At 35.0% G+C, this 133451-nt stretch overlaps 1 protein-coding gene across 1 annotated transcript; it reads right to left on the reverse strand.

Moving 5' to 3' along the window:
• Positions 1 to 2039: 2039 nt before the first annotated feature.
• LOC149770136 (uncharacterized) lies at positions 2040 to 101398 on the reverse strand. Its single transcript, XM_089949339.1, has 4 exons — positions 101342 to 101398; positions 94167 to 94343; positions 3150 to 3391; positions 2040 to 2102 (listed from the first exon to the last, which is right to left on the reverse strand). The coding sequence occupies exons 2-4, from the start codon at positions 94297 to 94299 to the stop codon at positions 2040 to 2042; spliced, it is 438 nt and encodes a 145-aa protein (XP_089805465.1). The 5' UTR covers positions 94300 to 94343; positions 101342 to 101398.
• Between the last annotated feature and the right edge of the window lie 32053 nt (positions 101399 to 133451).

Below are 133451 nucleotides of genomic sequence, written 5' to 3' on the forward strand. Positions count from 1 at the left end.
TGAATCCATGATTTTACCAAGATTATATGCACTAACAATCCAACTAGGCAATGTTGCCTTGAACCAGTCTATTATAGTGGTGGGATAAGGCATATAATCATGTGTGATCACTGCCATTCAATCTGAACATGGAAACACAGATGGAAACTTGAATCTTACCAAGAGACCTATCCTGCCATACAGTGTGCAATTTGGCCTATCTGAGTTAATATTCTGAAATACACAGGGGATATTTGCATTTGACTCAAGTGTAGAATGTGCAGGAATCTAGATCACATGATCTCCTGATCACATGTATTTATCATGGTATTCTTTGTATGAAGATTCCCAGAGCAATGCAATATATAGATTCCCATCACAAATGAAAATGTCATTTACTGCATATTCCAACCTCCCTCCACACAAACATCACACCATCACTTCTAGGAATTAAAATGCAAAAAACTGTTTAATCTGTATATTAAACCATACTTAGTGAGAAGCAATGAACAGCTGAGAGATGCATCAAATCAAATCCCATTTACTGCATATTCCACCCACCCACCATTTCAATTAAATGGACAGACAAAAAAATATTCATTAAAAAAATTTGGACTGATACAATACAATCTTCAAACAATTTCATTAATTTCATATAAAATATTATTCTCTGCTTTTTGTGCATAAATCTTTAACAGACAAAACCATAATCTCTTAATTTGCCAGTATCATATCATCAAACAATGATGGTGGACTAAATGAAAGATACTCATTGTAAGAGCCATTATTTCAAATTAAAATTTAATTAAAAAATTAATTCCACACAAATTAATTTCCAAGGTCAATGTGCCCTGTCTTTTGATTATTCTTTCATATTAACCCATCTGACCCCTCCTTTAGACCCTATTTCAAATTTCCCTACAGACCTTGAGTGGGAAGGTTAAGACGGCTAATGGCAAATGCAGATGATCATTAGAACTTTACTTTAAGTTGATTACACATTAGACTGACCATCTGGCTGAACAAATGGTCAGGATCAGGATTGTATAATGTATTATATTTGACCATTGGTCAGACACACAGGAAGCACTAAAGACACATTAGCAACTGTTAAATGGACATAAAACCAGGTAATAATGTAAAACCTTCAATTAAATTTACATTCAAGCTTTCAAAGTGGATACTTGTTTCATTGTTATGGAACAGATGCAGGACAGTGGTTTATCTTCCTCATGTCTTTATCAAGTGACCAGTAATGTTACTTAATAGGTCTTCTTAGTACAAAGTCTTGAAGAAAAATATCATGAAATTTTGACACAAAAAACCTGCAAATATTTTCAGCATAACTCTTTTCATCAGTCAAGTACATCACATGCTTTACATCAGTCATAAACAGCACATAATCTTTACATCAGTCATAAATAGCACACTGTGTGTGTGTGTGTGTGTGTGTGTGTGTGTGTGTGTGTGTGCGTGCATGTGTGTGTGTGTGTGTGTAATGCTGGCTGCATGAATGACTTAGCTCTTCATTAGGAGAAAGTATGTATATTATTACAGATTTGGGATCTCAATGGTTTCCAATTTATAATTCAAGCAAAGGGACCCTGAGAGTAAGGGCAGACACAAAAATTCTTCTGCAAAACCTATTGCTCTTTCAGTTATAATGATCCTGTTTTTGAACCTTTAGAACCCAAAATCAACATGACTTTTCAACAGCTTAAGGGCAAGTCATCCACAAACTTTGGCCAAGGTACATGAGCTAGAAGTTTAGTGCAGAAAACATTTTTCTTCTTTCAGTCACAATAACCTTGACCATTGACCATTTGAATCCCCAAATAAAAACGCTTTTTTTTATCCAAGCTTAAGTCTTCCACAGAACTGATGCAAATGTATGGTCCAAAACTGAAATATTGTGCATAAACAATTTTTCTTCTTGCAGTCTTGATGATTTCAACCTTTTATTTCATAGTCTTATTCCATAACCAAAGTGAAAGCCATCACAAAGTCTGGTCAGATGAAGAAACCATTGTCTTCTTTCTGTCAATGACCTTTTGACTTTTTCATCCGAAACTCACAGGTTTCTTCCTTGCTGCAAGTGCAAAATCATCCACAGAGTTGTATAACTGTAGATGGTGGAAAACTTTACTTATTGTACAGAAAGGAATAGATAAGACAGAGAACACACATGGTACCCAGAGAAGACACTTTTTTAAACATAAGCCTGGTAACTCTGGTAACTCAAGAGTTCATATGAAAACATTGCAAAATTCTAAACTGTATGTATGGGTGAGTATTCCAATGTGCCTTCCTGGGTCCCAAGTATATTCTACTGGAAAAGCCCTCATACATTCCACCTAAAAGCATATACAGATTTGTTGATATGTGCATCTGCAGATGATGACTATAACCTTTCCAGATTTCATGGTGGGCCTTTGGTATCCGTGAAATCTACCAGACTGTCTTGTACTTACTCTGATAAAAAAAAGGGCCATAACGCTCATAAAAAACAATTACAGAAGCAAGGTGAATTATTGCTATGCACATACAATGATCTTAATATTTCCCATGGCAACCCACCAAACTCGGGGACATACAAAAGATTGTGTGGTGGATGAAAGAATTGATGTACAGACAGATGGACAGATGGGAATAATATTTAAAAAAACAGAAGGACAGATGGGAATAAAAAGAAACAAGAAATGTGCACTGAATTCTATCAAAGGAAACAAATCAGGAAGCGATCTTCAACCTCTCCCTCCCTCCAGCAAGGTAAGGTTCACTTTGTTACATATTCCTAAATGTAGCAAATTACATCACCAGTAATCATGGTTTACATGAACACTTCAAAATGAAGTTGCAGTCATCACCACTGACACTGTTAATCACATCAATATCAGGCATTTTTCTACAGAATGAGTAAGAAACAGCACACTACATGAAGCAACAACTAAGGGATTATAGTGGTATTTCATCAAATAGATCTGCCATTCAATTCTATGATACTGCATAGAATATATTATTGACTAAATAGTCTTTCAAGAGCACACACAGGATAGTTCATAACTGCATTTTGATATATATATATATATATATATATATATATATATATATATATATATATATATATATATATATCTGATCCAACAAATCATGTTAAGCATTGTTCATACCTGTAAATGTCTCTCCCTTCCGGTTTGAGTGGCTCCCACTACTGTGTGCCTCCGTGGCACAGGTCTGCGTGGTGGTTTGGACTGAGGCTGGGTCTGGATAGGTGGCTGTTGTTGTCCAATGTGCCCTGCAGTCCTATCATAAGTTCGTTCTTTGGAACTCTCTCTGGAGAACGCTTCCTGGCCACTGGAGTAGCCTCCTCTTGTACTGCCATCATCTGAGTTACCTCCTTTATCACTAGGCACTGAAAAAAGTAGGACTGCAAATGTTAATGCTATGTCAAAAGTATTTAGCGGTACTCACAATATTTATGAATTTTTAAATCAGCATATAGACAAAATAAATTAAGCAGTTTCCAGTAACACATCAACTTATCAACTGATAACAAAATAGTGATCTCATTTTAAAAGTCAGAATGGTTAAATTACAGTTGACCACTCCAGTGGCATAAGTGGTTAGATCATCCACCTTGGACACAGAAGGTCATGGGTTTGAATCCTCGCTGAGTCATACAAAAGACTTACAAAAATGGTACTAACAGCTGCCTCGCTTGGCGCTCAGCATTAAGAGGTTAGTGTTAGGACTGGTCGGCCTGGTGTCAGGATAATGTGACTGGATGGGACATCATGCTACATGTCCTTGGCAGGATGCCCCAGTGCTAGACATCACTGTGAACTGCCACACTGCAGACATCATATCGATATGACTCAAAAATTGTTAAAAGCTACATTAAAAATCCAAATCACACACACAAGTTCAATTACAGTCTATGCCCATAAAACTACTCATTGTACTGCCACCCTCAATTATTGCCAAGAATTCATCCAGAACATTTTTTTAAACTGTAATTATCATGCCATCAAGGTCAGAATTAACACGTAACACAGCAAAAATTTTACAATCTACTTTTTAGTCCTGTAGAAAAATGCTTTACAATATGGCACATATGTCAATGGGGTTTTATTTTTTCAAAATTCTTGGTAGCAAACAGTTTTTGCATGACTGTATACCAGCTGGTAAACTGGTATAATATGTTGCAAATATCCTTTGTATATACAGAATATAGATCAAATGTCTACCATCATCTGCTGCCATTGGCCAGCCTAAAATTTAGATGTAGATGCCATTTTCAATGCTAATAATCACAGTTATTAGCATATCATTTCCATCATTTATTAATTGACACCATTTTTTAAAGAAGCTATAAAACATCTTCACTGACTTGAGAATGCACTGGGCAAATAAAGGGGCTAGTGTAATTTTGACATAACAGTGGTTGGATTTCAGTTTATTATTTTTGCAAATATCCAGGATTAAAATGTTATTTTATCTTTATAAATCATTTTTATTCTAGATTTCCCATTTATCCTATTAAATCATTTGTGTTCCAGTTACCCCATTTACGATATTAAATCATTTTTAATCTAGATTTTCCATTTAACCATCTATATAATTGCTATTCTATTTATCATTCATCTTATATGTATTTGGAATCTGTTTTATTCTATATTTCCTATTTCCCATTTTTACTATTTTCCTACCTACCTACTTATCAACATAACAATCTACAAACCAATGATCAGAAAACTCAGAAGCAATACAAATATTGGCATGATAATGGGTGGAGATTTTGATTTTCTGACATAAAAGATTAATCTAAATTATTACATTTTATTACTCACTAGAGCACTATGTTTATTAGAATGTCAAAGCAAGTGCAATTAATTTTAAAAAAATCAATTTAAAATTAATAGATGAAAGTGGTAACAACTGGATTGCTAGGCAATTCCCCATGATCCCAGATGGCCCGGGGGGGGGGGGGGGAGAGGACCCATGATGACCAAAGGAAGCTTAGCATGCTGTCTCACATACTCACATTTGTTGAGCTGAGACTTGAACTCCCAAAGACAAAGGTGTGATGTGTCACTGATCTGCAAAAGCAAGTGCCTAATAGTCCATTCGACCACTGAGGGGTCTTACCTACACTAGGAAAATCCATTACCTGCTAATGATTTTCCTAAAATTTGGAACCCTTTAAATTTTAAATTATCTCTCACTGTGAAAAGGGCAATTATTGGCCTTTGAGAATGATTATAAATTTGTGCCTTCGCTGTTCAACATTCTGAGCCAACATCAACAAGTTGACCTGAGCTCAATCATCTTTCAGACATTGGCCTAACTGCCCAAATGAAGATCAGTTGGCCAAGAAAACTATGTCAGCAAGATGCCTTCTATACAAATTTTCTTCCATTCTGCTGTTCAAAATATGTCAAGAGAACAATGTTTTTGAGGTATCCCTAGCATTTGCTTCATCAATATTTGATGGCACCTTGGTATTATTTGTCCATTATTTAAAGGACTTGTATAGCCCAGGCTTTCTGTTAATGTTGGTCCAATTCTGCTGAGTGGGTTGATTGAGATAAATTTCAAAAAATATTTTTCTATTTCAAGTAGTGGTAGGCATATTTGATGTTGAAGTGGCATAACTTGCAAAATGTGAAAGCCTTTTATGACATGGTGCAGTCTGTCATATTTGGTCAAATTCTTTTGAGTGGTTTTTGATAAAAAGTCATTTCAAGTTTTCCATTTTTAGCAACAGTGGCCATCTATGATGGCAGACTGTCATCATTTGTATCCAACTGGAACTCATCAATACCAGCAGGTTCTAAACTGTACCGATTTGGCAGAAAATAATGTCTTTTGGTTTGTCCTTGCTAGTTTTAATAAAAAAAACATGCATAAGACATTATTAATATTATTATATTATCAAAGTCTGTGCTTGATATATGAAATCAAAAAGGGAGAGAACCCTAATGTTGTGATAATAGTCTGATCCCATCTCCATTTTGAACAACAAAACCATCCCAAAACATTAAAATGTTTGAACTTGAGGAAAACTGTTGAGCAGATCTTGAGAAATTATTTCTGAAAGTTTTTTTTATATTTTAACTAATGGTGTCCTTTTTGATGGCAGTGATTTGATTTGGACATGGGGTGGGGTTAAGGCCATGTTAGCACACTTTAGGCCAGTATATTTTGATAGAGGAAGAGACATGGAAAACTCAGGGGAGAACCATGAATCCATGATTTGGAGAGCAATATTTTAAAGGCAGGATATTCTCTTTTAAATATTAAGAAGTCATTCAAAGATTTTCCTGTTTTTGTAATGATGGTCATACAAATATACAATGATGTACATGATCCTGACTGTTGTGTGTATTTCATGTTAATGCGATTTCATATGAATTTTTTTTAGTGCAGGCTAAAAAATAATAAAATTATTTGAAATAAACTAACAGTTTGGATTTGCAAATGGCTATAATGAATGTCATTAAAGTTATTTGATATACATAGTTTTCAATCAAAATTAAAGGCAGTGAAGAAGAAAAAATCTGAGTTACACATTTCGAGTTACATGACCACTCTTGGGAACTTATCATGTATGTCAGGGTAAGCTGTATTTGATGATGGATTGGTATCATTTGCATCAATTTCAATGCCAGAACAATTTCTGTACAATTTTGGTCAAATCTGTTGAGTGTTGTTGAGAAGAAATTGATTAAAGTTTCTTTTTAAAATATTTTTTAATAAGATCAACCAATAATTGATAGTGAATCAGCATTATGTGCAAAAATCGTAAAAGACCACATTTAAAGATGCTGTCAAATAGTTGAATTCTGTTGATTGATTTTTGAGAAGCAGTGCAATAATTTTACTGCTATATTTAGTAATGGCAACCATATCTGACAGTGCATAGACATAACTTGAACAAATTTCATAGATCTTAATATCAGCATGATCTGTTAAACATGGTCAAATTCTGCATAATGTTTTTTTTTTTTGACAAGTTGTTTAAAGGTTTTACTTTTTCCTAACTACTGACAGCCATAATGGATGAATGATGAGCATCAATTTAAAAATGTGAAAAGTCTTGACACCATAATGTCAAACTTATGTGCCAACTGGTCAAGATGTTTTTGAGATGAAGATGTATATATTAATTCTACATGAGATGTCCCACAACAGATGGACAAAGAACAGTACTATAAGTTCACATGGTCTTTAGGACAGGTGAGCTACAATGATTTTTCAGGCACAAGCCTACAGTGATGGCCCTATATTTGGGACCAAAAATCCAGAGCTGTAAGAGAACAAATTAATCTAAATCACCATATTAATATGTCTTCTTTCTGATAGCTTAACTCTTAGCTGAGAAAAGGCAGTCCAAATTACCCTGTAAACTGCCAACTGATAATAGTATCAGGTAATGCAATTAAGGTGTGAAGTGGGCTAATTTATTTCTGGGATTTATTGCTAATGGATTTGAAAATCTTTGTCAAGCAGCCAAAGCATGAGCAAAATATCTTATCTTTGTGGGAATTCTGAATTACTTAAGGTAAGCTTGGACTGAAACAATAGGTTCATAGAATACACACACTGTTTGGTCTTTTTCAACTTGATAATACTGAATGCATCATTTTTTTAAAGGCCTACCTGGTTAAACAGTCCATACCCCAGGTACCAGTTTTAAAAACATAAAAGTACTTTTCTGTTTAAAAATACCAAATGTTAATAATTTTAGCGTGGGGACAACTGTGAACAAAGATGTATCATAAAATGTATAAATGAAGTGTAGCCATTGATTTCCATAAAATAACCACTCCATTTCAAACTCAGTCAGCAGCTACATCAAAATGTACATGAATCTGGCACATAGATAGTACAATATTTGCTGCAAATCTGTTTAAAAATAATATTAGCAAAAATATTGACAACACTTATACCAGAATAGAAGTGCAGCTCTTTCTCAACCTTCCAATATCAACCCCCCAAAAAAGGCAAGAGGCTCAGGTGGGCCTGGTATTGTTCAACTGACACCTGCCTAAGACCCAAAAAGCTAGAGAACTGGCCAATAAAAATCAATAGGATGATTTCTGCAGAAATTGTCTTCCAATGCTGTTGACTGCACGAGATAAAAACAAACATTTTAAGATTCTCTTGTTTTTGGAATTTGCACTGAATTTTTAATGGTACACCAATATTATTTTTTTTATACTGAAAGGTCTCAATGCCAGAATACTTTTTATCAAGCCTTGTAAAATTCTGTCCATTTTCATTTATAGATAAAACAGTTTATATGTTTTTCTAACTGTTAATACTGTAATTTTTGGCTGAAACAGCTGCACTGGGGTACATGCCACATGTGCCACTTTAATAAATGTATTGGTTGTAACATGACAGTAACGCTGCATATATGGACTTGGACAACCCCACATGTATGCCTATGACTTCATAACTCCTCCTGTCATAAACCTCCATTTGAGAAGCCAACCTGTGTTCAGTGCTGCAAAATTTAAAAACCTCTACCTGTGTAGATACATTTTTGCAGTACAATGAATTAATCTTGATTCACAATTCAAGTAAACTAAATGCATTGTTTTTTTTTACTAACTGACCATAACCTTCTTGACCCTGGGAAATAGTAGTGCTTTCCCTAAATGTACAAACTGCAACTCAGAATGCAGGAAAACGTGCATATTGGCCACATCCAAAGCACACATGCTGTACCCATTCATCTTGAAACAAAATACAAATGCATTTCATTAATGGATTTGAAAGCTGACTCTATTCAAGCTGTTGCTGAATTTCCATGGTTGAAAACCATTTTAGATAATAATCCAGAATCAGAGTCTATACACAGACAACTTGTCACTCCTCACAAACCTTCATGGGGGCTCCAAGTGGTCTAAAGCGCTCTCCGTTACGGATCACTGCCATCTCAACTCTATCTGCATGGGTTTGAGTCTTGGATTCAGCCAATGTGGGTATGTGAGAAAGCTTGCCAGTAGCTTCTCATGGGTTGGTGGTTCTTTCTGGGATATTCCTGGGTTCTTCCTCCACCATTAATACTGGCCGCCATGTATCATGGGCTGAAAAATGGCGTTAAACCCTACAACAACAACAACAACAACAACAACAAACCTACATGACATTGTTTTTATTTAGACACAAATGAAAATAAACTGACACTGATGTAATGAAGCCACCACCAGTGGTTGCATCTGTACAATTTTTATCTTAACTAAATGAATTAGCACAAAATTTTCTGAAAATATGCCATAATTGCACATAAAATTTAACACTTATTGCAGTAGCAGTTATATTGTCATTTATCAAAAATGAAATATTTTCTTTTACATTGTATGCATTGGCTATTTTATTAAAGTACATTTTTAATATGACAATATATGAGAGCTATCTTCTCTCCCTTTATTATGTTCATTTTAGAGTCCAGAATAAGTGGATTTCTTTGTTACCCTATGTGCAAACCATCCACAATATTTGGTAAAGGAACTTACTAAGGAATAAAAGTTATTCTGAAATAGCTGTTACTTCTTTCAGTCACTGTGGGACCTGCCCTTGGACTTTCTTACACAGCATTTAAGTTATCTACCAAATTTGGTGAAGTACATGCACATGAACTGAAAGTTTTGTGCAAAAACCATACTCATGTTTCAGTAAAAGCAACCTTAACCTTTCACTATTTGACACAAAAATTGATAAGCTTATTCCTCACCCTGAGTGCAAGCCATCCACAAAGCTTAGTCCATTATGCTAAACTAATATTGTTTTGTAGTAGCCATTTTTCTTCTCTCATCCAGTGACCTTAACATTTGCCCCCAAATTTTCTGAGGTTCCTCAGTATCTCATACCCTCATTTATAGTGTGGTCATTGCTCTGTGGACCATATTGTTGTGAAAATTATTGAGGGACAGGTGTATATTGTATTCTGAATAATATATTTTGCCAGTTAAACATGGGATGAGTAAGTCTTACCATAGATAACTTTGGAATACACTGGCATGATAAAACAAGTGTTATCAGAGTTGACTCTGAAATACCTTGACTTTATAAACTAAGTGTTACCATGGTTACCTTTGGGATTCATGGACAGGTTAAAGAAGTGATACTGCAGTTAATTTTGCAAATCACTGACAAGATAAGACAAATGTTACAAAAGTTTTGACTTTGGAATTCAAAGACATGATGAACAAGCATTACCATAGTTAACTTTGCAAGTCACTGATAAGATATACAAGTGTTACAATAGTTAACTTTGCGATTCATTGACAGTGTTACAATAGTTAACTTTGTAATTCATTGACAGTGTTACCACAGTTAACTTTGTAATTCATTGACAGTGTTACCACAGTTAACTTTGTAATTTATATGCTTAATTAAAGCCCCCCCCCCAACCAAGCACCCAAAGCATGTGTTTCCTACTGTACTTTAAAAAAAACAAAAACATTATATATATTATAATGATTAGTATTTATAATATACTAAGACTTAAAGTATGGGCTTTACTAGCTCTATTGGATGCACAAATCAATTTTGAATTTTTTTAAAACAAAACTTTTAACATTTTTTGTTAACAATTATATATATATATATATATATATATATATATATATATATATATATATATATATATATATATATATATATATATATATATATATATATATATAATGATTAGTACATATAATGTACTATGCACCTTAAGTACTGAGCTAAACCAGCTCAATTAGATGCACAAATACAGTTTGGGATTGTTTTGTTATTTTGATTTTTTTTTTTATCAGAGTCAGCAATGAAGAACAGGGATACCAGAAACACACATTTTTGGGGGCCTAATACATGTGAATTTCAGTCACAGTTTTCTTATGTACTGTATATCTTTATTACTATATAAAATGTACTTGTGTGCATGAATGTAATTTTACACAAGAACTGTGAATAAAGAATGTACAGTAACTGTGGATAATTTTCTCACTCATCCTAAACCCATTTGTGTTGGGTGTCTTTTGCAAAACATGCACAACAATATTGGCTGGGTTGAGCATCATACCTACTTGGCTTTTGGTTTTTATTCACGCATGAAATGGTCCTTTGCTGTATTGAGAAACCAAAGCAATGTGAAGACAACACAGTTAAATCTGAAAATTGTCCCTACTACACAGAAATGAACTGGGAAACTTTCTGTCCTGATAGACCATTTTTTGTTTGAAGAAGGGGTGGTCTCACAATACAGATTTTCCCGGCACAGTATTTTATTTTAGTCCAACACAGCAATATCAGAAAAGCATAAAAACTAATTTAATTTTGAGATTTCTCTAAGAACATTGCAATTCATGTCTTAGTAAAGGACATACCATTTATACTTCTAATAAGTAGAGTCAAACTTCAAAACAACAAAGATCCTGATCTTCCATAGCATAATGCACCTATAGATCAGGGATAATGTTGCTTGTTATACTAAATACACCTCTTAAACTCCACAGACCCAGATCTGCTGAAGCATTATGCAACAGCAGATCTGGGTCTATGCAGTTTGCAGTTGGACTTGATTTACAAGCAAGTATATATTGCAAGTCTTGACAACAATTGTCAAATTATGAATATGGCAAGAAATGTAACAAGAACTTCATGAATCACTTAAAAATGGCTTAAAAATTTTAAACTGTCGAGTGTGTGTGTGTGATTCACATTATGGATACCTATTGATCTGCCTACACATCTATCATTATTGATCTATTTTAAATTAATGTTTCAATAAATAAAGAAAAAGACTAACAAAACAATGTTTAAGGCATTAACAAAATCACGGACTCTATATAATGAGACTGCAAATTTGAAAAGGACTGGTGACACTCAAGTCCTGAATTCCTAATTCGGGATGCTCATGTCCTGGACTCCTAATCCAGAATTTGCAGAAAGCCTCGTCATATGTCAGATTGAAATCATTTGTACAAACTATAATGTTTTCATACCAGAATGCTTTCTGTGAAATTTTGTCAAATTCTGCTACAAATTTTCAGATAAGTAATTTAATGATTTTTTTCTCCATTTCATGGTAATTATGGCTATAAGGATGGTGGATTGACATCTGTACACTAAAGGTTCATCCATGTGAACAAATATTTGATAAAAAGTGAGTTCCAATTTAAACAGACTATGGCAGCTCTGCTTGAATACATGATGTGTCTTTTAATAACATAAAAGTTTAACACAAAATGTTACTGTTGATGATCAAGACACTAATAAGGCCACAAAAGGTTATACTTACTGTATTTTTTGTAAGGAAAGTTGGTATGTTTTGACTATAAAAAAACTCTCCCTTGACTTGTATGCCACAATAAGCTGTGCGACAAAAATACAGGATTCATGAATCGATCAGGCATGATAAAAGGCAAATGTTCACAGAAACAATCATAAATAATAGTTTTAACTTTGTTTTATACACCACTTCAACCTGAATATGAATTAGAGGGTAGGAAAAAAAACCCCGGACAACTAAACTTTTAATCTGCATCACTTATTAATACAAAATACAGCGTATCCCACTCTCTGCACATGAAACCACACAATCTACTTCTTTATCTAATATTAGCATTGGAAAATTCCTGTCTACCTTCAATTTCTACATGATGGAATTCCATGACCTTCATTAGTGACCCATCAGGAGCTAAATTTAATAATAATCTAGAATTTACATACTGATGAAACACTTTATGGAGTGATACGATAGTAAAAATAACCAGCATTTACATTATAACTGATGGTACATGTACTATCTACGCCACCTTTACAACTTACACCAGCTGTTGTGATAATTATATAAGCAAAATGTACACATCCAACATTAGCCCATTATTCTGATGCATTCCTTGACTATAAGTGCATATCCTGATATATTCCTTAACATGAGTGCAAAGAGATTTTCCTCCTAAGCTGAAGGGAGGCAACTCTTCTAGAAATATTTAACACCATGTGAATATGTTCTGCACTCAAACAATGTATTTTGTTTCATATTATGGGTAAGCCGTACTTCTACTGGCAATCTGTACAGCTGATTTTCTCTTATTCCTGTACACTGTATATACAACTGGGCTGGATTCAGTCAATTTTGTGTGGCTGTTGCTTGTACCTTTCCCTACAGATTGTCATTAACATAGTTAAAAGAAAGCCATACAGATAGATATAACATAAACAAAGGAATCAATATGTCCTGTCTGCAATACCGTTGCATATCATCATACTAGCATAAGATGGAATGTTGAAGATATGGGAATTTCAATTACCTGATACAGTTCAGGCAAAAATATAGCTTTGCTATTCTCCAAAAAGATGGCTGACCAAGCTGGATTATGTTCTAGTGTATCATTATATTAAAAAGTACATCGTGTAGGCTTGTGTACCATGTACAAGTAAACTTAGATGGGTAAAAAGAAATTAAATAGTAATTTTTAAAAAAATATACTAACCAGCTAAAAATTGAGAGCCTTCAGAGCAGTAGGGTGAAAGGCTGACAGACAGGTGTTTTAAGTATTATAAGCTAACAAAACCTCAGTTCTCAAAAAATTCATCTGAAAAAATGACAAGATGCAATACAAGTAAAATTAGAACCAAATCTAGAGATTTTGATTTGGCTTGGTTTGATGTTTTATGGCCCAGCAACATAAGTAGGTCATTTAGTGCTAAGGCAGTTTGAATCAAGTGCCTTCCCCAAGGACACACAATGATAGATTACTCCATGGTAGGATTCAAAACCCAGACCAATCTGGACACAAATTAATCATGCACACCACTAAGCCATCATGGCCCCTGCTTCCATTAATCTGTCTTGCAACATGCAGAAACCTGCATCCTGCCCAAAAATTTTACATCCCCAATCCAACAGGGATCTAGAAGCAAAATTTTAGAAATGGAAGTGTACAGGATAAGTTGTAAATAACTTAAAATATAAAAGTTATACTGACTGTAAGAACCAGTGCTTAAGGTTTACTGGTGCTCATGATATTTCAAAATCGTACAAATATTTAAGTAGAAAGAAAACCCTGATTTTGGGTAACTTAGAAACTTAATTTCCCTTTCTTGCCTTTAATTAATGAATTAGCTGTTTATTTATAATGTTTATTCCTAAGCGAGTTTTCATACACAAGTTCACCGCAGGGTTCCTTGCCTGACATCATATCATAGTTCTTACAACTGTGTGCTATTTTAATATATGACATAAAGGGTCTGACTTATAATATCATGATTTTTAAAACTGAAATATAATGTTGTTACAAATTAATAATTCTGCCATGCTCAAATGTCATAAGCAGTGATCCCCTTTCTGCCATTTTTCATTACTTTAATTGGGATGAAAACAATTAAGTTTTTGTAAAAACTTTTTCAAAACATGCAATTTATACTGTTTCATTTCTGAGCTTTTTTTTAATGTTTAATGGTGAAGATAAATAAAAAAAATAAAGAATGACCTTAAGAAAAAATAACTTTTATATAACAGTTCTAAATAAGTCAAAGGCTTACTTTTACTAGATCGACATTCACATTCTGTGAAGAATAAGACAGGGGCCTGTATGCTGAACCCACAATTAAACCTACCAGCATGCTGAAAAATGTGTCATCTTGATCCAAGGTTGAGTAGTTGAACAACCATGTCACAGAATGAACTCTATAAGCTTAGTAATGGTTCATCCAAAGCATGATAAAAATACAAAAATAGCTTTTAATATACAAAAATGAAACAAAACCTTGACAAAAATTGTTACAACTGTGATCTGGACACCAGAGTTAAATGGACATGTATGCATGCTATATAATAGTTTTAGATTATAATGGTTCATCTCAAGTGTGAAAAAATGATGATGGTGTTTAGGAAATATGAACAAATGAAAAAACTTGAAACAAAACCTTCATACAAATTTTCAATGACTGTGACCTTGACTCCAAGGTCACAGGAGTGAGCAAGCAACACACTGAATGAACTGCCTTAGCACCAAATTATTCAAGCAAAGTATGCTGAGATTCCTTCAGGGGGTTTAGGAAATGTTAAGTAACTACAAAAAACCTGCACCAAAACCTTATTGCAAATTTTCTACAACAGTGACCTTGACTCCATAGTAAATGAGGTGGTGTTCGGAAATGTATGCAAATGAAAAACTTTATCCAAAACCTTAAGAAATTGTTGATGATGACACTACCACCACTAGAAGAGTGACTGCTCTGTCTCTTCCCACTAAAACAATTCTGACAGCAATGAGGATAATATGATCTCCCTAATGGCTCAGCCTGTTGAGTAGGTCCAATGTGCCCTCACTACATGTCATAAGATGCAACTAGTAGAGGCATTGTTTTGCCCTGTGATGCATTAAGTAATGATATTCCAGGTACCAAGGTCTATGACTGTTTTTTTAAAAGTACAGTTAAATAAAAATCAGACTCTGTATATTAACTCCTTTATCTTTATTTTCCTTTGCCTTTTTGATCCTTTGGTTTGTCAGACATTTGTGCATAAACCATCTGAGAATTTGATTGGGTGTACTTGCACTTTCAGAACTTTGCATCAAATCTGAACATTGCTGAAAATGCATTTGTCATAGAAAGTATTGAATCATCATCTGATACTCTTCTGAACAAGCAAGCAAGCATCCATCCATCCATCCATCCACCCAGGGGTGGATTAAGGCTCACTGGTACCCTAAGCACTGACAAATCTTGGTGCCCCCCTCCTTTCCACGTACACCTGGAAAGATAACCCTAGGGTGCACCATGATCAAGAAACAGAACATTATGATCAATTTGCACTAGTTTTATCAATTTTTTTTTAAACAAATCTTCGTTTTTTTTCTTTTCACCCTTTTCTCAACTTTGTGGTGCCCCCTTTGGCCCTGGTGCCCTAAGCACGTGCTTAGTCTGCTTAATGGTTAATACGCCCCTGCATCCACCCACCCAGTGGTGGACATATTGGATCTAACTGACACAACTCTTATATAGGAACACCTAGACTTTATGAAGAATGTATGCGTACAGTATCTAATTTCTATTTTTAACATTATTTTATCGCAAAGTACAGGAAGGTAATTTCAACAGAGTGTATATTTTCATCACGAGGATTTTGTCACATCGCATCGGATCAACTAATGAGACACTACTGTGGATCAATTAATGAGACACTACTGCTGGCAGTATTCTCACCCAAGGCATCCTAGATTCTCAAGGAGACCAATTATTGATTAGCATCCAGTTTAACAAGACCTAAAGAGTACCCTATATTTAATTTAGCAATATTGATCCACAAAACATGCAACCTTATGGAGCAGGCCAATATATGGTGTAGCATATCAGGTCATACAAAAATGTGTCAGTGAACTTTACATAAACCTACTGTAACTCAAAGGAAAGACTGCAAGAAGGAACACATCAGCTCAAGTTTATATGCATGTAAACTGGGAAAAATGTTACAAGCATATGAACAGAGTAAGTTTTAGTAAACTTTGCAAACAACATAGGCATTGATCTGCTGTTGTGTTAAGAGCTGGCAGATCAGGGTCTACATTGTTCTACTGATTACTCTAAACAAGCCCAGATCTGCAGGTGCATTATGCAAAGGTAGATTGAGGTCTACATTGTTCAATAGATTACTCCTAACAAGCCCAGATCTGCAGGTGCACTATGCAAAGGTAGATTGAGGTCTACATTGTTCAATAGATTACTCCTAACAAGCCCAGATCTGCAGGTACACTATGCAAAGGTAGATTTAAGTCTACATTGTTCTACTCCCTAACAAGCCTAGATCTGCAGGTGCAATATGCAAAAGTAGATTTGGGTTTACATTGTTCTAGTGATTACTCCAAACAAGCCCAGGTCTACAGGTGCATTATGCAAAGGCAGATCTGGATCTGCACTGTTTACATTTTTCTACTGATTACTCTAAACAAGCCCAGGTCAACAGGTGGATTATGCAAAGAAATATTTGGGTTTACATTGTTCTACTGATTACTCCAATCAAGCCCAAGTCTGCAGGTACACTGTGCAAAGGCAGATCTGGATCTGCACTGTTTGAATTTGGACTTGTAAGAAAGCATACATGGTACTTGTTATATATGGTGGCCAGTATACTGGTGAAAGAAGAGCATGTGAATACCCTGCAAAGAACCACTGACCTATGGGAAGCTAAAGGCAAACTTCCTCACATACACACACTGGTCAAGCCAAAACTTGAACTCAGACACTTAAGATGATTGAGTGACCTGTACGGCACATTAGACAACCACTCGTTCCCCCACCTGCAGCCCCAGCCCCTCCCTAAGGCTGAAGCATAATAATAATATATTTACATCAACACACTATAGATGTTTGTGTTTTCTTGGTTTTGCTCAAGGAGGTAAGGTTTTTCTGTTCATTTTCAAATGCCATGTTTGCCAAAAAGTGGAGTAGGAATGGTTGGCTGCATTCCTTTCATAAGCATAACATTTCTGCACAGAAGGCGAGGAAACTGAGGTCATGCAAATGTTTTTTTTCACAAACTTAGACTTTGATGAAGGCAGTCTACATTTTGTAAGTCATTAAAACGCAAAATATGATATCTTTCTGTGTCCAATGTGTCAAATTTGTGGAAAAGATTGATATTGTATCAATCTGATTATTAAAGATTGCCGACTCTGAATAAGAATCATTTTGGACTCCCTCTCACCACACACCACTATTCTCCCTCTCCAGACTAGTGACCAAGGACCACTGCATTATTTCTTAGTCAATGCCTAGTCTGTATGTCCAGTTTCAGCATCAATATTTTCATCATGTACATATATGTAACAATAGGAAACAAAATCACAACAACCTGTGGGATGTTTTACTGAAACTGTCCAATATTTTTAACAAAGGCATGTGTTATGAAATTTCCAAAATTGTCTTACAAACTATCTGATATATTCAAGAAAGACTGGTCTGAATTCTGGTATAATAAGAGGTACAGGATGGACAGCAAATGGAACAACTGCATGTTAAATGATGTGTAATATGCACATTATATTAGATTAGTGGTTCCCAACCACCAGGTCGTGACACAAAACTGTCTCGAGGACATTCTGATGGGTCACCAGGATCTTTTTGAGAATGGCAAAACTTATCAAAACACACTTTCATGTATTGAGAAGAAATTTTTTTTTAGTACTATCAGACTAGTAAAATGAAAAATCATTCAGACATTTCTTGACACCAAGATATATTCCTGTAACCAATATGACCAATAAACAGTTGTACAATTGGTCCTCATTGAAAACTTGTGTCACTGTTTTGTTTTTCTTTTTTCTTGTCTTTCCAATAGTTTGTACATCCTGAGGGCCACAGGAAAGAATAGTATATTATATTGAGTTACCCTCACCAAATAAAGTATTTATTATTATTATTATTATTATTACATGTATTATTTTTATACAGTTGAATGTCATACGCTGACAAAACTCAGCTATGATAATGTACATTAAGATTCATCTGTGGGAAAACCCAACAGTTATACTTGACTATGCTATAGTTTTCACATAAAATCATATTTGATGTTTGCGATGGATGACCATGCAGTAGTACTTAACCTAAAAATCTGAAAAACACAAATCCATACTTCACAAAAGGCCAACTTTAGTGGTGTATATCACTACAAATATCTGAAATACTGAAAATCTGAGCTCAGATTCAAATTCCCGAGGTCACAAATTTGTATATTGTAAATTTCAGTATGATATTTGTATAATGCAGGAAGTTCAAAGTATGATAACCCTCCATTTGTAAGCCAATGAGTTACATGTACATGTTTACACATTTTGGTAACATGGCAACCTTAGTGTCAGTAAAAATATTTATATAATGAAATCACACATTTCTCTTTTATTCCCTCTTAATATAAAATTGATAACCAGAAATCCATATATTGATAAGCATCATTTGATTTTGTCAAATACACTCACTGTATGTCTGTCTACATCTTCTTTAATTTGTACATGTATCTTTGTATTTGATAAGGATGTTGGTTCATTATCATTGTACTCTAAATACCTGTACAATACCTTTTCTTTGATTTTTAAAGAGCCTCAAGAGATAGTATTCTTTAGCCAATTGTGTTCACTCTCTGAATAAGGTATTATATAGGATCATTATTATCTTATGTTAACATTTAAATTATGTGCATATTTTGAATGTTTAGTATCCATGGACATTTGCCCCTCAAAAGTCTTTCTTTGTCAACCTCCATTTCTTTACTTTTGTCAGCAATTTAAAAACATTATTGGATCCATACATTTTATCATGCTGAGTTCACAAGTTTTACAGATACAGATTAATGAGAGATTTTGTGTACATTTTTTTCTGTACCTTTACATTATTTCTGGGGAAAAAATTTGGAGTATTATTTGCATCTCACTTTAATGCTACATGTTTAAGTGATGTTACTGATCAATCAAGTAATATTAAAGGCCTCTCCTTTCACAGATATGTTTTCAAAACCGACAGAAGTTTGATAAATATGAGGAAAACACATGAAAACACTGACAGAATGTTTGTAGACATCAAGACAACACCTCAAAATGCTGACAGAATTTTGATAAATACATGTACCAGGAAAACACACGAAAACACTGACAGAACTTTTGAAGACATCAAGACAACACCTCAAAACACTGACAGAATTTGATAAATATCAAGAAAACAATGAAAAGACTGACAGAAATTTGTAGACATCAAGACAACACCGGAAAACACTGACAGAATTTTGTAGACATCAGGATAACAGCTGAAAACACTGACAGAATTTTTGTAAATACATGTATCAAGGTAGCACCTGAAAACACTGACAGAATTTTCAAAGACATCAGGATAAATTGATGTATAAGTAAATCCCACTTCTGACACATAATCTACAGAACCCTGCATCCAACTTCAGATAATAGAAATCCAACCACCACATGACATTCATGGCACCTGTAACCTGTATCAGACTGTATGCCACTTCTGACACTAAAATTCATGTCAAATCAAAACCCACTTACAGTACAAAAGAGCTTACAAGATCATGTGCCATTATAACATCAGATATTCTGACAAAAGTAATCTGTACAATACTGCATCCCACTTCACACTTCTGACACCATATACATCTATTGGTGTGGCATTGTACTAGGTCCACTTAAATCATCACAAATGTGTCTGGTCTGAGCATGGAGTCTTTACTTCTGATATCAGAAATCTGTTGAGAGCAGCATCTCATTTCTGACACCAGAAATGTATATGCAACTGCATGCATCCCACTTCTGACACCAAATCCACCAACCACAGTGTATCTCACTTCTGACGAAAAAATGTAAGCTGCATACCACACTGTACATAATTGTTGTGTGACTGTTCCAAACTCAAAAGAGCAATAATAGCATGGGCAAGATTCAAATTTCTGCTTCATGTAACTTTATTATATTACAGCACTCCATCACTGTAAGAACTTTTATTTATAACACTATTTTTGTTATAAGGCAAATATGATCATGGATCTCATATCATTATTAGTAATAGTAATATGTACTTCACTATTTGGTGCTCACAATACACTATAAGGTAATATAATATATGGCTCTAATGGACAGTCTGTATGTGTTACTAAGGGGCTAATGTTAATTTTGGACCATATAATTAGAATATATTCTTGTTTTTTTTGTTTTATCTCTCTGTATAGTTCATATATTTGAGAACAATGTAAAAAGGTAAGCAGACATTATGCAAGTTAGGTAATATTAGAATGCATATATGTAATTTGAGTATAATGTATACAGTTAAGGAGATAACTATGCAAGTTATGTAATATCAGAATGCATATATGTAATTTGAGTACAAGGTTAAAAGGTAAGCAGACCACTATGCAAGTCAGGTAATATTAGAATATATGCAACAGACTTCTACTTACAATATGGCCACAGTATGTACCCACAGTTGTACAGGCAATAATGGTACCAGTCTTTCTTTTTCTCTTGATCACGTCGTGTTTGGTGTCCACATGACATGGTTTCAAACCATTAATAGCCACACAAAATGAAAACTATTTCCTTGAATTTAACTCTTTATGTGGAAAATTACTTTCCATATTGATAAAATAATCTGCCAATGTCTTTCATTTAGGTCCAAAAAACAACCTTTGATCAGTTATTTTGTACTAAAAATGGTAAACAGAAAAAAAAATGGGCTCATGTCCTTCCACATTCAAAGTTTTTCAGATCAGCATGACAACATCTCAGCTAACATCAAGTTCTGCTGCAACTGTCTTACAATGGTTTAATCCATGAAATTACTGGCATACTTCAATATTTCCCCTCCTGAAAACATCCTTCTAATGCAAACCAACACTATTCCTAGTTAATAGACATGTATAGTTTTGAATTACTCACTCTGCTACCACCATTGGCCAAGTTATCAATGATTCTACACTTGGCAAAATATTAGATACAGAATCACTTAAGATTTCTTCAATGAAGCCCATTATCCATGCAATGGGTCTGCTCCAGTGATATTCCATGTGCAATTATTATTAATTTTCTTTATCATAATTTTCTTGACTAAATTCCTGGATCTGATAAATAATAGTTTACTGATCCCAAACACAGAAGTGGTCTTTCTGTTCTGGTTTTCATATTTTGTTATCAAGCTCAGTGGTGGAATACATCAGTCAGTTGATTAATCTGTAATAAAGTTTTCTAGAATCATGCCATTCATTCATCAATAACCTACTACCAGGATACAAAACTGAAAAAGCAATACTACACAAAGCTTATTCAGCAGAATAAAGATCTTCACAGTTTCCTCCATGTGGAAGCTTGCAATTACTTGGGTCACTATATTGATTATCATCTAGCTCATTTCCCACTGTATACCGTTTTTACAAAATACTGCTCATGGAATATATTTTTATCTTCATAAAACTTGTATTTTTTGGGAGTTTTACTCTTCCATCCAAGCTATGAATTTACTGGACAGACAAATACATTTCTACAATAAAGAGTACAATTCAGTTCTATGTTTGATCTCTCATATTGGCTTGCTAGCTGAAAAGAAGCATCCTAATAATGGGCATTGTTTCCATGACAACAAGATGCTCATAATAGTCACAGGGAGCAATATAATCCTCGTGGTCAGTTTAATGTAGTACATAAATAAATTCAACCAGTATACCTGTTGGACTAATCATCAGAGGAAGCCATTTATACTGAACAGTGATATATTTTTCTTGTTACTGTGTCATCAACATTGCTAATCTAAATGTTTGTATCTCCGGTATCATTCCAAGAACCATCAATGTCACAAGTATTATTTCATAAATCAAAGATTCAAGCACTGACTTTTTGCTTCTCTCTTTAGTGTCTGAAGAGACAACAAATGGTGCTTGACTTACCTGATATGATTCATAGTCTTTTGATCAATTACTTTCTTAGCAGAAACAATACCTGATGTAACATAATTTCAGTTTAAACAATGGAAGGGAAAAGTTAGGGCTGACTTACCACCATATGGAATATTGGTGTATGTATGTACTGGCATTTGTTTATGAACAGTCAGCACAATCTTAATTATATAGTACTGATACAAGTCAATAAAGGAGATACATAGACTAAGATGTTAAAGAAAACATCTTTTTTTAGGCCAAACACTTAGCCATTTTGACTAGTGTATGACAGATAAGAAAAACAATTTGAACAATAAAAATAATTTTCATTAAATTTATGTATGAGAGAGAGAGAGTGAGAGAGAGACGGAGAGTGCATAAACAAGGCAAACTAACGGACTGAATAATAAGTATACACAAAAAGAAGGGTTTGTAGTGCTAATGGAAGTTTACCTGAGATTAATTTTGAATTCAGTTTACCATTATGTTTATTTATATGCATTTAGTTGACATAGTCCTTGAGTATGCTTGAAGGTCACTATGCATACAAGACCAATGCAACCATAAACAAACTGAAACTGCATCATGAGATCCAAACTTGGTCTACACAATTTATTTACTACTACAAGCTCAAACATAAAAGAACTGGTACACCATATGTAGTCTGATGCAAAACAGCTGCAACAATATTCAATACAGTCCTCAGGGAAATTCCACACTAATTATATGGATTTTTTTTTCTTCAAAGAAAGGTCCATTGATTTATTAAATGACCAAGAGTCTCCACTGCTTACCAATTCTAGAGAATATTTTGAGAGTTGGCATTCATAACACCAATGGATGCAATGCCACTTTATACATTTTCCATTCACAATATCTTGGTATTGATTGACTATCAATGAATGGATGCAATGCCACCTTGTACATTTTCCATTCACAATATCTTAGTATTGATTGACTATCAATGACTGGATGCAATGCCACTTTATACGTTTTCCATTCACAACATCTTGGTATTGATTGACTATCAATGAATGGATATAATGCCACTTCATACATTTTCCGGTGTCCGAATTTCAAGAGATGTGTACATGTGATGGAGGAGGAAAAGGGGCATTTGTATTTTCTTCAGAAATGGAATACTTTATTTGTTCTGTATCAAGGGCTCCCTGCTAAAAACAGCAGTTTTCTATTTCCCCCCAATAAAGATGGGTTGATATAAAAAAAGAAACAAATTCTCCCCAATCCAAGCAAAGTTCAAATGGTTGTCACCTATTTCACTGACACAAAGCTCATTTCTGGATTCTGGCAATGGTGGATTGTAGCAAAAATATTTATTATATCTGAACTTTTCCCTGTAAGTAAAGACCAATTCAGATTTGTCACTTTTCAACATCAACTCAAGTTCTGACATAAAATCATGCAAGATCCTCCACAGATTACACACAAATGAGACTGGTTTATTGCCTAAATTTACAACTAACTTGATCTCAGTGACAACAAAGAAGATATTAGAAATGATAACAACGAAGATACTGTCAAATTAATGCTAGATAATTTGGTGGCGATGAGGATGAGGCTAGCATTACATAAAAGTGATAGGCGTTGTAACAATTACGGTATTTATCTCATGATAAGACCATGTGGCCAGCCTAATGAATTTTTCAAAACTAGGGAATGGGCTTATTATCAGACATAGTACAGTATTACTCCCATGACAAGACCATGTGCCCAGCATAATTAATTTGTCAAAAGTAGGGAATGGTCTTGTTATCAGACACAGCACAGTATTACTTCCATGAGAAGACCAGCCAACCTGATGAATTTGTCAAAATAGGGAATGGGCTTTTTATCATACACAATTCATTAGGCTGGCCATAATGGTCTTATCATGGGAGTACATATACAGTACAGTATTACTCCCTTAATAAGATAATGGGGCCAGCCTAGTAAATTAGTAAAAACATTAGTGGGCTTATGATGAAGTTTGTCCTTGTCATCAGATAAATATGGTCGTGATAATAATGCCAATTCCTTATGGCTCTCTGCTACCACATCGCTATCAGCAACAGTAGAACTGACCCATAATACAAATGCCATCAACATACAGAAGTATCTGTGATCTGTTCTACAAATGTTATTTTCTCATCCTGGAACAAAATATTTTGTATATATGCCAACATCTGCAATGTTATAAATGTTTCCCCACTCTTTGCACTGAACCATGCTTGTTCTGCTATAACATGCATAAAAAACCAATTGTCAATTAACAGAGATAACTGTACCTTACTCATCCGCAGCCATTTAGATATGGTTAGCGTGGAGCTTTAAAAACTAACCCACTTACACCCAGTGGTTGATCCAAATATTCATGGAGACAATAAATTAAACCAAGCTATATTAGGGAACATTTCAACATATTTTATGCATATAATACATCTAGTTTATGAACTATATCAACTTATTTATAGTTTGAAAAGAATAGCCTGAGACATGTTGATGTTATGTGACATGCTGCATAATGTCATGTCATGAAACTTTAAAACATTTATTCATTCATGCAGCTGTTGACATATTTATTCCCCATTTTACCATTCTCTGGAGGGTTCTATTTCCAAGATCTATATCTTCAACAAGTTAAACATGTAGTAATGCATGGGTCTTTATCAGTTTTTATTTCTCCAATACTTTGCTGTTCATGCTATAAGGTCTTCCCTTTACTTTCCTTTCTTTCGTTATCACCATGTGACAATTCTACTTCCTAAAATTGCTTTCATTATCACCATGTGATCATTGACAATTCTACATCCTCAAATTGCTTTCGTTATCACCATATGACAATTCTACTTCCTCAAATTGCTTTATCACCATGTGACAATTCTACTACCTCAAACTGCTTTATCACCATGTGACAATTCTACTTCCTCAAATTGCTTTATCACCATGTGACAATTCTACTTCCTCAAATTGCTTTATCACCATGTGACAATTCTACTACCTCAAATTGCTTTCTTTATCACCATGTGACAATTCTACTTCCTCAAACTACTTTATCACCATGTGACAATTGACAATTCTACTTCCACAAATTATTTTCTTTATCACCATGTGACAATTCTACTTCCTCAAATTGCTTTATCGCCATTTGACAATTCTACTTCCTCAAATTTCTTTCTTTATCGCCATGTGACAATTGACAATTCTAGTTCCTAAAATATCTTTATCACCATGTGACAACTGACAATTCTACTTCTTCAAACTACTTTCTGTATCATCATGTGACAATTAACAATTCTACTTCCTCAATTTGCTTTCATTATCACCATGTGACAATTCTACTTCCTCAAATTGCATTCTCTATCGCCATGTGACAATTCTATTTACTTATGCCAGGGCCCCAAGTGGCCAAGTTGTCTAAAGCACTCTCCATTACAGATCACTGCCATCTCACCTCTGTCTGCGTCGGTTCAAGTCTTGGATTTGGCCAATGTGGGTATGTGAGAAAACTTGCCAGTAGCTTCTCGAGGGTCGGTGGTTCTTTCCGGGAATTTCCCGGGTTCTTCCTCCACCATTAATACTGGCTGTCATGTATAGCCTATCGTGTGCTGAAAAATGGCATTAAATCCTACAACAGCAACAACTAAAATGCCTGAGTGATACATGTACTATCATCTAGCATAATATGCTTTACTTTGATGAAATAAATTTCAGCAATCTCTTGTTTGAATCAATCATACAACAAAAGTTCAAGCATAATTTGACCACGTACTACTGCAGTTCTCACATTTTTACATTTCATAGGTTGTTCCTTTCTTAGAATAATATATGTGTCATCAATTTATGTCATTTTTTAACAAAACATATTCACAATTCTAGTGCATAATTCTATATTACATCTGTTACAGCTTTGCAGGATAATACCTGAACGGCATTTAGAAAATTACAAATAATAAAATGCCAATGTTTGCAAGTAACATTTGAACTGTGCTGGGTCATATTTTGTCATTTCAAAGAAGAATATTTGTATGCATTTTCACAACTAATTTAAAAGTAGTTGATATTACAAAGAACATTTAGGTTTAATTTATGTACCTTTCTTTGTTTTTATTAATGAGCTCTGTCCACAAGTTTTGGTTCAACCCTTCTATAATGCCGAATTCTAATTTTGTTAAAGTGATTTATGTATCACATCATCACCGTTATATTCCCCCAGTCTCCCACTTAACTTCCAGCAATCTCCATTCATATATTATTTATGATACAGTAAGTTTCCATGGTAACAAAAAATACTGAAAGATGAAAATTCTGAGTATCGTAAGACATACTACAAAGCTTCTTGGCATGTGTATCAATTTGGCTGAATTACCTTGAGCAATTTGAAAATTATACTCTGAAAATGACAATGTTTGTGGACAGACTGACATAGCAACAGCAATATCCCCCCCACACCATATTGCACAAAGTAGAAATTTCAAGGTATCAAAGGAATCTCTATGCACCTTTTCATTAAGTGTATCAAGTTTACAAGTTATCATCCCATGCACACTAATATTATCATAAAAAACAAAATTGCTGCAAATTACAGACTGAGTTAAGCCTGCTACCAACCAATGATCAACACAATGATCTACAAATTTAACTGAAATCACTAATTACATAAGCAGAAAGATAGAACTTGAACTCTAAAACTACACACATGTAAAATGTTCAATGAAATCAGTGTTTCACATGCAAATCAGAAAAAGAATGTTAATACCTTATTTTGTTCATGCCTTTCAAACACTGCAGTTTTAAAAATTTAAATCATTAGTTTAGAGAATGCTGCTGCCAATGCAGGTCCGTCCATCATGGCTCCATATCAACAAAGAATGATGGGAACAAAGGATAGTGGTCTTCATGTGTGTGTGTGTGTGTGCAAGTATGTGTGCATGCATGCATGCGTGTGTGTGTGTGAGACAGACAGACAGACACAGGGTTTAATGGCACATCAGCAAAATTCTGACTGCAAAATCTTAGATATCAAAAACGGTAAAGGCAAAACCCTAAATCACCAGACAAACCTTTCAAAACAAAAACAAATAACTACCATCAGAAAAAAGAAAATAGGTATAGATATATCCTTCCACCACCTACCATCACAAAGCATACAAAACAAAGACAAAGGCAAAACAGTAAAGTCCTTGTAGTGGTAATACTGTGACAAAATATTTCCATGTAAACCATACACCCTTAAAAGTCCAAGTCCTTCCCAGTTGGAACGTTACAGGATGCATCTTATGGCAAACTGCATGCCTCCATTTATGTACTGCATATAAGTCAAAACCAACTGCAAACTGCAAGACTCAGAACTGCCATAATACACTGGCAGATCTGAATCTATGCAGTCTGTAGAAGTAATCAGCAGAACAAACAACAAAGACCCTAATCTGCAGGTGAATTATACTGTCATTTTTCAGCACATCATAGGATATATATGACATCCAGTATATTTGGTGGAGGAAAAACCCAGGAAAGCACTGGGATGAACTACCGACCCACAGGAAACTAGTGGCAAGTTTTCTCACATAATCTGGGTGGGCCAGTACATTATGCAGCAGTAGATCAGGGTCTGTATATTTTGTAACTAGACCCGACTTAAAAAGTGAGTATATATTGTATACACTTTAAAGAATAAATAATGGCACTTTTAATATGTCTCCTATGGATGCTTTACAATGATGTGTGTGTGATTTGGATTTTTTAACATAGCTGCTTTACAATGATACATAGCAATATCAATACTATGATATCAATACAATATCAATATTATATCAAAACAATATCAACATTGTACTATCAATCCAATATAAATACTATATCAATACTATAATATTAATATAATGTCAATATTGTAATATCAATCCAACATCAATATTATATTAAAAATCCAATGTCAATTCTATGATATCAATATAAAATCAATATTGCATCAATCCAACATCAAAATTACATTATTAATATAATATTAATACTATATCAATCAAATATCAATACTATAAAATCATTACTATTACATCAATACAATGTAATATAATGTCAATCCAATATCAATACAATAACATCAATCCAATATCAGTATATTATCAATACAATGTCAATATTATAATATAAATAAAACATACTGGTATTTCAATACTATCTTTGTATCATTGTAAATATATGACAAGACATGATTTTGATGTGACTACATAGTTCTGTACAAGTTTAATTTCCCCTCCCAATTTCCTAATTACTATATATTAAGAACCTCTACTATAACATAACCTTGTTACAACATCATTTTAAATTCTCACTGTTGTGTAAATGGCAGACTATTTGTGTCAGAAAAGAAAAAATGTCCCTTAAAAAACAAAGTTAAAACTAATAAAAAGGAACTGATGCAGGGCATTCACAAAATGATATATCTAATTTGTTTGAACTGATAATTTTAACACTTGTATGTGTGATCTGGATTTTTAACACAGCTTAACAAATTTCAGTCATATCACTTGACAATGTCATGCATTGTGGCAGTTTATAGTGATGTTTAGCACTGGGGCATATGATGCCTCAGACATGTAGCAAGATGTCCTATCTAGTCACATTATCCTGGCAAAAGACCACCAGTCCTAACATTACCCTCTTAATGCTGAGCACCTAGCGAGGCAGCTGTTAGTACCATTTTTTAAAGTTTTTGGTATGACTCGGCCGGGGATTGAACCCATGACCTCCCGCATCTGAGGCAGAGACTCTAACCACTGTACTAAAACTTAAAGACCATGACTAATACTGTACCAAGACTTAAAGACCATACATGGCTAATCCTGTACTAAGACCTGATGACGATGCATGGCTAATACTGTACTAGGACTTAAAGACCATGTATAGCTAATACTGTATTAAGACTTAAAGATCATACATGACTAATACTTTATTAAGACTTATAGACCACACTTGGCTGATACTGTACTAAGACTTACAGAATATACTTGGCTAATACTGTACTAAGACTTAAATACCATGTATGGCTAAATACTGTACTAAGACTTAAATATCATACATGGCTAATACTGAATAAAACTTGAAGACTGTATTGCTAATACTGTACTAAAACTTAAAGACCATGTATGGCTAATACTGTACTGCAGTAAGATTTAAAGACCATACATGACTCATACTGTCCTAAGACTTAAAGACCATATATGGCTAATATTGTGCTAAGACTTGAAGACTGTATGGCTAATACCATACTAAGACTTAAAGATCATATGTGGTTAATACTGTACTAAGACTTAAAGACCATACATGGCTAATACTGTGCTAAGACGTAAAGACCATATATGGCTAATACTGTGCTAAGACTTATAGACCACACATGGCTAATACTGTGCTAAGACTTATAGACCATACATGGCTAATACTGTACAAAGACTTAAAGAACAAGAACCTTCAGTTATGCTGAGCAATAAGGTTAAGTTCATCAACAAGATGATTCAAACAAGATATGATCAAAACTAAACAAATTATTATAGACAAGATTGGATGCACACAAACATGTTTTACGATACATACTGACAATAGAAAATGAAAAGCATGCATTGACTATGCTTCATAAAACACCGGATGTGTTTCAGGTGAATAAATCTACATCAATTTAAACCAACATCAAAAAGATTCAGAACACTAAATGAAAATGTCTAAAGACCCCATAAGTAAACACAAGAATAAAAATGCTAATAACTCTAAAAGACTTAATGGTGAGATATAAACATGCAAGCAAACAAGCAACTAGACCCTGGGATGACTGTGTATATCAAGTTTCATGGCAAAATCTATGTGCTTTAGGCAAAATAGTGACAACAAACTTGGGCTAATTGATGGATAGAGATGGACAAAAGAAGATGGACAATAGACGATCATAAATGCCCAGAAGAGCTGAATATTTTATGCAAATAAAATGCTGTATTTGTATATGCATGCATTAAAACATTTTATAACTTACACCACTTTATTTTGTGTTTTCATCTACTCTCTAAATGTTCTTCTTCACCAATTGATCAATTCAGCATTACAAAATCATACTTTGGGGGGGGGGTCATTTTACTTTACAAGATTTTGCATGTCTGGGATATACAGCCTTGTTCCACAAAGTGTTGCATTTTTTATAAACTTTATTTTACTAAGTATTCAGGAAAATACATGATTATTTATAACTTGCTAATTTCATTTAAAAAATGAATTTTATGTTATTCATTTGCAGAATTTTCTTTCCTTTCTGTGTGTGTGTGTGATTTAGATTTTTAATGTAGCTTTAACAATTGTTCAGTCATATCGCTACGATGTCCGCAGTGTGACAGTTTATAGTGATATCTAGCACTGGGGCATCATGCCGCAGACAAGTAGCATGATGTCCCACAAAGTCACATTATCCTGACACCAGGCCAACCAGTCCTAACACAAACCTCTTAATGCTGAGTGCCAAGTGAGGCAGCTATTAGTACCATTTTTGTAAGTCTTTGGTATGACTTAGCTGGTGTTCGAACCTGTGACCTCCCGCATCTGAGGCAGACGCTCTAGCCACTAGGAAACCGAAGCGGTCTTTCCTTTCTGTGGTTCTCTTACTATATATATAGTTTGACACATGGTCTGTTGAGTGTCTACTAACTAATAATTCATATAAAGACTTGGCAGTATTTTTCTGTACATTCTTTGTTATCTTCATGTCAAGTACTGGATTCACTTTACAATATGAAAAAAATCTGCAGTTTTATATGGTTGCATAATTTATTTAACGCTGACTTCCTTTCTTTAAATTATCATTAAAATTTGCCATTGCTTTCATCAACTGTGTTCTTTTACTGTTAAAGTGAGATTTCGGATATTTCTTTGGAGTACAAAACATGCAGTTGTCATAGTGTCACTGCCATCAAGCCCAGTGAACATTAAATTTTACAACAATAAAATCTCATTTTAAAAGTGATTTGGCAAAAGTCAGGATCAAGAATCATCATTGTAATACTTGTTTAGCTGCTCTTTTTATCTATAATGTTTTATTTCCATTCCAGCAAACTTCTCCTCAGTCAATACCAGAGTACAACAGTGAATACATGTTCCACTTGTGACGAACTTTGTTATCTGACTCAAAGCATAGTAATATGATTAAATAGCCAATTTATGATCGTTTAGAGAACTATAACTTTAATCAGCACTATATGGCCTGGTTTGTGTTGATCTGCCATTAAACCCTATACATGTACTTCAGTAACATGAATGGTTCCAAGGAAAGTACAAGGGATATTAAAACCTAGCGAATAGATTCAAAAATCCTACTAAAGTGCCTGACAAGTGATCTAAACAAAAGATTGAACTGATTGTGATGGATGAATTGATGTAATGAAGGATGGAATGATGGGCATGGATATTTTATTCCCCCTGATTATATTAACAGAGAGATAATACAGGCAAGTAACACATACATCTTGTTGCAATATTTCTACCCTAAGACAAGCTTCAATATAGTTCTACACAACCAATTTTCCTCAATCTAAGATGCAAGGAGACGAAATAGTTAATAAGGAAGAGAGAAACTGGAGAAAGATGTTTTGTTCAATTTGACAAAAAAAAAGAATTTTCAAGAGAAATATTTTCTGATGAAGTTATATTTACTTCATATGTTACTTTATCAGTGCACAATAAGGTACAAATGCACACAAAAAATACAACATAACTAATTTATGTACCATAATATTTGCAAGATAGCCCGACTAATGTGGCCATATTAGATATCAAAGCAGACATTTTTTCAATTAAGACAATCAAGACACTATAAGAAGTCTTCTAGTAAAAAAAACCATGTTAATATGACTTTATGCTCAATAGGAATAGTAGCAACAAGATTTTCTAGATGGCTGCTGTGGTGACAATACTGGATGTCAGATAGGAACCACTTTCTAGATGGCGGCGATGGTGACAATACTGGATGTCAGATAGGAACCATTTTCTAGATGGCTGCTGAGGTAGCCATATTGGATGTCAGATAGGAACCATTTTCTAGATGGCGGCAATGGTGACAATACTGGATGTCAGATAGGAACCACTTTCTAGATGGCTGCTGTGGTGGAAATACTGGATGTCAGATAGGAACCATTTTCTAGATGGCTGCTGAGGTAGCCATACTGGATGTCAGATAGGAACCATTTTCTAGATGGCGGCGATGGTGACAATACTGGATGTCAGATAGAAACCATTTTCTAGATGGCTGCTGTGGTGGCCATACTGGATGTCAGATAGGAACCATTTTCTAGATGGCTGCTGAGGTAGCCATACTGGATGTCAGATAGGAACCATTTTCTAGATGGCAGCAATGGTGACAATACTGGATGTCAGATATGAACCATTTTCTAGATGGCTGCTGTGGTGGCCATATTGGTATCCTGTCTCACCATTTTCATTTAGGACCAGCCAGACATTGTGATGAATATGTGTGTAATGTTTTGGGGCAATCCTCCATGTAGTTCAAGAGGAGTAGTGATAACAATATAACGGATGATGAACAAGATTTGACGGATGATGCATGGCAGACAACAGGATATCCTATCTATGATCAGCAGAGCTAAAAATGTTATTGAATAATTAAGATGTTTCTTGCTTGAACAAACAACTGAACATGAACAAAACCATTTATTGATATAATCAATTTAATGAACGAGTTTGCAGTCAAAACGTATAGGATTGGAAAATAAGAGCCGTAAATCACAATATTTAATGCAATCATTTTATTTTTAAATTTGTACAATTCTCTACCTTTACAATGAATGAAATATGGCAGCTATATGTATGTATTATAAAAGATCTTGCTTATAATTAATAGTTCGGTGAGATGAATTGTATTGTACTTCTACAGACAGCAAAAGCAAAATCACTTAATTGAAATGAGTGCCATGCACCCTTTGTCCTTCTATTATTATATATTATTATGATATTTTCACTTGCTAAATTCACAAAAGTTTTGTTTCTGAAAATATTTTGATACACAATGCAGGTAACTCCTTCATTGAAATTTTTTGGAACATTTTCATGAATCAGGAATAATCGAGAACGTGTACAAAATTCTACATATCACCTGACAAAGGAGTTGGATCAGTACAGTACGGTATGTTTCAGGTATGTCACTGTAATAATGGTTGTTTCAGTACATTAGTGTTTTAGGAGTTCACAGAGTGAAACTTCTTTTTATATCCTTTTTAACTGGAAAATACATCATCAATTATCCATTAATGGGTCTATCACTCTCAAGACATGAAAATAATTCGCAGCAGGAAATGAGGTGCATGAGTCATTCATTCCTCAAGGCAGATTATAGATTTTAAAAAAGAACAACATAAATGTAACATATCTTGGATTTCACACTCCAGAAATGGGGGATAGGTGTATCAAGTAATGAAAGAAATGAGATGCCATAGATGTGTGTGTGTGTGTCTGTGTGTGTGTGTCTGTGTGCGTGTGTCTCTGTGTGTCTGTGCATGCGTGTGATGTGATCCTGGCTAAAAACAATCAACAATTTAATCTTTAGAAGTAAAATCACATTACAGAGAACTTTCATACAAGTATTCTTTGCTTTTGTTTTTTGTTTGTTTTAGTACATTATGGCTGTATCATAAAAAGGAAATGGAAGCTAAGGTGGCAGGGTCCAGTTTTGTAAATTGGCCCCTGGCAAATTTCTTAACTTAAGGCTATGGTGTGACTTTTTCAGCTATTATTGTTTAGTATTTATAGATATGGATATATTTGTGAACTAGGTGTTTTGGGCTTGTGTTGTTCTTGAAACTGATGTCAGGCATGTACACCTTCCATAGTTGCTCTGCAGTATGTTGATAGTGAAATACCAATAGTTGGCTAGGAAGAAGAGCTAGCCTCCCATAGCAGTAGACACGTGGGTTCAAGGCAACTAGAGTATCTCAAAAACGGCTTGGAAGACAACTATTCTGAATTGCATCAAACTATTTAGTAGACAATGTTTTTCAAAATTTTCATCCAGGGAAAGGGCTTGCGTTTGCACTGTGAGTACCACATGCTGTCAAAAATGGAATCTGGATGTGAAAAATGCATGTATAAAATAGGGGTTGGGGTGCATAAACCTCTTCTGCTGTGAACTGCCATTGACTTCTCTGGTCAAGTGAATACTATTCTTATGCTTTGTTTTAATATAGGTATCTAAAAATATGGACCTTTTTGACCTCACTTGTGTATTTGATTTTTTATGATTTTTTATACTAGGTCGCTGATTGTGGCATTAAATTTGTACATAAAAACTGGACCCTGCCCCCTAAGAGCCTTTCCCCAAGGGCAGACCAAGGCAGACAACCCAGGGTGGTACTGAATCTGCAACCCCTGGATTATGAATCTGACACTCTACCAATGGGCCGCTATGGCTCCCTTTAAAAAGGATAATCAATATAGTAATTTATGGTAAAATTAACGTACTTAATATATTTTTATTGCATAACTGCAGTTCCTGTGTTTTAAATTTTGGTATTGCACAGCTAGGTCATGCTCTAAGTTAAGTTGGTATTACAAAGATGGTGTTACATATACTAAGTGTGATATCAACTAATGACATCTCCACAGTCTCAGACTAGTCAACTAGATCCAGATAACAATGAGATAGAACAAACTTTTTGTATTCATTTGGTCAAAAAAATGAAAAGACAAATACTGAAAACTATCACTTGTATATATGAACAATGAAAGGAAACATAAAACTGAAAAGCCCCATAATGGCTACCACCCCCTTCAAAAGCAAAAAAGTTACCAGATTGTATTGTCACTCATCCAAACACTCACAGTTATCCATTATTACCAGTCTGTACTGTCATCTATCCAAACAGTTACTCTCAGTTACCCATCATTTACCAGTCTGTACTGTCATCTATCCAAACAATGTTCTAATTAAGGAATCCATATCTAATCTACTGCTATGAAAATGAAAAGAGTTGTCTGCTCTCTTGTCAGCTCTTCAATGATGCATATTATTTAAGTCGATGAGCTTATTAATCCTAAATACACTTAAAAGCAATAGGTGATCTTCTGCATCATCAAGAAAACTTGTAAATTGCAGTTCTGATCCAGAAACATGTTACAGATATAAAAGAATGGGATACAAATTCCAGCAAACATGATTATCTAACATCCAACTGGGATATTCCAAATACAAATTCTGGTGCTGTCAAGCAGCTTTATTCATTTAGGAGAATCATCCCTGACTGTAGTTGAAACGAGTTTTCCATCAGTAGTGAAAAAATATAAAAAAGCAGTCACATTGAAATATCAAACTTTCCCCCAAAAAGTCTTCCTTACATAACGTGTGTAATTCACATAGGTTTTAACAATTCATCGATATATATTGGGATTTTTGTTTATGTCTGTACTGATGTATAATATCAACATCTGTACTAATGCCAGGAATTTGGTACTGTTCATTATTTTATTTCCATATGCTACAGTAGGCATTGGTTATTCTAAAGATTCTCCTGCTCAACCCCACAAAACGAAAAAAAGTCTACAAAGTATCAGAATCATTTTTTAATTGCAAAATGATACATTAATAATATATTCAACAATTCTATTTTTATTAAAAATTCAGGCATGATTGAAAATTGGTAGAGTTAATGTCAGCATAAAAAACTAACTTATGATCGCATATGCATGGCATTGAACTTTTGACTCCGAAATTAATAGTTTATTCTCATAAAGCACAAAACTTGGTCATGGTCATGGTCAAGAACAGTGACCTTGACATCTGATATTTTGACCCTCAAATCAAAAGGCTTCTCCTTAACCCATGCCCAAGTTGTCTACAAAGCTTCATCCAGGTCTATAGTATTGGATTAATGTTACTGTACAGAAACCATTTTTCTTTCTCCAGTCAGTGACCTAGTGCTTTGACTTTTGACCTGAAAATCAACAGGCTTTTCCTTATGCCAAGTGCTAGCAATCCACACAGTTAGGTCCAGATCGGCGATAGAGAGCTAAAATTATTTTGTGGAAATCATTTTTCTTCTGTCAGCCACAGTGTATTTGGCTTTTGACCACTGTGACCCAAAAATCAAGATGCTTCTTAATTTCAAGTACAAACCATCCACCAAGTTTGATAAAAGTAGACAGCTGAGAACTCGAGTTATTCTTTGAAAACTAAATTGATAAAGGATAGAAGAATTGACAGAAGGATAATATCATAATACACACTGCCCTACAGCTAGTATATAAAGAAAACCTCCAGGGTGGGAACAAGGCACATAATTGAAATGTGACATGAGAAGAGGAGGGCTGGCAAGTACTGGTCATACATGTCTAACATTCAGAAGAAAATCATAGTTAAACAATAAATCTGACAATGTTCTCCCAAGTGATACCGGGTATTTTCGGGAGTCAGGATTCCATGGGTACTATATGAGCATATTGGAACTTTAATGTGTCCTGTATTTCTCTAGCAATACTCTTTTTTTCCACCCACACCTATGACTGACCTGGAGTCGGAAAAAGGTAAGTTTTATCCCACAACTTATTTCATTGCTTCTTTGTAAATAAGTTGCCTAAAGACGCAAAAAATTGCATTTTCAAAAAAAATATTTATCAAGATATCTGTATTTTGTCATTTATAACTATAAATAACTATACCAAACTTTAACCACATTTAAAATTTTTACAGTAAAATAGTTTCATCTCAGATTTTTATCCTTTTTAAAAATAAAATTGCTACCAGGAATACTGTATTTGATGTTGCTATATACTCAATTATTTCTCAATCAACTGAAGCCTTTTGGGGGGCCCCTAAGTGGCCGAGTGGTCTAAAGTGCTCACCATTACGGAACACTGCCATCTCACCTCTGTCTGCATGAGTTCGAGTCTCAGGCTCAGCCAATGTTGATATGTGAGAAAGCCTGCCAGTAGCTTCTCGTGGGTCAGTGGTTCTTCCCGGGGTTTTCCAGGGTTCTTCCTCCACCAATTATACTGGCCACCATGTATAGCCTATCTTGTGCTGAAAAATGGCATTAAACCCTACAACAACAACTACAACAAAAAAAAGAAGCCTTTTGGAACTATGTAGTACATATATTTCTTGTATTGCATCATTCTGCACGGCACAGTCACAATATAAAGCAAAGTGACATGCACATGTGAATATTTGGTCTTATTTTTGTTTGTTTTATTTGCTCCACCAATGCAATTTGATATACATGTCATTAAAACTGTCATTTTTCATTTTTGAAACATTTCCCAATTTTCCAGCAATTAAAACAAAATTCATAAATATATTGAAAAAAATTCATGAAAATTGAAAATTGAATATAAATGTTATAAGGAGCAGAATTTTGTATATGTTATCAAGCCAATTTGTTCCCTTTGCCATACTGAGTAATGTGTCAGCTAATGTCTGACACATTACTCAGTACATAATAATTCACAACTACCTGGTGAACAAATTGGTTAATGGTCTACTGTAATCTCTGTTATTCAATAGATGATTTACAGATTTCACCCATGGCTCAAGGGACAATTTGCCCATGGCCCAAGGGACAATAGTAGTTTTCAAAGTCAACCAACAGTTTTCTCAGCATGGCATCTGTTAAATGAAAATATGTCTTAAATAAGGAACATAAATATGAAATAAGGATTAATAAGGGACATAAATATGAAATAAGGATTAATAAGGGACATGAATATGAAATAAGGATTAATAAGGGACATGAATATGAAATAAGGATTAATAAGGGGCATAAATATGAAATACGGTTTAATACGGAAAATAAATATGAAATAAGGATTAATAAGGGACATAAATATGAAATAAGGATTAATAAGGAAAATAAATATGAAATAAGGATTAATAAGGAAAATAAATAATAAGGAAAATAAATATGAAATAAGGATTAATAAGGGACATAAATAAGAAATAAGGATTAATAAGGAAAATAAATATGAAATAAGGATTAATAAGGGACATAAATATGAAATAAGGATTAATAAGGAACATAAATATGAAATAAGGATTAATAAGGAAAATAAATATGAAATAAGGATTAATAAGGGACATAAATATGAAATAAGGATTAATAAGGGACATAAATATGAAATAAGGATTAATAAGGAACATAAATATGAAATAAGGATTAATAAGGAAAATAAATATGAAATAAGGAATAATAATTAACATAAATATGAAATAAGGATTAATAAGAAAAATAAATATGAAATAAGGATTAATAATGATAAATATGAGAAAAAAAGGAATATTAATTATAGGACAATGAGGCAACTAAATTAAATACACAATTGTGAAGCCATATATAATTAAAATTCTAACAACAAAAGGACTTAGGTTGGGGATGGGGTGGGGGTAGGGGTAGCATTCTATGAATAGCATTTTATCACTTCTTCAGGATGCATCCATATGAAAAATTAGTGTCCACAGCAATTATCAAAGAGGTTTGCAAATGTACTGCAAACATTTAGTAAAGTTAAACAGTAAGTCGTGCCCAGCATTAATGTAGCAAATTTTAGTCCAAAAGGTGATCAACTGTTATTCTCTCTATTGGTATCTATATTAATATATGCACGTGAAAGTTCAATGCTGGAGAATGACAATACAAGGGTTAATGAATACACAAATTGATCAAGTGTCTGGTCCCATCAGCAAGTGTCAATGTACCTTTTATGGTCACTTTGTCCTTGAAGATTTTGTTTTCTTACCTGAACTAGTTACTGCCGACATGCTGTTTTCCATGTACACTTCAACAATAATCCATTGTAAGTACACTATAACTTTGATCTTTGCAAAGATGGGCAAGCAACAATTTAGGTGATAAATTGACACATAGCAAGTTCATATTCAGCTCTAAGCAGATTTATATGCCAAGTCCAAAGGTGTCTGAAGAGTATTATTGCTGATATTATCTGGGATAGGATGTTTTGGTATGGTCTGAATCGATGTACAGGTCGACTATCAAATATGTGTGAAGAGAGCACAATACCTTGATAAAACATCAAACCCAGAGGCTAGGCACACCACAGGTAAAAGTCAACTACTGTCATTCTACAACATACTTTGCCTTACACTAACCCTCTGTCTACGAAAGGTAAGGCTTATCAGCAGACATACTGTGCAAAGAACTGCTTCACACTTGCTTCTCTTCTAGAACCATACAATGTACAAAAATTCAATATTAGGTCTCTTAATTTAAAACTGCCATAACCTGTCATTTGACAGTAATCAAAGTATAGTTCTCAAAATCATGCATACACATAGAATACATTTGCAAACTAATACAAATCACAATGTCAGCTAAAAAAGCTGTCATTTCATAACATATGCATACTCACAATGACATGTGGCACCTGTATAAACTGACTGCAGCTGGATTTAGCACAACTTCCATGGCCCACAATGGCCAAACCCTGTGTTTTATAATAATAACATATTTCCCAACTCTCACAATCCCTTAACCCCACTCTTTTCAAACTGTGACCCTGGGTCATAATCCAAAATCCAAGTTAGGCCCTGACTCATGGTTGTAATCCAAATTTAAATCAAGCATTGACTATGGTTTGTAATCCAGAATGCAAGTCAGGCCCTGACTCAGGGACGTAATCCAGAATCCATGACATATAATGTGTCCCCTTGTTATGACTGAACTCTAAAAGTTGGATTAAAAGTTTCAAAAAATCAATGAAACTACATTTTTACTTTTGCCCATCAACCCATGCATGCCTCGGGTTGAACTGACACGCTCCAAATTATACCCTCTCCAATGTGGTTAACTTTTGCGAACTTCATATTATTGTATCAATCTATTTTGATTGTTCCTAAACACAATGCAATACTACCATATATTCCCTAATTAACACCCCAGGGGCATTACATTGTCCAAATGGGGGTGTTTATTAGAGCACAATAATGAAAGCTATGGTTTCTCTTTTGATCTAATCTTATAACGACCACATGTACATCTGTGGTCTTTCTGCCACTGAATTCAGTCATTGTAAATATCAGTACAGTTATAATGATCAATAAATCAACATATTTTACACTAGGCAGCTTGTAAAGTAGGACTGATAAGTATTTGATCTTGCTGCCCAGCTACTGCTCCAAGTTTAACAGGACATGTGTGCCTCTGACGTTAGTAATTTATGCATTGTTATGCATTTTAATAGTGTGATCATCTGACATTGCTGCAGCATTTTGTTGTAATCACAGATATGAAGCAGATTGAAGCAGATTGCAAAGCAGAGGTCTTGCAAAGCAACTTTCAAATTTTCTGTTCTTTAAAAAGGGGAGGGGTTTGTTAATTATAGAATATAGGATACATAATGGTTATTGGGTGGGAATTTCAGCTTCTTAAGTTATAACTCTGGGTCCAGTCCACAGTGGCTTGGCAGAAACCCAGGGACTGATGCTTGTTGCATAAATGACATGGTCTTCGCATGTTGAGAAAGAGTAGATCAGATTATAGTGTTCTCAATGGTTTCCAAAATTATGATCCATGTCTGGACCCAAAAGGATGAGGAATATCTATGGACTCTAACTCAAGAGCTATGTTAACTCACAACATTAAAGTAGTCTCCCTTTGCAATGTTCCAAAGATAAAATGCATACTTTAAAATAAATGTAAAATCTATCAAAGTATGTAGAAATGTAGGAGGGGGCTAAGGTGTACCTCTTTGGGTGGGTGAAATGTGGGATTCACTTTCATGAAAAGTATTTCCAACTCTAAATGTTAAGCACTGCAATTTTCATTAAAATCTTTATAAGGTAGCTACAGCCTTGTGCAAATGTTTCCGAATATTATTCCTACTGCTGCTGACACCAGCATCTCTGTCTCAAGTTTTTCTCAGAAAAAAAGACAATACAAAAACCTTGTTCTTTTTCTTCTCAAGATTAATCATCACAGATAAGGCAACATGTATAGCTTTCAGCAATAGCAACTGGAGTGTATAAATGAAAAGCAATAAAACACTTTGCTGTTTCAGTGCCTAGAGGTCTACTTTATGTGACCTAATTGACTGAACATAATTTTACCTCCAGGTATTGAAGATCTTATTTTAGTTTGTGATCAATGTCATATTGCATACAACTTACTTATAAATATAAAAGCTGTTGTTTTGCTTTCTAGTTATCAAGTTGTGATCAATGTCATATTACATACAAATTACTGATACATTTAAAAGCTTTTGTTTTCTTTTCTAGTTATCTAATTTGTGATCAATGTCATATCACATACAACCTACTGATACATTTAAAAGCTTCTGCTTTCTTTTCTAGTTATCCAACATCCATTCGAGGGCACAATCAACAAGTTTTAAAATGTTACTGTACAAAAATGGAAAATGTTCACAATAAAGTTTAGTTTATCAAAGTACATGCTTAAATGGTTAAATCTAGATGAGATCTTTATATAGGACATATCACTGTAAAATGAGATCTTTATATCAGGACATGTCACTTTAAAACGAGATCTTTATGTTAGGACATGTCACTGTAAAATGAGATCTTTATATCAAGACTTGTCACTGTAAATTTAGATCTTTATATGAGGACATATCACTGTAAAATGAAATCTTTATTGTCATGTTTACCCCGACCCAGAGTAGCCCAGTTTGAAACATGTATAATCAAGGTAATTCTGACGGGTCATTGTTTGATGTCGAACATTGCCGAAGGCTAGCACTAATCCGTTACGTAAGATTGTTGTGGCTAGAATAGAAGAAACGGACATCAGAGTTGCAAAGTCACAGACAGCCAATTATCACCTAGGTGTCGAAATGTTTCCAAGATCAAAAGAAATTGCCTGAAGAAGTGGGAGTGTCCTAACTTTTTTCCCCTGCAAACAGACAGACAGGTTGAACTGGCCACTAAGACGATTGGACAGGGGCACAGCGCCACCCAATCAGAGTCGAGATAGGGGGGAGACCTTGATTTGGGTAGAATGATATCCCTGCGTTTTCCGGCAAAAGTTAGTTCGCTGAGAGAAATTACCCAGAGAAGAGGTTAGCATAACTCTGAATAGCCATTCATTATTGGCGGGAAAATCTTAGAGCGGGAAGGTCTAAGTACAGAAAGCTTCAAAAGGTCAGTAGATATTTGTTCGGTCTTTGTGGAATGCGACTGCATTTTAATTGTAGGTCGTATGTATACTTTATTAGTACTAGAATCGTAGTACGAAGAATTACTTTGTTTTGTTAATATGTTTGCATATTTTGAAGAAATGAGTTGATATTTGTAAAGAATTATATAGCTTGCCAGCCGTTGTAAGAGTTAATATTGTAATTTACTATGTGGGTATTTTATAGTAGACTAACACATATGTTGATATGATTATAGATTTTGCCATTGTTGAATATTTGTAATGTACAGACATGCGTCTGATTTTGTCAGATTGTAGTACGATGAGATTAAATACATATGTGTATATACTGACGTGACGCAATGTATTGATGTCTGTATAACAATTCGCTGATACTGTGTTATTACGCCATTGTTTACCCTGCAAGAAGTGTGTGGGAATTTCAATGTGTATGCATGCATGGCCGAAACAGTGACAGCTATCTGATGGTTAATTGTCATTATAGTGTGAGGTGAGGTTCGATAAAACATTTGGTAACGCCTTGTGGTTTTTCACAGGAAGCTTTGAGGGACAGACCAGTTTCAGTTTGGTCCCGTAGTCTCAGATAGAGAGACGGAGGAAAAGAGAAGAAAGGAGAGAACTCAGGACAAGTTGAAGTCTAGGAGCGAATTGGAGGAGGAGATAATAGAGAGGGAAAGGAGAAGTCAGGAGAAGTTGAAGTCTGGGAGCGAAGTTGGAGGAGGAGATAGTAGAGAGGAAACAGAGACAAAGGAGGAGTTAGAGGAACGGAAAGAAGGAAGAATCAGCGGGAAGAAATAGATGAGTAGATGCAAGGACAGGGGGAAAATCAAACTCACACTGTAAATCACGGGATGAATTAGGATGTCACTTGGTCGAGGGAAAAACGAGTGATTGGAAGTTATCGTTTTAAATTATCACATTTATTAAATTGTTATTGATTGAATTTCATCTTCGTGTTCTCTATAATTTAACCGTCGGCATTGCTGACTGGGGGCTCAGAGCTGTAAATCTACATCATCACTAATTTAACTTTCTAACCTAACGAGCCAGGGTGGAACTTTCAATTTAATTTAATTAAATTATATTGGGAGAACCCCACCCCAATACGACAGAACGTCACATTTATATTAGGACATGTCACTGTAAAATTAGATTTTTGTCTGAGGACATGTCACTGTAAAATGAGATCTTTATATCAGGACTTGTTACTGTAAATTGAGATCTTTATATCAGGACATATCACTGTAAAATGAGATCTTTATATCAGGACATATCACTGTAAAATGAGATCTTTATATTAGGACATGTCACTGTAAAATGAGATCTTTATATCAGGACATATCACTGTAAAATGAGATCTTTATATTAGGACATGTCACTGTAAACTGAGATCTTTATATCAGGACATATCACTGTAAAATGAGATCTTATATCAGGACATGTCACTGTAAAATTAGATTTTTGTATGAGGACATGTCACTGTAAAATGAGATCTTTATATCAGGACATGTCATTCTAAAATAAGATCTTTATATCAGGACATGTCACTGTAAATCATTCAGTCATCAATTATAGTTACTGATATTAAATATATCAGTAATGAAATTTTATCAGTACAGTTCTAGATAAGAATTTAATAAGTACGATATTTTGGAACTTTTGTATGTAATTAGTTTAAAAAAATAGATTTGATGAAATAATTTAGGAACAGTTAGGATATTTAATCAAGCCTTTCAGAATGCATCAGAAAGTTTAATGATCAAGACAAAATCAAGGTGCCTTTTATGACATGGCTCTTTTTAGGATTCTCACAGTGTACTATAATCTTTATTTCTATGTTCTCAGTGTATAATAATCTTTATTTCTATGTTCTCAGTGTACTATAATCTTTATTTCTATGTTCTCAGTGTACTATAATCTTTATTTCTATGTTCTCAGTGTACTATAATCTTTATTTCTATGTTCTCAGTGTATAATAATCTTTATTTCTATGTTCTCAGTGTACTATAATCTTCATTTCAGTGTTCTCATGGTGTACTATAATCTCAAACATGCAAGGAACATTCAAAATTTTACTGATAACATTGTTTATATTAAACAGCACTGAAGGCTTAAAAAAAATTTCTTTACTAATTGGGATGCATTTAAAATTTTCCTTAAGCATTTTCATTTGATCAGTTTGTATAAAATATGCCAATATGCTTTTCATCTAGAGCTCATATATTAGTAACAACCATATATACTCGCTTATAAGACAAGAACAACTGCAAACAACACAGACCCTGATCTGCAATCACATGATTTGCAAGCAGACCATTGTCTACATCATTTGTGCAACTAATTACTCTGAACAAACTGCACTGACCCAGATCTGCGGACACATTAGGATACTGCAGATCTGGGTCTATGCAGTCTGAGTTGGACTCTACTAATAAGCAAGTACTGATGGTGCTTGATTAATTCATTGTAAGAAAAAATAATTTCATGAATAAAACTTCCTTATTGGCATCTTCACTCGCCAAGGTTCTATGTTAACCTATCTACACCTTGATGGATCAATCTATTATTTTAGTACTTTGGGTCCATAAATTTCACTGGATATGGCAGAAAGCCACTGCAACCAATCAAAATCAAGTTGTTTAAATCTGAACACTGTTCCTGTATGACTGATACAAGCAGATCACACAAATAGAATGGACTCATAAATAAGCAATTTTCACCTGCCAATCCATGTTTGCATAAATATATAATTTGACTCAAATATATCTTAATGGCTTCTTTCTGGTACATAGTCATACTTTTGATGTTAAGCTTACAAAGTACCCTTCTGAAGTCAACTACCTCTACTGTTTTCAGCCGATGTACAATCCACCGCTGTTACACACTATTGGTTAGTTGGCATTACATACGATGGAAGGCAATTCATGAATCCAACTAATATCACAGGTCAAAGCACTGAAATATCTGACCGATCCATCAAGGTGTAGATAGGTTAACACTTCAGAACTTTGGCTAGCAAAGATGCCTTATTGGTAAACTGCTAATTGTTTTTGCTCGCGTCACAGTAATTGATTATGTGACCTGAACTTTGACCATCTTAGGCTGCACATTTTCAGGTCACAAGCCTTAGTCGTTTAAATCTCTTATAGGAGTTACCACCATCTAGATTATTGATATATTTATTGATACATTATTATGCAACATCTTATATAGATATTACCACCATCTAGATTACTGCCCTATTTATTGATAATCATTATGTCACATCTTACACAGATATTACCACCATCTGGATTACTGCCCTATTGTTGTTGTTGTTGTTGTAGGATTTAACGCCATTTTTCAGCACACGATAGGCTATACATGGCGGCCAGTATTAATGGTGGAGGAAGAACCCGGAAAAACCCCAGAAAGAACCATCGACCCACGAGAAGCTACTGACAAGCTTCCTCACATACCCACATTAGCCGAATCCAAGACTCGAACCCATGCAGACAGAGGTGAGATGGCAGTGATCCGTAGCTGAGAGCACTTTAGACCACTTGGGGCCCCTCACTGCTCTATTAATTGATACATTCTTGTGTGATATCTTACATAGATATTACCACCATCTGGATTACTGCCCTATTTATTGATAATTATTATGTCACATCTTACATAGATATTACTACCATCTGGATTGCTGCCCAGATATTGTGATGTATAACAAACAGGTCGAGTTTTTCAATATTTTAAGTCAGTATATGGAATCTTCCATTTGGAGACAGGCAACTGCTGGGCAGCTTTGGCTGCCCTATCTGCACATTCATTACCCCTTATACCATGTGACTAGGTAACCAACAGTACATAATAGCTTCCTCAGACTGTAATGAGAACATACTTCGATACCAATAGCTGGGATATTAACAGGTTGTAAGAAGAAATATACAAATAAACTGTATAATAAATAATGAAGGGTGTCACATTTTATTTAGTAAATTACTTGTGGAAGGAATACAAGTACATTTACAATGAAATGCCAGTGTATTTTACCTTTGTCAATTACCTAAGATACCTACAGTTGCTTTCACATGGAGAACATTAAGGCAATAATTCCTTGCACCTTTCTCTCCACATATCATGTTCACATATGCATGTACAATTAGGCAAAGCAAATTTAAAATCTTGAACACTATATACCAGTTAATAGAGCAACACAAAGAATTTTTGGTAGCATCTACTGAGAAGATGAAAATTATTCAAGTATTTATCTCATGAATCAAATATTGAGCAAGGCTGAAACAATTCCTGACCAGTGCCTTTTATTTTATTTCTATCACTATTTTCTTTCTGTTTATATCCTTTATAACAAGTTCACATCATTTACCTCCACTCATTACTGAACCACACCATAAAACACATTCTGTATTTTAAGTTGGCACCTATGGCAAACAACAGGTACCATGATCTGCCATCGTACAACGTACTCCTAACAAACTGCAGAGATCTGCTGGTGCAGTATGTGACAGCATATCTGGGTATACACAGTGTGCACTAAGACTCCACTCAAAAGTGAGCATATACAAAAAACTGAGCTATATATGTACAGGTATGAAAACATCAAGAATTGTATACAGGTATGAAAACATCAACAATTATGTACAGGTATGAAAACATCAACATTTATGTACAGGTATGAAAACATCAAGAATTATTAGAATGAAATTGATTGACTTCAGCCTTTGTATCTTTGAAGATCATACCCAAGAGATGTGTCAACTGTTGTTTTCAATGTTGCTCTTGCTTTGGGCCAACTTGTTTTTAGCGTGTGATATATGGTGGCCAGTATAAGTGGTGGAGGAAGAACCATGGTAAGAGCAATCAACCAAAGAGAATCTACTGGCAAGCATTCTCACCTACCAACACTGACCAAGCTGAATACTAAAAACAATGCAGACAGAGGTGAGATGTCAGTGATTGGTAAAGTCCCTCTTCCAAAACTTAAACCATGTTTGCATTCTGGACATGTCGCTGCACTTTATTTTCCTTTATAACAAGAAGATTTAGAAAGTCTAGCTATATTTCTTTTATATAAGCATCATCTCTATCAAGGGATATAATTATAAAGAAATGGTACAGAAAGAAGCGAGACATGTGAATGTGATTTATGAAATAAATGATTCATACATAATGGGCAAAGTAAACTGTACAGTACCTCCTCATTGTATGGCACCTTAGTATACAGTGGTCCCTTCTAAACGACTGGTAGACATATACTAAAGGTCATGGCTCTCATTTTATTATTTAAGAGTAATATTATGTATAAAATACCTCAATTCCAGGCAACCTCACTTTTAAGGTTCCACTCCACAGTTCCGTACTTTGATTTTTAAAGAAAAACTTGAATACTACTTATTATATTTAGTACCCAATGGTTCGCTACTCTCAGTTTTATATACTACGTATATTCCATGTTGTTTCCATGGTAACAGAAAATAATAAATGTGGAAAGTTATAAATATCAAGAGGCAATTTTCTGTCACTTGCTTGACATACAAGTGCCATGTTTGGTTGAAAGACATGAACCAAGTTTAGCTGAAAGACATCCATGTATTAAGTTTGGTTGAAAGACATACAAGTAACATGTTTCATTGAAAGACATGTACCATGTTTGGTTAAAAGACATGTAACAATAGTTTGGTTCAATGACACGTGTATCAAGTTCGGTTGAAAGAACATGTACCAAGTATGGATGAATGACATGTACCAAGTTTGGTGGAAATACACATGTACCAAGTTTGGTGTTGAAAGACCTTGAACAGTTTGAGAGTTATTATCATGAAATAAAAGTGTTTATAGACAAACAGATCGTCGGTAAGAGCTAACATAATTACTTACAAGTCCGAGGTCCAACTTCAAACTGCATAAAAACAGACATGCCAGAGCATAATGTGCAAGCAGATATGTACAGATGCAGTTTTTTATGAGTAATCAGTATAACAAACATCATAGACCCTGATCTTCTAGGACATTAGGCAATGACAGATCATAGCCTTTGTTCTTTGTAGTTGGAGACAACTTATAAATGAATATATATATATAGTATATTCCCCCATATGACATACCTGGGGGATAAAAAATGTGACATACCTGGGGTATAAAAACATGACATTCTTTCAATCTTGCTTTAATAACCATTGATTTACAATGATACATTTAAGTTTCCAAGCCTTGCTCTAGAACCATGGTTGACTGAAAGCATGTCCCAATGAAACTTGTTGGGTTATCTCAAGTTATTTCTATGATATTTCATCATAATGTGAACAATAGTCCCAATTATTACACACTTGTAAATAAAATAATATGCTGAGTCACACACATATCCCCTGCCCCCCACAAAATGATAATGAAGCCAACTATTTATATATAACCTGTCCCGCCAAAATGACACTGATGCCAACTATCTATATATCTCCTGTCTCACCAAAATGACACTAATGCCAACTATTTATACATTGCATGCTCCACCAAAATTACACTGAAGCCACTTATCTCTCTTGCCCAACCAAAATGACAAAGAAACATTGCCACTATTTACAAACTTACCAACAATCTTTAATAGAGAGTGCTTAAGCATTCTCATTCAAAGCAATGATGTGTAATTAACCATTTTGTCTACAAGCATCTAGCCCCTCCTTGATTTAACTAGAACTTAAAGCGAATTGGCTTGGTTCACTTTGCAAACTTTATTTTTGCAAATTAGCACAATGGTGTTCCCCCATTGCAGTCTTCAATAAAAATTGTCATGTCACTCAAGCTATGGGGCAGATGGAAGAGATTAACAGGCAAAATCATTAAAATATTGAAACTAAAGAATTGTGAATAGTCATATACATCTTCACAAATGGTCTAATGACATATCTACACCAATTGTCTAATGACACATCTAGACCACTAGTCCAATGGCACATATACACCACAAGCATAATGACACCTCTACAATGTTAGTCCAATGGCACATATTCACCACTAGTCCATGGCATATCTACATCACAAGTCCAATGGCACATCAATACCACTAGTCCAATGCCATATATATGCCAGTCCCATGGTACATCTACACTACTAGTCCAATGGCATATCTACACTGGTCCAATGGCAAATATACACCACTAGTCTAATGACACTTTCACACCACTAGTCTAACGACACATCTTCACCACTAGTCCAATGATACATCTATGCCACTAATGCAACGACACCTCCACACCACTAATCCAATGGCACATGTACACTAATCCAATGGCATATATATACTTCTAGTCCAATTACATATCTACACAACTGGTCTAATGGCACATCTAGACCACTAGTCCAATGGCACAGATACACCACTAATCTAATGGCACCTCCTCACCACTAGTCCAATGGCACATATACACCACAAGTCTAATGACACTTCCACAATATTAGTCCAATGGCACATCATCACCACTAGTCCAATGCCATATCTATGCCACTAGTCCAATGGCACATCTACACTACTAGCACAATGGCATATCTACACCAACAGTCCCATGGCAATCTACACTACTAGTCAAATGGCATATACACACCACTAGTCTAATGACACTTTCACACCACTAGTCTAATGACACATCTTCACCACTAGTCCAATGGCATATCTAAACCACCAGTACATATATGCTACTAATGCAATGACACCTCCACACCACTAGTCCAATGGCACATGTACACTAGTCCAATGGCATATATACACTACTAGTTTAATGGCACCTCCACACTTCTAGTCCAATTACATACTACACCACTAGTCTAATGGCACATCTAGACCACTAGTCCAGTGGCACAGATCTAATGGCACCTCCTCACCACTAGTCTAGTGGCACATATACACCACTATTCCACCAATAGTTGTTATGTATATTTAATTTAATTGTTTGTTTGTTAGTTTGTTTTCTTTTTTTATTTCATTACATGCTGTTGTAATTAACATTGTATGTTGGACTTGACCTTGTCCAAAACTGAGTTCATTTCTGCTTGACCCAAATTGACTTTTTTATTGTATTCATTGTAAACAACTAATGCCTAGCTAAATTATTCTCTCTGTGCATGGGCTTAATATCAGGATCAGTATTAATGGAAGAAGTAACTATGTTTATTTGGTCTATGTTTTAGAATTTCCTGAGTGTAATCCATGTAATGGTTTTGATTTTGTAAACATCAGAATCATTCTAAAAGGTTATTTTCCATCACGTAATGTTTTGATTTTAGAAAATGCTAATTGTGACCTGAGGTCAAGTAGAGAACTGTATAATCTTGTAATTGTGAGGACTTGGTCATTCATGTTTTAACATGTAGTGCTCTCAAGTTGTATTATGTTGTGATCAGTTGGGCTGAATTCTATTTCTTCAAATTATTGAATTCAAATGATTATTTTCTCTGGAAATACAAAAGTGCTCTGACAAAATTCTTGGATAAAGACACATACTGGAATTTATACTGAATTCAAACCTGGAATTATAATACTGTGATTTAGCAAGAGACTGTTAGCACATCAACACATTAGGAGCCAAAACAGACATATCATCACCTTTAGTTTTTGGATTTCTTTGGGACTTTACTGAGTTTTATTCAGGACTTAAAATTGCTAGGACTTGTGTCTTTAAATTTTGGATTATTTCTGCATTTAATGTGCAATACATTAAGTTCATTTTCTCATTTTCACTTTGTATTTTAGGGAAATAAGTTATTTGTTAAATTTTTCTGTTACTTATTTTAAGAACACAGACTCGTAACACTAGTCCAATAACACATCTACACCACTAGTCCAATGATGCCTCTATACCACTCGTCCAAGGACACCTCTACACAACTTGTCCAATGGCACATCTACACTAGTGCAAGGACACCTCTACACAACTAGTCCAATGGCACATCTACACTAGTTCAATGGCACCTCTACACCACTAGTCTAATGACACCTCCACATCACTAGTCCAATGGCTTATATACACCATTCTTCTAATGAGGCACCTACATCACTAGACCAATGGCACATCCATACTAGTCCAATAACATTCATACCACTAGTCTAATTATACCACCACACCACCAGTCAAATGGCACATCTATGCCACCAGTCCAATGGCACATCTATGCCACCAGTCCAATGGCACATAAACACCACTAGTCCAATGGCACATACACTACTAGACTTATGATTTTAGCAAAGATATCTTTTAAGTTTTTATAGTTTTCTTCAGGAAAGAAAGGTGGATGTTTGATGGATGAGTAGATAGACAAATGGACAAAATCAGCAAAAATGTTAAAATTAGAGATTTATGAACAGCAAAGAGCACATCTGAACTATTAGAGATATTTGGTATATTTTTAGAATTATGTTACAGAAATGAAAATATTTATGGACATAGTGTTAGCTATACGCCCCACCCCACCCACACCCAACATTCACATTCTTAGCTATATCACATACCCCACCCCTATATTACATGTTAGTTATATATCTTACCCCACCAACACCCACATATTACATAATGTGGGTTAAAACAAATGGACAGGGTAAATATATGCCCCTGAACTGAGAGACAGACTGATAATGGAAAAAATGATTAACTGAAAATCACAGAAGGCTAGATGACACTTCATACTGTATAAAATGTTGATGACATGTACAGACTGTCCACATTACACATTTGTCATCATTTACAGATATGTGCATGGATAATTTAAGATACAGATTTTGGGCAAATACTGAATGACATTATAAAACAATTGTTCTGAAATTACTGCATCTAAATACTTAAATAAATTGTTTGTCAAATTTTCTCTGGTAACTGAATGTACAGCAAGCTGAGTGGTGAATTATGTAAATAAATGCTCAAAAGATTGTTACATCTAGCTAAAATAACTACTCCTGATTAATTTCTTGTACATGTGGATTTTCTTCGGTAACTTATGACAAAAGTATGATCTTTTCCCAAAATTGGTACAGTAACCCTTGTTAACTGCTTGCATTATGGAGCTTTGCCTGTCCATTTTACATGCCACAAGCATGCAAAGTGTGTGAGACATAAACCATAGTGTGGAACTGTATATATTCACTTACAAGTGGGTCAAACTGCAAACAACATACTCCCTGAACTTTCCCCTGTATAATGCACTGGCTGATCAGGGCCTATGCTGTTTGTCCTAATAATTATTCCTAACAAACTGCATAGATCCAGATCTGCTGGTGCACTGTGTGATGGCAGATCTGAATCAGTGCAATTTGCAGGTATATAAGCTAGTACAAGTGGTATATGGTAAATACCTGTTCATCTGTTTTTGCAAGCTAATCATTATTCCTTAATTATAGACAGATAGTGAGAACTGCACCCACATGCCCAACTACAGTATATACCCACATATCCAACTACAGTATATACCCATACATCCAACTAAATAATATATATCTGCATGCCCACCTACAGTATATCTCCATTTGAAATGTGAAAGGCATAATTTGTGCTTGACTGAAATTTATACATATAATGAAAACTCCTGATCTAGTATTTGATATTTCGGTGCAATCATATATATCCAAAATCTGAACACCAAAGGCACATCATCCTGTGCATATGTCATATATTCCTTAATTAATGCGCCCCCCCCACTCCAATTAACGAGTGAGAAAGCTTGCCACTAGCTTCTCGTGGGTCGGTGGTTCTTTCCGGGGTTTTCCCGGGTTCTTTCTCCACGTTAATACTGGCCACCATGTATAGCCTATCGTGTGCTGAAAAATGGCATTAAACCCTACAACAACAACCAATTAAAGACCCCTCTCCACTTTTTTTAAGGACAGAAAATTTAAAAGTTGCAGCAAAAGACATATTCTTTTCAGTAGAGTTGGTTCTGGGAGTTCAGGTAAAGCGTTACAATTTCCCTTTGATCAGGTACTGGCTAACTGATCATTTGGATCAATGGTTACCCCATCATATGTTTTCACCAAAATTTTGAAAGGCCAAGTTACAGTGCATATCCGTTTTTTCACGTGACGTTACAAAACGTGTGTACTTCCATATCCGCCATTTTGAGCCCCTAGCCCCGCAAACAGGCACCTAATAACATTGTTCTTCCCGCATAATTACGAAGACACGTCTCATTTTGTGTGTAAGTATATAATAATACATCACATTATGTTATGCATGTCAACCACACAAGACCAAATGCATGATTTTTCTACTTTTATCTTCAAGTAAAACATTTAAATTTCAACAATCCTTGTTATTCTTTCATAAACGAATAGATCGATCAATAAACAAACGCATAAACAAATGGATACACAAACAAGTAGAAAATTTAATGAGTTTGAAATCAATCATTTTAGTTATCATTCAAGGTGAAAAGCTAATTGTTAACATAAAATTTCATAATCTCAGGAATACTTTGACATTCAACACAAAGTCATGTTCCGTTAGGCACATGTTTCGTTTGAACACACTGAAGATGAAATGTCTTTGAACGGTTATCGCTTTCATTCAGTATCATCCTGTGTCCATCATCTCCACCACAAATACAATATCTGACCATACTAATTAAATTGGTTTGTCAACTGTCTTAAATTGGCACAAACACCTGTGTCAGGAAAAGTATCTGAACATAAAAGTTCTGGCATAAAACACATACTATGAAATTTTAATTGGTAACTGATATTGTATCCCGAAAATCATTGTCCAGAAATACTCTTTCAAGATGGCAAGCTTAGGGATATGATACAACACACATTTTAAAAATGTCAGTATTGTCTATTTGTAAAAACAAAACTGCATTTCTATTTGATAGCAGTAGACATGATTATGGTTCAAATTCACTATTCTGTCTTTCAATATAAGCAAGGGAACTTCCAGCTTTATTATTTTCTTTCTAAAGGTACTTAATTTCAAGTACAATCTATGTACTGTTTCGATGAAGTAAATGTCCTTATCAACAGTTAAATCAGATTATTTTCTTGAATATACATGATCACTAATGTTGACAAAGGTTTGTTAGGGACTCAAAATGGCGGCGCAATGTGCACACGCGTTGCATTGTGTGTATTTTCATACTCAATCATGACATCGGTGAAAACAACCCATATATATCAATGTCTAAGTTACTAAAGTCACATGCACACGTGTAGTATTAAGTATGATGCAATAACTGGGTGGCAAGTTCAAAGACTTAACAGTCCTACCTCAACCATCTGCAGAAGTGGGAAAATAGTTGATCAAGTAATTAATTCAACTGTGTCAATATTTACAATTACTGAATTAAGTGGCAGAAAGACCCCCAGATGTACGTGTTGTCATTAAAAGAGTATATCGAAAGAACAACTTTAGCTTTCATTATTGTGCTCTAATAAATGACACCCATTAGTAAAGCCTCCTGGGTTGTTAATTAGGGAATATACAGTATTTATGTATTTATAAAACTTCCCTCACTGCCAGACAGCTTGTGCCCAAACATACATATTTTCTCTTGACTAAATAACAGGATCCACTACTACAAAGGTGGGATTGCAAATGTAAGCAGCTAATCACACTCCATATAGTCTGCGTACCACAACTCTGTTTACCTATAAAATCTGGACAACACTGACTCAACAAGGTAGATGCAGATTTATCACGCATCTAAATGACTTAGGAAATAAATGTTTGCAGCTAAAATTTTCTGATCACTATTTGTCTTTTATCCTATGAATTTTTATACCACTTTACACCGAAGACACTTATATTTGGTACTGACGATATACTTTACAACATAACTTAAATGTGTTTTAGGATTACTCAAAGGTATGGAAATTGAGTATTAATTTTAGAAAGACTAAGATCGGATTTTTTGGTACATAAAAGACGATAAATACAGATTAACAATTGGTTGTAGTCCAACAGACCTGTGCCGAATTTAATTACTATGGTGCTAATTTTTCTACAAATCGAAGGTTTGTTAAGTCTATTAAATACAACGCTGATCAAGCTAGAAAGGCCCTGCAATCTTCCCATAGACCTGCAGTCGCATCTTTTTGATCATACTATATTACCCATAGACCATACAGTTGTGAAGTTTGGGGATTTGAAAGTACATGTATCACAATTATTAAAAACTTGCATAACGAATTTTTAAGAAATGTCGTAAAGCTGAAGAAAGGTACTCCTACTTACATGCTTTATTCAGGACAAGGAAGTAAACCTACTGATATAATCATCAGATCACGAATGATAGGATTTGGGATGTCTTATCAATGGTAAATAGACTAACTCTCAAGACTCCTTCGTCAAATACTTTTTTACGTTGTCAGCGCTAATGCTAATAGTTTTAAATGGATGAATAGCATAAAGAACAATCTGATAAATGTTGGGAGACCTCAGACCTACTATATTATGGATGTATTAATAATCAGAAAGGAACAAAACACACGATAACAGAGACTTTATAAGACCTTTATATACAGGAATGGCAATGGTCAGTAACTTTATCACCTAAGGGGAAATTTTATCATTGTTTAAAAGACCTGAATATGGAAAATGTACTTATTACTGTTAGCTAGGAATCAGTATTTCCCATTGATAAAGTTCAGGGTTTCCAATCACAGACTCCCAATTGAAATCGGTCACTGGGAAAATACACTGTTTGAGGAACATGAATGTAATCATTGGGATAAAAATGACACTGGGGACAACCACCAATTATTTGTTTATTTGTCGAAATTTCACAAAGAAAGGGGTATGTTTATAAAATAGTTATATTATTGCAAACCTTCTTTTGGAAAGTTACAAACCTTATTTGTAACCAATAATCACAAAATTCTCCAAAATCCTGCCAAATTTGTGACTGTAATAATGAAAACATTATCATAAACTTTGGACTACATGGGGAAGAGTAAATTTTCCATACTACACAATGATATAATTTTTTTCTTCTCTTTTACAACTTTTGTACACTCTATGAGAGACATTGTGCTCTACAAAAATAATGTTACATGTAATTACCCAAAGGAGCTCACAAACATCCGAATGTTTGTTCTTACTATGACTGTAAATGTTGACCTATGATGTGATTTGTATCTCCATATGTTAGTGACATCATTTTACAATACTGTAGCAGTTGTGGTATTCTCATATGCCACCTATGTGTGGCCCGATATTTATTTTTTATTAATAAGCATTTTGTTCCATTCTGGTATCATGTTCGTTGGTTCTTTAATGTCACTTCCAATACATTATCTGCTATCCCAAGAAAATGAGAGTCAAATGCATTTCCCAAAGAAACAGAGGTAACTGACTTGGACAGGTACCCAACTTGCAACCTCTGCACTATAAGCCTGACACTCTACCAACTTGGCTACCATGTCCCTTGACAGTATAATGTGCCTGCAGTCCATTCCTGGTGCATTCTGCTAGAAATCATACAAAGAATGATCAGAAATCCTTTGTATTTAATTTGCTGAGCCCTTAACATGATTTGCTGAGCTCCCAACTGCCAGTACATTGATGTGGATTGGTTGAAGAAGTACCCCTAGCATCCCTTCAAAATAATATATGCCACTTTATATTCTTTGGCAAATTGAAATTGGAACTAGATCCATTGTTTGAGGAAACAATAAGGTCACAATGTTCAAAGCATTGCTGTTGAACATGTGACCTTGGCCCCAAAGGACATAAGGTTACTAGGCAGAAAATGATCTCCCTTAGCTTTGCAAAGATATATCCCAAATATGAACAAAATCTATCAGGCATTTAGGAAATATGATGAAATGAAAAAGCTTGAACCAAGGATTTTACAACAATTTTCTATGACTGTGACCCTGGTGAAGAAAGTATGCTGCAGAGCAGAATGGTATGTCAACCCCATGATAAAAGAATTGCTGTAAAATATGTGACCTTGATCACAAGGTCAAATGGATGAGAGAACATGCTGCAGAATTAAATGGCTTAACTTGATATGACTAATCAAAGCACTGAAGAAAATCCAACAAGAAGTTTAGAACATACATGGAAAGAAAAACACTTTAACTAAAGCTTAAAGTAACTTTTCTAACTTTGACCTTGACACCAAGGCCAAATGGGTCAGCAAACAGGATGCAGAATGAACTGCATTAGCTTCATAATGATTCATCCTAATTATGAACAAAATCCATAAAGGTGTCAGAAAATAAATCAAATAAGGTTTTTAAAAACCAAAACTTCAATGCAAAGTTACCATGATTGTGACCTAGGCACCAAGGTCATAGGGGTGAGCAAGTATGTCACAAAATTAATCACCCTAGCTACATACCATGCCAACTATGATTTGCATCTATCAAAGTATTTAGGAAATATCTGTAAATGAAAAACATTAACCAAACTTTAACAAGTGATTTACACCAGCAAAACTGCTGTAAAAGTTATTGATGTGTCGTCTTACAACTCACCAATGTCAGCTTAACAAAATTTTGTTCAGGTGGAAATTTAATTTTAGGAGTACATTTCTGAAATCTGAGAATTCTAAAAGAGCTTAAAAGATTTTATGCTGGCAAATTGAGAGTTTATATCTGGTTCCTGATACACCTTTAAAATTATTGTAGTTCTATAGACAGTGAAACCAGACCTTCTTAAACCTGGCCTCCTTCCTGGCAAAATATTATGGTCCCAATAAGCCCCTAAACCAGTCCTTCTTTAACTGGGTCTCCTTTCTGGCCATTACTCTGTCTCAATAAGGCCATTTTAACTCTAATAAAAATGTAATGGTACAATTTTTTTTCACAGCAGTGTCCATTGTAGAGAATTTCACATTATTACATACTACTATAAATTTGTACTTGTGTTAAGTACAGGTGGCCCAAAGCTAAATCTCACCTTAAACCACTGTGCACTACTACATAAACTAGGAGATCACTAATTTTATACCTTTTTGTGTATATCAACTGACCCTACCACAGAAAAACTCTAACACTTATTTCAACTGCATATTTAAATTTTTATGTGTTAAAATTTTGTTAATGACACTTCAAGATGTGATTTGTGCAAGCCAGATGCAAATAAATAACGGTCATAAAATTTGGCCAAGTTAATGTTTGTATCTGCTCAAAGTCTTTAATTAAGAAGAAAAAGAGGTTCTATAAGACTTGTCAAGTTTACATGACTGGTCAATAATTAAGTGGATGTGACAATGCACAATTACCTCATACCTAAAACTGCCTATGTGTACAATCTTGACCCCTATGGACAATCTGTTAAGTACATGATCTTTCAGATGCTAAATTATCATTCAGCGGGATAGAAAGCCACTCTGCTGTACATCTGCAAAGATGGTTACAATTAAAGATCTCACTACATGTGGAAATCCAAGTATATTGATCAAAATGTACCATACATACTCGTTTATTAGTCAGATCAAACTGCACACTGCACAGACCCAGATCTTCAATTACACGATGTGCTGACAGATCTGGGTCCATGCAGTTTGTAAGGCCTAATCAGTAGAATAAACAACAGAGACTTTGATATGCTGGTGCATCATGCAATGGCAGATCTGGGTCTATATTCTTCACAGCTGGACCCAACTTAAAAATGAGTTCAAATAGTATATATTTTCTAGTAGTACTGATTTTGATGACTTAAGTGCTACATCACAGTGGTATCATATCAACTTTATGCACACTGCAGCATCAATAATTAAAAACAATTTTTTTTTTATTACAAAAATCTGACCATACTAATTACTGAAGATGTATCAATGGGTCTTCCAAAGATTAACAGTTCTGGTAAAACAAATTCAATCTCTGATAGTTCTTTCCACTGAACAAAGGGTATATTGTAGATAGATTCATACTGATTTATGTTTCATCTGAATTTGTCCAATTTCAACAATAGATTTGTAATGGGAAATTTGCTGTTTTTAAGGCTTTGAGACAAAAGGCATTAATCGTTTTTTTCCAATTTATTCTGACTGAAATCTAAAGTGTTTCCCAGAAACTTATTAAGGTCATACTTCCAGGCATGTGGTGATGTTTTATCCTGAACTCGTGTATTTGTCAAAGAACACACTGTGCATCTAAACTTGGTACAAAGTCAAAATGTCATGAGCAATGGTCAATTTGCAGAAGGTCATGGTGGACAGGTAGATTGAGTGGTGGTAGTCATATGCAATGAAGACTCCTGCTTTAAATGAAGACTCCTACTTTAAATGAAGACTCCTACTTTAAATGAAAACTCCTGTTTTAAATAAAGACTCCTACTTTAAATGAAGGCTCCTACTTTAAATGAAAACTCCTTTTTTAAATGAAGACTCCTACTTTAAATGAAGACTCCTACTTTAAATAAAGACTCCTGTTTTAAATGAAGACTCCTACTTTACATGAAAACTCCTACTTTAAATGAAAACTTGTTTTAAATGAAAACTCCTACTTTAAATGAAAACTCCTTCTTTAAATGAAGACTCCTACTTTAAATGAAGGCTCCTACTTTCAATAAAGACTCCTGTTTTAAATGAAGACTCATACTTTAAATGAAGACTCCTACTTTAAATAAATACTCCTGTTTTAAATGAAGACTCCTACTTTAAATGAAAACTTCTGTTTTAAATGAAAACTCCTACTTTAAATGAAAACTCCTTTTTTAAATGAAGACTCCTACTTTAAATGAAGACTCCTACTTTAAATAAAGACTCCTGTTTTAAATGAAGACTCCTACTTTAAATGAAGACTCCTACTTTAAATAAATACTCCTGTTTTAAATGAAGACTCCTACTTTACATGAAGACTCCTACTTTAAATGAAAACTTCTGTTTTAAATGAAAACTCCTACTTTAAATGAAAACTCCTTCTTTAAATGAAGACTCCTACTTTAAATGAAGACTCCTACTTTAAATAAAGACTCCTACTTTAAATAAAGACTCCTGTTTTAAATGAAGACTCCTACTTTAAATGAAGGCTCCTACTTTAAATGAAAACTCCTGTTTTAAATGAAGACTCCTACTTTAAATGAAGACTCCTACTTTAAAAGAAAACTCCTCTTTTAAATGAAGACTCCTACTTTAAATGAAGACTCCTACTTTAAAAGAAAACTCCTCTTTTAAATGAAGACTCCTACTTTAAATGAAGACTCCTTCTTTAAATGAAGACTCATACTTTAAATGAAGGCTCCTACTTTCAATAAAGACTCCTACTTTAAATAAAGACTCCTGTTTTAAATGAAGACTCGTACTTTAAATGAAGACTGAAGACTTCTACTTTAAATGAAGACTCCTACTTTAAATGAAAACTGAAGACTCCTACTTTAAATGAAGACTCCTACTTTAAATGAAAACTCCTGTTTTAAATGAAGACTCCTACTTTAAATGAAGACTCCTACTTTAAATGAAGGCTCCTACTTTAAATGAAAACTCCTGTTTTAAATGAAGGCTCCTACTTTAAATGAAAACTCCTGTTTTAAATGAAGACTCCTACTTTAAATGAAGACTCCTACTTTAAAAGAAAACTCATGTTTTAAATGAAGACTCCTACTTTAAATGAAGACTCCTTCTTTAAATGAAGACTCCTACTTTAAATGAAGGCTCCTACTTTAAATAAAGACTCCTACTTTAAATAAAGACTCCTGTTTTAAATGAAGACTCATACTTTAAATGAAGACTGAAGACTTCTACTTTAAATGAAGACTCCTACTTTAAATGAAAACTGAAGACTCCTACTTTAAATGAAGACTCCTACTTTAAAAGAAAACTCATGTTTTAAATGAAGACTCCTACTTTAAATGAAGACTCCTTCTTTAAATGAAGACTCCTACTTTAAATGAAGGCTCCTACTTTAAATAAAGATTCCTACTTTAAATAAAGACTCCTGTTTTAAATGAAGACTCATACTTTAAATGAAGACTGAAGACTTCTACTTTAAATGAAGACTCCTACTTCAAATGAAAACTGAAGACTCCTACTTTAAATGAAGACTCCTACTTTAAATGAAAACTCCTGTTTTAAATGAAGACTCCTACTTTAAATGAAAACTCCTGTTTTAAATGGAGACTCCTACTTTAAATGAAGACTCCTTCTTTAAATGAAAACTCCGGTTTTAAATGAAGGCTCCTACTTTAAATGAAGACTCCTACTTTAAATGAAGGCTCCTACTTTAAATAAAGACTCCTACTTTAAATAAAGACTCCTGTTTTAAATGAAGACTCCTACTTTAAATGAAGACTGAAGACTTCTACTTTAAATGAAGACTCCTACTTCAAATGAAAACTGAAGACTCCTATTTTAAATGAAGACTCCTACTTTAAATGAAAACTCCTGTTTTAAATGAAGACTCCTACTTTAAATGAAGACTCCTTCTTTAAACGAAAACTCCTGTTTTAAATGAAGACTACTACTTTAAATGAAGACTCCTACTTTAAATGAAGACTCCTACTTTAAATCAAGGCTCCTACTTTAAATCAAGACTCCTACTTTAAGTCAAGACTCCTACTTTAAATCCACAAAAGCACACTTTATGCAAGGTTTAATTTTGGCTTAAATTACAAGTACTAAATTATATGCAGCCAATTTAGCTGGAGGGATCTGCAAAGAATGAATGATTTCATGTGAGAATAATGTTGCCCATTACCCTTCTTGGACAAAATAACTGTCACACATAAAATCAAAGTATCTTCTCTGCCAGATTCCATTACATATTACGCTTAATAACGAGTTTCAAATTATTCCATACATTATCCAGCAAGACAGGATAAATGCTGAATCATTGCTTGTAGACAAATTGTTGGCCATGTATTCTAGCATCAGAGAAAAGTAAAATCATCCACGTACAGATAGTAAAAAAATTCTGTTCCAGAAATATGGTCAGTACAACCAGTGCCATGTGTAAGAAAAAATGGAAGAAGTCATGATATTAATATGTGTACTGTCACTCTGGTCGGCGAACGAACAGTTGTGGGTTTGATCCTAGTAAATGGCAAGAATCAATGATTCATAGATAACAAGTAAGAGTTTATCGTTGTTTTTTCTGAGTTTATCGTGGTATAAACTGTCAGTTGCCGACTCACACAGCAAATAACAAACTGCATGGACCCTTCGGGCGTTATTTGCTGTGTGAATCGGCAACTGACAGTTTATACCATGATAAACTCAGAAAAAATAACGTTAAACTCTTACATGAGAGAATATTTCTTAGAAAGGCCAAACTGATGTATAAAGTATCCAGAAAAGCCATTCCTGTCTATCTAAGAATATCTTTCACCAAACAGATGCTGATGGTACTCCAAATTTAAGGTCCATAAGAATAAAAATACCATTATACCAAGGCCAAAAAAGGAATTCTTTTACAAAATAGTTTTCAATATACTGGTCCACTGGCATGGAACAACATTCACAATGACATAAGGCAGGCTTCTATCATTTCTTCTTTTCATAATCAGTGTCTCAAATGGACAAACTCTTCAGACAATTGAACAGTTCTAGTACAATAAATACCGCCTTCTTTTCTGTAATTTTGCATCATTTTCACAGCTGAATTTTTCAATGCAGGATGATATTTTATATATGTTTATGTGTTCACAGATACCTCTGCACATGCTCCAGGCTTGATACTTTGATTTTTAAAATCACTTGATTATTTAGTGTCTAGCCAGATTGCAATACTGTATATATTGTACATAACAGATAGAAGGCCTCACGTAGATTAGTTCTGTAACTAACTGAGTAACCTTTTCTAAATAAAGTCTTTATTATTATTATTATTATTATTATGGCTAACTGCTGACTGTTACATCCTGACCATTCTGCTTGTACATTTTAACATTTTGTGCACACTAAAATCCCTTTGGTCTTAATGTCCTGAACTACATGCCAATTCCATCCTTTGTTGCTTGTTATTATTAAGACATAATGAAAGGCATTAAATAAAAAGTTACCAGGAGACATACTAGCACTGACAAAGAAGACTAGTTGAGCATGTTCATGTGGCATGTGCAGTAATGTCTACAGTCCAAGGCAAAATGATTGGCATAATGGTAAAATGAATGGCATAATGGTAAAATGAATGGCACAAGTAATAAAACAAGTTACTAGAAGACATTTTGGTACTGATTGTTACAACTCTATGGTCACACACTTATGCAACAGAAAAGAAGCAAAACCAACAAGTTTAATAAAACTCAACAATTTAATTATGGAAGTGATACCTGAAAAATGTGAGAGGAACTTAACAGTATAATTAAGTGAATCCAAATTTGTCCTAACTAAAGTGTTTGAAAGTCCTAAACAAATGAAAAGTCCCATATAATTTCAATACCAGAAATGTACTGGTCCTCTAAGAACTGTGACGTCAAGATGGCGTTGTCCAGAGTTCTTTAAATTATTTATTTCAGTTCCAGAATAATATTATTGTCCAAATAATGAGCACTTTATCTCATCACTGAATAGTGGAAACATGTTTTTCCTCTAAAAAATTATCTAAGTACAGCAAAAAATATGTATGCAGATTTATATTAGGAAAACAAAAAGTGTGAATGACTCCAGAAATCAGAATGCAACTAAATGCTTAACTTTCTCCTTATATGCACCATAAATTATAACTATTTTGTAATGGACCCCATATGACAACATACACTTGATTTACCTTCTACTAAGTCACGAGGTAATATATTCACATGACCTCATGCAACCAATGGGGAAGCCACAGAATTCTTCTTGAAACTTCCATATCCCATTAGTCACTGGGAAACTACACCACAGGCACCATTTTAAATTCTTATTATCATGATTATTATTGCTAATTGTTGACATGTATGCAATCAACTATTTATAGATCCTACATGATTTGTGTTTTGAACAGAGCCAAATTACACACACAATTTAAAACATAAAAAATATTCAATACAGTTTGTGACCATGAATAAAAATTACGAAAATAAAATCATATACCAGAAGTTACTGAAAATATAGATATACATAACACCGAATATGAAGTCTAGCTGAGCATTTTCATGTGCCATGTGGAGTAAAGTCTATGGTCCAAGGCAAAAAGATTGGCACAAATTACACTGGACAACAAATTTTTACAAAAGTCATGTTACTGAAATAAAATTAGTCAATTCTTATCAATTTTTATGTGCTGAACACGAATATGACAGTCAAATCGCGAAATTGGCTCTAGTTTTTTTGTAATCTGCAAGAAATTAATGTTTACATAACGAAATGCATTCCAATACTAAAAGGTCAACTGTAATAGCCTACCTATAAAAAATCAAGTCATTGACTACATCTTAGATTTCTTCGCCTGTCTCTTGTACAGCTGTTCGGGAGCATCTCTGAGGAGTGTCCAGCAGTAGTCAGCCAGCATTGTAGTGGACCATTTTCCCTGGTATCTTTGTTCCATTGTTGCGATATCTTGATGAAAACGTTCGCCGTGTTCATCACTAACAATACCACAGTTGCTAGGAAAGAAATCCAAATGGGAATGAAGGAAGTGAATCTTTAGAGACATATTGCAGCCAAGTTTCTTATACTTCATCAACATGTCTTCTACTAGTTCCTTATAGTTTTCTGCCCTAACATTTCCGAGGAAGTTTGTAGAAACTAGGCGAAAAGCATTCCATGCTTGTTTCGCGTCACCTTCCAGCAAGTTGTTGAACCGGTCATCTTTGAAAAGCTCTCGAATCTGAGGACCCACAAAAACTCCCTCTTTAATCTTTGCTTCGCTGAGTCGAGGGAATTTTTCATGCAGTATCGGAATGCTGGCAAAGTCCGGTCAATGGCTTTCACGAAGTTCTTCATCAAACCTAGTTTGATGTGAAGGGGTGGTAGCAAGATTTTCTGAGCCTCAACCAGAGCTGGGTGTTGGATATTCTTCTCTCCAATGGCTACATTCTGCCTGTGAGTCCATTCCTTCCTCATGTAGTGCATTTCCCTTGCTCGGCTATCCTACTCGCATAAGAAACACATGTATTTTGTATATCCTTGCTGCAGTCCCATTAAAAGGGCAACTACCTTCAAATCACCACAGAGGTGCCAGCTGTACTTGTTATACTCAATGGAATTCAGTAGCTGCCTTAAGTTATCGTATGTCTCTTTCATGTGGACAGCATACGCTACTGGAATAGATGGAAGAATGTTTCCATTGTGCAAAAGCACAGCCTTGAGACTCAGTTTCGAAGAGTCCACAAATAGTCTCCATTCTTGTGGGTCATGAGTGATTTTTAAAGCATTCATGAGGCCCTCAATATCGGAACAGAATATCAGATTACTTTCCTTTCTGAAGAAAGGCTCCAATTGCTGGTGGCGCTTTCGATATGCAGTAATTGTGACATCTTCTTCTAGAAGATTCCATTGTTGGAGTCTTGATCCTAGCAATTCTGCCTTGTTCTTTGATAAGTCCAAATCACGAATCAGGTCATTTAGTTCTTCCTGTGTTATTCTGTGTGGGGTTGATGATGCACCACAGTGAAAATCTGGATCACTGCATGCTGATGGACCAGGAGAAGAACAGGTCGACTCACCTTTGTCTTCGTCAGATGAATCAAGAGAATATTCTGCTGGAGGTTCTGGAATAGGAAGTCCCTCACCATGTGGAACTGGTCTCAATGCAGACGGAATGTTTGGGTAGACTATTCTCGACTTCTTTCGCTTCGTTATTCCGCCGGAAAGAGGAGGAACCAAGCAGAAGTAACAGTCATTTAGGTGGTTGCTTGGCTCTCTCCACACCATTGGGACTGCAAACGGCATTGATGACCTTTTGCAATTCAACCACTGTGAAAGCTGTGTTGTACATGTAGCACAGCATATATGCGGAGCCCAAGGCTTGTCTTGGTCACCAACCTTGCATCCGAAGTAAAGATGATATGCCTTCTTCACTTGAGAATTGATACTTTTCTTCTGGTTGGCAAATGTCACTTCCCCACAAATATAGCAAAAATTGTCCGCGGTATTAACACACTTTCGAGGCATTACTGTTCTTTATTGTACGTAAATGGATAAAATAATAAGTTTTATGTAACAGTAGCTTGAACTGTCTCGCACAACGTCTAAAATATTTTAAATGCTGAACCTATCTGATTGGGCTTTATATAGTACACTGCTTACGTCAGCTTCAGCAGCCGCCTGGCATTAGTATAATAGGCCTACACATGTATAGTACACTGCTGACGTCAACTTACTTCAGCAGCCGCATGGCATTAGTATTGCATTGCATCAGAAAATGATGCAATCAACTGTGGATGATGTGAGCATGATGGTATTATGCAATGTTACATCATTATTCCGGATGTTGCTGCAGTCCTACTGGAGAAATTTACACAGTGAAACATAGAAAATGAGGTATATGAATATCTTCAAAACGAGAGCCAATACAAATTTTTCACGGTTATATTCGTGTTCGGCACACCAAAATACTACAGATTAGGGCCTTTTCAAGTCAGTAATGATTTCACTGTTGACCAGTGTTACTGGGAGACATAATGGTACTAGCCAAGATAAAGAAGTCTAGATGGGGATGTTCATGTGTCATGTGGAGTGATGTCTAGAAATCATACTAGGAAACATATATTTGCCTTGCTACAATTAAACCCTCCAATATTTTCGATTAAAATTCAATCAACCAGGTATATAAAAAGAAAAGCTGAGATTTTACTATTTCACTGAGTGTACCTGAATGACTACATATTTTCACTGTGTTTATAATCATGTAGCATATTTGTACTTTGAGGAGATTTATGTCTAAGAGCAGGACTTAAAACATCTGCTTTCACTAGTATTATAAGGCCATTTAGTATACAGGACTTAAAACATCTGCTTTCACCAGTATGATAAGGCCATCTAGTATACAGGACTTAAAACATCTGCTTTCACCAGTATTATAAGGCCATTTAGTATATAGGACTTAAAACATCTACCATCACCAGTATTATAAGGCCATCCAGTATACAGGACTTAAAACATCTACCATCACCAGTATTATAAGGCCATCTAGTATACAGCACTTAAAACATCTACGATCACCAGTATTATAAGGCCATTTAGTATACAGGACTTAAAACATCTACCATCACCAGTATTATAATGCCATTTAGTATACAGGACTTAAAACATATACCATCACCAGTATTATAAGGCCATCCAGTATACAGGACTTAAAACATCTACCATCACCAGTATTATAAGGCCATTTAGTATACAGGACTTAAAACATCTACGATCACCAGTATTATAAGGCCATTTAGTATACAGGACTTAAAACATCTACGATCACCAGTATTATAAGGCCATTTAGTATACAGGACTTAAAATATCTACCATCACCAGTATTATAAGGCCATCTAGTATACAGGGCTTAAAACATCTACCATCACCAGTATTATAAGGCCATCTAGTATATAGGACTTAAAACATCTACCATCACCAGTATTATAAGGCCATCCAAGTATACAGGACTTTAAAACATCTGCTTTCAGCAGTATTACAATGTCATTTAGTATACAGGACTTAAAACATCTACTTTCACCAGTATTATAAGACTATTTAGTATACAGGACTTAAAACATATACCATGACCAGTATTATAAGGCCATCTAGTATATAGGACTTAAAACATCTACCATCACCAGTATTATAAGGCCATCTAGTATACAGCACTTAAAACATCTGCTTTCACCAGTATTATAAGGCCATTTAGTATACAGCACTTAAAACATCTGCTTTCACCAGTATGATAAGGCCATCTAGTATACAGGACTTAAAACATCTACTTTCACCAGTATTATAAGGCCATTTAGTATACAGGACTTAAAATATCTACCATCACCAGTATTATAAGGCCATCTAGTATACAGGACTTAAAACATCTACCATCACCAGTATTATAAGGCCATCTAGTATATAGGACTTAAAACATCTACCATCACCAGTATTATAAGGCCATCAAAGTATACAGGACTTTAAAACATCTGCTTTCAGCAGTATTATAATGTCATTTAGTATACAGGACTTAAAACATCTACTTTCACCAGTATTATAAGACTATTTAGTATACAGGACTTAAAACATATACCATGACCAGTATTATAAGGCCATCTAGTATACAGGACTTAAAACATCTACTTTCAGAAATATGTTAAGGTAATCTAGCATACAGGACTTGTATGCTTTCACCAGTATATTAAGACCAAGTAGTATACAGAAGTTATAACATCTACTTTCACCAGTAATATCAGGTTATGTTGTATACCCCAGCCTGGTCATACGAAAGACTTCTAAAAATGGTACTAGCCGCTGCCCTGCTTGGTCTGCCGGGTGTCAAGATAATATGACTGGGTGGGCAGACATCATAGCAATATGACTGGAAAATTGTTAAAGCTATGTTAAAAAACCAAATCACACACAGACACACACAAAAATGTTTACTCCACAATCTACTCTTACCCCTGGGGATCTAACCCTGAGTTTTTTGTTGTTGTTGTTGTTGTTGTTGTTGTTGTTATTGTTGTTGTTGGGTTTAATGCCATTTTTCAGCACATGATAGGCTATACATGGCGGCCAGTATTAATGGTGGAGGAAGAACCCAGGAAAACCCTGGAAAGAACCGCCTACCCACGAGAAGCTACTGGGAAGCTTTCTCACATACCCACACTGGCTGAATCCGAGACTCGAACCCACAAAGACAGAGGTGAGATGGCAGTAATCCGTAATGGAAAGTGCTTTAGACCACTCAGTCCCTCGGGGCCCCCTGTTGTTGTTGTAGGGTTTAATGCCATTTTTCAGCACATGATAGGCTATACATGGCAGCCAGTATTAATGGTGGAGGAAGAAGCCGGGAAAACCCCGGGAAGAACCACTTACCCTCAAGAAGCTACTGGCAAGCTTTCTCACATACCCACATTAGCTGAATCTGTGACTTGAACTCACACAGACAGTGGTGAGATGGCAGTGATCCATAACGGGGAATGCTTTAGACCACTCGGCCACTCAGGGCCCCACCCTGAGTTTTAAAATTGAAACTATCACAATCCCCACCCTATAACCATATATATACTTATTGGGAATAAAAAGACATTTCATACAAGGAACTGACATTCATGGTGCTTGGGTCCATCTTTAAACCCTAGAAACTTAACTTTTGGGTCACTTGAAACATTTGTGGTCCCCACCTTTCAGCAATAAATACACTTGCAGAGCATGAAACGACCAATTTATAAATGTAAATGACATTAGAAATAGTGTTCACCCCTATGCCTGTGACTTAGGCCTGGGTCACAACTTGGGAGTTATTGCCTTCCCATCCACTGAATCTGAATGATACACTTTCTTTTACAAACAGAATTACACATTTTATTTGAAATGCAATCAGCCATTTGGTTTTAGTGATAAAACAAATTTCATCATAGTACTGAGTGAATGATCAAACTCAAATTCCCAGCATAATCTGACTGCTTCCAGTCCTTTCCAAATCACCATTGGTGACAGGTTAGCACTGCCATATTTCTCTTCCTCCACCTCCTCCTTATCCTCTCTCTCTCCCACTCTCTCTCTCTCTCTCTCTCTCTCTCTCTCTCTCCAACTTCTTCGGTTCAATCTTAACTTGGCTGTCTGCCATGTGGTGAACAGGTATGGAGCTATTTTTCCTTCAGAGAAATACACAACCTAAATAATGTCAGGTATTTTCTTTTTCTGGGATAAAACATCATCCCCACTCTTTTTCGGTCAGATATCACCCTATTGCAAACCCAAGAGAACTAAGCTGATTTGGTCTGCTTGCAATCTGATACTGACATACAATCCTATTAACCTTTTACCTCATGCATGCGCCTTTGGTTGCCTCTACTCCATTCTCATGGAAGTGCCTTTTGACACCTCTACACCATTCTCACAGAAGCGCCTTTCAACACCTGCTGTAAACATCAGCCATTTTGAGCAGGTTTTCATAGTGCCACCTTCAGGGAAAACCCCTATTAGATACAACATTCATTGGTGTGAATGACCATTACCAGTATGTTAGATCACGTGGTAGCTGTTTAAGATCTGGTATTTAAAGTAACTGGGTTGCATTCTCCACTCTCCAAAATGGAGGCCATGGATTTTGTTCAGTACTTACTTGAGTTTTCACAATTAGAATCACAACTATGAAAGCTTCAGTAATTTGAGTAAAGGCTCTGATAGTGATGTAGGCAGCAATTAGTTTTAAATTATCAAATTCAGATGATTTAGTAATGCAGATGCAGACAAAGAACTAGTAAATTTTGAGCATCAGAAATGGCAGCTATGCTTGGTGACACAAATTCATTGACTTAATGGTGAATGAGTTCTCTCAATATTTTAAAGCACATACAAAATTCTTCCATAACAAATAATTATACAGCTATAATGATCGGATTTTACTCTTAAATCTTTTTATGCATAATATATGTGAACCAAAAATGTAAAATGGTTAAAATTAATGTTAAATGTCATATACTACACTGCTTCACAGTTAACAGGCAGACCTATCTGTATGGAGTCGAATAGGTAACAGGTGTCCTTTTCATAGTGCACTTCACTGGGTAACTTTGCTACATGTATAATGAAGGGCTAAAAAGATGTACACTCTATGAGGCAAAGGGTTAACATAAATTTAGTGTCTCTCTGGTGGCTACTCACATTCCTAACTGGGACCATGACATAACTTGACCTCTTTGACAACTATTGCGACCCACTGTGGGCTATAAATTACCAGCTGAACAATGTTGGTTGACATACTCTGATTTTCTCTGTAAAGAGAATTCACAACTTAATTAATCTAATGTACTAATTAGCGATTCATTGGTAGAAGCAAAGAAGAATCAATTCTTAGCATACATGATACATATAATTTAAGACAGATAAATTAATCCTCACAATTCATATCAGAGTAATACAAGAAATTCTTGCAATACATGATTTATATTACAACTAAATAATGTAATTTGAACATATTCATATCTATTCAAACAAATTCATATAATACATGAGTCCTGTAACATTCAAGACAAATGCACGCAAAACCTTAGCTTCCAAGCCCATGGAAAATTTATACATCAATTTCAAATAAATAAGTTCAACAAATAATTACAAACTTACATAAATGTATATTCTAAGTGACTGAAACAATACCTTGTGCTTTTCAGAGACCTGCTCCATTTTCTATGAAGCTGAATCACTCTTTGGTTCCAGGTCATTCACTAGATGATTCATTTAATGAGAGAAATTACTTATTAATTTCTGGGAGTCCGTCAGATCTCCCTTTCAAAAGAAAAATGTGGATGGACTAATTTTGTGACGGATATTACTTAAATCTTGGATTTTTCTGCAAACATACACACCTCATTTGGCTTAGCAAATCTGGATTAATTATTTCTAACTGCCAAAATTTTAAAACTCCCATCAAAGTCAGAATAACTCACCCCAGTCTGCCTTTATCAATATCAATTCTAGAAAATATTTTATGACAACTATTTTGAATGGCTTAAGATTTCACAAAATTTGTCTCCCACTTGTGTCTCAACTTTGACATTTTTTCCACTTAACCCTACTCTGACATATGCAGGTCCTAATTAAAATCCACACATGCCTCCAAACATGAGAGATTAACCATCGCAAGCTACCAAATTTATTGCAAGCATAGCCCATACGTCAATCTTAATGGTTACAAGACATGCTGACCACAACAGAATGTAATGGGAAAATAAATAAAATATTTTGCACCATTACACATACACTTGGGACAATGCTCACATTTTTAGTGATGTGGGGCCAGGCAGGGGAGTGTTGGTACATATTTTACAAAGACTTAAGTTTAACTTAATTCCTAATGCAAAGCTTATCCAATATACATAATTATAAATAAAAAATTCTGACGGATCAACATTTTCTAAATGACATCAACATTATTAATGCACACAGATCACCCCTGAAGACCCCCAGCTTGAGTGCTTTGCATGTCATTTCTATATATTGAAAGGAAAACCAATATGTATTCTGATCATGAGAAACAAATTGATTTGATCAGCTTGACAAACATTACTTCCACTGAATTAATTCTTGCAGGATGAAAATAAAAACAGTAATACATGTCACTGGCTGTGTTTTGTAATACAAGGTAGTCTGAAATAATGAGCAATGAATGGGAAATGCCTGAGCAATATATTGCAATAGGAGTCTTTTTACTGAGTCTTTATGCAACAATAAACCCACTTCAACTCAACCCAGCCAACCCTTCTTACAAACTTTGAGAAAATATTTACTGATAATATCTTTGTCTGATCCATCCTTATTTTTGGACATGTTTATTACACTTATCTCATGGTCTATCAATGGAGAAATATATTTAGAAACATGAGGGAAAATTTAAAAATTTACAGAAAAAAGGAGCAATTTAATAAACTAAAGTCAATTGACAAAAACACCAGGGGCCCCGAGTGGCCGAGTGGTCTAAAGCACTCACGGTTACGGATCACTGCCATCTCACCTCTGTCTGCGTGAGTTCGAGTCTCAGGCTCGGCTAACGTTGGTACATGAGAAAGCCTGCCAGTGGCTTCTCATGGGTCGGTGATTCTTCCCGTGGTTTTCCAGGGTTCTTCCTCCACCAGTTATACTGACCGCCATGTATAGCTAGCTTATCTTGTGCTGAAAAATGGCATTAAACCCTAAAACAACAACAACAAAAACACCAAAATGTTTAATGCAGTTACTTATCTTAGCAGTATCTGACTTGTATTTTACAGAATAAGCTGATAATGAATTTAACATTTCTGCAGTACTACCATCTAATATATACCCCTGCAAATCTTTTCAAACAAATCTAAATAATACAAGTTATGTCTTTGTTCACATTAAATCTATTGATCTCTGACCTCTAAACCACCCCATTCCTCCAATAATACATGAGTGACAAATCTGGTAACAACATATGTATGGAAACTGAAATTTTCATTCAAATCTTAATACGAGTGAGTGATAAATATGATAATATTGCATGTATGGAAGCTGAACACATAGCCTTTTCATTCAAATCTTTGAAGTCTACCCAAAGAAATTAAACTATTCATCCTGTGTTCTTACCATCTGACACCCAGATCCATCATCCCAAAGCATTTACACTGGAGAATCTCAGCGTAAGTTTAAAGTGCATCCAAAGACATATCAAATTGAGGTGTTTCCTTTACAAGAAATCTAATAAATGGATGTCTGTGACCCTGACATTTGAACTCCACACCAATAACAATCTATCCCATAGTAAAAGTAAAAAGCTTTACTTTGTTGTTGTTGTTGTTGTAGGGTTTAACACCATTTTTCAGCACATGATAGGCTATATATGGTGGCTAGTATTAATGGTGGAGGAAGAACCCGGGAAAAACCCCGGAAAGAACCACCAATTTTTGAGACGCTACTGGCAAGCTTTCTCACATACCCACAATGACCGAATCCGAGACTCAAACCCACACGGACAGAGGTGAGATGGCAGTGATCCGTAACAGAAAGCGCTTTACACCACTCGGCTACTCGAGGTCCCAGCTTTACTTTGATGATGATATATCCATAATAACTCTCTGCCAGATCAGAAACTGTTATCATTGACCATCTACCTGAAATTCAGTGACCTTCTTTTGCTGCAAGGGTGCAATACTAATGGAGATACACACAGGCATCTAGTTTGATGATTCTTGCATAAACAGAGCTTGAGAAATATACTCAAATATAAAAATTAATATAAGTCAGCTAAGCAAGAAATTTGAGTTATAGCGACCTATTTCATTCTGTTGTTTGTTCGGTTTGTTTTGGGTGGTTTAACGCCATTTCTCAGAGCAAGATGGGCTATATATGGCAGCCAGGATGTTTGGTGGAGAAAGAACACAGGAAGGCCCTGATAAGAACCATGAGCCCATGGGAAGCTTTCTCACAAGCCCATATTAGCCAATCCCATAACTTGAACTCACACGGACAGAGGTGCAATGTCAGTGATCAGCAAAGACAAGCACTTTAGACAACTTGGCTACCCATGGCATGGACCTATTTTGTGATGAAATTTAGTAATGATCTAGCTTTTATCAATCTGGGTAGAACAGTATATATAAATATATATATATGTACTATATACCCACCCCAAACTGGTAACATATTAAACAACAAAAAGTAAACTTTTGGTCACAATTCCTTATTTCGATATATTCGGTTAGGTACTAGTAGAAGTACTTATTTTATGTATATTTAATTTGCATTGTTTGTTAATTATTTTTTTTTCCTATTATTTTAAATATTACTTATGTTATGGATAATTATTACTTTAGACTTGACCTTGTCCTAAATCAAGTTCATTTCTAAATGAACTGAATCACTTTCTTTTAAATCCTGTAAACAAATAATAATTAGCTAATATTTTCTCTATGAGTCAAGGATATTGGGCTTACTATACTTTTTATTGTAATTTTAGTAATAGACTTTCTAATTATAACTAAGATTTTATCTTGTAAACATTGGAACATTCCAGAATGAAATTTTCCATTAGGTAATAGGTTTTTGTTAATGCTAATTGTGACCCGAGGTCAGGTAGAGGACTATATAATTTTGTTCTTCTAGAAATTATTTAACATGCTTTACGATCTGAACAGAATCAGTTTTATTATTGTTGTGTTCAGTATTTAAAATGGGCTGGAAATCATTTATTTATCACATACCCACATTAGCCGAATCCTAGACTCGAACCCACGCAGACAGAGATGAGATGGCAGTGATCCGTAATGGAGAGCACTTTAGACCACTCGGCCACTCGGGGCCCCGAAATCATTTATTTAAATTATTTAATTCAAATTATTCTTCTCTGGAAATACAAAGTGCTTAAAATTAACCCTCTTGGAAACAGAGACCTGGATTTATAGTGAAATTTCAAATAAGGATATATTCTTTGATTGTATTATTCTGATTTAACAAATGACTGTTGGTACATGACTATGACACAGGCCAACAAAAGCAGACCAATACTTGCAACACTGGATTTATTTTGGATTACCCCTAAAGTCTTTTCAGAACTTTAATTATTAAGACTTGTGTCAAAATTCTTGGATTATTTGGGATTTAATTTGCAATATTATAAATTTGTTTTTTTACATTTTCACTTTGTATTCTAAGTAAATAAATTATTTGTTGAATTTAACAAAACTTTTTGGTTCCCACTCATTTCTATAACTTATTTTAAGATCAAGGAGTCATAATACTTATGTAGCGGTATTATGAGATTGTACCTTCTTACAAGGTGTCTGCTTTATTTGGCTATCGCTATCTAGAGGGTGATCACCCTCGGTATTGTTGCCCAGATTGAGTAAATATTACAATAAAGTGTGAAACTTATAGATGGAATCAACAGAGATCTGAGTACATGTGTATAGAACAGAATGACACGAGCCCCCAAACATGGAAAAACAGAAATTTAATCAATGACATAAATAACTGGGATAATACATTAGATTAGGAAGATACACCTCCTTTTGGAATAAATCTTTCACCAAATTTCAAACACAAATATATTTATATAAATAGCCAATCTGTTTTAAATTATAGAATTAGTTTATCATATAATCAAGTGAATAATCGAAGTCATTGCCTTGTACAACTTCATAACCAACTTATTCCGGTCCTCTCCAACTTCTCTTTGGTGGTTTCTCCAGGTCCTTTAGCTTTTTCCCTTTTCCAACCTCCATACTGTCTAGTCTCTTTCAGGCCCTCAAACTTTGTGTGGGTAGGTGGATACGTAAGTACATAGATACAAAGATACTTGATAAGTAGGTATGTGGAAATGTCAGTGGATACTTATGTGAATATGTCTGTGGATGCATCCATGGACCTATTTCCCCTTTTAAAATAAACTGAAGCAACCTAAATATTCTGTCAGTTGTCATACTGGGAACAGATCATTACTCTCATCTTGTTATGTCAGATGTCGTTCTATCGGAATTCTAACAGACCAAAGGCTGTCTGGTCAAGCTAAACATGGAAGACCATAAACAAACCTAGTTTCACATGATTAATGTACTTCCTAATGGCTATTTCATTACTGATTACCATTAACATTACATGAGACATAATGGTTTCATTCTCATCTCAATTACACAAATGAAATTCATTACATGGCGTAACTATGTTATTTTCAGCGAATACACACATTCAAGTCTTTATCATACGTGAAATCATCTAAAATCAGTGAATTCAAACGGATTTTCGTACCTCATATCAACTAAAGTAATGCATGAAATTCTCAGATTCCTATAACAATCAAGACGACAAATTCAATCAATTCATCACACTTATATAAAGAAGATCATTGTACAGATTCAGATAGATTAACTCAAACACAGTTACACTCATTTCAAGAGAAATGATCTATGGATTTAAACAAATAAATTAATGCAAATATAAACAATTAAATTCAAGCAAATCATTATATTCATATCAAGAAACTACATGAAATTGACACAAATACCTTGTGCTTTCAAGCTTTTCATTTCCTTTTACTGCCAAAATTGTGTCTGTTGACCTTCCAGACATCCGGTCCCTTTGACAAATGTTATGAGAGAATTTCTTTCAAATTTACTCTCCGAGTCCCATAAATTTTCACTCTTGCAGGAAAGATGCAGACTGACTAGACTTTTTCGATAAGGGCAATTTAACCCCAAGGATTTTTTGTGAGGGAACCCCACCCCTTATTTAGTGTAACCAATCAGGATTAAATATATTTACCACCTTTTATAACTAGGCTACTACCTCCTGCCTCATAAACGTGGCACCAGGGGTTAATGAGTTAACAGAGCTGAGCTAATATAGTCTATAATTTTCTATTTACTTAACATGGCAATATTACTTATTTCCCTGGCCTATAATTCTCTATCTACTTAACATGGCAATATTACTTATTTCCCTGGCCTATAATTCTCTATCTACTTAACATGGCAATATTACTTATTTCCCTGGCCTATAATTCTCTATCTACTTAACATGGCAATATTACTTATTTCCCTGGCCTATAATTCTCTATCTACTTAACATGGCAATATTACTTCATTCCCTGGCCTATAATTCTCTATCTACTTAACATGGCAATATTACTTATTTCCCTGGCCTATAATTCTCTATCTACTTAACATGGCAATATTACTTATTTCCCTGGCCTATAATTCTCTATCTACTTAACATGGCAATATTACTTATTTCCCTGGCCTATAATTCTCTATCTACTTAACATGGCAATATTACTTATTTCCCTGGCCTATAATTCTCTATCTACTTAACATGGCAATATTACTTATTTCCCTGGCCTATAATTCTCTATCTACTTAACATGGCAATATTACTTATTTCCCTGGCCTATAATTCTCTATCTACTTAACATGGCAATATTACTTCATTCCCTGGCCTAATATTCTCTTTTTTATCTTTATACATGGTAATGTTATATAATGTTCTTGGGCTACATTTCTCTTTTCAACCGTTATACAAGGAAAGAATTAAATACATGCATAATCAGTGTTGAAAATGTACACTGTTACAAAACAGCTATACATTAATTCATATTGACATTCTGTAATTTTCATTAGGATTTGATAACTGACAGATCAGCAGACAGACAGACAGACATGTTAAAATACTTAAACAGTCAGATATACGGACAGGCTTTTTGACTCAGAGATATTATTAGATAAATATTATAAATGAAGGGTTTGCTTAGGTGCACATTTGTACCAGATTTAATACTTTATATGCAATCATCTACTAAGTTCAGTTCGCTGACTTTTTCTGTAGGTACATGTTTGCACCCATGCATTTCAAACCCTGCTGATAGATACATGGATGGCTACATATAGAGATATAAAGTCGGATAGACCATATATACATGCCTAACTTGCCCCAATTTTCACTGGAGACCAAGTCTTATTAAATACTGTAAATCAGATGAGAGAATTAATGTTAAACAGTCATGGAGACAAAAGTATTTCTCCTAATTTCAGATTGACAACTGAAGAAACATAAGCAATACCAACCTGAAAGGGGGAAATGAGTGCACTCTAAAATTTATACATTAATTATTAAAAATCAGAACTACAACATTTTATTTGCCCTGTAAGTTCATCCAAGTACTAAAACATTTAACTGGCTTTGTAAAGTTCAGCCAAGTACTAAAACACTTAATTTGCTTTGTAAAGTTCAGCTAAGTACTAAAACATTTTATTTGCCCTGTAAGTTAGCCAAGTACTAAAATATTTTATATGCCATGTAAGTTCAGGCAAGTACTGATTAACATTTCACTTGCCCTGTATATATCCTTACTCAAACAGCTATCATAGGAATACAGAAATTCACAACATTTGACAACCCTGATCATGTATATGGTTGCTTTCTGGACCTTATTTTGTGACCCTTTTAACACCATGTTTAAGTAATTACAAATTGAAACAAGTCTGTTCTCCCTCTGATGAGCATTTGTAGTGAAGAGTGAGAGTAAAGAAACCACATGACCTTAACAAAAGAAAAGAAAAACAAAGTTCTGGTAGATAGTATGAACTTTTAATCAGCAACAGTTTTGACAGAACACCCTTTTCACTCAAGAGAAACACTTGTCAGCTGTGAATCAGTTCCTGGAAAATTCACTTGACTGCCAGAAATTTCAACTTGCCATTCTAATGTGCAGGTGTCAGCATGACACACAGCCATTTGATGTTGATTTTATGTTGATGTATGTGATTGACACAGAATTAAATCCTTGGCTGTGAGTAAGGATATAGCACACTAATGTGTCTGATGGGGACATCATCGATTCTTAATAAGATATAGCACACCAATGTGTCTGATTCTTAATGAGATCAATTCAATAACTGTCAGGCAAATTGATTCAGTTGATTGGGTTCAAGCATTGAAAAGTTCCAAGGGTTACAATGCTACAGAAATAGTTTGTACTTGCCGAAATATTTGTTGAAAGTTGAAACTTTGCTGAGATCTTTTTTTTAAAGTAAACAGTAAAACAGGTGAAACTCTGGATGTTCATGTGTTAATTATGATGGTTAAATAAACCAAAATTCCTGATTTGCTAAGTTAACAAATTAGGGGTGTATTTCCATGTGAAGTTTCATGTGTTATAGATGTATTATTCTGGAAAATTTAGTCTATGTTTTCTGTGGAAGACACATAAAGTCTTGATTCCATGGAAAGTAAAGAGTATTTTCCTCATAAAAAATTGTCAAGGGATGGTTTTTACAGTCTTTAAGAGACACAGGACCAAAAAAGGTGAAGAGACAAATCTGCTAAGTGGGAAGTGAGCGAATATCAAAAACACTGGGTCTTTGCTTCATACAATTTTTCTTTGATAAGAGCCTTAAGATAATTGTTTGAATTTATTTGTTTATATGTCATATGAACCATGTATGATAGGAATTGACAGTATTAAGTCTGTAGGAAGCCAATGTCACTGACTTGTTTGTTAGAAAGTAATGTAGTTAAGACAAGATATGAATTTCGTTTAATTTATTTGTATAACTAAGATGTGAATTCTCTCAACCTATGAACTGGTTTATCAGCAATCGAGCCAAAGTATGGACCATGTGGCTTTTTACTGTCAACTATATGTGTACATGTGTCCAAAATTAGCCAAGATGGTGATTAATAGCTCACACTGCAGGGGGTTATTTGTATGAAGCAAGAGCAGATTATGCTTTTGATCAATTAGTTACAGCAACCAGATCTGTTGAGAAATACATTACTGTTTTCTTTATGAAAGGAACTGAGCTTGAATTTATATGGCATGGAATGCCAGGGCAACCTAAAACTAAATTAGCATTTAGTGTCTGCTTGATTTATGATATAGCAATTTCTGACATTAAGAGAGAGGAGATGATGTTTTCATACCCACAAACAGTCACCAGGTTATATATATTACACAAATGAGTTCAAAACACTAACTTCTGTGATGAAATTGGTCACATCTTTGTAAACAGAACTGCTAATTGCATTTTTTAAAATATCCTTTGATGATTATTTTCTAGCAGAAGCATATCCATCAAGTGTTTCATAAAATTTTATGTTGTTTATCTAAGCAAATTTTATATACAGGGGCTTCTGTTGTTCTCTTTTATATCTTTTCTATATCTCTGCTCAAATCTACATTTATTCCATCCATTAATTCCATATTTTTATTATTCACTCTATCTGGGCTATTACACCAAGGTTAACCATCCTCTAGACATTTATAACCACCACCACCCCATAACAATGAAACTGATGCTAAAATATGGAAGAAATAATTCTATTTACTTCAAACTTATATTGACTGTCACCTGACTTATGACACACAAAATATGCCCTGGACCTAAGTTGTTTACAATGAAATGTTCAATCAAAATAGAATTTGTTTCTAGAAAACTATAAAGTCAAAATCAAGGCTGTATCTGGAATTCAAACCTAGTAAGCATGTTTACCCTACATAACACTCAGCATGTAGGCCAAAACTTGTACCCTCAATTATGGACAAAAGCAAATCAAAAAATACACATTATATATACATAACATGCATGAAACTAAGTAGGTAACTGCATCAGTCTATGCAGATAACAATAATACATACAACAATGACAATATTACAACATTGAATGCAATACACGCCCATCAAACTCACAGGGAAATTATCTGTTCCTAATCTGATCGATAAACCATATCCTAAATCATCGTGATTTTCTTGAACTGACCAGCTTCCACACTGCCATTTCGTTTCCACTTAACTTTGTAGTATAAATCAGTCCCACAGAGAGATCTTAGATGTACTTTATTCAGCACAACAATAATGGGAGATGGGATGCACTGCCAGAGTGCTCCCAATATAAAGAAACGAAAATAACTCTTTTAGAATGTAAATACATGTGATCGGGGCACTGTTTTTGACACTGTTGGCGTGCAGTTATAATCTGCTTTGACCTCTTGAGGATTCTTTAAATGTGCAATGTAGGTACTGTTAGGTCAAATTCAATGCACTGTGCAAACCATGCATAAATCAGTGTTTCAAATTTTGCAATCTTTAAAAGTCTATTCAGATTATTATGCCTATCAAACAATTGTTATTGTTATTGGGTTTTAACACCATTTTTCAGCACACGATAGGCTATACATGGCGGTCAGTATTAATGGTGGAGGAAAAACCAGGGGAAACCTCCAGAAAGAACCACTGACCCACGAGAAGCTACTGACAAGCTTTCTCACATACCCACATTGGCTGAATCTGAGACTCGAACCGGTGCAGACAGAGGTGAGATGGCAGTAATCCGTAACGGAGAGCGCTTTAGACCACTCGGCCAATCGGGGCCCCGCCTATCAAACAAAAGTAATAAGTGGTGATGAATGTTCAAAATATGTAATATAAACAAGTGGAGAGATACAAGCAAATAAGTACATAATACAGGTCTTGAAAAAGGTCAAATGTGCCAACACTACTATTTCTTCTTGAAACATATACTGTACAACAAAATGGCATGTACAATCTTAACAACAAAATTAAATATTTTATAGAAAATGTCATGTCTTACCTTCAGGTAGTGGTAAATTGAACTTCTTTTTCTCACTCAAGGAAAAACAGCCTTTTGTACTTGTTGAACTATTTGGATTGTCTATATCAGCAGTTTTATGCTGGAGTTTAGTTGCTGCTTGGTGTTTTGTCTTTGCTGATTTACCAAAAAGTGGTATTTTTGACTTGTTTTTCAGGTCTTCTTTAACTTTGCTAAAATTCATTTTCAATAAAAGCACAATATCTGGCAACAATCTTCATGAGGAAATGGCACACATGTACCAAGCACTTCACTCACTGATTCATTAGACCCAATCAATCAATAACCACAGCACTTTGATCAATCATTTGGAAAACTTCCTTAGCCTGATTCCATGCAGTGCAGATAACTTTCAAAAGCAATTATCTACAGTCGGATACAGTACTGTTGTCAAATGTAAATTCCCACTTAAGTAAATCCCATGGAAATATCTAAAATTAAAAAAAACGACAATATCTGCCTTGAACAGATGTTGATAAATATATGCTACCAGAGTGTGTGTGTGTGTCTATATATATATATATATATATATATATATATATATATATATATATATATATATATATGCACACACACACACACACCTACTTCATATGCATATATACATATACTGCACAAAGGTGAAATAGTTTTGATATAGCAATTCACCAACTTATTAGTAAAACTTGTGTGCAGACATCAATTGCCGATTTCTTTCAGAAATCGTAAATTTCGTTGTTGATTCAGCAATATGACGTTAGTGCTGTTCATTGTAGACTCTTGTTTCATTTAAGTAAATGTTGAAAGAGTGGATTCTAGTCATCTTTTTACATTATTCTTCACCTATATTCGTGCCATGCTGAATTAAAGCTGTACTGTACCATACTTCAGTCTCGTAACGGCCCCGAGGCTGTGCAGTTAACTGGAGTCGACTGTACTCCCTCAATATAATGCTGTCTCAGTAGTAAGTGGTATACTGTATGCCTCCCATACAGTATACCACTTACTACTGAGATTTTACTGTATGCCTCCCATACAGTATACCACTTACTACTGAGATTTTACTGTATGCCTCCCATACAGTATACCACTTACTACTGAGATTTTACTGTATGCCTCCCATACAGTATACCACTTACTCCTGAGATTTTACTGTATGCCTCCCATACAGTATACCACTTACTACTGAGATTTTACTGTATGCCTCCCATACAGTATACCACTTACTACTGAGATTTTACTGTATGCCTCCCATACAGTATACCACTTACTACTGAGATTGCCTTAAAATGAAGTACCTGATACATACAGCACTCCATCCATGGGAGACAGAGTATGCTGCTTCATTGTGAGACTGCCTTAAAATGAGGTACCTGATACATACAGCACTCCATCCATGGAAGACAGAGTATGCTGCTTCATTGTGAGACTGCCTTAAAATGAGGTACCTGATACATACAGCACTCCATCCATGGAAGACAAAGTATGCTGCCTTATTGTGAGACTGCCTTATAATGAAGCACATAATTCAGTACTCCCTCATTATCATTTTGTCCATGGGCATCATAAAGTATACCACCTAATAATCAGACTTATAATGAAGTACATGATACATACAGCATGCCCTCATTATAACACTGTCCATGGGATGCAGTATGCTGTCTTATAGTGAGACAACATAATGATGAAATATGTGATTAATATAATTTTATTGTCCCTTAATGACATGGGATCAATGACCATAATTGCTTTCATACAATTAGTATAACAATTGGCAATATAGTGAGGGAGTGCTGTACACTGATCTGTGTACATAAGGATCAGCTAAAACCTATAATATCTTTACTTCTGATTGTTTTTACACCTCAAAAATGTGCACAGAAAACTGCATATGCTATTCTATTCAGGTCATCATATGACTGGATATTTTGTGTGGATTACATTTTTAGGTCACTAGTTTAAATTATTAGCTTCAGATAGAAGAAACTTCTTGCAATTTTGATGTTTATTATCCTATCTGGCCTGTAAGAAAAAGCAAATATTAACTACTGCAAAATTTACCTGCCATACATTATGTCAAGTCTAAACTACATTACTACAATCCGACACATTCCTTGAATATTTATCTAAATTTCAATCACATTAATACCAATTATAATTCCTCATTATTGTACTTCTTCTTTCAATTTTTCTTCAAGAATGTTTCTTTACCAAAAAGTTGGGCATGCTTATTTTCAAAATAAGCAAGGAACTGAAACTCAGTTACAGCAGCACATGTGTGTTAAATCCATTAGAACCTGATAGAATCGATGTTTGATTTAATCCTATAACAGAACTGTGTTTGTATTAAACAACTCTCTCATTCATCAGTCCAGTTCCATTGATTATTTGAATCAGAACCTTCCTCACAATAATAAACAGAGAACAAGTCTTTGCTGACTGTATCTCCTTCCTACACTTGTTACAGGCAATAAAAGATTAAACCACACTATATGTTTGACCATGAGGAAGTTCTCATTAGGGCTGATTCCTTTTACAGCCCTACCACAACTATTTGCACCCTGTCTCTGTTACCACAAAGAAAATAAACGGACAAAAAAATCAATTTTAAAATGTTGCTATGAAAGAAACTGTGCTCTACACAATTAAATAAACATTTATGAGGCCACATACTAGATTTTGTGATTATTAAGCACTGTAACAAGCCAGCCTAAGGTAACATAAATGCCACAGAGGTGATATTAATATTGGGTTATACAGCAAACTCCCAACCAGCAATTGCCAATAAAAACTGTGATTGACTATTATTCTCAATTTCCAGGGAAGGCATGAAAGCTAATTTCTTCCTGCATGAGGTCCCTTCAAACAAAGGTCCAGACAATTTGACATGGCAGGTAGTCATCACCTCATTAATTTGGGGGAAACTCTAAATATTACAGGTGGAAAGAGCACAGGGGCTTCCTATGGGGAATTTAGCAATGCCATTAAACACTTCATCATGCAATGGCTCCATTGCATGAGATTTCCAGGGTAAGTATAAAGGCAGACACATAGGTTTTTACATACACCATATATACTCATTTATGAGACAAGTCCAAGTGCAAACTGCATAGACCCATATCTGCTGTCACATAATGCAACTGCAGATCTGGATCTATCCAGTTCGTTAGAAGTAATCAGTAGAACAAACAACATAGACCCTGATCTGCTGTCACTTATATGATGACAGAACAAGGTCCATTTTGTTTGCAGTTGGACTCAACTTATAAGTAGGCACATATGGTATGTTGGATTTTGTTGATCTATGCATTAGTACATCATTTTTAAAATTTGCAATTTTTGTACTGATTTCTGTGTGTTTAATCCTTCCATAAAGGATAGCAAATTTTTCTGTAAATTATGTTCTTCCTAGATCACATTAATGTTAGGGATATGAGCCTTACTACCTCCCAAATCCAGCTCTGCCAAAAGACAAAAATTCATCTTTGCTACATTATACAGACAAAGGGGTATAGCTGATGCCCATTACCTCTCCATGCCAATGACAGATGTCATTAGCTCTAAACTGAGCAGAACATCATGAATGAAGTGATGCATATTAGTAGGATGGAAAGGAATTACAGTAATGTGACCAGGCAGTGGTACAGTGCTAAGCAAATAAATGAGAGAATGCAGTAAAGTGAGGGAATGTTATTCAGATGTGGAGGACAATGGCAAGTGCAAAAACATGCAAAAAAGCAAGGGAACAACATTCCCATTAGTACTGACAGCACTACAACTCTGTGATACGTTAAGTATTCTAGACAAAAAATAATTTACTTAAAAACTGGATTTCCCCTTTGAATATGAACCCTGATCAAATTATCACTAGGAAATAAGTTACAAGAAGAGGGAATGTTGAGCACCCTAACCATACCTGACATGTGACCATGGAGAGATGAAGGTTGGATTTCCCCACATGAAGATAACCCACACTCTTAACTTCCAAGCAGCATGACTGGAGGCAATGGTGTTTGACCTCTTGGTCAAATCTTACCAAATAAAATTTCCAAGTGAATGTGTGGAGGTTGTGCTAATGTCTATTGGATCTGGAAGCTACCTGTGTGATTAAGACTGGGCCTACCAGATCCAGAGTGTGTCACTTTGAAGCTAGACAGAAACATCACAGTCAAAGGCACGACTCTCAGAGAAATATTACTCTGATTTCATGAACAGACATTTTCTTTTTGAGTGATATGTCAGAGCATGACATGCATATTATCCACTTCAACCATGCTGAATGGACTTGAAGGGATATATTCTGTTCCCCTGGCTCCACAAATTGGCACCATTCACTTCAGACAAAGCCAGAAAGCATGTATCTGATCCTGTTTGAATGCCTCTCAGGATGTGTCAATACAGGAGAGAGATCATGTGACGACTTTCTGATTTCACTCTGTTAGCAACCAATCTTTGGTGAAGAAACCGGGTTGTGTCATAAGGACTACCAAGCCACCATGATCAAAATTAATGGTAGGCTGGGTCAAAGAACTGGGCAAGTAATTCATTGATTCTGCAAGCTGAAAGAAGCTTCAACAAGATCCTGGCTAAGAGCTTAAATTTGTTGAAACTCAGCCAAGTTAGAACCCAAGAAAGATTCCACATGGGAAATGGTGTGAGTGATTTAGGCCAATGGTAGTCTGAGTTAGGCAATAAGTATGAGAGATCTTTGTCATGGTCGAGATCCTTTCTACCATGATCACAGAAAAGGCATGATATCATGTTGCACTTTGCCCCTCAATCTTTGTCTAATTTTGGGATAAGCAAAGGCCCAACAACCCTTACAAATGATAGAAAGGACATAGACAGCCCAAGCCTTGGGATCCAGTACCACAGAGATGATGGTGAGCAGTTTGCAATTCCACAATGGCATGAAAAGATCAGTCACTGACAAATAAGATGACACTAAGTATAAACAACATATGGCATATCCCCATACTCAGTGTGCACATCATCAAGATCTGGACAAATGTCCAGATGATAAATTCCCACAAGCACAGATGAGGCATGATCATTGTCTCTGAGACTGCCATGATACCATCCAAGAGGGTAATATGTGTGTAAATGGCTAGTCATATCTACAGGATGTAGTCTTTGAAACACTATGGACTGCTCTTCAAAATCTAAATTAGTCCATATGGGTGCTGGTCTTGTGGACAGCTGTACTACAGGAACAGTGGTAATGTTAAGCAGACAGGTGGAACTATTGTCATACTAATCTACAATATGTTAACACTCCATTGCTTAACTTACTGGGGCTTAAGATAATATGCTTCAAAAGCTCCATGGTCACTGAATGGTGTGGATCTAGAATTGGACAGCTGGATGGTATGGTTGGCCAATACATCATCAAACTGAGGTATGGCTAGATGGCGTGGATCATTCAAGTCATGTATAATCCCCATGCACCCAGACACATAGGTCTGAAGGCCATGTTCTGAGATGCAAGGAACTTACACTGAGTGGGCCATCCAGAACCTAGCATTCAGAGGACACTCCCTCAAAATTCTCAATTGAAACAGAAGACAGACTGGGAAAAATTGGCCTAAACCAATAAACTTTGTTGTTGCTTCCTGTACCAAGTAACACACCTGTAACTCCAGAGAGGATGTAGATGGTTGAGAAGTTGCAGGTCCCTCCTTTTCTTTAGATGTAACTGTAGCCATAGGAAAAGCACTTCAAATCTTCCAAGGAGTTGGGGGGTGGCCCAATGGCATCCCCCACCATGCCAGTCAGTGACTCAGTATTAGGGCAAATGCCCAGAACATTAGTACTTTATGTCTTTGATTTTTTTGCATCTCTCCCTGTATTTTGTGGTTTGTTTGCATCTCTCCTGTATGTTTTTTTTTGCACTACTGTAAACCAGGTATTCTCCAGCCAATTGGTGCAGTGCTGTAAGCAGATACTGATGTACACTTTCTACAGGTGGGACACCAGTCATGTGAGTGCATGACTTTGAACTTCCTGGATGTAACATTATGCCAACATGTTTAATCTAAAATGACAAAGTAAACAAGAGAAAGAAAAAAAATATTTGATTGCATTAACAATGCCCAAACCCCCATTATACAAGGGGTGATAAAATAAATTGAAAGTGAGCACAAACACAAACTACATGATTTTCTAATACAGCATGACCTTTTAAAACCATGTAGTCATAGATCACAGAAACGATATATGTGTAAGTGAACAAATCCACATGACTATGGTGATAACAATTTAAAATATAAAGTATACAGACTAAACTTCCAATGGCTTCTGGGAGGTGATATGAACAAATACATCATCAGTTTGCACTGAAAGCTTAAAAACTGACACAGCATTCAGTGGCAAGGGGAGGTAATGGGCAAAAGTTATTGAAAATTTTTCATATTTTGGGAGGAATGGACTCAGATGGGAATGTGATCTGGGAATTTATAATTAAGAAATGTAAACATTTACATGAACTGGTGTACAAGTTTATTTCAATTATCCCTCAATATATATAAAAGAACACATAAAAACTGAAACATCTAACTTGCTACAATTCTGTGAAAATTTGCAGTATAAATCAAACAAGTTATAAATTGTACATTTTAAAAATACTAAAGGAATGAATTTAAATATTGAGCTTGTTTATCATTTTCTCTTCTCATAAGAACCAAGTATGACAAAATAATGTATTCATTCCACAGGTTTCAGCTGCTTCTCTTATCAACATGCTTAGATACTTGAATACTTCCAAACTCCATCTTTTCATCTTTCGTTTCTCCTTCAATTGTAACTAGACCTCAATTACCTTTTTAGTTATATAACACATAATCAAACTATGAAAATATGTACTGCACACTAAACCTAATCTGAGATAATCTCAAATTACTTAATATAAAAGGCAACATAAGAAGAATAGGTTGAGTCACTCAATGTTGAGGGAATAAAATTTTACTAAAACTGAACAAGGATTCATCATACTGAAGATGTCAAAAACAAATTTACCACCTTGTTGATCTGGTTTGGTTTCATGTTTTACAGCACAGCAACACAAGTAGGTTATTAGGTGATGAGGCAATCAGAGTAAAATGTCCAATGGTACTCACACCCTCTTTGGCACAAGCCTGGCAGACCAATCACTGATGTGCCATGGCTCCTGCCTCAATCAGTCATCTCTTTTATGACACTAAAAAGATCACATAGGACCTATTCTACAGGCATTCTTTTGTGACATTAAGGAGATTACATCATAACCATTCTTCAAGCATTCTTTTGTGGCATTAGGGAGATTCCAATGGACTTATTCTACAAGAATTCTTTTGTGACATTAAGGAGATCACATTGGAACCATTCTACAAACATCCTCATGTGACATAGCGGAGATTGCATTGAACCTATTCAACAAGCATCCCCCTTATGACATTAAAGAGATCACATTGGACCTATTCTACAAAGCATCCTCTTCTGACATTAAGGAAATTGCATTGGACCAATTCAACAAGTATCCTCTTGCGGTATTAAGGAGACTGCATTGGACTTATTCTAAGGTATCTTCTTCTGACAATAAGGAGACTGCATTGGACTTATTCTAAGGTATTCTCTTCTCACAATATGGAGACTACATTGGACTTATTCTAAGGTATCCTCTTATAACAATAAGGATACTACATTGGACTTATTCTAAGGTATTCTCTTCTGAAAATAATGAGACTGCATTGGACTTATTCTAAGGTATTCTCTTCTGAAAATAAGAAGACTACATTGGACTTATTCTAAGGTATTCTCTTCTGACAATAAGGAGACTGCATTGGACTTATTCTAAGGTATTCTCTTCTGACAATAAGGAGACTGCATTTGACTCATTCTACAGTATCCTCTTCTGACAATAAGGAGACGGCATTGGACTTATTTTACAGTATCCTCTTCTGACAATAAGGAGACTGCATTGGACTTATTTTACAGTATCCTCGTCTGACAATAAGCAGACTATATTGGACTAATTCTAAGGTATTCTCTTCTGACAATAAGGAGGCTGCATCAGACTTATTCTACAGTATCCTCTTCTGACAATAAGGAGACTGCATTATACTTATTCTAATATATTCTCTTCTGACAATAAGAATACTACATTGGACTTATTCTAAGGTATTCTTTTCTGACAATAAGGAGACTGCATTGGACTTATTCTAAGATATTCTCTTCTGACAATAAAGAGACTGCATTGGGTTTATCCTAAGGTATTCTCTTCTGACAATAAGGAGACTGCCTTGGATTTATTCTAAGGTATTCTCTTCTGAAAATAAGGAGAAAGCATTGGACTTATTCTACAGTATCCTCTTCTGACAATAAGGAGACTGCATTGGACTTATTATACAGTATCCTCTTCTGACGATAAGGAGACTACATTGGACCTATTATACAGTATCTTTTTCTGACAATAAGGAGACTGCATTATACTTATTCTAATGTATTCTCTTTTGACAATAAGGATACTACATTGGACTTATTCCAAGGTATTCTCTTCTGACAATAAGGAGACTGCATTGGACTTATTATAAGGTATTCTCTTCTGACAATATACAGACTGCATTGGACTTATTCTACAGTATCCTCTTCTGACAATAAGGAGACTGCATTTGACTTATTCTAAGGTATCCTCTTCTGACAATAAGGAGATTGTGTTGGACTTAATTTAAGGTATTCTCTTCTGACAATAAGGAGACTGCAGTGGACTTATTCTACAGTATTCTCTTCTGACAATAAGGAGACTGCATTGGACTTATTTTACAGTATCCTCGTCTGACAATAAGCAGACTATATTGGACTTATTCTAAGGTATTCTCTTCTGACAATAAGGAGACTGCATCAGACTTATTCTACAGTATCTTTTTCTGACAATAAGGAGACTGCATTATACTTATTCTAATGTATTCTCTTCTGACAATAAGGATACTACATTGGACTTATTCTAAGGTATTCTCTTCTGACAATAAGGAGACTGCATTGGACTTATTATAAGGTATTCTCTTCTGACAATATACAGACTGCATTGGACTTATTCTACAGTATCCTCTTCAGACAATAAGGAGATTGCAAGGTATTCTCTTCTGACAATAAGGAAACTGCATTGGACTTATTCTACAGTATCCTCTTCTGACAATAAGGAGACTGCATTTGACTTACTCTAAGGCATCCTCTTCTGACAATAAGGAGATTGTGTTGGACTTATTTTAAGGTATTCTCTTCTGACAAAAAGGAGACTGCATTGGACTTATTCTACAGTATCCTCTTCTGACAATAAGTAGACTGCATTGGACTTATTCTACAGTATCCTCTTCTGACAATAAGGAGACTATATTGGACTTATTCTAAGGTATTCTCTTCTGACAATAAGGAGACTGCATCAGACTTATTCTACAGTATCCTCTTCTGACAATAAGGAGACTGAGTTATACTTATTCTAATGTATTCTCTTCTGACAATAAGGAGACTGCATTGGGCTTATTCTAAGGTATTATCTTCTGACAATAACAAGACTGCATTGGGCTTATCCTATGGTGTTCTCTTCTGACAATAAGGAGACTGCCTTGGATTTATTCTAAGGTATTCTCTTCTGACAATAAGGAGACTGCAGTGGAGAAATTCTAAGGTATTCTCTTCTGACAATAAGGAGACTGCATTGGACTTATTCTACAGTATCCTCTTCTGACAATAAGGAGACTACATTGGACTCATTCTACAGTATCTTTTTCTGACAATAAGGAGATTGCGTTATACTTATTCTAATGTTTTCTCTTCTGACAATAAGGATACTACATTGGATTTATTTTAAGGTATCCTCTTCTGACAATAAAGAGACTGCATTGGGCTTATCCTAAGGTATCCTCTTCTGACAATAAGGAGACTGCAATGGACCTATTCTATATGCATCCTCCTGAAGCATATTGGAAGTCATATTGGACCTAATCTACAAGCATTCTCTTGTGACACTAAACACTACCCTTTAATTTTTTTTTTTAAATTTGTGTATTTGTCTTAGGAAAGATGAAAAAATGCTTTCTTCCTGTTGTTATGAAAGCCAAATAGTTGCAAGAAGGTCTCCAAAACCTCAAAAACTATGCAAAACAATATGATGTGATTTATTCTGCAGTATCTTTTTCTGACAATAAGTAGACTGCGTTATACTTATTCTAATGTATTCTCTTCTGACAATAAGGATACTACATTGGACTTATTCTAAGGTATTCTCTTCAGACAATAAGGAGACTACACTGGACTTATTATAAGGTATTCTCTTCTGACAATAAAGAGACTGCACTGGACTTATTCTACAGTATCCTCTTTTGACAATAAGGATACTGCAAGGTATTCTCTTCTGACAATAAGGAGACTGCATTGGACTTATTCTACAGTATCCTCTTCTGACAATAAGGAGACTGCATTTGAGTTATTCTAAGGTATCCTCTTCTGACAATAAGGAGATTGTGTTGGACTTATTTTAAGGTATTCTCTTCTGACAATAAGGAGACTGCAGTGGAGTCATTCTAATGTGTTCTCTTCTGACAATAAGGAGACTGCATTGGACTTATTCTACAGTATCCTTTTATAATAAAAAGGAGAATGCATTGGACTTATTCTACAGTATCCTCTTCTGACAATAAGGAGACTGCGTTATACTTATTCTAATATATTCTCTTCTGCCAATAAGGATACTACATTGGACTTATTCTAAGATATTCTCTTCTGACAATAAAGAGACTGCATTGGGCTTATCCTAAGGTATTCTCTTCTGACAATAAGGAGACTGCCTTGATTTATTCTAAGGTATTCTCTTCTGACAATAAAGGGACTGCAGTGGAGTTATTCTAAGGTATTATCTTCTGACAACAAGGAGACTGCATTGGACTTATTCTACAGTATCCTCTTCTGATAATAAGGAGACTGCATTGGACTTATTCTACAATATCCTCTTCTGATAATAAGGAGACTACATTGGACTTATTTCTACAGTATCCTCTTCTGACAATAAGGAGACTACATTGGACTTATTCTACAGTATCCTCTTCTGATAATAAGGAGACTGCATTGGACCTATTCTACTGTATCTTTTTCTGATAATAAAGAGAGTGTGTTATACTTATTCTAATGTATTCTCTTCTGACAATAAGGATACTACATTGGACTTATTCTAAGGTATTCTCTTCTGACAATAAGGAGACTGCATTGGACTTATTATAAGGTATTCTCTTCTGACAATAAAGAGACTGCATTGGGCTTATCCTAAGGTATTCTCTTCTGACAATAAGGAGACTGTCTTGGATTTATTCTAAGGTATCCTCTTCTGACAATAAAGAGACTGCACTGGGCTTATCCTAAGGTATCCTCTTCTGACAATAAGGAGACTGCAATGGGCCTATTCTATATGCATCCTCCTGAAGCATATTGGAGGTCATATTGGACCTAATCTACAAGCATTCTCTTGTGACACTAAACACTACCCTTTACATTTTTTTTAATTTGTGTATTTGTCTTAGGAAAGATGAAACGAAATGTTTTCTACCTGTTGTTATGAAAGCCAAATAGTTGCAAGAAGGTCTCCAAAACCTCAAAAATTATGCAAAACAATATGATGTGATTTATCTCTAGTAGGATTATATTTTTTTACCCAACACAGATTTTTGCACGGAATGTCAAAACATATTTTCCACCTGATTGCTACAGAATGCAAAGAGTCAGTGCATTTCCACAAAGTCTGAACAATACTAAGTGGTTTTAAACGGTATATAAAAAAATAAACGTTTGATTTCAAGTTGCTAAGGAAACGGGTTTGGCAAAATGCAGGAAAGACCATCCAAACATAACTATGATAGAACATGACATACAAAACAATCCCACAATGCTCAGTACTTATAAGGATGTCATTACTGCTGAATGTCTAACCATCAACACTCATGGGGATACCTCCTTATTTTTTCAAACCACATGTGGCCTTAGGCCCAAAAAAATTCAGTTGTACAAACTTACCAACTTTAGGAATTGGGGGTTTATTAGCACCAATCATTGTTCTGTAGTGTTCCTGAGATCTAAGACGAAGCTTCCTGTATTTGTCTCGTCTGCATCTGCGGTCAGCACTTGGACAACGTGCTTTTTCATCCATCTCAGATGAGTTGAATAGTTAATTTACATTTTCAGCTCAAGAAACTGAAAGAAAAATAAGGATCCCTTGAAGATTTTATACTCTTTTGGCAGAAAAGAAATTCCAGGAATCCACAACAAGTTCATTTCTTTGGTTCCTTTATTGCATTTAACATCTGAGAATTGAAAACGATTCTAATATTCTTCTTAAACTTCAGTACCCATAAAAGTATGAAGACAATAACCAGAAAAACATATGTTGTTCATTATTTAATACACCAGAGACAGAAGTTACAAACATTACAGTCAACCTCAGAGTTCTTAATGCTATGATGCACTTAAGTGGTAAAACAGGCCATATTGATGACATAATGTAATGATTAACTAACTTTAGGCTGCATGATAAGCATTGATTTTATGAATATACAATATCTGTAAGAGGTTGATTTTTATGTATGACATTATTCTTTGTCCAACATATCTATCCAACCTCACCCATGTGTACACACCAGCAAGATACTTATACTCCTCTTCTGACAATCGTATAATCATTATTCCCACTATGAAAACAAAGTCATATGGACAGCGTTCTTTTGCATACCAGGGCCCAGCAACGTGGAATGAATTGCCCACTGAATTTAGACACAAAGACACAGATCCCATTCAAGAGTGCTCTCAAAACTCACTTATTTCTACTGCAAGAACAAACTTAAAGACCTAATGATGTTTCCTACCTTAAATATTCTCAGCATGTTTTTAATGTTTTCTAATTTCATGGTGTTTGTTTTTGTAATCATATCATTATATGTTTTTTTTATCTTATAGGTGTTGTCTAATGTTGTAAAGCGCTTAGAGCTTCTAAAGATTAGGCGCTATACAAAGGCCTCATTATTATTATTATCATTATAATTTCTAAAGATTAGGCACTATACAAAGGCCTCATTATTATTATTATCATTATCATTATTATTATTATTATTATTATTATTATTATTATCATGTATCATAATCCACTTGTAAAATAATTTCATGGATCTAAGGATCAATTTGCAAGTACAGCAAAAGCAAAAGCAACTAAACAGGCCCAAATTGTGTGGCTGTAATTGACAAAGATCTGAAATACTCTCAGATCAATGATCAGTTCCATTGTATATGGAATAATTACCTCCACAGCATAAGGTATGAAGATTAGCACTGAGAGAAAAAAAATGATGACAAACAACACCATTGGCATCAGTGCAGAAAATAAGGGTCAGCAGACAGAAGCTGGAAAGAGTCACAAGCTTCAAGTATTGGGGATCAATTATCACAGATGAGGGCTCCAAACCAGAACTACTTGGCAGGATTGCCCAGACAACAGCAGTAATAACAAGGTTGCATCCAATATGGAAAGAAATCAACATTGCTCTTGGTTCCAAAAAAAGGCTGATGTGCTCGATTGTCTTATCCATCTTTCTGTATGCTTGTGAAATATGGACACATACATCAGATCTACAAAGAAGGCTTCCAACATTCAAAATGAGATGCTACTGCAAGATCTTAGGCATCTCATGTATTGACCATGTAACCAACGAAGATGTCCACAACAGGATGCAACAAGCCACCGAGCCCTATGCTGACCTCTTGACCACTGTAAAAAAGCGTAAACTGAAGTGCTACAGTTATGTCTCAAGATCATCTGGACTGGCAAAAACAATCTTGCAGGGCACAGTGCAAGGGTGCAGAAGAAGAGGCAGACAGAAAAAGTGGGAAGACAACATTAAGGAGTGATTATGATTACAGGGGGATGATTATGATTATGATTACAGGGGGATGATTACAATTATGAGTATGATTACAGAGGGATGATTATGATTATGAATATGATTACAGAGGGATGACTATGATTATGATTACAGGGGGATGATTATGATTATGATTACAGAGGGATGATTATGAATATGATTATGATTACAGAGGGATGTTTACAATTATGAATATGATTACAGAGGGATGATTATGATTATGATTACAGAGGGATGATTGTGATTAGGATTACAAAGGGATGATTACAGAGTGATGATTATGATTACATGGGGATGATTATGATTATGATTACAGATGGATGATTATGATTAACATTATGATTACAGAGGAATGATTATGATCATGATTATGATTACAGGGGGATGATTATGATTATGATTACAGAGGGATTATGATTATGATTACAGAGGGATTATTACGATTAAGATTATGATTACAGGGGGATGATTATGATTATGACTACAGGGGATGATTATGATTACAGAGGGATTATTATGATTATGATTATGATTACAGGGGGATGATTATGATTATGATTATGATTACAGAGGGATGATTATGATTACGATTATGATTACAGGGGGATGATTATGATTACGATTATGATTACAGGGGGATGATTATGATTATGATTACAGGGGGATGATTATGATTATGATTACAGGGTGATGATTATGATTACAGAGGGATGATTATGATTATGATTATGATTACAGAGGGATGATTATGATTATGATTATGATTACAGAGGGATGATTATGATTACGATTATGATTACAGGGGGATGATTATGATTATGATTACAGGGGGATGATTATGATTATGATTACAGGGTGATGATTATGATTACAGAGGGATGATTATGATTATAGTGGGATGATTATGATTATGATTATGATTACAGAGGGATGATTATGATTATGATCATGATTACAGAGGAATTATTATGATTATGATTATGATTACAGAGGGATGATTATGATTATGATTACAGAGGAATGATTATGATTATGATTACAGAGGGATGATTATGATTATGATTACAGAGGGGTGATTATGATTATGATTACAGAGGGATGATTATGATTACAGAGGGGATGATTATGATTATGATTACAGAGGGATGATTATGATTATGATTACAGAGGGATGATTATGATTAGGATTACAAAGGGATGATTACAGAGTGATGATTATGATTACATGGGGATGATTATGATTATGATTACAGATGGATGATTATGATTAACATTATGATTACAGAGGAATGATTATGATCATGATTATGATTACAGGGGGATGATTATGATTATGATTACAGAGGGATTATGATTATGATTATGATTACAGAGGGATTATTACGATTAAGATTATGATTACAGGGGGATGATTATGATTATGACTACAGGGGATGATTATGATTACAGAGGGATTATTATGATTATGATTATGATTACAGGGGGATGATTATGATTATGATTACAGAGGGATGATTATGATTATGATTATGATTACAGAGGGATGATTATGATTATGATTATGATTACAGGGGGATGATTATGATTATGATTACAGGGGGATGATTATGATTATGATTACAGGGTGATGATTATGATTATGATTACAGAGGGATGATTATGAATATGATTATGATTACAGAGGGATGATTATGATTATGATTATGATTACAGAGGGATGATTATGATTATGATTATGATTACAGAGGGATGATTATGATTATGATTATGATTACAGAGGGATGATTATGATTATGATTATGATTACAGGGGGATGATTATGATTATGATTACAGGGGGATGATTATGATTATGATTACAGGGTGATGATTATGATTACAGAGGGATGATTATGATTATAGTGGGATGATTATGATTATGATTACAGAGGGATGATTATGATTATGATCATGATTACAGAGGAATTATTATGATTATGATTATGATTACAGAGGGATGATTATGATTATGATTACAGAGGAATGATTATGATTATGATTACAGAGGGGTGATTATGATTATGATTACAGAGGGATGATTATGATTACAGAGGGGATGATTATGATTATGATTACAGAGGGATGATTATGATTATGATCATGATTACAGAGGAATTATTATGATTATGATTATGATTATAGTGGGATGATTATGATTATGATTACAGAGGGATGATTATGATTATGATCATGATTACAGAGGAATTATTATGATTATGATTACAGAGGGATGATTATGATTATGATTACAGAGGAATGATTATGATTATGATTAAAGAGGGATGATTATCATTATGATTACAGAGGGGTGATTATGATTACAGAGGGATTATTATGATTATGATTATGATTACAGGGGGATGATTATGATTATGATTATGATTACAGAGGGATGATTATGATTACGATTATGATTACAGGGGGATGATTATGATTATGATTACAGGGGGATGATTATGATTATGATTACAGGGTGATGATTATGATTACAGAGGGATGATTATGATTATAGTGGGATGATTATGATTATGATTATGATTACAGAGGGATGATTATGATTATGATCATGATTACAGAGGAATTATTATGATTATGATTATGATTACAGAGGGATGATTATGATTATGATTACAGAGGAATGATTATGATTATGATTACAGAGGGGTGATTATGATTATTATTACAGAGGGATGATTATGATTACAGAGGGGATGATTATGATTATGATTACAGAGGGATGATTATGATTATGATCATGATTACAGAGGAATTATTATGATTATGATTATGATTACAGAGGAATGATTATGATTATGATTAAAGAGGGATGATTATGATTATGATCATGATTACAGAGGAATTATTATGATTATGATTACAGAGGGATGATTATGATTATGATTACAGAGGAATGATTATGATTATGATTAAAGAGGGATGATTATCATTATGATTACAGAGGGGTGATTATGATTACAGAGGGATGATTATGATTACAGAGGGATGATTATGATTATGATTACAGGGGATGATTATGATTATGATTAAAGAGGGATGATTATGATTATGACTACAGAGGGGTGATTATGGTTACAGAGGGGTGATTATGATTACAGAGGGATGATTATGATTACAGAGGGATGATTATGATTATGATTACAGGGGGATGATTATGATTACAGAGGAATTATTATGATTATGATTATGATTACAGAGGGATGATTATGATTACAGAGGGATGATTATGATTATGATTACAGGGGGATGATTATGATTACAGAGGAATTATTATGATTATCATTATGATTACAGGGGGATGATTATGATTACAGGGGGATGATCATGATTACAGAGGAATTATTATGATTATGATTATGATTACAGAGGAATGATTATGATTATGATTACAGAGGGATGATTATGATTATGATCATGATTACAGAGGAATTATTATGATTATGATTACAGAGGGATGATTATGATTATGATTACAGAGGAATGATTATGATTATGATTAAAGAGGGATGATTATCATTATGATTACAGAGGGGTGATTATGATTACAGAGGGATGATTATGATTACAGAGGGATGATTATGATTATGATTACAGGGGATGATTATGATTATGATTAAAGAGGGATGATTATGATTATGACTACAGAGGGGTGATTATGGTTACAGAGGGGTGATTATGATTACAGAGGGATGATTATGATTACAGAGGGATGATTATGATTATGATTACAGGGGGATGATTATGATTATGATTACAGGGGGATGATTATGAATATGATTGTGATTACAGGGGAGTGATTATGATTATGATTACAGGGGGATGAATATGATTGTGATTACAGAGGGATGATTATGATTATGATTACAGGGGCATGATTATGAATATGATCACAATTACTGAGGGATTATTATGATTATGATTATGATTACAGAGGGATGATTATGAATATGATTATGATTACAGAGGGATGATTACAATTATGAATATGATTACAAAGGGATGATTATGAATATGATTATGATTACAGAGGGATGATTATGAATATCATTATGATTACAGGGGGATTATTATGATTATGATTATGATTATAGAGGGATGATTATGATTATGAATATGATTACAAAGGGATGATTATGAATATGATTATGATTACAGAGGGATGATTATGAATATCATTATGATTACAGAGGGATGATTACAATTATGAATATGATTACAAAGGGATGATTATGAATATGATTATGATTACAGAGGGATGATTACAATTATGAATATGATTACAAAGGGATGATTATGAATATGATTATGATTACAGAGGGATGATTATGAATATCATTATGATTACAGGGGGATTATTATGATTATGATTATGATTACAGGGGGATGATTATGATTATAGAGGGATGATTATGATTATGATTATGATTACAGGGGGGTGATTATGAATATGATTACAGAGGGATAATTAGAGTGATGATTATGATTATAGAAGGAAGATTATGATGATGATTGCAGATATTTATGGTGGCTTGTGCATCAGTTTTTTTCTTTTTAAAAATTTTATTTTTGTCATCATCCCAATAAATGAATCAATTCAAATGGAGTTGAACTGACCAAGAGGTAAAAAGATGCACTGAACACACCATGCTCATAACTGATGAGAATATATATGGTAAAGGATTAATACTTGTCTCAAATGACTGCTGACATCTGCTGTACACAAAAATATCAATCTCAATTTACCATTGACACTTGTTGCACAGAATAATCACATCTCAAATGACTGCTGATACTTGCTGTAAACAATAATACCAATCTCAATTTACCATTGACACTTGTAGTGTTGGTATGTGGGAAAGCCTGCCAGTAGCTTCTTGTGGGTTGGTGGTTCTTCCCTGGGTTTTCCAGGGTTCTTCCTCCACTAGTTATACTGGCCACCATGTATAGCCTATCTTGTGCTGAAAAATGGCATTAAACCCTAGAACAACAACAACCATTGACACTTGCTGCATAGAATAATGCACATCTCAAATGACAAATGACACTTGCTGTACACAATAATACCAATCTCATTTTACCATTGACACTTGCTGTACAGAATAATGTGCATCTCAAATGACTGCTGACACTTGCTGTACACAATAATATTATACTTACCCTCTGCATATACACACCAGTAGAGAAAGCTCTAATGAGTAAAGAAAAGGAAAGTTGGGAAATTTACCAGGTTTCACAATGTATTATGCACTACCTGTCTGGCTGATGAATCTGCCAACTTCCATGAAACACTCTGGCAAGGAAAGATAAGAATGTATCTTAATATACATGTTTGTGAAGTGGCTGATATTCAGTGCATCCTTGACAACAATTTATAGACGAACTTTGGAAGTGACAAACTATGAGTTTTCATTCACTCAGTAAAATATTCAGTCAGCTATGACAATTAATACCTTTTTAATGAACATTGACCAAAATGACCATCATCAGATGTATTGAAATGACGTTAGTACAGGAAAAAGCAAAACTGAGCATTCAAAGGGAGGTAACTCAAAATGTACCACAGCTCATTAGTTCATGGAGAGTAGTAAACTTACTTATAAAACTTCTGTTTTCTATATGACAATACACAGTATCAGTAGTTGCCACTTTAGACCATTCATTAATGCTGGACAAGTTATAGTTTCATCTACCCTGACCTGTTTTTGCAAAGAATAATAAGAAAAAAGAATAAACCATTTCTCATGCTTGTGGGTAATATTAATAAAGGACAAATGTATGTCAGGGATGGATTGGAATCAAATCGAAAATGAATGAAGACAGCATGTTAAAAAGAGGCTATACATATATACATATATATATATATATATATATATATATATATATATATATGCTCAAAATGAGGTTATTGTCAAAAGCTGGACAGGTAAGAATGGACAAATATAATGGTTTTTATAACCAATTATTGTATACAAAATAATCTATCTCTAATTTGAATTGCTACCTAAACTGTTGAACAAATTGTTTTCTTATTACTAGAGGTTAACAACTGAACATATTTATGCTCATGTCTTGAAGGTAGTTAGAGAAACCTGGTTCAAATGTAGTAAAATATGATGTACATGAAAAAGTCTGGTCCATATGTATTTTAGAAATAAATGATGCGAAGATGTAAAGAAGTAGTTATAACAATATTGCTTGATGTTATTAGACTCACAGTCATTATAAATACATCCCAGCTAACAAAATAGAACCAGCAGATGGATAAAAGTTGTATATCATTTTGATTTATTATTTAAGAGATAATGAAAATCAATCAATCAATCAATCATTATACTTGACAAATGTTAGTAAGAAAACATCAATTCATGTAACAAAGATGTACCTCAAGGCATTGTCTGAAAATTGGCAGGAAATACGTGACATACTGATGGACCTATGGACGGCAGATCAGAAGACCGTTATATGCCCACCACTGGTGTTCATAAACTGATTGATATATGTCATAACTAGCGTTACCATATTAGAACTTTCAAAGATTAGGAGAGTGTGTGTATCTGTATCAGTATCTGTACCGAGATTTAAGGACCCAAACGGAGGTCATGTCCGGGAAAAAGATCAAATATGGCATCCCTACTGTACTGTACAGTATATAAGCTCGGTATATTTGGCAAAATGTAAACTTCATGTCAATGAATACCATTTGCCTATTGAAAAGGCTGTCCCAACCCAGTTAATTAGCCACATAGCAGCAAAGCTCTGATGTTATAAGAAACAAAAAAAAAAAAAAAAAAAAAAAAGCCCAGTAATATCATGCTGTTTACTAATTAAGCATATTTGGATAATTTAACCTCACTCTTCCGTCACAATTAGGCAGCATCCCATTTGCACGAGATCCTCGCGAGAAGTACTAATGCACTGACTAGCCGCGAAACTGACCCGAGAAGTGAACGGGTAGGGGAAAGGTTAGTTATACTGCGGATATATCTACTATTTATCAATGATAGATTAGTTTGTGCCCAGAAAATAAATAGGTCATAATGCGTGAGTTAAACTATTGTCAGGGAGAAAAACTGTCACCAGCAAGATTCGAAACAATGTGGTATTTACTATTTTTTTTTTTCTAAAACAAAATATCCTCAGATCACGGATGATACCAAGATTTCACCATTTATTATTTCCACTTTGACTAAAACATTATTTCATTCATTAAAAATAGAGATCTTATTAGAAATATAAGAACAATAAATAGAAATTTCAAATTTATTATTTTTTAAAACTGTAACCTAGTCTTAGTTTTATCTGACCCTTCCCATCCCATTTAAGGTATTTGTGCATTTATATTGTGGTATACCAGAGCATAAATATCAAAATATCAAACACTGAGTGGATAAAACCACAGGAAACTCAGATTGATAACTATAACTCTAAACATTAAGACGTATAGATGTAGCAAACATAATAGAATGCTAATTCTATTTATTACAATGAATAAAAAAGAAAGATTTTTTTGTACTAAAATCTTGACTTCAGCGGATTTTTATTTTCTATATCCAGTTGCTCCATCTTTTAGACTTATTTAGGCTGGGACTAATATTTACGCAACTTGTAATTCTAAACCAACTTTTACTTAAGTAAACCAACCTTAAGTATTTGAGAGTAATTGTCCCTAGTTCACCGCATACACAGGCATCCGGAATAGATATTTGAATATTTACCAAATATTTTTGTAAAAAAAACTTTCATTGCACACTGGGATCACACATACACACACACACGTGCGCCTGCATGATTTTTTTCAGGGTGGATGTCAGTCAGTCATGGCCGGGAGAGTTAGTTGCGTAGTTCCGTGCGAAAGCAGTCTGAAACTAACGCTAATATTCACTAAGCGTTGTGAACAGAATCTTGTGACATACTTTCAGCTTCCTTTGCATGATTAAACTTGTCGGAATATATATATATATATATATATATATATATATATATATATATATATATATATATATATATATATATATATATATAAGATTTCCGGGGAGTCCCGTGACACCCCGTGACCTATTCTGCGGGCGCCCATGCACACATACACACCCACGACTCTATGGTCATAAACTAAGTAACAGAAAGAACCAAAACCAACAAGTTTTGTAAAACTTAACGAATAATTTAATCAATATTACAAATGAAAATGTGTGAGGAACTTACAGTATTATAAAGTGAATCCAAAATAATACTGAAAGAGTTATATTAAAGTCCAAAAGAAGGAAAGGTTCGGTATAACTTCAGAACCTGAAATGTACCGGTCCGTCAAGAATCATGACGTTGACAAAACGGTGTTGTCCGGAACTACTAGGAATAATTCACAATATTTCCAGAATAATACTAGAGTTATAAAAAAAAAAAAATGAACACTTTCTATTTCTGATGAACATAATAAATATTTTCCTCTCAAATACAACATAAAACATCTCTGCAGACTTGATGTTGCAACAGGAACACAAACAATAAGAATCACTTCGAACAAGGAATGAATTTGATTGCTCAGTTCTTTCCATATATACACCTTCTATTACGACTATATTTCACGACATACCCCCACATAACTGACCATAGTACTCGTTCTAATATGTTAAAATACATATTCACGTGACCGAATGCATCCAATAAGAATCAGTTTAATTCTTCTGAGATACCATCTGACCGATATGTACAGTGACAAAAAGGACGAATCTCGTAAACATGTTTACTAATAATTATTTTATTAGCAACTGTCAAGACGTACGTAAACATCAATTCATATTTCTTACACAATTTTGCGTAATATAATCAATCTAAAACATATGGGCAAAATCTAAATAGTATCGTTAAAATTTTACAATTTACCGGAGTTTATACATACATACATACATACATACATACATACAAGTTCTTAAACGGCGTGGAGAAGCTAATAGGTTTCATTCTGTTACCGACGGTCTAGAGAGAAGAGCTTCCTCGAACACTCAGCGCGCGCGCGCAAAGAGTGACAGGAATAATAAGAAAGAAAGAAATATTAACATTTTGGCAAATAGAAACAAAGCTGCATTACTAGAAGTAGTGCTTGTTGACACGCATTAGGCCTATCTGATACTGGCTGAGGTTCATCAGTTACCATAGAAGGAGTGAAATCGTCATCTGTGAACTTCTTCGGATTAAAAGGCCAAAGTCAACAGGCTTACAAACCAGTAATAGCTTTATGTAAACTGGCAGATCGGTTATATGTTGTAGAATTTTTTAGCAACTTCAAATGCACTTATTCGTCTTCCTCGACTGCTTGTCGTCCAGTTTCTAGACTCCAAACTGAAAGCACTTTTTAGTGCCTTCAACATCAAGAGGCTGGAGCCGATATGTGCAATGGGGAGGAAAGGTTATCAACACAATCCGTTTCTTGCTTGCACAGAAAACAGCTTCCAACGTTTTATGGCTATAGTGCCCATCAGGAAGAATAATGTATTTAGAGTCCTTCGTGGATTTCACAAAACAAGTGAAATGTTCCAGCCATTGCAAGAAAATATGACTACACAAGCCCAGTGCTCCGGCTGGTGAGCCATTCATCAGTGATAGAACCATTCGTTTAAGTGGGTAGATAAATGCTGGCGGTGCAAAGGTACCGGACGCATTCATGACACATATTACAGTAATAGTTTGACCACGTTCACCTCTTGTAACTTTACCAGGTGATCTAACATATTTTGATGCAGCGATGTTTACTGGCTTGTAGACAGTACTAACGCCTGCTTCATCTATGTTCCGTATTCTGAGACCATCAACAAGTGTTGAGTCAAGAGATTTATTATACACTTGGTACAAATTGGCTACCTGTGGCCCGTTAAAGCCCACCGCTCTGCTGCCACTGGTTGCATCTGGAGCTGTAATGGCTAGATTTTGATGCCTTTTCATAAAGCCTTTCAGCCAATTAATACCTCTCTCATTGCCTTGAAATGGAAGAATGAACTGCTAAGACGTATGCCAAACGCTGTACGTCAATAGTGGTAAGTCCAGGTAATGCCTTTCCCATGGACTGGATGCGCTCAACTACAAGTAACTCATAATCAAGCCTGAAAACAGTAGCCTTACTTCCCAGTTTTGACACTCCAGGTTGCGAAACCTTCAAATCTTTATGTCTTCGCAAAATTTTAGCATAAATTTCATAATTCCTGGCAGCAGCTTTCAGTGAAGTTCCAGAATGAATTGCTTCAAGAGCCGCTTTTAGAGCTGGTGTCCCATAATTTTCTCGATTAGTTTTCCGTCTGTAAGTTCGCACCATCTGCAAAAAAAGTATAGAATAATTTTTGGCGTATGAACGGTTAGTTAAAAAGTGTACAACATTTTAACAGTTATGGGGCAACACGTCCCCTGTAGGGGGCGTCTTGCCCTTATGGTACAGCATTGACAATTTAACAATAGGTCGAATTAACAACTGCTGAGAATCATGAAATATTATACATAACGCATCTCTATACTATAATGTTAAAAAAAAAAAAAAAGCATACGTACCCTGTTTTCTTTAGGTAATTCCACTCAAAAATACTGCAAACAAATGGATTGAACACTTTTACAGGAAGATGCACAAAAAAAGAGTAATATTCTTGCACAGAAATCATGCTTGCGGCTCCATCCAACAATGGCGCCATTCACGAGGACTGTGTGACCTGGGCAACCTTGATGTATAAAGACGAGTCCATTTTCTAGCGCAGGGGCGTCAGGATGGCTTGGGGGAGTTTCACCACATGGAGGCGTCCCCCCCCCCCATTCTTGCATGTCGCTAAAATTTATGGTAGACTTGAAATTTTACAGACAAATATTGTTTTAAGAATAACATGTCCATATATATCGGTGTCTACCATATTCCTTCAATTGCCTTTGAAACGAAAAACATGCCGCTTGACATATGTATTTGTTTGGCGTTTTCTTTTTGCATTTAATGGTCTAGCGACAACGTTGAAGTACAAATTTACTTTCAGATCCTCTTAACTGATTTCTCTGTTAGGAATGCGGCTTCGTGTAAACTCGTTTTGCTTTGTGATTTGGACATTTTTTAACGTAGCTTTAACAGTTTTTCAGTCATATCGTTACGATGTCTGCAGTTTGGCAGTTTATAGTGATGTATAGCACGGGGGCATCACGCTGTAAACATGTAACGTCATATCCCACCCAGTCACATTATCCTGACCCCAGGCCGACCAGTCCTAATACTATCCTCTCAATGTTGCGCGCCAAGCGAGGCATCTGCTAGTATCAGTTTTACAACTAGTTGGTATGACTCGGTCAGGGCTCGAACCCGCGACCTCCCACATCCGAGGTAGACGCTCTGACCACTTAGGCCACCAAAATTGTCAATTTTTTAAAAAAATTTTTTTATCACAGTACTTTCTATTTTATGTCTAAATCAGCAGAAAATTAAGCATTTATTGTCATGTTTTTGCAAACTGACTTACATGTAATGCTGTATTTTATTCCGTTGTAATTGGCAATTATTCTTTTGGCGCCAGTTTTATCCCCTTGAATATTTGCTTGCAGATATTTAAAATTTCTCTTCAAGCAGAGCCCATGTCGCAATTTCCATATTCAAATACGCAACGTTCCTTAGGAATACAGTTGCATACGTATTTGAATCTAAATTGGTTCATTGTAATAGGCTTTTCATGCTTTTAGCGTACTATACATTTTAATTAGATGTGCCTTTCCTAATTGTTTTCAGGCATGTAATTTGAATTAAGTAACAGCATATTTAAAGTAGACTTTATACGAGATAAAAAGAACATAAGGGAAACTCCACAATTACATATCTTTGCAGTTTGCAGATCAAACAAATCAACAAAAGAAGAAAGGCAAAAAATAAGTGATTTATTTCTGGAGGAGATTACACATATGGATTTGGTGAAGGTGCCAAATAAGAGGGTACGAACAGCAAAACTTGTCAGGTAGTGTGATAAATCATAATATCTAATTATACAGCTTCAGGATCAAGCACTGGAGTCGAGGTGAGAATAAATATTTCTTTTCTGCTTTTACGTTATATACTTGAATCTTTGAATTTTCTTGTTTGGGGTGAGTTTTTTGTATCGTTTTTGGCTCAGTATCCACATACAGAAACCAGTAACGTCAAGTAGATCCTGAAGAAGTTTTGTTTGTTCCTAACTAAAAAGAAGACATACAGGTCATGTACGAGCTTCACGTCGATTTTTTTTTTCAGTAATGGCTGTCATTTTCTTGAGTTTGATTCTATATACCTTTAAATTGTAATTATTCACTTTTCTATCATCATACATCCAAATTCATTTGGAAGGTCATTGTTTAATATGTAATAGCTTTTCTTGTGTTACACAATTTAGCTATTTTAACTTGTGCACGATCCCTCGGTACGGACTCAACATAACAAATGCTGAATTAACCGAAAGTACATTAAGATTTGAAGCAGTCTTCAGATGATGAATGCAATCTACTAAATTCAACATTAGATAAAGAAAAATTAAATATACATGCAAAATCATTAATTGGACTAAGATAATAAAAAAGATGACGAAGTATATTAAATATAGGTGTGATATATATATATATATATATATATATATATATATATATATATATATATATATATATATATATATATATATATTATTGAGAGTGCACTGGTGATACGTTGGCTTTGCTCCGATTTAGACCTTAGGACAATTACCAGTTTCGATGTGTGCAAATTTACTTAAATGTTCTCGTGAGGACGGTATTTTTTTAATCACGTTTTCCACTTATCTCCACCTTATAGACAACGTTTTTATATCCTATCAGCTGTCTAGAGTGAGACATGTAAGTGGACATCTTCTTTTGTTAATGAGCTGGTTAAAACTTAAAGGAATTACACTTTCTTAAATAGCCATCAGTTTACATCTGAAGAATTAAAAACAGTCCGTATTGTATAATGAGTTTTAAATTTTTTAAACGCACTAGAAACTGACAAAAATACAACAGTCCAAAGCTGTTGGAGCAGTTTCAAGCATTTTATTGCTACACAGAACATAAAACAAAAGGTGTAGCTGTCTCAGCTTCTAATAAAAATCAAGAAGGAAACAACTGCCCTTTAAAAACAATAGTGACTTCTGTAGAACACGTCAGAAAAGCCAGAAGTGAATATGTAGATAATGGTTACGTTCAACTTAAATTTCACGGGTAAATGTTGGCAAATAAAGCTATGTTTGTCTATCGAAAGATAAAATCATTAAAAATAGTAACCATATAGGTAATTAGGCCTACCTATTTACTTGTATATTTTGTAAGTCTTGGGCTTCTTAATTTTTCTGGTGGCTTGAAACTTCAGCTTCGTAATTAACAATGATTAGATCAAATGTCAGAAGCTGTTCTTTATGTTATCCTAACTCAATTTCAGATTTTTCGATCTTATTAAATTATTTTCGTGTCATCAGAAAGGAACTAGGTAATTATCCGTTATTCTTGACAATTGCAAATTTAAAATCTTTATGTAATAGCCATATTTCTTTAGTCTGAACATATTTTCATGATAATATTATCCCACAGGGTTTCAGTTGGCTTGCCAACATTTGTTTGTTGCCTTGCAGACGTCCTTCTAGAATCGTCATTTGCCGTTTTATTTCATTGGATCGTTATGTGCTATATTATCTAGCCAAGGTTCCGATGTGTTAACCCTATTTACGCCTTGGAGGTTCGTTCAGATATTCCGGTGCTTTGGGTCTGTGAATTTCATCTGATGCGGCTGCAAGCTACCTCATCCAATTAAAAATAAATTTGTTCAAATCTGAACAATGTTCCTGCAAGATCGAGACAAGGGTAGCACACAACTGGACTGGACTCATAAATAAGCAATTTTCCACTGCCGGCCCGTGTTTGTACAAATACATATTTTCCCTCAAATAATCATGTAACGGCTTCCCTCTGTTATGTAGTCATAATATAGATGTTAAAATTAATAAATATTCTTTTTAAGGAACTGTCTCCACCATTTTCAGCCGACGTACTATGCACATCGTTAGTTAGAATAGATTTTTCATACCAAGGGAGACAACCCATGAAGTCTGAACGATTCGCCAAGGAGTAGATTGGATTAAAGTCATAACCTTGGCTAGCGAAGAGGGTGCTACATAAAACTTCAGTCACAGTTGTTGAATAAAAAGTATCAGTCTGTGTAATTTTGTACAGGTGATAAATGAAAAGCATTAATCTGTGTAATTTTGTCAACTTCAGTTCAATCAGTTTATAAATGTTTCGGTTTTTGCAAAGAATTGGGAATTCAGTTTTGCTTTCCAGAGTGCACAGCAACTTAGGCACATTTGGTTTAGTTGCATTGTTTTATTTTTTAAATTTCTCTTGCAGTTAGGCAAGATATTTCTTCGAAGAGATCGTAGTATTTGAATAGCAATGCAAGTCTTTATCGATTGTCATATCAAATTGTACAATGTACGCTCCTTTGCTATTACTAGAGATGTTTAACACGTTCTGCTCTACTCACTTAGCATGTTACCTTCTCCGCCATCTGACGTATTTCACGGGTAAATGTTGGAACATAAAAGCTATAACACAATTTATTAGTATCTACGTACATAATAAATAATTGGAATTTAGTCTTCTCCAATAATTTGTCATATTTTATCTCTTTCAACTGCATAGCATCCTCGCTATAACATCCTCGCTTAGTCTTGCATGTCATAGCCACACTTAGTAGCTCATTTTTGACACGTGATATATTCATCGAAGCATGGAGAGATCTAGGAACGTGCTATTAGTCTTGATGCAAACACTGCAGATTTCTTCAAAGGACACCAGCTAAGGTTATTATATCCTTCTACGTATATTATTTATTAGCGAATTAGACTGAAATGAACTCATCTTGGATACATATGCTTATCATCTGAAATATCTGATTCGAAGATGCTGAATGAAAACTTTGTAAAGGAGTAATGTTGTTGCCTCATATAATGTTTTAAATGAATCGAAGCATTCGTAAGTGATAAGACGGAAAATCTTAAGGCATTAGTTTATGCTAGCATATATGTACGTGGAGCTGGACAGTTCATTCATTCTCAGTTGTTAAGTTCTTAATGTAACTTCACAAGGCAGAGACGTATTTAATGGAAAAAGTAACACGAAGAAAGTATGTTTTTAGATTTATTCACCGTTCATCATTCAGATGACGCTATTTGCGTGTCTCTCTTTGTTGGTAGAAAACAACAAGGCGAATAGCATGTGCATCGTCAGTTTCAACCAAAACTATTGTAAATGTACATCATCGACTATGAAACCTTGAAATGATCGTGATATCTTTTTTAAAACTTTAGCCCGAAACCAGTATGGGGCAGACTTATTAGAAATATTGCATACATTGTAACAATATATTCATATCTATTTTTTATTTTAATACTGTATTGACGTAATAGGGTAAATCTATGTATGGACCACCCTTTATTGGTCTGCACAGTTTCGATTTTATTAGATACTAATTTAGTATCATTGGTGATCTATTTGGCTATAGTGAACTGGGTATTTACATTTTCAAACAAATTAACAAGTTCATTTTCAACTAATTACTAAATAATAAAAAATTATGTATGTGCTTATGACTGAGCAGTATAATGTTTGTACTTAGTTTTATCTTGATTCCTTTGCTAGGACATCGATTTTCTGAGATTAACTTTGATTACAAGATGCACCTTGACGGTTTGATTTTTTAACATTCTGTTCAATCAGATTAAAGGATTAAAGAACAAATATACATTTTAATTATTAGTTACCGTCTATAAATTTAAGTGAATTAACTATTTTATTGAAAGTAGTTACTTTCCTAATTTGTATGTATTGATACTGTCGCAGTATTAGCTTTCTTTTATGCTGCAGACGCATCTATGTATATCTGTCTTCCAGGATGCAATTGCCCCTCACTCCTTTCCTTTAGTCTAGCATTCCTTTTTCTTCGATGTCTTGTATAATTAATTTTAATGTTTCATCTTCTTCGAAATGGAAAAGTTTTCAGCTCGTAAATATCTCATATCCAGATTCAATAATTTCAACCAATTATACCATTTTACTTTGAAAAACACTTTTAAGCGTGCTGGTTTCTGATGAGTAGTCTTGTTAACGTTTTCTAAACAATCTTCGAATGTAAAACCTTATCCTTCCTCCCTGGATATCATTGATATTTAAACAGTCAAGTAAAGTAAATACATAAGTGATCTTTGAGTGTAAATATTTATTGTACGTCATTATGCCTTTGACATTTATATAGCGAATATATTTAATGCGTATTTACGTAAGAAATCCTTGAAAGACCTTCATGATGAAGTATTATATTTAACGGCATTATCACTAATACAAATTTATGTTTCCATTATCTTTTTAAAACATTAGTCTGTTTTGGATCTTTACTTAACATGTTCTCTCACTGACAAACTTTCCGCAAATATACCACAGTCACATTGAACTAATCTTTTTCTGTTGCTCTAAGGTATTTGTGATGCTTTTCCAACTTTCGTTTGTTTGCACATTTTGTACATGTGTTGTAACCACCTCTTTTCGAATTCATCACGATAATTTTGTACATGTGTTGTAACCACCTCTTTTCGAATTCATCAGGATAATTTTGTACATGTGTTGTAACCACCTCTTTTCGAATTCATCAGGATAAGTTTGTACATGTGTTGCAACCACCTCTTTTCGAATGCATCAGGATAATTTTGTAAATGTGTTGTAACCTCCTCTTTTCGAATTCATCAGGATAATTTTGTACATTACATGTCTTGTATTATGTTTTAACATATCACTGAAACCATCAAAGTGCGCATGTAGTGTTTCATGAGAGATGTGCAAAATAGTACAATCATTTATCTGGATCGATACATTTATTATATCATAAGGTTTTTAACAAATAGTTTATAAAACTGACAATTCACAAACATTTTATATAGTCCGAGCTGTTCTAGTGAATAAACATGGTCATTAATGCACACAAATATTCATGCAATTTTGTCAGATAAAGTATATTTCTTTCTTCATTTCATTACGATTTCCAGCAATCTGATTCAACGGACCATTTTACTATTTTGGGGATTTATAAGAAGCGAAAACAAAAATAAATTTAGCGCGTCTGGCTCGAAAAACTTACACCTAAGTTGTTGTCATAGGTTTTCAGACTGAACTCTAAACAATGCAACTTGTCGACTAACAGATGTTTTAATTCCAGGACAATATCTCAGTATCTAGCATGAATAGTCACTGTACACTGTTGCCATTATACTCACAGACAGTAACGCCATAATCATAATATTCTAAAAAGTAAATATTTTTTAAAACTAGTACCAAACATGCCTTCCTATGAACAGTGCCCAATCGGGCATTGATGTCTGTGTGTAATTTGGCTGCAGATGAACAGTGTGCAATCAGGCATTGATGATTATAGTGTGTGTGTGTGTGTGTGTGTGTGTGCGCTGCACATTTATTTTATAACTTTTTCCATAGCTCCTCTCTCTTCTGCCAAATGCAGTTTGAGGTTTCCTTCGGCCTGTTTCCCAACCATGGCGACTAATTTCCTGCAGCTCGTTCCTGTTATCCCGATGACCGCACACCAAAAGTCTGTGATCAAAGCAACAACATCCTATTTCAGCCAGTAGGTTCCACTTTTTCATCCCTTCTGCTGTCACGCATGGAAGAGTGGTTGATGCTTAGCCAATTTTCACTAATGAGCCTCCTCCATTCTAGCTTAGCATGGCACTGTTATTTCTAACAAAAGCACTTGTTTGGTACCTCCTGACCACAATACTGTGTCAGTGGTAGTAATGCATTATAGTTCACGTTAAATACTAAGGCATCAAGAGCAGAACAGGAAAAAAAAAATTACACCTTACATATTAGCAGGCAGAATTGTGAAGCAATGAAGATGTGTTCAATGACATTTAATTCCCCACAATATATGAATTTTCGGGACATATGTTTGTCCGGCCATTTACAGATCAAATAATTACTAAGAAACATGAGCTATCATGCATCTTAAGGCAATGAGGCGAGGGGGGGGGGGTACAGAACTTTCCCCAGACACACAGTGATATTAAGATATCGGCACAGTCTTCTTAAAATATTTGGATAGCTATCGCAAGAGATTGATAATAATGCTCAAGACACAGTACAATTATATACACTTTGCTTGTCACATTACTTGAAAAACTATGTCACTTTCATGGATGTTAATGGTCTATATGGATGAATGCATAAACTCTGTGCAGATAACAAAGGGTATGTATGTATGTATGTATGTATGTATGTATGTATGTATGTATGTATGTAAGTACGTATGCATGTATGTATATATATGCATGTATGGGTATTACTGCGATGATACGTGAGCATACTCAAGAGAGAATCTATATAAAGAATCTTGATGAAAGTTAATAAATGTTTTTTAAAAATCAACAAAATAGACAGACATTCATTTGTTATTATTTTACATAATGGATAATTTCATTCTAGAAGGCTCCATATGTTTACAAGATGAATCTTAGTAATACTTAGAAAGTCTGTTGCTAAAAGTATAAAGTATTTTACTGTTATGTCCACATAATTTGAGAGAGATCTTTAATTTCAAATAATTCATTGGAATTACAAATTGCTCATGAATATTTTTAACATAAACATTCCTTCGGGATTATTAAATACTCAATTAAAGGCATTCTGGATTATATCATTGTGATACAGAAAGATTATTGGTACATCGGCATATTAAAGACTATTGGAACAACAGCACATTCAAGATTGAATTCATTTGGTACACTATATATTTTTGGATTCGTGATAGAAGTTTTACGATTATTTGAAATTTAATTCGTAATACTGTACCTTTCTTTAAATTTTCACTTTGAGTTCTAGGGAAGTAAAATATTTATTGAATTTTACTAAACCTGATTGTTTTGCTGTTTCGGTTGCTTAGTTTGAAACTATATAGTTGTAAATACTTGCTGATGAATTTTACAGTGGACAGAAAACCAGTATTGCATTGTCTTATAATTTTTCATGCAAGTTGAGACATAAGTGACAGCATTGAAAAGGGCTAATTCCTTCATATTTGTTTGTTCTTTATGGCACTTGCCACTTTCTATATTGCATACTAAAAGTTATATCATTAGCTCAGGGCAGGCGCTACCATATAGGCAAACTAGGCTGCCGCCTAGGGCGCTGATTTCAGGGGCGCATTTCTCCAAATCAACAACAGTTTTGAAAAATAAATAAATAAATTTCAGTTCTATTGAGGGTCGTTTTTTATACTGGTTTATTTCATACAGAAATAAATAATCGGGTAGATTCAGTCTGACCGAAACACCGAAATATTTGGGGGGGGGGGGCGCCAGAATCTAACCTTGCCTAGGGCGCCAGATAGTTTGGCGCCGGCCCAATTAAGCTGTATTCATCTTCACATTTGCTCGGAATTTATATATTGTCAGATGAAAATTATTATGTACCACCAAAAAATGGTGTTGATCTAATTATACGAAATATATGAAGAAAAAAACCCCGTTCAATTACGGTCAAATACTGATATTGTTTAATTATAAACACACAAGATTCTGAGAGAAGTGTTGGTTAGAAGAATAAACAGGTTAGTAACTGGCACGAGAAAGACCTACTGCAAAGTAATGATGATGCTGACAGGTATAAACGAGAATGACATTTTTGCTTTAGATATGCCTAGTTACTCAATGTGGCGACATAGGCTTTCCCCGTCATTTTACATACATATTGATAGTCACGGAACACTTGCCATTTTCACACTTACGAACAAGTGGTGGGATATGACTATGTTAGCGTCGGTACTAAAATGGTCGGGCTGTGCAGAAAAACTGAAAAATAAATTGTTTTTGATTGAGACAAATGCCAGAAGGTGTAAACGGCAAAATATACAGTTCAGTCTCAAAACATCATATTGTCAGTCTACGCGATCCGACAAAAAAAAGAAAACAAACAAAAAAAAACAACAAAAAAAAAACCCCAGACGGAATTCATAGTAAACTCTGATTTAAAACAGTACATATGAACTCACAATATATAACATTTCTGTTTTGAACGAATGTCATGCTGGTTATTGATAAAAACAAACAGCAATACTGCAGGGCAAATATTTTTCTGGCTGCTTGCATAGCGTTTTAAATGGCTAACAAAAATCATCGTTTAAGAAATTTAATCAAAACCCCGTTGTCTGCACAAATGTACGGCATATGGATGACTGTCGGAAGGAAGACATTGCTAATATACAAACATGAAAATTACATCAATATACATTAACGTATATATGTGCTAAAACAAGCACACAAACAAAATATCGGATGAAAAAGCAAAAATAAAAGATGGAGATGATTCCGACAGTACGTTCAAGCACGTCTTGAAAGAGCAAACGCCTGAAGAGATCCAATTTAGTCAAGAAAACGACCGTCACAAAACACAGAAAAAGTATTTGTTGCGAACTGAAAACATCGAATTCTTCTCAATTTACTCAGATAAAGAGATATCACACACAGTGGAGTGCTTTAAAAGAAATCTAAAAATTAGCATGTGTAAATTATTTACTCAAAATGAAATCAAAATATAGGAAAACCATTTAACATGGATAATTTAATGATTTTATATCAATAACTATATTTCAATATATATGAATACAGCTGAAACAGTATGGCATAACACAAATAAAACATGGATCAACATATTCTATTACATGATAACTGACATGAAACATATATTTTCAAATTCATGAAGCAGTTAGAATTTATAAATATAGAAAAACAGAACAAAAGCTGCAAAGGTAATCATCCGTACATTATATTAGGTGATCCTGTAGAGTAGAAACTGGTAGTCCTGCCTGGGGGAAGATACAGAGGGAATTGTTTATGATAAGGAGTTATTCCTCTACGACAACAATATGAAAGATATAAGGCTGCAAAGATCTTAGAAGCCCAAAGGAATGAACGGAGAAAAGTGTGAAATCGTGAAATGGACAGTGTGTGATGAATTGTCTATCAGTTGGGGGCCAGCTGAAAACATTATACCTTCAAAATAAAGAAAGTGCTAAAACTAAAACGTAGAAAATATATCAAAGACAAACATATCCAATGGAGACGATAGAAACACAAAATATACATAAAAATAGCAATAAGGTCAATTAAAACTTTGAGTTTTTGAAAGATGGTGGGTTTATATAATCCGTCAACAGTACATTAGAGCAGTGGTGTCAAACCTGCGGCCCGCAGGCTGATTTTAAATGGTCCGCCAGAGCTCGAGCATTTTTTTTTGTTGCATTTATGTTATAAAAAAGTCAATGGTCTACATTCATAGTATATCATCTTAACCAGGTAAACAATGGTGAATATTTATAGTCGTTGCTTTTAATTTTTCTGCTGCGGCCCTCGGCTTCAAGAACAAATTGTCAGTGGCCCATGGTGTCAAAAAGGTTGGACAGCACTGCATTAGAGCATGAAAGAATTTAAATATGCACGGTGCGCGAGTGTGCATTGATTACAAAGCTAGAGAGGGGAAAAGAAGATACACCTAAAATCATCACGATTAGAGAACACAGTTAGATATATGAACAATGTGATAAGGCAAAAACAATATAGGCACTGTCCTAGTTGGATAATAACCGTCATGACATATCAGTCAGCACTTGCGTCTACTGACAGTAAAGTATAAACTGTTCTAGCTTTGCAAATAAGTACAATTTGTAATAATAAAGTCCATTGTTCTCTTCGCCATTTCAATTTCCTGCTGTTTGTTTTTAAATGCAAAAAATATTGATCATATTTTTTCCTTAAAAGGATGAACCAATCTAAAACAAATTGTATCATCAAAAACTGAATGATCAGCTCTTTTTTGTATCTGTCTCTCTCTTTCTTTTTCTTACATTTGCATCTCTCCTTGTTTTTCCTGCATTTGTGTCTCTATTTCTTTTTCCTGCATTTTCATTTTCGTTTCCATCTTCTTTCTTCTTTTTGCATTTGAAATTTCATTTCCATTTTCTCTCTTCTTTTTGAATTTGTCTTTCTCTTTCATCTCTTACAAGCTCAAGCATTATTAACTTTATTTCATGCTTGTATTTTAATTTCATTTCCATAACTTGCAGGTTAGAGCCAGAGTCCGATTTACTAATCGAACCCAAAGCACTTTTGTCCAAAATATGAATCTCTACCAAATATTGAACGAAAATATATTTTATTTCTTGTTTTTTAATAGCTTTGCTTATGGAAGATCATATTGTCTGGCAAGTTCGAGTAATTACTACATTTTTCAAGGAGAATCAATTTTTTGCAGTATTCCATCCGAAAAACTCGTTCATATTTTCCCATACAAATACAGTAACCTATGAATAATATGTTCATGATATTAACAGAAAAAAAGATAATTATCTGGAATTAAAATAAAAGAAAAGAAAACAGTTCAGCTAAAAAAAAAACAACAAAAAAAAAAAGAAAAAAAAAGAAAAACAACAGCCCCTTCTCAAGAAATGTAAATGACCAGTTGTATAAGTTGCAATCTAAATCCTGTAACTACAAAACTACAATGGGATTTTTAACTTTACACTGTAGCTAATACTGTGAAGGACATCGTGCTGACATTAGAGAGCCTATTGATAAAACTATTAAGTGTTGATAATGAAACCAACAACATTTTTGCTATATTACTAATATAATAGGTACTGAAATTTTGAATGCTGTTTGAGTGGTATGTGTTTTGCTTGTTTTGCTTGTTTGCGATTTTCTTTCAATCCAACATTTTCGAAATGGTGAATTTTACCGGAATCTGTTTCATAGTTCATTTGGCCACCGTGCCAAAGATTTGATTGAAAGGTCATAAACATAATTATATTTGTCACAATTAATTTGTGACAGATACAGCCGCTTTGAAGAAAGAAAGATCAATTGCTGAGCTATTTTGTCATGAATAACGAATTCATGCTGTTGATATCATTAAATTGGTAACCAGATTCCTCTGGAATTTCCGTAAATTTCCTATTGACGTACTGGCACAATGAAAAAGTACCGAGGTAATTAGGTAATTATATAAAGCAAATTTATATACAAATGGGACCGGCGTCGCAGACAGCAATCTGTTCATCCAGCCTAAATCCAGGCTATTGGCATCCTTCCCCTTGTAATCCCTCGTGCTCTACGGGTTCAACGATGAGTGTCAATCAATCAATAAATCAATCAATCAATGATTGAAGTTGTTAAGGATGTCTTCGCCTTTTTCGACTAATTTATGTATGCATACACCGACCTCTTAATTAATCGTCGACTGGGAAACGTGTCTCCACTCGACGAGTTTACACCATGGTTGCTTACGGACACGCACCTCGGGGATTGCGCTGTGTGCACAGGACATTCATATTTCGTCGAATGAGAGGAGCCCATTGACGCTCTACTGCATGCAGTACATGCTTCTTAATTGGCATGTCTGGACGCGGGAAAGGATGAGAAGGCCGGCTCGAATCTCAAAAAAGTCAGCTAAAACTCTCTGAGACATCACAACGTACTAACGATCAAATTCTGTCCGGTTGTCTAATTTGGGCTATACCCTAAAACCAGTTGTGTGTAAGCCACATATTTTAATTAGGTTTAATCTGATCAGGTTTAAATTTTCATACTCTGCGTTATTTTAGAATTTGGTGTGCATAATGTACATGCATATTCCGACAGAAAAAAAACAGTTTGAAATCTGAGCGACTCTTTACATTTGTGTGGTCTTAATTATATCATGTTCGAGTATTCTTTTCGACTGTTGAACAAATTGATCATGACTGTGAATTGTTCAAGTCTTTGTCAAAAAAGATATTCAATCCAAAGTGAAAACCCTTTGGCATAATATACCATTTTGTTTAGTAGCTCATAAAAGGCAGAGGTCTGACTTCTGAGGAAGGGAGCAGGAATGGACTTAGGTGTTTCGGAGGTTCAAACTTGCGTCTTGTCCGTACATTCATGCTGTAAGGATCAATTAGGTCAACCACTTCCAGGTCATTCAAAGGAGGCCAAACTGTAAATAGCTGGGACGACAGTTCAAAGATTCTCTAAGTAGTAATCGGCTTGGCTAGGAGGAAGGGGTGACCACTATGGTTCTGCCTCAAAGCTGTTTTCACGTGAGCCGCTTAAGTTGTCCCTCGCATTTAGCCTCTCAGTAGCTGCTGACACTATCCGGAAATCTTCGGCGTGATAACAAACTGCTTCTCTGTCAGCTTACCCAGTCCCACTGTCTGATCATGCAGATATATTGATACCTGTTTCTTCGATGTAGGTATAGGCAGGTAAGATAGCTCGACGAAAGCTTTCTTCAATACGTTGGTATGGTGCTGTGTGTGTAGTCGAAGCTCCTTAGTTTTATATCACATATTGTAATGGTACTGCTGCATGTTGCGGTTGGTATCTTTGCACCTTGAATTGTGTTTACTGATTGTGGATGTTGCGGATGGGGTTTTGATTTTCTACTCGCGGCCAATTTTATTAATACTGTTCACCTCTTGGGCCTCTTTTAGGAATTTCTTCCCTCTTTTCCTCCTCTCTCTCCCTGCCTTGCCCTTTATTTCGTTGTTATCACTTGTGTTGAAGGTATGAGGTTCCTTCCTTGGTCCTACAGTGGCTGGACTTGTTGTTGTTGAGAGTCGAGTTGGTGCTGGATGGGATATAATTACAGAGGGTAGAGGACATCGTTAGAGTCTGCGTTCTAGGTCGCTCCCACTGTCGTACCTTCGATTTCCCTCCTTTTCCCTGCTGTCTTGGGGACTGATTGTTCCTCCAATATAAGCTGAAGTGTAGTTCTTCTTTCCTTGACCCGTAAACTCCTCCCTGAAGCAATGTTACGGTCTAAGCCTTTCATTGCATTCAGGGTCTGGGTAGGGATCATCGATTCCATCTCAAGCTCTCGTAATACTGCGTGTTGCTTTTTGCTGTCTTAACTTAGGACTATAGCAGCGTGTTCATTGGTCTTGAAAAGGCAAGGATGTGAAATAAAACATCTTCACACAGAATGTAACCATCACTCCAAATACAAATGGAACAGAAATCGCGCAGACCTAAATGAATCATTCTTGCAATTATTTTTACATAGATTTACATAGGTTAAGGATCATTTATACATCCAAACTATACCCACATACATACGATATGCCCAACAAACACACATTTTATAAGGAAAGAGGTATTATGTCTAAGATTTTTGTTTCCAGGGGTAATGATACGTCGTCAATTCATATCTGACCTTTACCTTGAAAAGTTCTCTCAAAAAAGTCGACGAACAATGCATTGTCTCCGTACTATGTTGCAAAACATTTTTCACGCGTTTGGTCTCCATTGAAGTCAGGTCAGGAAATACATTTGCCAGCTCTCTCTATTACATTGCCGAACAGATCGATGAAATTAGCCGTAATGGTTTTGACCCGACGCGGAGCATTAAACTTATAGTCTAAAGGAATTATCATATGGTGAATGGAAGATTGGAAGCTGATCAAGTTTTCAATTCGTAAATGGGAGGATAATTTGTTTCCAAATGTTCTTAAACATGTTTGTTCCAGAGATCGACAATGAAAGCGATTTTACGATAAAAGCTTGATCTTACCCGGTTTGTTAAGTGTCTAGCAAGAAATTGAAGTGAACGACTAGAAAGGAACGATATTTTAGTGGTATTGCTTTGACTTTGCACTTGGTGTGCACACGTCCTGGTCGGTCGCTCTATTGGTATGCTTAACTTCTGGTACCTCCGTTTGCAAAAGTGTCATATGTGTGTTTGTCAGTCCATGCGCCAAAATGGTCCCTTTCGATGATTGGATGATGGCTATGAGGGTGACTGATGTACATACAACTGTCGCTGTCGAGGCATCTAAATATGTCCAAGGCATTATATAATGTCAAACTGTATTGACATTTTCATAATTTGACTTTGATCATATCTTCACTGAGGATTGCCACGTGTTTCATGAGTTGTCCTCTCTTGTCCATCATTCGAAAGTAACCATATGCCAAATATTCCATCTTCGCTAACATCAGACGCTGTGCCAGTTTACTTAACATATAATTCAATTTCTTATTTAATATTTTTGTTTGTTTGTTTGTATTTGCTATCTTTTTGGAATTGCTCTGTGGTAGGACAGTGCCAAAGTTTGTATATTTTAACAATTAGTATCCAAGATCCAGGGCATGAAACAACTCGTCTTCATTCTCGTGGAGACAAGACTGATCTTAATTACATGTTAAAAATCGCACGGAATAAAGGAAACATGAGTTTTCCTTGGCAATGGCATGGTATTACATGATGATAAAATCTAGTTATTGCTAAAACTTTGAATTTCAACCCTTCTACAGACGGACAGAGATGATACACTTCATTAAGGCATTTCCTTCTTAAATGGTCACAAGTTGGACAAACACATACCACTCAATATTTCAGGATGACAAGTACTAAACTGAGCATATTTGCACACCCAAGAATACGAGGAACTAACATCGATGTATTAGATTTCTTCTTTCTGAGATTTCGTCCTTATCATGATGAGTGCGCATTGCATCTGGTCTTTATCCGAAAAACTTTGCGTGGATTCAAAGGTTCGATATCTGCCACATTTTACTCCCCGTAATGCGTCTGAGTTTTGTATCGTAAACTTGCTCCCACATTTCTTTCGCGTGGTATCCTGGTCTTTCTTACATCAGGCATCGTTGTATGGTGAACTCTGACAAATGACTTCACTGAGGAAAAGAAGTGTGGCATCCATGAAATAAAGATCCCTGAAATTGATATGGCATCTGTATCTCAGACATCCACATAAAGACGTCCATTCTTCTTGTGTCAACCTTTTCTAGCATGTTGTATTTCTTTATCTTCATTTTCACACAGTTTTGGTGAAATATCTACAGATGACCGAGGGAAATGATCGAGTATTATGGCTAATTTTCCTCAGGCACGAATTTCTTTTGATAGCATAAATCATTCACTTTATCGACCACAGAAAGAAAGGATCGATACCTCCGACATGCATAAACAATTCTACAACTTTTCTTCAACAATGCTATAAATATTCACATCAGATCTGCAATATTTCAACAAATCTTCTTGAAAATGACACGGGTTTGAATAGTTTGGTACCAAGAGTAGAACACTGCTGGTCATTCTATGTGTATGCCATCAGGGCCGTATAATTGAATGTCAGGCAAATGTGGAGTATAATGACCTGATTAGCTTCTGCATTGAAAAGGTGTAAGAAATAACTTTGGTTATTTCTGTCATTCCAAAAGGTTAAGGACTTTAACTCAAAGGCATGACCAAATAATTCTTTAAATTGTGCTTGTCATGATGACTGTGGAACATATATTGCCTGTTAGAAATAGTATTTCAAAAGAAATTGTCTGCCGTATCGCGAGAAATCGTGTGCAATGACTGTATCATATCGATGACGGTCCTTGTATCGATAAAAGTTCTCTTTGCTCCAATTGGTATTGGTAGGGAATAAAATCCATTCAGCAAAGTCTGCAAGAGTATGGGGTCCCCGAAATGGTTTTGTCGTCCATCTTGACTCTTACAAAAATTGGGACAGTAACAAATTATTGGCTCTTTTATTCACTTCTAAGAAGCAAGATGAACTGCGTAAACATTAGGGACATGAATCTAATCTCTTGTGTACATTAAAAATCACAAAAAATAAAATCCACTTGTTTCCTTTTTTGTAATTGTGTTTGTCCTCCTATAAGTCTCCTCTATTGCATTCTCATAATTGTAGATGTAACACCGGTACTAGAACTTGGTCATTAAAACTGCATCTTTTCTTTCCTGGACAAATGTGTGCCTTTGGTTTATTGGTGCTTTTTTGTTTTAGACCTTGTTTCAACAAGTGGGACCGACAAAGGTTCGCTTGCACGAAAGCAACAAATTCAATCTTTTCCGTCAGGAATGTATGGTCTGAACGTAAAACATCCACGGAATGTCTCCAAACAATGAATGCGTTGTTCCTGATTGGTAAGCCTTGCTCACATTTATCTCAGTAGTATTCACAAGATTCTGTAACACTGATAGTGTCATCGAAATGTATATGTTTATAATACGCATGAAAGTATTTTTCATTTAAGAAATCTAGTTCGTGAAAAAATAAAGCACGAACTACTTGAGGAAACACTTTGAATCAATGGCGAAGAGCCAACAAGTCTTAAAGCTTTTGCATTTCAGGAATACCCCACAGAGTCTCTTTGGAAATGCCCGTTTTCTGTAGAAGAATTTCAGCTTTATTTGTCCGATTTTCGACTCCTCCTTCATTCCATTTGCCCGGTATAATTCAGATCCACGATTACAGTCCAGATGAGTGCGGAGTTCATCTATTAATAACACTGTGTTTCGTCCACTGCCTAGGGGAAGTGAAACGTGGCTTTTCCCATAGATGATGTTAAGGTCGTCATTTGATTGTTGGACGTGGTATTATTGTGAATTCCTTTAAAGGCATTCTGGATTATATCATTGTGAAACATTAAATCAGTGCCAATGATTCATCCGCACCAGATTGGAATTCATTCGGAATACTCTATACTTTTGTAATTGTGAAAGAACATTTAGAATTTTTTGGGATTTGATTCACGAACTGTAAGTTTCTCTTGAATTTTTATTGTATAACTTTCATAACTAAGTTATTTGTTGAAGTGTACTAATCTTGTTTCAATTTTTTTGTTGTTGTGTTACTTAGTTTAAGATCATGGCTAAGATTTACATTCATCCTCTCTTCCAATATACAGAGAAAACTTCTCACCTTAACACCATGTATTTATTCAGCTTTCAGACTGATGAAGCTGGGAGAACGATAATAGATTGCCCTTCTCGTCAGAGATTTACATAGAGTAATTTTAATGTATACACTTTAGACAAGACTATGAACTACTCCTCAGGAGATAAAAGTCTAGAGACTTGCTATGTCCTCTGGAGAAAGGACATTTGGTTTCATGATTCCATAGTGCCATAAAAAGGAGCAAAAGGAAAAAGGAGAGACAAAAGAATAGATACATGTAAGAGAAGAGCTTTCTTCAGAATAAGAAGAAGATGAACCCATGGCCGTCAAGAAATTCAAGAAGGAAAGACAACTGGAAAACAATGAAGAGGAGGAATCCATAACAGTAAGAAAATTAAAAACAAATAAGACGCGGACAGTGACAGAAAAGAAGAATGAAGAAGAAAACGAACTTTTGTGAAAGTTTTTGATTTTTGTATGTAATTCTAATGCACAGACATAATAAGAATGAAAATAGTCTCTTTGTCTCCTGTGGAAAATATGCTAAAACATTTACACACGTACACATGCTATCGTGAGAAGCGATGTAAGTTTTCCATGGTCTGGCAATCATTGAGTAGCATCTCTTTTGCAAGAAATGAAGGTGATTCTGGATGAGATTGTTGGCATTTTATGAATAGCGAAAAACAAAAATCCATCAACAAAAAAACCCATCAGCTTGAACTATCTTAATACTTTTCCAGGGTCAAGTACTACATATTCTTGTTGATGTTGCTGCTTTGTTAGTGATACTAGTAGCTGTTGCTACTGCTGTTATTTCAGTGACTGTAATAATGGATATAGCGATGGAAGGTTTATAAATCTTGGCTAGTGCAGATCTCTTTCTACTAGTTCAACTAAAGAATTCTGACAGTTTTGTGTCAGATACTTTAACTCCTTGCAAATGTATTGTAACTGACTCTCTGTTTCGTCTTCACTCCATTCTTTCTACTATTCATAATTCAAAGTGTTCCTCTTCTTTTCTTCTCGCTTTCTTTTTTCCGCTGTTGTTATTATTGTTGCTTGTTTAGATCAAAGGCTTCTTTTGCTTCGTTCTTTCTTTGCAAACATTTCTCCAATTCCTTTTCTCCGTTTCTTTCTAAAATCATTCACCGATGATAATGATGGATTAGGAGGTAATGGGAGTAATAGTCTTATGCCACAAGTATTGCGGATACGATAGAATATCAGCTAAAGCTAACTGTTCTATATTTGTCTAGAAGAAAAATACTAGCTTTAGCCGATGAAGCATTCGTAGCCGTAGTCATAACACCATTACTTCAAGTATTCGATGTATCCGCACCCTATTATAGTGTCTTCTTTTTCAGTCATAGACATTGTACTTGAATTGATCCACACTGGTAAACCGTAGGAATGCATGTGCGCCAATATAGCAAATGTGACGTCGTTCGTACGCTATCTTCTGATTGGATGAGAGACCACATGCTCTGACTGAAGTTTGTCACGCTCAGTTTTATTAGTGGACGATTTCAATCCGTTTCGATCCGGTTATAATGCTATATATAGAGCTGACTACTACTATGCTGTCACTTGATAAGAAGATATAGGTAAAAATAGTGCCATCGATCATCATTTCCCGCATGCTGTTAACACATTAACCCCTAGCGACGACTTTACGGGGCAGGAGGTAGTAGCCTACTGCCGAGTTCTGTAGCGTCATGGTCATGCATGATACACTAAAGTGGATGGTATTATAGAAAGGTAGACAGATGTAGCTCTACAATGATACCAAAATAATCTGAAATATCTAGTTGCACTACAAAATACAGATAGAAAAACCTCATTTTTTGGACCCGACTTTTTTTAATGCAAAATTTCCCGTTTTCGGAATCCCATTTTGTGTCCGGATTTTAGACTTTTTGGTCTCAGATCTAAGGCAAACCGGTATGAACTGCAAACAGACAGATGAGCATTTGCAAAAAGTAGGATAAGATAGGCATTTGGAATAAAGACTGGTCTCTATACGAAAATAATGGCTCCGTTTAGCAAAACAAGAAAACAAAAAAAAAACCAAAAAACAACTTTTACCCTTCTGCTCATGCGCGAGTCAAACAGCTAACGAAAAACGATGTTTCTAACACAACTGGGCAGTATGTTATTAGAAGATTACCGGGGATTTGGTGTTTTTGAGTCTATTCAGAAATAGCTTTCAAAATGTGTTTCCTACTCGATTTTCAGGCAAAAATGGCAAAAACCTCCAAGGGTTAATGTGTTCAACATAGAGTACCTGAAGGCATCATGGGCCATCACTAAGACCACAATGAAGAACAAAAGGAAGAAAAGTGTGTTTGTTAAGACAAAACGGCGTTTGAAGAGAATACTGATTAATGGACCCAACATCAGAAGAGGTTTGCGGAGAAGAAGACGAGCGGAACAATGCCACTAGTGTCTGTCGACTTTGGATAACAAACCCAGTGGCCTTTTCAAGGCCACACAGGTCTCCAAAACCGAGAAAGACTAATCATTTGCCAAAACGTTGCTTTTTTAATAATAATAATACTTTATTCAGTAATGTAGGCCACAGGGCCATATTACAAAGTACAATTCAAGTAAATATAATATGCGCCATGGTGTAAAGAAGTTAAATATGGTATTCATCAAGAGTATACATACATAACTTCCTATAATTGGAGCATGATATTATTAAAGTGTTGCTACCACTAAGTATAGTATTGACCATTTGCTTGAGTTATCAAAAATTCTTTACGACGAAAAGCCGAATTGATATAGTCGGAAAGATTTCTTATGTTTAACATAGTACTATAATTCATGAGAGATACATTTTTTTTTTCTACAGACGGACAGAAATGATACACTTATTAGGGCATTTCTTTCTTAAATGGTCACAAGCTGGACAAACACACAAAAAAAATAGACTTCATCTTCTACCAAATAATCGTTTTTTTTCCCCCAGGCATAATTCACATTAACTATAATTTCTGTCAATTCTAATGTGTCTGTCCGTCAGCGTATCGTTGAACACCTCAATTTTGCGAGAAACTTCCTAAGAAAATATGATAATCCACATGCGAGCTATTTTTTCCAGTTTGAACTTGGTTTTATATATGCTATAATACAAATATTTACGTGGATTGCTAATATGACTATTGCCAGTTTTGGAATGTCGAATCATTAAGTCTTTGCTAAAATAGTGAGAGAAATTGCTTTTCGTCGCAAGATGTTGATTTAGAGAGAAATATCCCAAAACCAAAGCAGAATAACATGGTCAGTTTCAACTGATCTTTTCAACAATAATCAAAATTGATGTAGGTAGCGAGTTGAAGGCATTATTATAACCTTCAGCCAGTATTTAATTCATCGTCCTGAAACTTGCCATCATCTGCATTTTCGCACTATTTTCTAAATAACAAACATTCAGAGATTTAGGTTCCTAGTGTAGAACTTTCAAGACTGGACCAATATCAGCATCTATGTGTTGGTTAGCAGATAATAGGGTCACATGAACTTGTCCATATGTGCCAACATATAAAGTAGATTGTCTCCTTCCGTTCCCCTTCCCAGGACGCGGTTGACCTCAACTGATCCCGAAATAATAAGCAAAACACTAAGCGCCAACACGTTTCTTAAAGATATACTAACATATTTTTTTGACAGAGGTAGAAGGTAGTCATACGCTTACCGTTGAATAAGGCACACACGAGTCAATTCTCGCTCTCCAAACTGGCATACTTATCCTTATCTTTGATCAAATTCCATAGCTCACATAAACGCGTAAAACACCTGAATTCATCATGTATGGATGTTTTTACATGCATATATTATTAAAAAATAAAACTAAAAAAAACCCAGAACCCTTTCTCTTGTATTGTGTGTGTGTGTGTGTGTGTGTGTGTGAGGGGGTATAGTAGTGTGTCTATACACTACTGGATAGCGTGTGTTTGTGTTTAGATTGTAAATGCGTGTGCTGGATTCTGGATAAAACTTTTAACATTAAGGTTTCCCACTTAACATAACAGACAAACGAACCACAGTCTTACAGAAAAGATCATTGTGACCTATATTTCATATATTACTGGCTCTGATTACGGTTTTCATTCGCTCATGGCCATGAAGAGAGAGAGAGAGAGAGAGAGAGAGAGAGAGAGAGAGAAAGAGAGAGAGAGAGAGAGAGACAGACAGACAGACAGAGAGAGAAACCTGGAGAGGATATACACCATTACAAATACTGGTCACTCTGTCAAATGTCACGCATCATTATTTTTGGATGAATTTTATGCTAAAGATCGTCAAGCCTTGTTCAGGCAAGGATCATCGAACATGTTACTGACAAGTTTAAAGTTTGCATTAGCTCATGACCATATTTATATTTTGAAATCCTGTATGTATAATATACTTCAAATATATTCATGAAACTTCTTGAGGGAGATATCTTCGTATATATACACCCAAAACATGACAACATGTCACTTTGACCAACATCCGGGCTTCACTGACAATGCTCAAATTTGTTTCATCCCCGTTCATGCTTGAATCATGCCAGTAGATGATTTTATACATCTCTCTTAGTAAAACATTAATACGTAAAAGGTTGGGTTTTTTTTGTCTTAGATTTTATCTTTTCTCGGTATATGACATTGACCACTATCGAGATTCATGCAACTTCACGACGGAAATTATATAAGGGGCACAACTCCATAATTTTTGTAGCTGGCCATAACTGCACAATTGACTTGCCCTGCCCAGAATGACGAAGTGAGAGGATGCATCTTACTAACTACTACACCCTTTTGCGAAAAAACCCAGTGATAGATTATAGATATAAATTGTATGCATACAGAGTCAATATGTGTTGCATAGACTGCATTCCCTCAGATAGTGTACGATTTTCTTCTTTGTTACATTTCATTATGAAGTTTCGTAATCAGATTAATAAAACCCCATCTTTCTCTCAGAATGAAACTTTATAGACTCAACAAGAATTCGTTTCCACTGTCAGTGGTCGCTGTCAGGGTCTGGACTCGGCGAAAGGTTCACCGCTTAAGATGCAAGCATTATTCGTGTACGTGATCTATATCACCTCAAATCAATTTCCAAAGATCGATTTCGAGTTACGACGCTTATTTTTATGATGTTTGTATACCACATATATTGTAAAGTATGACAACATTCTGATGTATATAACAGCTGTGGTCAGCATGGAATCTTCACTCAGAAACGGGTTACAACAGGGTAGCTTTGGCTGCTTTTACTGTCCTTTCATTACATTTAATACAACTGTGACTAGCCAGCCAACATAACAGAAAACGGTTTCCTAGATGCATATGTTTATATAACATCTTGAATATTAACATGCTGGCAAATTTCAAGTTTTGTAAGGCTTTCAGTGTTGAAATGAAATCCAAAACAAATATTTTTGTTGAGGAGTGGTCGTGGTGGGTGGTTTGTTGAGATATCACATGTTGATATTACTATTGCTGTAATTTCTGCGTTATCCGTTGATGGCTCAAGATTGTGCCATAAGGACTTCCAGACTTGTTTCCATCTTTCAAATCTTCTATATACAGGGAAGTTTGGCCACGACAGTAAGATCTAATGTCATTGACATTATTATGAATGAGTTCATTCTATGAGGACGAATGCATCAGCTACAAGGTGGAATGAAACCTGGTTTCACAGTGTATAAAGAATTATATTTGGGCCTAAAGACTACGTCGTATGCGGAATTTGATGGATTAGAAGATAGCTTGACAGGATACTGAAGACCCATGGTCGTTCGTCTAGATAGTGACAGTTCACTTGCATCAACATTGAGGCTTTTTGAAGGGCAAATTCTAAGTCTAAATACCTGATTATGTTTGGATTCAAGTATCTGTAGGTAAGATATACAAACAAATTCTTACAAAATCGAGCCATCGTCTATTTTAGAGTTTACTAAAGACTTTTATAACCAGAGCACAACCTTTAGATCTCTCCCCACTCCTTCTTTTCCACGACGCTTGCTAAATCTAGCTGCTTTTAATCTTTGTTCGTGCAATATTTAATGAAAATTGGTTTACAGTAGAAAATATGTCATAAAATTGATTTCTTTCACAACACAAATACAACAACCGTCACGATAGAGTATTGGATCATCGTGATTTGGATGTAACTGACAGAAGTGAATACAAAATGTTTGAAATTTCTAAACTTGAACAACTATTATTCTGCTAATTTTGAACACTGTTTAAGCTGATCTGCAGTCGATGTTCAGTAGCATTCATGACATGTCATGGATATTAGAGAGATAAAATGAGCAGCCAGTGTATTGTGATATTGATTAAAATCATCGCCTTGTCAGTAACTTGAGTAGGGGGCAGAATCGTTTGAGTTAGATTATATATTTTCAGAACAACATTCCATTTAATTTGTCAGTTATTCAAGAAGAAAACCAATAGTGGGTCGACCCTTTCAGAAAGTTCAAAGCTACAGTTAGATTTAGTAGATAATTTATTTTCAGATCTCTCAAACCATGACAATGGCAAATTTCGGAGGACGATGAAAAGAGTAAAGACTGATTGGCTTAGATGATGGCTATTTCAGTTCAATCAAAATCGTTTTCAACTCAGATCACAACGCGTTTGGTATTTCAAAAGTTTTAAATATTATTGTGTGGAACAACAAATATGTTTTTATATTAATAAATCCTCCCATACAATGTACAAGTTTAAAAAAAATCTAAATATTTGTTCGTTGTACAATAAAGTTATTTGTTAATGCGTCCTCCCCGTATAAACTCAACACATGTTCTCGGTTTGATTATCCAATTATTAAATGCCAATTTTTATTCACTTTTTGTCATGTTGTTCAAAGACTAAAAATACTCCACTCCCAGCTGCATGGTGGCTTCAGAATGGCTTAGAGTAAAAACTGAATGAATAGTGCGGCAACGTTCACAGGTAAAGCTTCTGCAGGATGTCGGTCATGACAGCGGCGTTACGCGCTTGTTCGTTGTCAAACAGTAGATTGGTACCTCTAGTACTAATGAGCGGACAAGTGGTTCGATAGTGTTACCCATATTTTAGCAATACTTTGGAGAGATACAAATGTCCTGTGACACTAACAGAGTCAGGAACAGGTACTTGGATGACTGGACCTTTTGCATTGAAAAGTAATACGTACAAAACTCTCTTGACAGTCCCATTACTTCGAGCGACTTGTGAGCTCTCCTTGTTTTCTGACAAGTAGGGTTGAAAAAGATATAAATTCATGGATAAAAATTTTTTACAATCTTACTGAAGAGTTTCTTATCACTCCTTTATGCTTGGAATGTGGCTGTTTGGAGATTAGAACCCATGTTTTGTAGAGATGAATAAGATCAGCGTGAATGTTACTGAATACAGTAAGCCTCAGTCGATCAAGCTTTGGTTTTACCTGCCTAATATTTCTCATAATGTATTTTAGAACTAGACTGATAGGTATCCTGGTCAAGACTGGCCTGGGATAGACCATGTCCATCAACCTGTTCTGTAATATAGAAAATGTCCCTTGACAGAGATAAACAAATGGTCAGTATTAGTTAAGTATGCATCTTCACAGAAAGTCATCACGTGATGACATTTGCAGCTGAAAGGGCTTACTTTGTCACATACGTTGATTTATATACCAAGCTGATCCGGAGATTTGATAAAAGGCTGCCCCCTTACAACTTGTAAGCAAATTAATGCTGATAAATATATTAATTCATTTAATCAGTCTCACATGCGTTATGAAATGAATTTCAAAGATTATTTGTGTCGTTTGTGGAAATAGGATACTCATCTTCTGAAAAATAATCCATCTCTGTCAATCTCCAATTATGATTTTAAAATATTGTAATAAGCGAAAACGGGTCTCTTTACCGAGCAAATCCAACCCTGGCGCGTAAATTCTGCTAGAAGGCACTTGTTTTCCTCCTATTTGCAAGGACTTCACGACAACATCCATTGCCTACTAAATTTACAGCGCGCCTAGACTATAACTAATTTTCATCTAATCAATGCATGGCCCAAAATATCACAACTACACAACAGCATGGCAACCTCGCAGTTGCATGGTTTCTCCTTGTTACATTTCTGTAGCGCAGCGCTATACCGTGCAACATATAAATATAACTCAAACAGTAAATACATGGAACTATTTTCCCACTCTAACCCCAGGTCAGTGAAATCGTGATTTCAAGCCTGTAACTCTACACTATGTTTGCCATCATAGTAACAATAAAAGGAGTCTCCAGATAATGGAACAATCCCTTCTCAGTTATTCCTTTGTACAAATTATCAGCCTATATCACAAATACTAAATGAATACGATTCCGATTTTAATAGGAATTCCTCGGCCAAAGGCTCACTTATGAGGTTCCGACCTGAATTGACTAAAAAACTAAACAATGCCATCATGAAACCCCATTATTACTTGATTATGTGACGTTTGTTCTTTGCAATTGGCTAATTATTCGGGCTGAGGAATATTTCACAAACACGGACTTCCCATGATCAAACAAGCAATCACGAAAATG

This window comes from Sinohyriopsis cumingii, unplaced genomic scaffold (genome assembly GCF_028554795.1).
Source record: "Sinohyriopsis cumingii isolate HCF-2022 unplaced genomic scaffold, ASM2855479v2 utg002632l, whole genome shotgun sequence".
In the NCBI taxonomy this organism is placed as follows: domain Eukaryota; kingdom Metazoa; phylum Mollusca; class Bivalvia; order Unionida; family Unionidae; genus Sinohyriopsis; species Sinohyriopsis cumingii.

Excerpts from the sequence above, each read along its gene's own strand:
- LOC149770136 (XM_089949339.1), bottom strand. The coding sequence starts at position 94,299 with ATGGATGAAAAAGCACGTTGTCCAAGTGCTGACCGCAGATGCAGACGA. Across the intron at positions 3,392-94,166 it reads ACCCCCAATTCCTAAAGTTG|TGCCTAGTGATAAAGGAGGT; the intron begins GTAAGTTTGTAC and ends TACTTTTTTCAG. Across the intron at positions 2,103-3,149 it reads GAAGGGAGAGACATTTACAG|TTATACAACTCTGTGGATGA; the intron begins GTATGAACAATG and ends CACCATCTACAG.